Here is a 101855-nt window from a genome sequence, read left to right as displayed (position 1 = left end):
AAAGGAATATAATACAAATATCTAAAAAGAAGTCAGGGAAGGGGCTAGGAGAGAAATGCTGGAGAGATGGCTCAGTGGTTAAGGACACTTACTGCTCTTGCAGAGGACCTAGCTTAGTTTCACATCTGTGACTCCAGTTTCGGGGATCAATGACCTCTTTTGACCTCTTCAGGTAACAGGCAGACAAGTGGTACACACACAACATACATACAGGCAAACACTCATGCACATGATATAAAAATAAATCAATCATCACAAAATTAAGTCTGAGAGTAATGTGGCAGCAATATGAGCCTATTAGATTCCTGGGGGCGTCTGAAGGCTGGCTTCTAGTTACAGGAGAGAAGGTCAGGCAGACTGGGAAGGGTGTTACAGGGTGTGGACAAACAAAGGCATGGGAAGCCTGATCTGCAGGTGGGACAAGCCAAAGAGACAGAACTTCTCAGAACAAAACAAGCAACATATTACAACCTGAATGATATAAACCCCTATTCTCGTTGGGCGGTGGTGGCGCACGCCTTTAATCCCAGTACTCGGGAGACAGAAACAAGCAGATCTCTGTGAGTTCGAGGCCAGTCTGGTCTACAAGAGCTAGTTCCAGGACAGGTTCCAAAGCTGCAGAGAAACCCTGTCTCAGGGGGAAAGAAAAGTAACATCATAGATCCCCACAGAGCAAAGGTGCAACACTAGCTCATTTCAAGGACACAAAAATGCCCTCTCTTTTACTCACCCTGGAGGGCTTCTAACCCTATTTACTTTTTCTTCATAGCACCAGAAATTACACTTATTTATTTTGTGTGGGGAGCACAGACAAGCAGGTGCCTATGGGGATCAGTTTTTTTTCTTTTACCTTTTGGGTCCCAGGGATTAACCCAGGGTCATCACACTCATGGTAAGTTCCTGTACCTGCTGGCTACCTCACCACCCATCTTCCAGCACATTATTATCATCAGGAATTGTAAGTATTTGTTTGGATACTGGTATCCATCACCTGCCAACCACACCTGAGTGTACACTTTCACAGGGGAGAGAAGGGGGCGGTCCACAAGAACAGCTTTGAGCTTCCCAGAGCTGTGTGTTGAAGCACCTGCCAGAACCCAGGGCAGGCTTATCACGTCCTGAATGAATGAGAAGGACAAAGCAGGAGTCAGAGCACGCACATCAATCACAGTGCTGCTTCTAAACTGTGTTTAATCTCTGCAGTCAGCTACAGGGCTGTGAGACATGAGTATAAACTTTCATTAACACCAGAAAATACACTGCGCGTTTATACTGACTCAGCCTAACAGCTTATCCCCTTAACATTTTTGAATTTAATTAAAGCTAGTTTATCTTCAGTGTAAAAACTTGGAGGTATAAACAAACGCCAGGTATTATATACAGTAAGTTATTAATATACACTTCCAAACTTGCACAGTGCATTTTAAACAAATGGTCTTATTTTATCTTTTAATGTTAGCACAATCCACATCTCAGTCTTGGATAAAAATTAACAATATATAAACCCATGGAAAGTTCTATACACAAATACAAGTTATAGAAATCTGGTTTCAAATATAAATACATAAACTGTCATGACCACACAGGTTACAACAGCTTGCTTACTTTTACTATCAGGGTTTTTAAAAAAATAGAAAAATATTTCAATGCACATTCAACTGCTATAAGAAGGGTCATGACCTTGTGCCTTAAACCATACCTTGTGAGGCATGAAACATCACATGAGGCATTTTGGAAAGGAAATCACTAAGACTGTAGAGGCTACCATAGAAATATTCACGTTATAATATGGTAACAAAAATAGTTCTCTCTGCTGAGTATCTGGGAAGTAGTGGCAGAGAGGAAGCGGCGGTTACCGATAGTTTAGTAAGCTCGAAGATGCGAGCTAAGGGAGCTAAGGACTTGTACGTTTTAAGATACCCTATGACAGGCTGAGCACGGACCTGGCCTGAGAGACTCTTAAGGCAACCAAGACTGAGTGCATTTGGCCCTAGAAACATAAATCCTGACCTCCCCTCATCATGCCGTCTCCACACACCAACCTGGCTTGTGCAGTAGTGTAGAAGGGAGAAGAGGAAAAATGATCACTATGTACAGAAGATGAATCAGTGCAAATCAGAAAGAACTCTTTGTGAAGTTTCAAAACGCCTTATTGCCTGTGAGCAACGGAAAGATTTCCTCAACAGGATCGCTCCAGAACAGCAAATGTAGAAAGGCAAATTCTTGAGACATTCTCGGACGAGGTCCCTTGCCCCCTCCCACTCCCCACGCTCTGTGCCTTCTGTGGGATTGGACCTAGCTCCGTTGAGAATGACAGGACTGATCCTTACAAAGTATACGTTCAAACCCTAAAAAAATAGAAATCTTTAAAACAGCAGATCCAAGGTGGCCAGGCAGAGCTGAGTTTCTTCTATGGCTTTTTAAGTCACTGAGGCATCCCGTGATAAATGCGTCTGACACTTAAGATTGCTTTCCAGTGAAAGCCACATTCAAAAGTGATCTGCCTACCCCAGCATCTATGACAGTAATGGGGAAGGTGAGGGGAGCAGCTGAGGGGTTGCAGGGAGGCACAGTCCAGGTGCCATGAGCCTCCATACATAAGTAGAAGGCAAAATGCATGCTCAAAATGGAGAGGTTCCAAGGAATGGGCACTGCCCTTGGAAGACAGAGGGATCCCCCAGTTTAATCAATAGGTCATCAGCAAGACAGTGGGATTATTTGCACCATGGTGGCCAGTGCAGATGGCATGGAGCAGGAAGAAGGAAGATGGGAATGTCAGCAAAGGAAAGAGGGTAGGTGGCTGCCACCACCCTGCCTTGTTACAGTCCAGGAAGGAGGGACTGAATGTTAGAATGACACCAGTGAAAGTTTCCAGCTTTTCTACTGTGTGTGTGTGCACGGGCACACCCGCAGGTGCGCTGGAATATGCTGTGGTTTAAGTCAAAGCACGTATCTTAATACCTCTGCCACTCCATTTACAGACACCACATAAAGCTGACCTTGCTCTTGTTCCCAATGGCTACGTAATTATCTTGGCACAGAAAAGACAGAAGGAGGAAGCTCTCACTGCAATCTGGCCGTGAGGCGTTTTGTGTACATATTATACAAGCGTCAGGAAGCGACCCCAATCCTATGACAGGTCAAGGAGGAACTCCTTCCTATGAATACTAGAGAGAGGCACAGCTTTAATTGCATCATCTTTCAGACCTGGGAAAGAAAAGGAGAAGCAGTTCTCTTCCTGAACTTCCGCTTTCTCCTACACAGCACTGGGATAACACGACACCAGTCCAGGGAACAATTGTCCCACCCTCTGGCGTGCCTCTTTCACAGTCTTGAGGAGACAGGTCACACATCCCCTAGGTCCACAAACTCGTCTTCTCGTTTGGCCAGGTCATCTTCACCTCCCAGAGCTTTCCACCCACTGGTGGGTAAGACAGGTTTGGATGAGTGTCGCTGGAGCAGCGCAAACGGGAACAAGGAGGACAAGCGGGCAGAGTTCCTGAGCAGGCACGGTGCCTGTGTGTGGACAGCCTCCTGTCTGTGGGGCTTCGCGTCGATTTTCTCCTGCAAGCTCTGCACTTCCTCCATCATTTCCAAGAGTTTGCTCATAGTAGCCATTCTGCCACCACCCAGGATTTGGGCTTCTGGAATCCAACGTAAGTAGCGCTGGGCCCACACCTTGATTTCTGGCCCCTCGATGTGAGGCAGTAACAACCCATGGTAGTCTGTGGGCTTACTATGCCAGTTATCATAAAACTCTCGAGAGTTGTCCTGGAACTCATCGGAAGGGTTAATAAGCTTACTAATTCTCTTGCCTAGAAGGTTTTTGATTAGATGATCCGTTTCTTCCCTGAAAAATCCTCTTTTGGGAGATGACTTAGACTGGGTAAGTGGCAAAGAAAGTTGTCGTTGATGCTTTGAAAGAAAACACAAAAGAGAATATCTAGTTAACAACAATAAAGAGCAGCAGCATCCTGCTGTGGGCAGTGTCAAGGGGCATCAGAGCTGCCATCTCATGTGTGTCCATTAAATGGTATAGCACACAGAGAGAACTTCCTGTTCTTGGTGACACTGAGTGATCTATGCATGATGTACCATCAACAAATGAAAGAAACCAGGAACACGTGGGGCTGCATAGAAAGGCATACTGGGACAAACTAGTCCTTTTAGCAAGAGGGGCACCAATGGGCACAGAGTACTTTAGAGAAACACAGTTAGTGATTTCCATCAGTCTTGGGGACTTTTTGAGAGAGTCTCTCACTACATAGCACTGGACAGCCTGGAACCCACTGCATAAACCAGGCTAGCCTGACACTGGGGTCCTCCTGCTTCTCCCAATCACTGGCATTACAGGTGTGTGCCACCACTCTTAGCATATCATTTAAAGGTAAAGAAATGTTTCTTTTTTGAGAACTTAAGAGCTCTTTACTGCAGTAATATTCTGAACATCTTCAGGTATTAGTACTGACCACCTGAAGATCTTATCCCACAGAGAAAATAACCTTTCAGCTTATCAGGCACTCAGTGGGAACTCCAGCTGAAGTCGTATGGACAACAGGCAGTGGGAGCAGAGGCAATGGCTAAGAGGAATGGGTTAACTTGGCCAGATATTCTTGACAGGCTGCACACAACAGGAAACACGAGAGCTTTACGTTTCATCCCTGCTTGCTAGCTTTCTCAGTAGCAAAGCAAGGCATTATATTTTGGGGTACACCATGAGAGGTTTATGAAGACAAGTCAGAGGTTGTAGGTTTCATCGATGCCCAAAGGAAAAGGTACAAACATGAGGAAAAGCTGTTTTCTGCCAACTGCTCTGCTCTGAAGGTGTTCGTTCATGCATGGTAGGAACAGAGAGCCATAAGAAGTGGGTGACGCCTGTAATCCAATGCTCGGAAGGCTGAGACAAGGGACTACCAGGAGTTTAGGGCTAGCTTGGATTACATAATTTCACGTCAGCCTGAGCCAATAGTGTGAGACCTTACCACAAACAAAGGGAAACTAGAGTAAAATATTATCTTAAGGCTGGCACTCCAATTTTCAAACACATTTTTACTAGCGTGTATTCTTGTAAAAAAAATTACAAAGAAAGTATTTCTGGATTATGGAAATAAGTAGTAACTTATAATAAGTAAAATATACACACATGCAAAGTTACCCTCAACAGCACAACCCAGAGATGTCTAGAATCTCTCCATTCAGAGATAGCAAGGACACCAGACATCAGTGGACTCTCTTCTCCATAATGACCAAGTGGAGTTGGGCAGGAATGTGGGACAAAAAACCCACAAGGGAACCTAACTGTCACCAAGTGTTGCTTGGTGTTGGAAGTCTCTGCCCACACGCCCTCCCATGTGTCCTCTCAGCATGGTGTCCCAGCCGGCACCTGGTACTCACAGGAAGGCTTCCAAATTCCTTGTAGCTCACCTCCAATCCTGTTTTATTTACACAACCTGCAATCCTCCCACCCCTGGCTCACATCTGCTGCCACTGGCTCTAACAGGAGACAAGGAAGACATCAGACAAGGGTGCTTAGCTGTCTCAGTGGCTCCTTACCCCATAGGTACCCGGTAGTTTGGGACTCTAGTGCAGGCTGCCACCAGGGGGCACGGCACACCAAAGAAAAGCTCATCTCTGGCTGACTTGTGCAGCCATCTTGCTCTAGCTGCAGAAAAGGGAAGCATCTACTCTGGGCCTGAGGACAGCTAAGAGGGCAATATGGCAGGTGGTCTAAGCACTCCGCAGCTGTCACTGTCCCCAAGTGCTGGTCTTGGTTCACCGGATCTCAGCTTTCTTAGATTAAGAACCCTGTTCTGTGCCTGAACTGGCAAGGCTTCCAGGGACTGAGGATCAGGCAGGATAGGAAGGATAGTGGTGAGAAAGACAATGCATGGATGTGGGTTTGCCATCACTGAGGGCTCTGTCCGACATTCCAGGCCAGGTGACAGAGCTAGGTAATGTTGTTTAAACTGTGTATCAGTAAGTGAACTTCAGGGTAGAATGATTAGTAAAATCAAGAAGTATCTAATAGGAAAATAAAGACTTGCTGTTTGTGGTTTAGGGTACAGTCTAGAAAACTCTAGTCCACAGGTCAACGCTGGGGTGACACTTGTGTAAACACTGAACCCACTCTTACCATTTAGGACCACTGTTTTCTGTCACAACAGAGCAGGCAGAGCTGGGAGACAGTGCAGATCTCGATACAAAGCTTGCCACTCTCAGCTTATTGGTTCATTAAGGAAAGTCTTGGGGCTGGAGAGATGGCTCAGTTTAAGAGCACTGACTTCCAGTGGATCCAGGTTTGATTCCCAGCACCCACATGGAGGTTCATAACTGACTATAAACCCAGTTTCAGGGGATACAATGCACTTTTTTCTGGGCTCTGTGGGCACCAGGGACACATGTAGTTCAAAGACATATATCAGATAAAACACACAGACTCATAAAATAAAACAGTAAAGATTTTTTTAAAAAAGAAAGAAAAAGTCTTGCTATGAAATATATAAACTGGCATATGTGGAGGAAAGCCTTCATAATCAATGATCCCTTACTCTACTGGCGATACAGAGACAGGGTAAGAGGCATAATTCCATGAAGCATAACTGTGACAGCAGCAGCCTCAGTGACATGTCTCACCAGAGCAAAGGCAGATTTGCTGAAGGCACGGTTAATGAGCCCCAATAACCCGAGCACCACCAACCCCAACTGCACACCGTATAAGAGGGAACACACCAACAGAGAGATCCATGAAGTAGTCTTTGTCCTTGCATGCATAGGATGGAGGAGCCAATGTTAGCGGGGTGTTAAGACAAGCACATCTTACTTTGAAACGTGATCCTTTTCGCTGGCCCTTGTCCAATTTTGGCTTTTCCACATAGAGAGGGTTTCTGAGCAATGTCTGTGCTTTGGGTTCAAACTGTACTGACCAATCCCACACGGTGAGCAGAGTCAAAGGCTTGCTTTGTGGATTCACGCTTTTCCTACCCTGCCAAAACAAGCACAGGTCACCATGGCTCCCAGGAATGGCTGGAAAGCAAACACACATTCTCAGAAACAGGCTCCAGGAAGAGTGCTCGGCTGGGGCTGAGAATGAATGCACACAGGCTGCATTTCTCAAGGCAGAAGCTCTTGGCAGGGAGGGTAAGAAGGGCCATTATTTCAGTGGTCTAGTGATCTATGGCAGCTACAAGACTCAGCACTTTCACAACAACCGCGTGAGTTAACCCCTACTTTCCCAACTTGACACCTGAGGAAACCGAGGCTCAGAAAACAGAAGTGAACTGCCTGAGTGTATGAAGCTGGCAAGCACAGGGCTGAACTCAGGGCTGTGTCACTAAGACGCCAGGTTCCATTGTTTCTGCTTCCCCGTTGAGCTTGGCAATTTACCAACTAAAAGTCAATCGCAAGGCAGGAGAGGGCTAGATGAAGGCATGGAGATTAACAGAGACACTTTACACCTGGAGCACAGGCTGAGCAGGGATGAAAGGGCTTTCAGACGTAAAACCAAAGCCTGGCTATCTTGTTCCCCTGGAGTCCATTCTTTTCCCAGAATAACTCTAGGTATGAAGGCAATAAAGAGAGGGCATCTGGTCTACCTCCAAAAAGAATAACTTTTAATTTGTCTTCATTCCCAAACTCCAACATTTACTTCCATCTTAAATATTTACTATGACCTTGGGCTAGATGATTATTGCGTTTCAGCTTCCTCAGGGAGAACAATACATAACTACAGTGTGCTGCAAGGATTAAATACATCCCCAGGTAGGAATAGCTGGGAATCACTTGAAGCAATGTTTGGTGCATAACCAGTATTGAATACTGTTATGAATCAGAACCACTGTTATGAAAGTTTGTAAGATGCAGTTTCTTTGACCCAGGGGTCTCTAAAAGGGACTCTTACCATGTTAGTATCTTTTTGATGAGGCGAATTGAAGAAGAAGGTGCTGAAAATAGGTATATATAAGCTATCTGACAAAACAGTCAGGAAAGTCTCTGAGAACTCAAATGCTGGGGGGTGCTGGTGCACCAGCTGCCAGACACAATCCAAGAAAAGCAGGAACACGGGGACCTATGTGGAAACAAAACACATCATTTAGGAAGCCTAGGCCCAGCACGAGCCGTCCAGAGCTCACTGAACAGTCATCAGGAGCTTCTGAGCCCTGCCCCTCTGGGAAACAAACAATAGACAATCCTTTCCAAGTGATGAGCATGCTCAGGGGAGACCACCTCCCTGTGGGTTAGCAGTTCCTACTGTGTCAAAGTATCTAAAATCACAGAAGGATGTGAACTAACACATGAGTGCCTGCAACCAGCTTTGGCGATAGGGAACACTAAACACCAACCAAATGAATTCCATTCTTCTACACAGTGTTCAGCTGCAAAAACAGGACTTAGTGATGACCGCCATTTTACATTTTGTCAATAAAATGGGAGTATTCATCTCTGTCCCGTGACAACAGGCAAGGTTGGTTCTAGAGACTACTCAGGAGCAAGTCTTTGCTGGCAGTTTCTCTGTTGTCCGACCACTTCATGGAGCTTTCTTCTCTATCCACCAGTGGTCCTCTAACAGGGTAAGGCAACTATGTGATAGTGTCCACCTTCTACAAGAGTAGAGACATAGGCCTCACAGGGAACTGGTAGGAGGACATCAGTAATATTCTCCAGAACTTCATGTTGGTTCAGAGAGGCTTCACAGCACATATTATGGGCAACATCACTAAGAAAATGTAAAGTCTCACTGTACAGTAAGGGATTATGTGTGCTGAATGAACACTTTCTATTGGCTTCTTTCCTAACTAGATACGGAGTCTGTCAGTCTTTCTTTCTCAAGACATGAAAATCACATCTTTCCAAAGACCTCTCTGTCTATCAAAGTATGGAAACCACGTTAACCTTTCAACCTACTTCCTCCAAGTCCCTTTCAAGACTGAGAGACGGTGGTTTCTCTTAAGTTTGAAAAGATACAGAAGAGCACAGGTTTGGCCTGAAGGAACTAGCAGGCATAGTGACAGAGGCCTGAGGCTCTCCAGGAACCTGTCAAGCCCTGAGGAGCAGAATCCACAGGCTTTCTATTCACACAGCTGCTGGGCCAAGCTGTGCTGCATCACAGACATGCAGATTAGAGATCTAGAATAAGAAAAGTCACAGTTCACATTATTGGCATGTGTTCATTCTACAGATGATTTAATTAAATAAAGTTGGTTCCATTTTTCCTTCACAAGTTATCAGAGAGAACCAAGGAGTTTATATTGGTGTTGCCTAAAAAAGCACACCACAATCTAGAGATGAACTAAATGTTAACTAAGACTGGGGGTGTGGCTCTGTACTTGCCTAGTACTATTGATACCCTGGGGTCCATCTCCAGCATTGTACAAAACTGGTTGTGGTGCTATATGCCTATAATGTCAGTGCCTGGGAGGAGGAAGCAGAAGGATTAAACTTCAAGTTCATCCTTGGCTGTATAATGAGTTAAGATCAGTCTGGGATACACAAGCCCTGGTCTAAAATTAAATCAAAACAAAACATAAAACAACCCCCAGATCTGAGACATTGAGCCATTTATCTAAAGAGATGCAAGCTGGGTGTGGTAGTACATGCATGTAATCCCAGCTACTTGGGATGATGAGATGGAACGTTGAGTTCCAGGACAGCCAATACAATATTTGGCAATATAACCAAACGTCCTTGCCCAAACAACACAGCAATGATAACCAAACAGAAACAGAAGAGGCTGTGACTCAGGGCACACTTCTCTTGGCACTGCAAAGGCTCTAACAATGGATGGCATCAACACAAGGAAAATTTAGTGTTAAGTGTATTTCCTGTGGCAAATTCATACACCAAACATCACTAACTACAAAGTTTAATTTAGCCAAGATTTGAAGGATTTTTTCCTTCCTGAGTTATTTTGTAAATAAGTGTTACAAAGCCAGTATTTCTCCTAGTATGAAACATATATACAGCCTTACTCTACACAAATTAGAAGACTTTGAACACACTTATTGATATCCTTTCAATCCCGAGGAGGATTTCCATATTGTTTAAAGCATTCAAATAATCCAAGCTGAGCTGACCAGTTTGCTGATGTCTGCCAAGTATGCACTTGAGAAGCCTATATGGGAGGACAGTCACCATATGAGAGGGAGCCTTTCCCCCCAGGACTGCAACAGTCTGCAGTGAGGGCACTCACCTCCTCTTTGTCATTCTGGTGGAGATGGTTACAGCGATCCAAGAAAGAGTGGCAACCCATGACCCACTCCTTTTGGATGAGACTCTGGAACCCAGTCCTGGTTCGACAGTGGGGGTCCATCATCACTTGCACCAGAGAGGAGAGGAGGCAGCAGAGGTCAGACGCGTTCTCTTCTAGAAGGGCCCAGCAAGAGCACCAAGGAGAAGAACACGGTGTTACCAAGAGGCAGTGCTCTCATCTACACAGCTAAGAGCAGGGTTCCCCACACCAAGGTCTACTCTTACTTCTTATAGACAAGGGCCAACCAGGAAGAGATAAACTGCTTCCGGCTTGTTAGGACAGGTTTCCAGCACATGGTAGTGTGCTAAGCAGAGATCTGCTTACTGAACAAATGGAGCACTGAAAACTTCACTTTTAGCACACGGCACCCACAGGTACCATAAAAGAGTAGCTAGCAACATTGATGCACCACCGATGGTCCACCTGACTGCAGATGAAGCCTACTGCATTTCTTTCCTGGGGAGAAAGCCTGAGTCACTGCTCACTGCTCCAGACTCAGACCCTTTCTTCTACTTCCTGTCCTTCACAGGCTGCTTTGCATCAAATGACCGGTTCAGTCACAAGACTCTTTTCTGTTCTGTCTGAGGAGCACAGAGGCGCCTGCTTCTCCTTGCCAAGCCTACAGGAGGAATTCTCCTTGATACTCCTCCATGTGACCACCTGGAGTGCACTTCATAAAACCCACAAAGCCCAAGCCCTTTCACAGACTTACCTAACGCTACTGATTTAGAGCAAAGGCAAACACACAGCCACAGTCACATATTTTTAGAGTTTGAAGATACTAAAGCCAGGTCTACATTTCCCATGGCTTCCTTTTTATCCCCCACACCATTTAAAAAAGCACAATTCATATTGCTTTTTGTTGTTGTTGTTGTTGTTGTTTTTGAAAAAGGGTTTCTCTGTAGCTTTGGAGCCTGTCCTGGAACTAGCTCTTGTAGACCATGCTGGCCTCAAACTCAGAAATCTGCCTGCCTCAGCTACCCCACCCCAAGTGCTGTGGGATTAAAGGCGTGCGCCACCACTGCCCGGCTCAAAATGCTTTTTAAAAAATGTTCTCCAGCAAAGGTGGCCGTACCCTGAGGGTTAGAGAACTAGAGCTATACTCATGCAGCAAGCACTCTCTCTTCCTGTGCCCTAGAATTACAGTGCACTAATGCTCAGGCTTACACTCCTCCACAACAAACAGGGCCTATACAAGGATTGGTGGATGGATGGATGTGTGTGAGTGTGCGTGTGCATGTGGAGGCCAGCCTGGAGGACATCTTGTGTGTTGTTCTTTGGGTGCCATCTACTTTTCCCTGCTTGGAAAGACAGGGTCTCTCACTGGCCTGCAGCTCAGGAGTGGGCTCGCCTTCCTGTCCAGTGAGTGCCAGTGGTCCTGTCTCCTCTCCTGTGGGGCTGCTACCATGCCCCTTCTGTCTTTAATGAAGGTTCTGGAGACCTAACTCATCTCTGCACCTGCCCTCTAGTGCTGTCAGTCTCTGACAGCCCATCTGGAAGGCAATTTTCCTCTTCATCTAAAGGTGCTGGTGCTACACCCCAGGGGACAACAGCAAGGGCTGGAACATGAGACTGCAGAAGACAGCTCAAAATGCCAGAGGGGAGGGACATCTCACTTCTACCGGAACCAGATTTCACAGTGCATGGCTCCGTAGTTGGTGGAACTAGTTCTGGGCTCTCCTACCTCTCAGATCTCATCCCTCTTTACTAGTTATTCAGAATCCCAATAATATTCTTCTTGTGTCTTTATAAATAGTCTTAAGGTAATGCTTCCATTAGTTTGTAAGCATCTAGAAGGAAAAGCATAGAGCTCTGTTCACAGGAGGTGCTCAGTAAGACCACTCAGTGCTAAGCTGGTGAGCTAGCACCAGGTGGTCCAGAAGTCATGAGAAGGAACATTTTTCCAATTTGCTCTTAGGAGCTACAATAAGAGAACCATCACAGAAGTGATAAACACCAGGGGCAGAATCCAGGAGACGATCCACTCAATGTGGAGCATCAGGCTAGAAACCTCAGGTCCTCTACAAAGCAGGCCAGGATGGCGCATGGCTGTAGCTCCACATTCTTGTGAGGCTCACTTAAGCCCAAGAATTTGAAGCCAGCCTGGGCAACACAGTGAGGACGGCCCCTCCCACCCTGAAAACAAACTGAACTAAGATCTAAAGAACAGGCAACACTTCAGCTCCTATCTAAGCCCTCACAAAAGCTCTGCTGCAGGTGGCTGACGGGCCTTTTACAGACTGTGTGATGCCAGAGCACAGCAAATACCCCACTTAGGAGAGGAAAGCCACGGTTCAGCACTTCACTTCCCGTGGCAACTGCACAAAGCTGTCCACACACAGACAAGAACAGTACTCTATGCATCTACAGGTCTCCTTGTAAAGAGCATCCCAGAGACTGTTGGGTAAAGACACCAAACAATTCCTTCTTGGGCTGTGAGTGAGTCTGCCAAGGTCCAAGTGAAAGGATTTTGTTTGAAACTGTAACAGTGAAATCTGAGGCAAAGACTTAGGAGCTAAAAAAAGGAAGAGAGAGGAGAAGAAACAAATCCACTCCATAAGTTATAGCAACAAAACAAAAGCTGACTCTCAGCCCAGCACTCAGGAGGCAGATGCAGGTGGATCTCTGTGAGTTTGAGACCAGCCTGGTCTACAAAGCTCATTCCAGGACAGCCACAGTTGTTACTCAGAGAACCTTATCTCAAAAAACCAAGGGGGAAAAAAAAGTTGACACTCAGTCACCCATGTGCCTTCTTACCCAAGAGCAGAACATTCATGTTCTGTGCTTCCAGGCATTCTGTAATCTCTATTGCTTTCTTCAGGCAGCGTCTAAACATGGGAGAGAGATGAGAACAGGAGCCTTAGTTCTGGAGCTTGTCCTATAGACAAGTTTAGAGGCAGTGTGAACTGTTTTCAGTTTTCTTGTATTTCTTCATGCTAAAAGGCTAGAAAAGGAAATAATAACCACTTACTGATACTCACCTACCTATGAAAAATTATGGATATACAAGAGCACACACACAAGGAACAGAAGGATCCTTGATACCCACACCTACACATACTGCACCAACACTCACACTAGTCAAAACACAGAAGCAACCTAAGAGTTCACTGACAGAGTATAAATTTATGTGTGCATGAGAGCTCATTGACAAACTGAGTACAAATTTATGTGTGCATGTGTGTGCATGTTGGAATATCATCCAGTAGTACAAATGATGGCCACTGTGACTGCAGCAATATGAAAACTCCCAGCACTTGGGAGCTGAGACTAGCCTGGCTATGAAGAGACCCTATCTTAAAAAAAAAAAAAAAAGGTTGATGAATATAAGAGAGAGCACTCAAGGTTGGATGGGAACAGTTCTCTTTCCTCAGGTGCGGCACAGGGTAAGTAGTCTCTGGCCCACATCTGTTCTGTAGCTGTCTTTGCTGTGTCCTTTAGTTAATGGCAGCTGAGAGGAGTTGTGAGTTAGAAAATGCAATATAACTCTTCTGAGACTCAATTCTAAACCAAAATGATGCACTGACATTAAGAATAAGAAATAAGAAACATAAAGTTCAGGATAACATTCAGTGAGAAGCCAGTGTCCATCCCACTGGGAGGCCAGCACTGCCATCTTCATTAGTTTTGAACAGTCCCAGTTTTTCCTATAGTCTCGGACTGTCTTGCTTATAGACTGCACTTCTTTGTAAACAGGAAGAGTGCTGGACAATTCTTATCAAATGTACAAAGAAATGATAAACAGAAATCATAAAATGCAGTCCAACCCAGTGAGAGGAAGGGACAGGCAGATCTTAAGTTCCAGGACAGCCAGGGCAACACAGAGAAACCTGGGGGTGGGGACAAGGGTGCAACCCAACCCTGAACCAAACATATGATCTCAGAATGATTAACCGTGACAGACTAGGGATCTGTCAATTCCTCCACAATTCAGAATTAGAAAATTGTACAATTCATGTACAAAACAACGGGTTCAAATACCTGATTATATCAAGCCAGCTGCTGCTTTCTAAGAGAGAAAACCACTTTATATCTGTGTCCCAGAATTCTGTACTGTTATCTGTAAATAGAAAAAAGGGGGGGGGACTTCAGGATATTGTCCACAGCCACACCTGCCACAGCATGATGCCACAGCACAGCCACGATACCCCCAGGCTGTACAGCTCAGGGGTTCCAACTGCATGAAATAAAACACAACTGTAGAATCACAGTCCTGGGTCAAATAGTAAAACCATCTACTTCAAAACTACCTTACAATGTCTATCACATTATGGTTAGAGGTGTACAATGGTGTTTCTGTTCCCTAAGGGAAAACAGCTTTCTCTATCAGCTATCTTTATCATAGTACCAGCAGTCAGTATATGCAATGAAAAGTCAATGTCAGCTGAACAAACCCTAAAATAGTAAAGAATGTGCTAGGCTAAGGAGTCAAAGTTAGGAAAAGCTATCTCTAACATGACAAACCCAGAGGACAGGCTGGTTTAAGAATGGGAAGACTTCAACTGGACATGGTGGTCCTTTAATCTCAGCATTCAGGAGGTAGAGGCAGACAGATCTTTGAGTTTGAGGCCAGTCTGGTCTACAGAGCGAGTTCCAGGGCAGCCAGGGCTATAGAGAAACACTGTGTCTTGAAAAACCAAAACTGGAAGAAAAAAAAATCAAGAGGCTACCAAGAATGACTAAGTCAGTCAAGTTTTCAGTTGTTACTAAGAGGCTGGGAGGGAAGACAAATGTGGTGGTGAGGGGGGAATGGGGGAGGCTGGAGTGGCTGGAATGTTTTTACATTTATTAACAAAATTGTTTTGTACTATAAGAAACTGTACATGGCCAATGAGGGCTAAATCAAAGTATTCCCAGTTTGGGAGAAAAGTCAACCAGAGAAAACCAACAAATATTCTACATTATAAATGAAGGTCACTGGCTCCAGGTACTCCACAGTTCAAAACCTTAGAGAGGAGTTAAGATGTTCACCATGAAACCTGGCATGCAGGGGACAGAGAGAGGAGGGAGATGGTTATGTGACCATTGCAACAGAGGCCACGGTGAGAGCCTGGAGACCTGGGCAGGATGAGTATCACAGAGACAGTTGGTGCCCTGGGCTTCTCCCTATAGCCTCACACTGCTTGTCAATAACTCTGGACTAAGGGTCCCTGCCCACCACCATTAGCCTTCCCATTGGACAGAAAGATTTCGCGATTCTCACCTATTAGAAACAGCTGCTTAAATTTACAGTATGCATTCTGGATTTCCTGCAGGGACAGGAAGCTGCTTGATAAATCTTCGGTTTTAACAATTTCATAGGGTGGCCTGTGAATGGTCTTGTAAATTCTAGGTGTCAAAAAGTAACATGAGGTTAGAAGAGCAAACATCAATTTGAATAGCATGGTAGTCCTGAGCACGTGCCATAAGCCACAAGCTGCACCTCATTTAATCCTCCCTTAGCCAGCAGGTGCGGAAATGGAAGTCATGTCTAGGTCACAGCAACTTAATTACATAACCTACTCCTTTTGTTGTTTTAAGCTATCTACTTTGAATTTATCAAATTTATTTTTGAGGAGCTGGAGAGAAGACTCAGTAGTTAAGAGAACTGGCTGCTCCTCTGGAACAGCTGGGTTCAGCCCACAGAGGCTCACAATTATCTATAATTCCAGTCCCAGGGCCGACGTACATACAGGCAAAACACCCATCCACATAAAAGTAGAAAGTAGATAGGTAGGTAGGTGGGTAGGTAGGTAGGTAGGTAGGTAGGTAGGTAGATAGATAGATAGATAGATAGATAGATAGATAGATAGATAGATAGATAAACTATTTTGAGAAACTTCTACTCCATATAATAGCAGAACAGTATAGTAACGCACCCCATGACCTCTGACAGCTGCTAATGTCACAGCCATCATGCCCTCCCCCACCCTCTGCCCGATACTTCTGTGAATCTCTGCAGAGCAGCTGGCCTTCCTAATGATTATACTGCTTTCCTGTAAGGTGCCTACAGTGAGTGCTGTTCCTCAGATTCCTCCAACAGAAAGCTACCAGGAGGGAAGCAGAATGGACACGTAGTAAGAACTATACTTATTCCCTGCTTCTCATAGAACAGGAGTTAAGGACCCAGAACAAAGCGTAGAATGAGTACTGACCCATCCAAGAAGTTCTTCTGGATCTGCAGAGCACCATCGTCCTGCTCTTTGGGCAGTGCTGACATTTTCAAAAGGGCGCTTCCATTGTGGCAGGACCAACACCAGATCTACAGAGAGGAAAGGGAAAATGTCAGCTAGGCTGTTCAAAATCCAACAGGGAGCAGATGAGCTTAGCATTTACGTTCAGACAGAAAAGTTTATAGCTTTAAAACAAAGTGGCTGAACACAATCAACGACAAAGATTTAGTCTTAAAAAAGAAAAACAGAACAAAAACAAAAACAGGACTAGGCAGTCAGATTCGGGGTTGCTCACAGTCTCACATGTACCTTCACTTGGCTTGGAGCTGGTCACTTAGCTGGTGACAGCAGCCCTGTTACTGTTACTACCACTGGGGCATCAACTACCACGGCAGTGCAGCTTTATATGCCAGTCATTTTGCAGAAATTAAACTCACTAAATTCTCATGGTCACTTCCAGCAAAGGGGGTGACGGGGGGGGGGGATGACTGACTGTCCTGTGGTAGATATGTCAGCTCTATCCTGTATGATATCTTACTGCTGTCTGTGCATACACCACGGAATATGCTGGAACATATAACTGAGGCAGGTTAGGGAACATGGCTTCCTAAAATTCCCAACAAGTGTCGCTAGCTCTTCCTCTTCACTTCACTTTTTCCCCCTCAAGACAGGGTTTCTCTGAGTAGCTTTTGAAGCCTGTCCTTGGAACTTGCTCTGTAAACTAGGCTGGCCTCAAACTCACATAGATCCACCTGCCTCTGCATCCTAAGTGCTAGGATTAAAGACGTGTGCCACCACCGCCTGGAGGCTCTTCACTTCTCAGGAGACTGTTTTCTAAATCTCAGCTCCAAAGCCTGGTGAGAACATGCTATATCTTAATTTCCCATGTGGTAGGATGGAGGAGGAGCCTATTCCCACATGTGTAGATAATTCTTTTTTTTCTTCCCACAGACCACACCACAACCTCTTAAAGCTGAAGGGAGAAACCCTCATTTTCATTCGTCTCAAGTAAGTGTGCTTTTCCAAGTGTACTATGCACTGTCCTGAGACCCAAGACCCTTATGGGTGGCCTGCAATACCACAACCGTTTTCCACTGTGGGACATGCACTGGCAGCACAGTAGCTGTGGCTGGTGAACCTGCCAGTGGTTCAGCACCAGTCCAGGCATGCTACCCAACTACACAGTTTGCTAATTAGTTGCCATTAGTAAGAACAGTTTGATTCACTCAAGAATGTTCTGGAACAGAAGGTTAAAAATGACAGATTTTAGGGCCCAAGCGATGGCTTGGTAGGTAAAATACTTGTTGCGCAAGCCTGATGACCAGAGTTCAATCCCCAGATGATGAGCAAAGGTGGAAGGGGAAAATCAACTCCACAAAGCTGTTTCCTGCCTCCGCATATGTACTGCAGCATCCATGTACTTGGTCCCCACTGACAATATTTTTTTAAATGATCAATTTTATACTGTTGACTGTGATATATCATACAGTGTCTGTCCTATGAGATAAGAGTGCCTTTACAAAAACTGTGCATCTTTAGACTTTAGAGGACTCGCTCTTACAGTACTGGAGGGAGCTGGGCAAGCTACCATGGAGAAAAGCAGCCGCCAGCCCGTCTAACTGTGATGCCTACAGACCAGAAAAGGACCAGCCAGAAGACAGTGTCAATGATGCAACTATGGCACTTTTAACTTGGGGTAACCAACAGCTACCTCATTGGACTTGAATTCTAAATACTTATCCGTATGTCCAAAGGTAAGTGTAACTCTCAGCCCTCATCAAAAAAGCCTCTTTTTACAGCAGATGTTGACCATAACAGAGATCACAGCTGGTCAAATGCAGAAAACAAGTGAAAGAAAACTGGGGTGTCCAACTCTAACTGATACATTCACAAAGGTGGAAAGGTTTTAAGAACTAGAGGATCAGGACACCTGCTGGGAAACAGCTGTGCCCAGGAAACCTCAAAGGTATGAGTAAAACACCTGCATAATGAGAACACCAGCTGACATGCCAATGTGGGCAGGTAAGATCCACATCTAGGCCCCTGCCCTAGAGGAAGAGCCCTGTGCAATCAACTGAGAAAGCTGAGAAAGGGGGAATGGGTTTCCAAGGATGATCCCCTGATGAGTTAGCTAATTACAAGTGGTCAGCCATCAATGCATGTTACATACAAGGTACACTAAATAGACTCAGTAGGTTGTGTGTATACACGCATACATGAATACATACATGTGTGTATGTATACATATATATGCAGACACACGTAAAAGCAATAAAGAAAGGTCATAACTTTAGGAGTAGGGAGGGACATGGCAAGAGTTGAGAGGAAAGAGGGAAATGATGCAAATACAGTGCTCCTGGAAGAAACCTCAAAAAATTAGATTTCTAACAAAACTTAAAAATTGAATAAAGTGAGTTTATCAATTCACAGAAAGCAATTTACAAAATGTTGCCAATGACAAAAAAATAAGCTTTAAAACAAAAACTGAGCAATGTGGAGAACTAGTACCTGGCACTACTTCAACAGCTTCTCATCATCACTCTCCTTGTAAGAGAGCGGTATCAATGTGTCAGTTAGATGTGTAACCATGGACCAGCATTTTCCAAATGTGTAATAGAACAAAATGCATTCTCTAAATTTTTTCAAAGTATGAGAGAGACTGGGGGACTTTAATAACAGGCCCTTGGGACCTTTGTGAAACTGTCATTTGATATTTGCACTATCAAATAATATTCTCAGTCCAGCTACTAACTATGCCTTCCGTTAAAATACACAAGCCTGAAGCTGGAGCTTCACTGTTCCTTAACCAATCCTCAGCATACCACAAGAGACTGAATAAAAGAATCCAGCTGGCATCTATTTCCAAAATGCTAAATAGTGCTGTTCCATTTTACTGTTTTGGATGGCTATTTTCCATAAAAGGATGTTATTTATGCTAATACATGTTACTTAAATTTTTCATTAAGATTCAGTCTGAAAAATAAATTAACAGGGTCTCACTCTATAGCCTATGTTGTCCTCAAACTCACAGCAAGTCTCCTGCCTCAGCCTCCTGAATGTGGGGATTATAGGCATGAGATATTACAGTTAGTTTCAACTAGAGTTTCTTTCTTTTGGGTGCTGGGGGGTGGGGACTGGTTTCGTAAGACAGGGTTTCTCTGTGTAGTCCTAGCTATCCAGGAACTCGTTCTGTAGACCAGGCTGGCCTTGAACTCATAGAGATCCACCTGCCTCTGCCTCCTGAGTGCTAGGATTTTAAAGGTGTGCATCACCACCACCCAGCATCAACTGAAATTTCTAATACTACACAACCTACATAAACAAAAACTCTTTCGCAGGCTCACTTATTTCAGGAGTGTAAAGTATATGAACTGCAGGCGTCAACTGAAGGCTGAAAACTGGGATCTGATCCAGCTATCCCCCAAAGACACATTTTCTGAAACTCTCGACTTAGCTATGTCTAGCTGGAGATCAGGAAAGTCACAGGAAATCTGTACTTCTGGCTTCCCCTGAAAACGTTCAGTCACCTGGCACTATTTAGCCAACAGTGTTAGAGGCTGGTGCTGCAGAGCTGCCCTCCTAGGCCAGGCAGACAGACTCTGTCCCACCTCAGGGGCCACACTCTTTACCAATCCAGCTCCATGGGCTCTGGGTATGTGACGGAGCTTCACCACGTTGTCTCACATTTAAGATTCTTCTGGCAAGCCAGCCTGTGTACTGCACAGCACGTCCTCGTAATTTTCATTTCTTTCTAAAGTCCCATAGGTTAGGTAACTCCCAGTCAACAGCAAGAAACAGGGGTGTCATCTAGTTGTGTTTTATTTGATCAGTGATAAACTAAATAGCCTGTTCTATGAAAATTAAGGTGTGTTTCGTGTTGTCTCTAGCAGAAAATTCAACATGCCCATATCAAGATAACAGAGCTAGCTAGCCAAAATAAATTAAATTCCACTATATGTAGTGTCAGTTTGGTTCAAACAGGTTAGGTGTCAAAGCAGGTGGGTCTATAATCCTCATGAAGCTTTTCAATGTCTTCTAATATTGCAAGAGCATTTGTAATGACTCAGACTTGTCCTAGGGAGCCTCGTGTTCAGAAGGTGTTTCTGGATTGCTCATAGACCATGGACAGCCTCTGGAGCACCACTGCTAGGATGGCCAAGAGCTGCTGACGTCCCCTTTCCCAGGGACCCAAATGCACTTACTGGTATGCCATGGCCCTGAAAACGCCGCACATCCTCTTCAAGAAGGGGACTGGGGACAACAAAGTATGCGGGCAACCTAGAAGAAAGAGGTGGCATCAACTGTAACCAAGTCTTTTTCTGTCCCACCAGCCAGTTCCCAAATAATGACACAGAGACTTATTATTAATTATGAAAGTTCTGCCTATAGCTTAGGCTTATCTCAAATAGCTCTTATAACTTAAATTAACCCATTTATATTAATCTACATTCTATCATGTGGTACTACCTCTCTTCCTCCTTATACCTACCTCCTGTTTCCTCTCCCTGTCTCCTGGCTTCTCCTGCGTGCTTAGATTCCTCCTCCTCTTTCTCTTTCTCCCCAGAAATCCTGCCTATCCCTCCTGCCTAGCTACTGGCCATTAGCTTTTTATTACATCAGCCACAGCAACACATCTTCACATAAGAGATGTAAAGTTATAAGGCTGAGAAACATAAAAGCTTAAGTTGGTTATCTAAAAAGATGTTTTTTTGATCAAAAAGACACCTTTAGTATGGTTAGTATGGTAATAAAAGTTATGATAAAAAGTGGTTTGGGTATAAAACTTTGGACTCACTAAGATAGATTAGATAATAGAGCAGTTTTTCTGAATTTCCCAAATACAGACAGACTGAACACTGTGAATGTAATTCTTACCTGATAACTGTTCTTATTGTACATAGTTTTACTATGTTTGAGTTAAAACCTTCCGTTTTTATTTAGACAAAAAGGAGTATTTGTACACTGTATGAAGATGTATTTGCTGTGATTGGTATAATAAAAAGCTAGGCAGGAGGTATAGGTAGGATTTCTAGACAGAGAGAGAGGAGGAGATGACTCTAGATGCATAAGAGATACCAGGAGACACGGAAGAAGCAGGATGGACAGTATGTGACAAAACACAGATTAATAAAAATGGGTTAATTTAAGTTGTACAAGCTGGTTAAAAATAAGACTAAGGTAAGGCCAGGCTTTCATAATTAAGAGTCTCAGTGTCATTATTTGGGAGCTGGCTGATAGGAAAAATTCGTTACAATCAGTTTTCAGTTTGACACTTAATTCACAAAATATGAAAGCATCCATGAATACAAGGAAGTACCAAAGAGCTACAAAAGGACATATTTCCCTGTTAAGAACCAAAGATGAGGCCGGGCGGTGGTGGTGCATGCCTTTAATCCCAGAACCTAGAAGGCAAAGGCAGGCTGATCTCTGTGAGTTCAAGGCCAGCCTGGTCTACAGAGTGAGTGTTCCAAAGCTACAGAGAAACCCTATCTTAAAAACAAAACAAAACAAAAAAAACCAAAGATGAAATGCCACCCCTCTTTAACAATACGAGGGAGATGAGAGGTGTGGGTACAGCTCTGCAACAGAGCCCCTTCCTAGCATGCACAAGGTCCTTGGTTTGATCTTCAGCACCGAAAAAAGGCAGAGATTGGAAAATGTGCTATCTAAAAGTATATGAAGTCCAAAAAGTCACTGAACAGTAACAGCATAAACACCTGTGTTGCTTATAATTAAAAAATATGAAAATCAGTAACATGAGGATTGCAGTCCATTTTATCACATACACACTCTGAGATGGATATTGTGGCACGTGACTTTAATCCCAGCACTTGGGAGGCCAGATCTCAGTGAGTTTAAGGCCAGTCTGGTCTACATAGTGAGTTCCATGACAGAATTGCATAGAAATACTCTGTCTCAAACAAACAAACAAACAAAAAGTTCAGCCAACAACAAACATTTGAAGAGATCTCCTTTGTGGCGGACACTGCACTAATCCATCACATGGGCGATTCATTTAATTCAACACCACTAGCAGATACATAGTATGAGTATTACCATTTTACAGATAAAGAAGCTGAGAAACTGAGACACCACACTCACTGAGGCTGTTCCTGGGTTACAGAGACCTCGAGCTATTGTGATTATTCATTATCTCCAGGAGAAAATCTTTATAAGAACAAGCCTGCTGAACTGTAGGACATGGGTAAGCTAGATTTTCAGAGGGATCCAAAATACATGGGCACACTGGCTTCTAGCCAACAGACCCCTCCCAGAGCTGTAAATACCTCTCCCTCAGAGTCTGAAATACAGCCTCCCAAGACAGAAGGCACCTGTGCAGCTAAGTTATAATCAGACAGTATTTGCAGACACACTGCATGCCCGATCTCAATCTGAGAAGCATCAATTCATGAGAAAGATGAATTTCAGAAAAAAGAAATTTTTTTATGTGTATGTCTGTGTGCCATGTCCATGCAAGTGACCTCAAAAGCCAGAAGAAGTGGGCATTGGATTCTCTGGAGCTGGAGTTACCGACAGTTGTGAGCCACCACGTGGGTGTTAGGAGCTAAACTCCAGTCCTCTGCAAGAGCAGAGAGTAGTCCTATCCACGAGCCATCCCCCAGCCCCATGGACAGATGGATTGCTAAAGCAAAGAGATCAAAACACAAACGATTGATCCATTAATCAATCCACAGGAGTTGGAGCAATATACTAAATATCACCAGGGAGTACGGTCACCTTGACTTCTTCAAGTAAATATGACAGTTTCAGCATCCATACATAGAGTAACTTAAGAAACCCATCAGGAAATGGCAAAATGTTACTCTGAATCTTTATTAACAGTAAGATTAAGAAGATGAAAGACAGCTAGGTGGTGATGGCACATGTCTTTGGTCCCAGCACTCAGGAGAAAGAAGCAGAGGCAGTTGGATCTCAGGTGAGTTCCAGGTCAGTCTGGTCTCCACAGTGAATTCCAGGACAGCCAGGGCTACACAGAGAAGCACTGTCTCAAAACAAAACAACTTCTCTCCACCCCTAGGCCAAACCAAATCATGGAGAAAATTTAAATACTAATTAGATATCAAAGAAACAGTGTGAGGCTGGGCATGACATAGTCCTTTCATTGCAGCACTTGGGAGGCAAAGGGAGTCAGATCTCTGGGTCTGAGGTCCTTATTTATAGCAAGTCCCAAGGCAAGTGCTTCAAAAGGGAGACCCTGTCTCACAAAACAAACAAAAAAGTAGTGTGAATTTGAAAAGTATGATAATGGTTTCATGCTGTGTTTATTAAAAACATCCCCGGTTCTTTGTTCTTTGCAATAGATACTAAACATAAATGAAATGAGCTTTGAAATTCATTTCCAAGCAATCCCAAAGAGAGACAAGTAGGTGGGGGTGTAGAGAAAACGGGATTAGCTATGAATTAGTCATTGTTACACCTTGGTAATGGATAAAAGGAAGTTTGACACACACTGTTTCTCTATACTGCTTCAAAATTTGTATAGTCAACCTTATACAAGATTTGTATAATCAATCATTTTAAAAATCTGTGCGTTTGTGTGTGTGTGTGTGTGTGTGTGTTTACACGTGCATGGTGTGTGTTTGGATGCTAATGGTCAGAAGAAGAGGGGGTTGGATCCCCTGGGGCTGGAGTGTTAGCAGTTGTTAGCAGCCAGACACAGACACAGGACACTAAACTGGGGTCCTCTAGAAGTGCTCTTAACCCCTGAATCATCTATCTCTCCAGCCCCTGACAGACAAAGATCCTATGAGACTGTGATGTATAACCAGGTCTATGAACCAGGTCATGACTAAGGCCTCCAAGTCAGTAAAAGTTTTAAGACCTTGACTTCTAAAGTTCTGAAGTACTTTTATACTCTCTTATGTACCTACCTGAGTGGGTGGACAGTAAGCTAATCTTTCTTTAGGGATAATCACCGAAGGAAAAACATTTTCCCAGATCAATGGCTTTTAAACTCAAGAAGCCCATGAGAAGCACAGGGAAGGATTAAAAAAATACCAAAATCCAGGCCTGGACCCCATGATTACAGAGCAGAAGCTTAAAGCTCTTCGGGAAAGCAGTGGGGATTAACGCTGCTATTCTGAATGCCATGCTATCAGGGTATAAGGCAGCACCACCTGAGCTCAGATGTGGACTCAGCCCCGCCCCACCTGCTCAGTCAGCACCAGGGTCCCCAACAATCTCCTGAGTGACTGAGATCTCTAACTGTGGGAAGCACTGACTGGGCTGTAATATCCCCAGTAATATCCCCTGGTCACCACTCTGACATCAGCTGAGGAGTTCCCACACTAGAAGGGACCTCCTTCTAAGACTTGCAAGTCTTCCCTAATATCCTATAATGTTAGCTCTCAGGTCAATTTTAGCCTCTGTCCCAGCAGTGAGGGAGAGTAGCATAGCAGGCACAGGATGAGAGTGTTCTCACCTGCCCCACATAACTCAGGCAGCCTGTTGAGACTCTGAGTAATTTAGTCCTCCCTCTTCAAAAACAGTCACTTCAGGCAGTGGGATGAGTTCAGAGGAAAGAGCCTTTTTCGGGCAGCTTCAGTACAGCTGTCATCTGGGAAGGGTAAGCCTAGGGAAGAGCTATATCTTGCTGTGTCAGCATTAGCTCATGGGTTCCTCTGTGAGGCGCACACCCCACGGAGTTACACACCTTATATCTCCACAAGGAAGTGGAATGAAGTAAGGATTTTAGGAGCGAATTGAAAAAGAGAAACAATAGGCCTGTGGCACCGGAGCAGCCAGTTCTGACAATGAGGTTTCTTATTCTTACCCAGACTGATTGCGGGAGGGGTCATCTGAGCCACCCGGAGAAAAGTGCTATAAACCCACAGTAGTTTATGCGGCTGTCAGCAGTGTGCTAGGAAGCTATGTTCCCAAATGATAAGACTCGAGTTTCTAAAAACAGATCCACAGAGTCATCCTTTAAAAATGTAGGCCAGATCACTCCCTGCCTCTGTCAAACTCCCCCTCATTGTTCTCAGATTCAAAAGGATAAATTCTTCTGGAATCATCCAACCGTTCCTTCTCCTCAACCTCTACTCCCCTTTCCCTGGCTTGCTCCTCCCCAGTTCCTGCCCCCACTCCAGCTTCTCTGCCTCCCCTTCCCTCAGCTTTGACCAAAGGCCACTTTACTCCCGGGACCTTCCTGACCACCCTCTTCTGCACCACCTCCAGCTCTTCTGACCTTGTTTCTGGTGCTGGTTATTAAACCCAGGACCTCACCCATGACAGGCAAACGCCCTATCTCACCCAGTGTCTTTCTCAATAGCTTTCTACCTTGAATTATTTTCTATGTATAACTGTGTGTGGTGTGTGAGTGCAAGTGCACACGTGCCATGGTCCATGTGTGGTCAGGAGCTATGTTCAGGACTCAGTTCTCTACTCCCACAGGTTCTGAGAATCAAGCTCAGGATAATTTGGCAACTAGTTTTACCTGCTAAGCCATCTTTTTCAGACAGGGTCTGTCACTGCACCTGGAGCTCACCAGGCTAGAATGGCTGGCCAGCAAGCCTTAGGGACTGTCCTGTCTTCACCTCCCCAACACTGGGATTACAGGCACGTAAATTTCTTTACATGGGTCATAGGGATCAAACTGAGGTCCTTATCCTTGTGTGGGAAGCACTTTACCAACTAAGCCATCTACCCAACCCCACTTTTGATATCCTGACAGATTAGAGATTTCTGTTAAAAGCTGCTGCTAAGAGTGGAGGTGTAGTTCAGTGGCACTCGTCTTGCCAGGCATGCACAAGACTGAGGGGGCTGTCTCCAACATCACTGACAAACAATAAAAGTAGAAGTTGGGTTGAAAAAAAGGAATCTCTACATAGTTGATAGAAGTGACAAATGGTACAATATCTGAGGTAGTTAGTGTGGTAATCCTTAAACAGCTAAACACAGGGTTAATACATGTTTGGCACTGTATTAGATTATATACTGAAAAGAAGTAAAAAACATATCCTCATAAAACTTATACATAAATGCTTGTGACAAATGAATAGATAAATAAAATATAGTATATCCATGCCATGGAATATCATTTGGCATAAAAATAAAAGTCAGAGGTGTTGGTACATATCTGAACTGGATATTCAGGAGACTGAAGCAGGAAAATCTTGGGTTTGAGGCTAATACGGGCTAACTAGTGAGTTCTAGAGCCGCCTAGGCTCCACAGAAAGACCCTGTCTCAAAACAAACAAACAATGCCAAAAAACCCACATACAGTAGTTATAAATGACCACCTATCCTGTTTTATTTATAAAAATGTCCAGAAGCAGCAAATGTATGATTTGGCTGGGACTGGCACAGGAAGGACAACTGAGGAGAAATGTGGGATAACTGTCAATTTGGTGTTTCTTTGTTAGATTCTTTGTTAGATGATGAAAACGTTCTACCACTCACTGTGATGATAATTACAGAACAATGTTAACACATTCAAATAGTGGGGGGGAGGAGCTTACCTGTCACAGACCTTGTAGTCTTCATTCACACTCACTGTTTTGTACTTCACACTACCCTTGGTCCGCTCCAGCTCCCAACACCAGTCTTTAGGTGTGTCAAACATTACAGTGTGATTGCTGGGATCAGTGGCTAAGAAAACAAAATTAGCACATGGTGAACTCTTTCCATGACACTGGTATTTTGTTCATGTGGACATACATGCTCTGAACCCAATTTATTACACTGAGTCTATTTTTATCTAAAAATAAATTCACAGCTCAATTTTTCCATTTTTCTGTCATTAATCCAAAAATTACAACAGAAACTTATTGAAATTTTCATTACATTTATTTTGTGTAGGAGGAGGGAGCATGGCATGCCTGTCACAGTGCATATATGTTGTGTAGGAGGAGGGAGCATGGCGTGCCTGTCACAGTGCATATATGTTGTGTAGGAGGAGGGAGCATGGCGTGCCTGTCACAGTGCATATATGTTGTGTAGGAGGAGGGAGCATGGCATGCCTGTCACAGTGCATATATGTTGTGTAGGAGGAGGGAGCATGGCATGCCTGTCACAGTGCATATATGTTGTGTAGGAGGAGGGAGCATGGCATGCCTGTCACAGTGCATATATGTTGGTCTAACAACAAAAAGCAGGAGTCAGCTCTCCTTTCACCAGTAGTGCTGGGGATTAAACTCGGTTGTCAGGTCTGGAGGCAAGCGTGTTTACCTTCTGATCCTCACACTGATCCATGCTGTCTCTTGATACAGATAAGGATATAGATATAGATATAGATAGATAGATAGATAGATAGATAGATAGATAGATAGATAGATAGATAGATAGATAGATGGATGGATGAAAAGGAGTCTGTTTTTAAAGTTTGATTTTTATTATTTTATGTGTATCTCTTTCTGTGTGGGGGAGACTATGGAGTCCAGAAAATGGTGCTGATCTCCTGCAGCTGGAGTTACATGCAGTTGTGAGTCAGTCACCCAATAAAGGTGTTAAGAACTGAACTTGGGTCCTTGGGAAAAGCAGCATGTATTCTTAGCTGCTAAGCCATCCCTCCAACCACAAAAAGTTATTCTTGTTCCATTCCTTGCAAAAGTAATTTCTAGTTCTATTTTCAGTTCATGAGATAATTTATATAAAACAAAAATTCTGTGAAGCACTGAAAGATGGGCTTGGCACAAAAGCTAAGAATTGAAATATTTTTAGCCCTCCACATGTGTATAGCATGGCACACTGATGAGAATAGCATGTCTGATTCTGGAACATAAATCCTTCTTCAGCTTGTGATGTACTGCCTGCGAGAAGCCTGTCCAGGATGGCACTTGGTCACTGAAAGCCATAAACAGACCAGAGAGTCACAGCGGAGGAAGTGGCCAACAGCCAAGGCCTGTATCATGGTGACAGGAACTTTGGCTACTACATCAGCACTGCTAGGACAAAATGTCCACGAGTCCTGCCCAAGCCCAGCAGAAATGGCTCTGGCCTTCTCCAGGCCATCACATCACTCATCTCTGGAAGGGACAGGCACATCGAAAAACCCAAACTTCCTGGAAAACAACAAGTGCTGCTAAAACCAACCCACCTGCTTCTGTTAAATAAAATAAAATTACAGTAAAAGTAGTTTGAACAATGACAATAACCAATGTTTACATAAGTTGAATATTCCTAATCTAAAAATATAAAAGTAAATCTGAAATTTCTGGACTGCCAATGTGATTTCCCAAGTGGAAAATTCCACACCTGACCTCATGTCATAGTCAAAACACAGGCACATTAAAATTATTGTATAACCAGGCAGTGGTGGCTCATGCCTTTAATCCCAGCATTTGGGAGACAGACACAGGTGGATCTCTGAGTTTGAGGTCAGCCTGGTTTAAGAGCAGGTTCCAAGACAGTCAGGGCTACACAGAGAAACTCTGTCTGTAGGGGGATGGGGGAGAGTCTAAGTGAGATAGAAAGACTGCTCTGTGGTCAAGAGCACTGGTAATTCCTCTACAGTCTCAAGAGATCCAATGTCCCCTTCTTTTCACAACAGGTAACAAGCATACATGTGGTGCATGAATTCATGCAAGCAATCATATACATAAAAATAAATAGATAAAACAGATATATAAGACAGGAACAGTGCTTACGCTTATAATATCAACATTTTAGAAGGCTAAAGGATCTTGAGTTTGAGGGCAGCCTGAGCTACCTATTGGAACCCTGCCTCAAATAACACCATAGACAAACAGACAGATACCCTATCTATCTAGTCAGTCTAAAAATACTAGACTGAGGGAAAAAGCTCAGCTGATAATGTACTTGCCTTTCAAGCTTGAAGACGTAAGCTTGATCCAGGCAGGTGCTCATACTCCTAGTACTGAGGAGGTAGACGGAAGGGTCCCAACCATAAAGTGCTCACATTAACAAAACCCATACACAAAAACTAAGAGCCACCATGGTGGTGATGCTCTCCTTTAATCCCAGCAGAGGCAGAGGCAGGCCCCGGCTCTCTACATTCAAGGCCAGCCTGGTCTGCAGAGTAAGTTCCAGGATAGCCAGGGCTACACAGAGAAACCCTGTCTCAAAACACAAAATAAAACAAAGCACTGGATTTAGCTCCCAAGGTCCAAATGAGGAGCAGAAGGAGGGAGAACATGAGCAAGGAAGTCAGGACCGCGATGGGTGCGTCCACCCACTGAGATGGTGGGACTGATCTAATGGGAGCTCACCAAGGCCAACTGGACTCGGACTGATGGAGCATGTGATCAAACCGGACTCTCTGAATGTGGCTGATGGTGGAGGCTGACTGAGAAGCCAAGGACAGTGGCGTTGGGCTTTGATACTACTGCATGGATGGGCTTTGAGGGAGCCTTGTCTGTTTGGATGCCCACCTTCTTGGACCTAGGGGGAATGGGGAGGACCTTGGACTTCCCATAGGGTAGGGAACCCTGACTGCTCTTTGGCCTGGAGAAGGAGTGGGAGTGGGAGTGGAGGAAGGGGAGGGAGGTGGGAGGAGGGGAGGAGGTGGAAATTTTTAATAATAATAATAATAATAAAAGAAAAGAAAACAAAGCAAAAACTAACAGCCAATTAGTGTCTGTTAGTTACAACCTTTCCTATCCCATGCCCCAGTGAAAGAGGACCGGAGAAGGGTGAATTACAACAGAATAAAGGTTCTATCTACCTGGGTACAAAACAAAACAAAAATCAAAGGCAAACAAACAAAGGATCAAGAAACTGCCAAAGTAGGAAAGGTAACTGCTAAGCAGACTGGTCATGTGTTGGCCAGCCCAGAACCTATCCTAGCAAGAACCAGACCTCAGGATCACTTGGTGTACACCTTTAATCTCAGCAGTCAGGAGACAGAGATGATAGGGTGCATCTCTGGAGTTTGAGGCCAGCCTGTTCTACAGTGTGAGTTACATAGTGAAAGCCTGTCTTTAATGTTTTTTTTTCCAAAATCAGGATCTGTGGAAAAAGTATAACTCATAAAACTGAAGTGTCATTTTTCAAATATGAATCCAAAAGATGTTTATATATAATTAGTCAACACTGCCAAAGTTGTACACTAGCACCCAGGCCAGAATCAGAATTGTTGCGGGATATTTGATTGCACTCTGAAACATCAAGACTGTGTTAATAAAATTAATTGGATCAGGGAGCAGAGCAAGTGACTAGTTAGTAGGAATTAGCCATAGAGAGGATGGAGGAGCCAAGAATATGTACAGTTAGGAGTACGGAGGGACTTAAGAGATTCTCAATCTTTTTAGTTTGGGACAGGTGGAGAGATGCTCTCTTACTGGATCTCCAGTCAAAAAGGAAGGTCAGCTAGTTGCTTCTCAGTTTCTCTTCCCTAGCAGGATTTTACCCCCAACATCTGACTCCTGAATCTTTATTGGTAAATAGAATAGAGACTTAGTTAAAACCTACATTTGTGGGCTACAACCTAGCTGGTGCTAATGGGACCAGAAGTCTGAGCACCCTGATTTGAGCAATGTGGAGCTGTGGGGCCACAGGGCACAGTGGGTAGTTAAAACATCATAGACTCAGGTGCGGTCACTAAGCCAACAGAAAAACACTACAGAATAAAAGGAGAGGTAGAATTTCTAAAAATACAGATGATTACTTTTCAAGTATGAAACAAACAGATGTGTATATAAACTGTAGTAACCAACAAAAAAAGCCATGTTTATGCCTACCACACTGTCACATTATAGCTGCAATATAAAGATCTGTCTGTAACAAAGATGAACTATAGGGACAAATTTCCTGCCCAGCTCAGTAATATTAATGAGTTTAATATTAATATTAATTAAAATTAGTGAACTGATTTTCATGCATAGCCCACCATCACTGATGGGGACCTTTTCTTTTCTTCTTTGAAACTCTGTATACAGCCCTTTCTGGCCTCCAACCTGACCTAAATCAGGCTGGCACTGAACTCACAGAGATCCGCCAGCTTTTGCCTCCAACTATGGTGTACCACTATGCCCAGATAATAGGCAATTTTATTCTCAATTACCTCTCATGTGAAGACTTCATCCTATGTCATGAATTTAATGCTTAAAAGTCTTCACAGGGGAGGCATGAACACTGCTATTTTAAAATAAGGAAACGCAAACACATACCATAGATAGACAACACCAAGGAACATCTTCTCTACAACATATTATAGCCAAAATTCCGAAATACAAAGCAGAGATAGGGAGATGGTTTCGTTGGTAAAGTGGTTCGTATACAAGCATGAGGGCATGAGTTTGGATCCCTCAAACCTACTTAAAAGCTGGGCTGGGTCTAGTGGCCCCTGCTATTCATCAGCAGAGGCAGAGAGATTCTGTGAATTTGAGACCAACCTGGTCTTCATAACAAAATGACTACATATAGAGCCCTGCCTCAAAAAACAAAAACAAAGAAAAAAGTTAGGCACAGGAGCATACATCTGTAACTCCAACACCAAGGGAAAGGATAGCAAAGATAGGTGGATCCTTGAAGTTCATTAGCCAGCTGGTTCAGTCAATAAGCTCCAGGTTCAGTGAGAAACCCTGTCCCAAAACATAAAGTAGAGAAGAACTGTAGAAGATACCTATCTACACTGGACCAGGAAATGTATGTACAGACATGAGCATGTACACACACAATACCCACACACAAAATCCACTCAACAATAACCAATGAAAACAGAAAAAGTAAAAACAAAAGAACCCCAGCCAGATGGCGTAATTGCTCATACCTATAATCTCAACAGGAGCACTCATCAGTCTCAGGTTACCTTGGACTACATAGGGAGTTCCAGGCCAGGCCAGGTTGAACTGTAATGGGTCTGGGTCTCAAAAATTTATACAGACAGACACAGAATAAAACATTATTAAATGCTCTAAGGGGAAAAGGCCAATTCACCTACAAAGGTCAGCAATCAAATTAACAGCAGCAACCCTAAAATCTAGGAAAGCATGGAACAATAATATACTTCGCGTCCTGAAAGTAAATAATTACCAACCTAAATTGCTACAAACAGCAAAGCTATCTTTTAGCAATGACAGAGAAGTAAGGATATCTCAAGATAAGAACAAACTAAAGCAGTTCATGACCACACAGCTAGCACAAAGTCAAAATCATAACAGTACATAAAAGAATATCAAAACAGTAATACATGAACAAAAAGTATAGGAAGAAATTCTTCACAGCCAACATACTAAACTATCAAACCCCTAATACTTACAGAAAAAAAGACCTAAACAGTAATCTACAAAACGAGAAAAAAACACAAAAAGATGCAGACTGGCTGAATATATTTAAAAACCAGCTCCAGGAACTGAAGAGGTGGGTTAGCGATTAAGAGCAAGTACAGTTCTTTCAAAGGACCCACATTTGGTTCCATCACTCATGTTGGATTGCTCACAAACTCCAGCTCCAGAGATACCTGACACCCCTGTTCTCCTCAAGCAACACCCACAAAGAATCACATATTAAAAATAATTTAAAAAATAGATCCAATCACCTACTATCTCCAGGAGACAATTCACTGGCATGGACTAAAAATTATAAAGTATGGAAGTCCAAAACAAGCTGAGTAACCATTCTGTTATCTGAAAAACTATACTTGAAACCAAAATAAGAACAGATAAGGAACATAGTTATAAAGGGAACAATTTATAAAAAGACATAAAATTAGTAAACGTACATGTGCCAAATGTTAGGGCTCTCAATTTCATAAAACAATCACTAACATGCACTAAGGTCTGAATGGTCCTGATAACACAGAGTTACTTCAATACCCCCGGTCTCATCTTTAGGTCAGTCATCCAAACTAAAATAGAATGAAGAAACCACAGAGTTAAACTATACCATAGATCGGATGGATTTAACAGCTATCTACAAAATATTCTGCTTGGTAAAAACAGACCACACCTTATTTTCGGCAGCCTGTGAAGTGATTCTAAAATTAGCCATATATACTCTATGCTGCAAAGCAGGTCTTAGAAAATACAAAAAACAAAAAACAAAAAAAAAACTGAGATTGTTTCTAGTGCCTCATCAGATCACAGTGAGTAAAACTAGAAATCAACAGCAACAGAAACCACAAACACTAAGAGACTAGACAATACACTCAAGTGGCCAGTGGGCAATTGAAGAAATCAGAGAAAAATTAAAAAACACAGGCTGGGGAGATGGTTCCATCAGTAAAATGCCTTCCTTATAAGCAAAAGAACCTGAACATGATCCCCACAGCACATATTAGAAAAAAAGGATGATGAGGAAGAGAAGAGTAAAGCATATAAAAACTAAAAATATGTGTGCACTGGTAGGCCTGGCACATTCTCTCTTATCAAGCCAGACAACTGAAGTGCATTTCTTATGAACAAATGTCCTGTGCCCACAAAACATTTTTCTCTCTTTACTTTAAACTTTAAATGGCATCCTCAAGAATCTTAAATAATCTCAAGTATATTTATGTAGAAAAAAGAACCCAGAGACAAATAGGGTTATTTTAAATTGTCTCAATTTTGTTTTTTTCTCAATAGTTACACATTTCCAGTATAACATTGCTTTTACTGCTTTTCAGTTCATAACAATTCAAGTCCACTTGTGTGTGTACACTCACCAATGCATACACATATGGGCACCAGAGGCTGACTTCAGGTATCTTCCTCTACTGTTCTCTGACTCATTTTTGAGGCAGAGTTCCTCACTGAGCCTAGTCCTGGCTCTTTTGCGAAACTGGCCGACCAGAAAGCTCCCACAATCTATCTGTTTCTGCCACCAGCGCTGGGGTTCCAGCCATGTACCCCTGAACCTGTCTTTTACATGGATGCCAGGGATTCAAACTCAAGTCCTCAGGCCTGCACAGCAGACACTTTTACACACCAAGCCATCTCTCTTGATTTTACTTTCCATAAGTTCCACGAAACAATTCATTACAACATGAAAGCAAACAGACCTAGAAGGTCAGCTAAGCAAAGAACACAGGAAAAGAAAACTCGCCAGGTGATGGTGATCCATGTCTTTAACCCCAGTACTCGGGAGACAGAGGCAGGCAGATCTCTGAGTTTGAAGCCAGCCTGGCCTATAAGAGCTAGTTCTAGGACAGGCTCCAAAAGCTACAGCAAAACCCTGTCTCAAAAAACCAAAAAAATCAAAAAAAAAAAAGAAAAAAGAAAGAAAACTCCTAAATGAATCATGTGTTGAATGCTTGTACCCAAATGTATGTCATTTGGGTAGTGTCCTGGCTAGTTTTAGGTCAAGTTGACACACGCTACATTCATTTGAATGGAGAGAACCTCAATTGATAAAATGCTTCCATAAGATCAGGCTGGAAGGATTTTCTTAATTAGTGATTAATGATGGCAGGACCAGCCCACTGTGGGTGGTGCCATCCCTGGGCTGGTAGTCCTAGGTCTATAAGAGAGCAGGCTGAACAGGGCATGGGAAGCAAGCCAGTAAGTAAAGCACCTCCATGGCCTTTGCATCAGTTTGAGTTCCTTTCTTGACTTCCTTCAATGATGGACTATGATGTGGAAGTGTAAGACAAATAAACCCTTTCCTCCCCAGCTTGCTTTTGGTCGTGGTGTTTCATCACAACAATGGTAACCTAAGACGGGGAGGATGCAGACACTGGGAAGCAGGTCACTAGGGTGTACCTTTGAAAGTTATGTCTGGTTTCTGTTTCCTTCTTTTTCTAGTTCCTGTTTGTCACCATGAGATGAACAACCTCCCCTTCCACAGGCACATGGACCTAGCAACCATAAAATGAACCCTCTCAGACAGTGAATCCTTCTTCCCTTTTCTGACAGATATTTGGTCACAGTGATACAAACTCACTAAACAGGGTTTCCCCTCCTGATCACAGGGGAGAATAGAAAAAAACCTTCGGGGGTGGGGACACTGCTAGAAATCCCCAGCATTCAGTAAGACTCAGCTTGGGCTATAGGGAGAGACAGAACCAAAGATGAGTGGAAGAATCTTGACTACTCAGCAACAACAGCTCAAAAGAGACTTACCTGTGCTGTGCACAGCAGCTGCATAGGAAAACAGAAACAGTCTTTTCAGCAGTTTAGGAGTTTGAGTATGATGGATTATGCCACTGACAATCTAGAGAAGAAAGGACCAATGGATATTGTTATGCTTCTGATAGGTCAACGCTAAGAAAGGTAGGTGCCAACTTTGTTCTCTATCACACTAATGTGATCTGGGAAGCTATTCTGTATATGTATTGCTTTTATTGCAGGGCAGAACAGAGCTAGGTGGGAAAACCAACTGAATGCTGGGAGACAGAAGGCAGAGTCAGGGAGATACCATGGGAGACAGACACTGGATGGAACCTTGCCAGTAACTCACAGCCATCTGGCCATATACAGAATAATAGAAATGGGTTAAATTAGATGTAAGAGCTAGCCAATAAGAAGCTAGAGCTTATAGACCAAGCAGTGATTTAATAAATACAGTTTCTGTGTGGTTATTTCGAGTCTGGACAGCCGGGAACAAACAAGCAGCCTCCTACAACATTAATGGGCTCTGGGGATAGCATAACCCTTGCTGAACTTCAGTCTATGATTTAGCTCTTGAAATAATGCCAGAGCAACAGAATACTATTTTGTCACACTTTCTAAGAGCTTTGAATGTCTAGGGAAAATTTACAACACAATCTAATTTCCCAAAAACCAAGAGTTAAAAATCTCAACTGCCTTATAAGGTCAGCTCCAAATATCCAACATGTCCAAGACTCACAAGTAAAATAGACAATAAGGAAGACACTTAGCTGATTCACTTGTGGATGCTGCAGACAATAAAGGAAAAGGCTAGACATGTAGCCCAGTTAGGAATATGCTTGCCTAGCATGCACAAAGTCCTAGTAGCACATGCTTATAGTCCCAGCACTCAGGAGGAAGGAGGAGAATCAAAGCTTCAAGGTCATTCCCAGCAACAGAGAGCATTTAAGGCCAGCCTGGGCTACACAAGACCTTATCTCAAAAGGAAAAAAAAGAAATCTGTCGCTGTGCTCTCTATCTGTCTATGGTGTTAATTAACAGTATGTTTGGATAAATAATTAAAATAATTGTTCAAAAGCAAATGTTTTGTTTCTCGGGGAATTTTATCTAGCTATAGCATTTTTTGCCTGCTTACAATAGGTATCATGATCACATTCATTATTCTAACTGAACTACCATACTATTTAAAGAAAATTAGAGCATTACCTAAAGTGTGCATAATTCATTGCAGATAAGACAGTATAAACAAATTAGCATCTTGCTGGGCTTTCCCTGATGTGCGTACCATGAGAGGAGCAAGTCTGAGACCTTCCCTATCTCAGCAAGAAAAACCTTGGAAATTATAAGGAATCGTAGCAAACTGGTACAGCCATTTCCTGATTGCAATTTGTGTGTCTACCAGGAAATGATGCTTAGTCTTTACAGGTGCATCTGATGAACTGACTTTGCTCATGGAACATCTGCTGTTTCGTAGAGGCAAACACACAGATTCTCAGGAGTTGGCACTCCTGTGGTAGACAAACTCTAGGGGAAGATCAGCCTTAGCTGCCTTTTCCTCCCCAAGCAGACCCTGACCTCACTCATCACCTCCCACTCACCCCTTAGTAGTTCTAGGTAACCAGCACTATGAACTGAAGGACTCAAGGTTACACATGCCAAAAGTCAAACCAGTCATGCTTGTCCCAACTATCTCTCACACATTAATCCAAGAATGAGATTGCTGCTGACTTCAGCTTCAGAGTGAAAGGCTTCCTTCCACCTTCAGGCAATATAAGCAAAACCTAGTCAGTGGGGGGAATCCTGATGGGAAATAAACCTAAAAACAGATGTAACTAGTTACCCTTTTGACTTCCTCTTCCTTTGTGTACCTCAGACAAAAGTGTAGCACCCGCAGATCTTTGCAGTGGATAATAAGCTTCTCTGGGTATTTCTTCAGTTGGTCAAACAGAGGCTTCTTTTTCTCATCAAACACTAAGGATCAAAGACAAAATCATGAGTAGAAATGACTGTTATACAGCAACAAATTAACACTAAAGGAACAGGTAGACTGTCAGCTTCTAAGGATGGAAGTCACTCCCAAACGTATTCTTTTTTTTTTTTTTTTGCAGTGCAGTTCTGGCTGTTCTGGATCTAAGTTTATAGATCAGACTGGCCTCAAACTCTGAGATCCACTTGCCTCTACCTCCAAAGTGCTGGGATTAAAGGTGTGTGCCACCACATCGGAAATCGGGCTTCCAGCAGGATTCTTTATTCCTCTGGAGTAAGCCTAAGACTCAAATGAACAGACTAGACTCCACCAGTCTAAAAAAAAAAGCCCAGCTCTGATGGGCCTGAGAGACAGCTCAGCAGCTATGAGCACTTCCTGATCTTCCAGAGGACCAGGGTTCAGTTCCCAGGATCCATGTTAGGCAGTTCACAATGGCCTATAACTCCAAAGCAGGGAACTTTTGAACTCTGTTCATGCAAACATGCACACACACACACACACACACACACACACACACACACACACAATAAATCTTGAGACCAGGGAGATAGCTCAGTGGCTAAGAGCACTTACAGCTCTTGCAGAAGACAGGGTTGGTTTCCAGCACACTCATGGAGGGAGGCTAACAACCATCTGTAACTCCAGTTCCAGGAGATCCCACACCCTCTTTGGTCTCCTCAGGAACCAGGCATGTATGCGGTGCACATATATAGACAAACACTCATAAGATTTAAAAATAAGTAGACACTTAAAAGGGGAAAGCTGCAAAACTGCAAAAGTCGCACTCATAAAGGATGGAAGGAACAGTGCTGGGGATATACTTTCACACTAGCCAACTCCTACACTGATGGCTAGAGTCCCTCTTGACATTTCCATCCATGTTCCAGAGCCTGAACTCACTACTGGTGTTGAGAATACCATAGGTGGCTGAACAATTTCTGAAAATGTCCTAAACTCCAAAATGGAAAACAAAAAACAGAGTGAGGCTTGGAAGGACAATCTTATTAAGTTGACAAAAAAGATATCCTTAATGTTATACAAGTTTTTTTTTGCAATGTTAAACAAGTTTTTTTGTTCGTTTTTTTGTTTTGTTTTGAGACAAGACTTCTGTCCTGGAACTCACTCTATAAATTAGGGTAGCTTCCAACTCAAATCCACCTTCGTCTCTGCCTTCTGGGATTGAAGGTGTGCACCATCACACCCGGTTCAAGTTTTTCTTTTCTTCTTTTTTTTTTTAAGTTTTTTTTCTTTAAATTTTCATTGTGTATACTGACTGATCATGGTGCTATGTTTTCTAAGGACACTGTCATACAAGCATTTAATGTATGTCAAGCATATGCCCATTACCTACATACAGTGAACCTTAACTGATCAACACCTACCAGGGAACAGTTTTGTGTGTTAGGAAAAGCAGGCTTCAGGCTAGGTGTGGTGGCTTGCACCTGAAAACCCAGCACTTGGGAGCAAGAGCCGGAGGCAAGAAAATCAGAAGTCTGAGGCTAGTGGGCTACATTAAATCAAACAACCAAGCAAACAAAACACTGTCTTACCACACCCCCCAAAAACAAGGTGAGTCAGTAAGTAAAGGGCCTCCCCACTAAGCCTGATGACCTGAGTCTGATCCCCAGGACGCACGGGGAGAAGCTCCTGCATGCTGTCTTCTGATCTCCACATGCACACCCACACAAGTATATACACTAACACACAAATCTTAACAGAAAAAAGAATGAGATAGAGAGAAGAGGATGCAAGCCCAGCTTGGTTCATCTCAAACCAAGTAACCCATGCTGCACTTACCATTCCCAAAGCTGTTTTCCACAAGGTAACTTAAGAAGCACAGTTGAACAGACTGTAAGATATCGTTATTGCTGTATGTTCTGAGGCAAGCAACGCAACAAAGGAAGGAGACACTCACCTCCATAAATCTGATCCACACAGTGAAGGGGAACATCATTTTCTCCTACTATCTTATTCTTAAACTGAGTTTCCTAAAAAGAAAAAAAAAATCAAAAGGAAATAACTGTGACTCCTTTCAATGAACTCGGACATTCATAGCAAAGCAAATATTCTCCACTTTACAGAGAGAAATGAAGAAAGGCATCTCCCTCAGGTCCCCAAGTAAAGGGATGCTGCAGTACATGAGAGAAAATCCCGTGAGCACCAGCTGTTTCAACTCAGGGAGAACACGCCACTTCTGTGCCACTGAAAACCAAGTGTACAACTGACAGGTTAGCACTTCTGCACACAGTGCAGGCAGACGGAGACAAAGCTACCTGGGCAGTTTTGGGGAAGCAGCTGGAAAGTAAAGTATTTGGCAAAAGCTGTGTTTGCTCAGAAGTAGGAGTCAAGCCCTGCAGTAGACAGTGGTGCAGGAGGCCAGCCTGGGAAGTAGCAACAGTGCTGCTTTATACGAAGCACAGGGATCCAGGGCACTGCCACATGGGGAACAGGCAGGGTCCAGTGGGCTTCCCACTTGGGTGCAGCACTGTCCCTCCTCTACCGCTCCCCCCTAAGGAGACACAAGTCTCAAACAACACTGCAACTAGATTCAGATCAAACAGAAACAACCCAAGCTCAAAAGTCCCACTCCAGACCTAAGTGCCCAAATCTGTGAAAGAGCTTAGCAGAGGGAACATGAGAAACTGTACATGGGAGAGGCTGTTGCAACGAGTGACTCACACTGTGCTGAATTCAGAAGAAATCGGGGAAAGTTGATGAAGTCAACTTAGAGGGGCAAAAGCAAGCAAGTAGGAAGTACAGGTGGTGATTTCTAGGTCCTCCTAGTGGAGGGAGCCCCTGAAGGGCCAGAGCAGACCACTAGCGGGAGGGCCTGTCCTTCGCTTGGGCTGGGAGGAGAAAGCTGCAGGGACAGCACCGGAGTCACGGCTGCACCTTCCCTGCCACTCTGCAGACGCAGCTCATACGTACACCGCCGTTAACCAAGGCTGAGTCGTTATCCCCCAGGAAGGAAATCTTGAAGTCAGTGCAGACCAGTCTCCCATAGACACCGCGCTGACAGGAATCTTCCTGCACATACTTCAGGACTGTGCTGGCTTCACAAAGCAGTTGTTCACCTGATGGAAACCAAAGTGAGCTCTTCTCAGAGGCCTCAGGGAAGGCCCAGAGCTGCAAGCACCAGGACAAGCACCAGTACAGCACAGAACTCGGCAGCAACACACTCCAGAGCAGGCAGAGCCAAATGGCTCAGAGAGGGTCATGCTGGGATTTCTCCGACCACTCATGAGCTCAAGCTTCTTCTCTCTCCTTTGTTTGGAAACAGGATCTCACTATATTACACAGAGATTCATTGACTAGCCTGGGCTGGCCTAAACTCACAATTATCCTCCTGCCTCTGCCTCCCAAGTGCTGGGATTAGAGTTGTGCCCCTTTGCCCTGACTTTCAGCAACCTTCTGTAGTGCAGATCTTGGTGTTTTTATTACTTTGACCCAGCAGGTGCCCCACAACAGGGATCCTGGAAGTGGAGCAAAGGTAGGCAGGGTGGTCAGCAGGGTCTGGATTCGGAACTCAGCCCCATTTTCTGTGTAAGCCAGGGCTTCTGTGCAGCTTCCTCAGACGACAGAGGTGCTGGCTCATTTTGGAGGATGAGAGGGAAAAGGAGGTCATAAGATGGGGAGGGGGCATAGTCTCTCTTTCTTAGTTCAAAGCATTTCCTCTCAATGTGCCACCTCCCCTGCTCCATCTGCAAGGACCCAGCCCACATTAGAAGCTATAGTTCCTGAAGACAGATTCCACAGTCAGAAATCACCAGGGCTGGACCTAGGTGAGCACCTCTGCTCCCTAGAAGAGAAAAATCTGCTGGCACTTGGGTGAGGACAGGAAGAGAAGGACATAAAGGAAATTAAGAGTGTTGGTGGAGGCTGCTCGTTTGTTCCCGGCCACCCAGACCCAAAATAATCACTCAGAAACTATTTTAATTGCAATATTATTTGGCCAATAGCTTAAGTATATTGCTAGCTAGCTCTTATATCTTAAATTAACTCATTTCCATTATTTTATATTTTACCATAAGGCTTATGATTTACCGGTAAAGTTCCCAGGCATCTGACTCCTTCCATGGCGTCTACATGGTGTCTCTCTGACTTTGCCTACTCTCTCTATATATGTTTTCTAACCTGGCTATATTCTGTTAAGCCATTGGACAAAAGCAGCTTCTTTATTCACTAATCAATAAAAGAAACACATATACAGAAGGACTTCCCACCACCATAAGAGAGCCAACTTAGCAACAACAACAAAGGAATTTTTTTGTCATTTAATAGATAACCATCTTCCCCCCTCAGGGCTTCCCTCTGGTTTTCTTCACCCTTGAATTTACTTGTTGGCTAAAAATTCGTTTAATCTAGTTTTAAAGAATAATATCAGGCCAGTGGTGGCACACACCTTTAATCCCAGCAGAAGCAGGCAGATCCTTAAGGCCAGCCTGGTCTACAAACTAAGTTCTAGGACAACCAGGGCTATACAGAAACTCTGCCTTGGGAGGGGGACAAAAAGGTAATAAAAAGTTAGATATCCTTGTTACAGGAAAACACACATTATAAGAAAAACAAAAACCTTTTGGAACTGGATGCAATATGCACATCTGGGAGCCCAGTATTCAGGAGAGGGAGGCAGAAGGGTCACAAGTCCCAGGTCAGCCCAAGCTCTAGGAAACCTAGTTTCAAAATAAACAAAACATTTATAAAAAGAAAGGATTTTTATACAGCTGGCAACATTTTCCACGTAAGAAGGAGCTATACTACCAAGAGGTTTCTGTTCTTGAACTCAGAAGTGATTAAAACTTAACTGAGAGTTGGCCACTCTCCTGTCTCAAAAACAGTCAACCAACCCAGGCTCCTTCATAATGAATGACTTCAAAGCAGAGCCCCGGTAACTCTGCCAGCCCTAGTATCTCTGGTACCTGTGCTGAAATACACCAGCAGACAGTCAGGTGAGGCCCCCACCGCCAGTGCTGGGAGGCCCAGGCAGCTGTGAGAGCTGAGAGCAACTATGGTTAGAGGCAGCAAGAAGGACATGCAGACTATCAGATTCTTCCAGGGTCTAGGATTTTCTTTATTGGAGACCAGAAATACTAGACAAAACCAAGTGGGACACCCTCAAAAAGGCTTCACTGGCTTGTGAATGAAGTGAGAATTTCCCATCAGGTTGGGGGAAAGGAAAACAAGGAAATTCTTTCCAAATGTTGTAACCCCTGGGTCAGGTGTGTAGCTACTGAAGATCTTGACATCTTTGTTATGATACATCATCATCACTGTTATGTGCCAGAGCATGAAAAACAAAGGAGTTTATAATAGCAACACTAGAGATGACATCATCTATCTTTGGCCTTAAGCTATAGGTGAGATATGATGTTAACATGACTGTTACCTGGCAACAAGTGAAGAGTGACTTCCTTCTCTGTTACTTCCTTTTCATTTGTGTGAATTTCCTAAAAACAAATAAACAAATAAATACAAGAGCAAAAGGTCACAATTTTCTTTGCTTACAGGCTCAAATTAACAATAAATTAACATCCCAAATACATATTAAACTATCACCTAAGCTCAAGAAGTTTGACTTAATAAGCTATTGTTATTACATTTATTTATTTGTTGAGTGTGTATAGAGATGCACGCACAGGCATGTGTCACAGCGCGCGCGTGTGTGTGCGTGTGTGTGTGTGTGTGTGTGTGTGTGTGCTCGCACATGTAGATCAGAGAACAACTGGAGGGAGTAGGATTTCCCCTTCTACATGTAAGTCCCAGATCTTTAGGCTTGGTAGCAAGTACGTTTACCCACCAAACTATATCACTGACCTTTAACAAGCCACTTTTAAATACACGTTTAGGGGCTGGAGCTGTCACCTAACATGTATAAATTCCCAGCATATGAAACAAAAGCAAACAAACAAACAAAAAACAGGATGTGGAGCGATGACTCCTTTAGTAAAGTACTTGCTACACAAGCATGGGGACCTAAACTCAGTCGCCAACACTCACATAAAAGCTAGACACAGCAACATGCACCCTCAAAGCAGAGACAAGACAGCCCTGAGGCTTACTGGCTAGTTGTCTAACCAAACAGGTAAGCCCCAGGCTCAGTGAGAGACTGCCTCAAAAATCTCCAAAAAGAACATGGAAGACAACTAAAGAAGACACCCAATGCTAAATGTGACCTCCACAAGCACACATATGCACATGTACCTGCATATATTTATACATATACAAATAGGATGTAGCAGAAAATGTCTGAAAAAACAGCACTTAGGAGGGGGCAGGAGGATCAAGAAGTTCAGGGTCATTCTTGGCTATATAGCAAATATGAGGCCAGCCTGGGCTAATGAGACTCTGTCTTAAAAAACAAAAACAGAGCCATGTGGTGGCAGTGCACACCTTTAATCCCAGCACTTGCGAGGCTAGGACAGGCAAATCCCCAAGGCCAGCCTGGTCTACAGAACTAGTTCCAGGAGAGTCAGAGCTAGCTACACAGAGAAACCTTGTAAAACAAGGACAACAAGAACAGCAACAATAATAGGACAGAATGGTTCAGTGTAAAAGCACTTGCTACCCATTCTGATGGCCTGATCATGTGGCTGCTGTGGAATAATCCTCTTATACACTGTAAAGATTTGTCACTCGAAACAGCTTAAATAAAAATGCTGATTAGCCAGCAGCCAGGCAAGTATAGGTGGGACAACCAAACTAAGGATGATGGGAAGGAGAAGGGACAAGTGAGGAGTCACCAGCCAGATGTGAACATGCCATGCTAGTAATAAAAGTACCGCCACATGCGAGAGCGTAAATAAGGAATAAGAGTTAACTTAAAGTGTGAGAGTATTAAGCGTGAGCTATTGGCTGAGCATTTATAAGGAAGAGTAAGCCTCTGAGTCAATTATTTGGGAAGTGGCTGCCAGTTATGTGGGAACAGGCAGGCAGAAGAGAAATGCCCAATCACATGTAGCAAAAATGAACTAACCCCACCAAGTTGTACTCTTTCTTATTAATGCCATCACATGAAAAAAACACACAAATAAACAAACAAACAAACAAACTTATATTTTTATACAAAAACGAAAGACGAGGTATGGTGACCCTAACTGTATGCATAGCATTTGGAAAGTTGAGACAGGGAGCAGGAGTTTAAGGTTATCACTGACTACAGAGTGAGTTCCAGGTCAACCTGGGCTACAAAAAACCCTGTGTCAAAAAACAATAAAACATGTGTGTGTGTGTGTGCGTGTGTGTGCGTGTGTGTGTGTATAATATTTTTTTAAAAAAATAAAAGTGGACAGAAAATTTCAGTAAGTTTTAGTGATAGTCAACATATTAAACTAAGTTTTAAGATTTATATCTACTAGTTGTCCAAGCAGAAAGGCAGAGGTAAACATCCCTTATAGGAAGAAATAAGTTAAAATGACACCTAGGCAAAGAAACATAACTCAGATACAGAGTCAGGAAAAAATAGGAGACATGTCAGAGAATGAGATCTTCTCCCTCCAAAGAAAATCAAGGGTTGAAAGCAAGAGAGATCAAGTCTTCTTAGGAAAATAATAATCTATCTATAAAAGACAAACAGAGGAACACAGGACAGTATGTACTCTGTACAGATTCAACTACTCTATGTAGCACACTAGGTTAGGACTCAATGAAGACACCTGTAATATCCACTATCCATGACAAGTTACTTAAAACCAGAAGATGTTATCAAGAGTTGCAATCACTTCTAATGGAGAACCAAGGCCTAGCTCAATGTCAGTAACTATAACTCAGGTCCCTCTATTTTGTGCTCAGCATTTACTGGCTATTCAAGGATAATTAGAAAACTTTAATGAGTAATGTTTGCAAAGTGACGGCGCAAATACTTGCTAACATAACAAGAGTCTAAGTCTCCTAGTGAAGTCTATAAGCCATATAAGAAGAAAGTATTCCTACCAAAATACCTAACCTCAAACACACCTGGAATCCAAGGCTTGAGAGACAGAGGGATTTGTACATTTGGAACAGCATGAATTACACAATAAAGTTTAGGCCAGCCTGGGCTACAGAGTGAGACCCAGCCAAGGACAGATGACTAGAAGAGGGAAGGGAAGGAAGGAAGGAGGAAAGGAAAAATTCAGGCTGGTGGTGGAAGCCTGTGGTCCTGGTCACTCATTAGGACAGAGAAACACAATAAATGACACCATGGGGATAATGTAATCAGTCAGTTCCTGATTGGAAAATACTAAACGGCACAGCAGTTTGGTAAGCAAATAAACTGGGCTTATTTAATGTTATGTAGGTAAAAGGCTATGGGTAGAATAAGAGTCTGACTGTGATAACCCAGACTAAAACACAGCATCAGAATAAATGTGGGTGTGGCCGAGGCAGTGGGAGGGCAGTCAGCCGTCTAAAGAGACAGTGCTCAGTGCTGCTGCTTCCCTCAGAGAACCCTTTCAAGGCAGTCTATTTCAGAGGAGAATATGATTCCATCCAGGAGATGCCGCAACCTGGGGACAAGCTGCTCAAACTTAGGGTGTGTTAGGAGTCTGGGGAGCCTGTTAGGGGAGGCTGAGCAAGCTATTCATGTACATACATGTACAGATGAGTATTTGGTAATTTAGCAGTTTTCACTCAGAGTTTCCATTCTCCATCACAGAGGAAGAAATACATTAAGACACGATTACTTGTCAGGTCCCATCATCCTTCTCTGAAGAGAGCAAAGGGAATCTCTAAATTCTATCGGCTGATGAAAACTGTAGCGTTGGCCTTGACTAGTGCTTAGAATCCAGTCCAAACACAGGCCAGCTGGGCCAGGGCTACCCTGCTCTTACATCAGCGGAAGTATCCTGCCTTTATAAATATATACTGTGGAGCCCAGGTTGGCCTTGAACTCAGGATCTCTTGCTTCAGCCTTCTGAGTACAGGGATTACTGATGTACACCACTATGCCAGGTGTGAAATTCTTTCTTTAAATTCCAAAATCAATATCATTCAGAAAAGTATGTAGTATACTGTCTAATCCCAAACTCCCTAGATGAGGCAGGCTGAACAAATAAATAATAACAAACAAAAAATAAAGTAAATAAGTAAACAAATGAGTAAATAAATAAAATAACCCAGTCTCTTGGAAGGACACACTTCCCCGTTAACTGCAATGGGAACTCACGAGAAGCTTGATTTTTACAAACACAGGCTAATCACTTTATCTTTCCTATTAAGGTCTCTGCAGGGCTCAAAGATGGTGATCAAGATGGCAGCTTCACCTGCAGACTTGAAGACTAGGCCACAAGCACGGTGAAGTAGAGGAAGCTATTCTGCAGATAGTGAGACACATGAAAAGGTTGCAGGAGATGGGGGAGATACAGGTATGGTTCTCAGAAGCTGACAGTTCTTTGAGTCATACCTGTGTTGCTACAACCAATTCCCTTGCTAGCATGCATTTATCATAGTGAAATTCTGTTTATTGCCAAAGATGCTGACTCTGGTGAATCTCCTAACAATGAGAAATCAGAGGTGACTAGACTCATATCACCAACACATCAGTGTTACAGTGTTCTTCAGAGCCACGGGATGAGGGTCTGATGTCACAGCCACCACCTCAGGAGATTGGCAAAGAGACAAAAGAAGCACCTATAGCCTCAAATAGGTGAGGCTCAGGAGGGGTGAGGATAAATGGGCCCCAGCCAGTGAAGCCCTCACAGGCCCTGACATTATTCTGCTGGTACTGATGCTGCTTGAACAGCTTTCCTTGGTTCAAGCAGCATCACATTCCCATCACGACTGAGTGCAGACAGGTACATCCTCTCCTACCCCAACACACACCAGGCAGAAAACCACTTTAAAAACTTAAAACCCCATAGGTTTTTCAGTACTCAGTGACTGAGACAGGACGATCATCGGTTTGATGCCAGTCTGGGCAAACAAAAAGCAAGATTATAAAAATCTTAAAACTTAACAAAGACTGAAGAAATGGGCAGTGGTGGAACATGCCTTTAATCCCAGCTCTTGGGAGGCAGAGACATCCGGAGCTGAGAGTCTGAGGCCAGCCTGGTCTACAGAGTGAGTTCCAAGACAGCCAGGGCTGTTACACAGAGAAACCCTGTCTCGACAAACAAACAAACAAACAGAAGAGATTAGGTGTGGTAGTACATGCTTGCAATCCCAATGGTGGGGAGGTTAAGCCAACAAGATCCCCTCATGCATCAGACAGATTAGCTTCAGACCAGAAAGAGATGCTATCCAAAAACACAAGAGATGAAACGACACTGATTGACTTCTGGCCTCTACTGACAGAACACTGAATAAAAATTCTACATTGTTCTTAACCCAGTTGTTTCCAAACTAAATCCTGTATGTATTCATATATACATAGACACATGTATACATGTTTAATTTTCTTAAAGGAAAATATAGTATACTCTTAAGGTAGATGAAGTGTGTAATTACACAGGACAGTCATTTCTAGAAGACAGGTCATTTAAATGAATCCTTGATAAGCGCTGGAACCAGGCAACGAAGGAAAAACAGGCGCATGTAGTCCAGCATGGAAAACAGTACCAAATCCCTTTATAATACACTGTGAAGGATGCTCACATCAGGCCCTGCTACAGGACTGCGGGAGCAAGCAAGGCATCCAATTGCAGGGAGACCGACAAACGAGGAGAAAGAAAACAGACTGGCAAGCATTCTTCTGAGAAATGACAAATGAGAGCATCAGCAGATAGACAATGCAGAGAAGATACAAACAGTGGCAGGTGACACCCTGAGAGGTGAGAAACAGGCTGGGGCTGGACAGCTTAAAGGAATTTGTGTACCATCTTAAGGGATTTGGGCTTTATCCCATGGGCAACAAGAGACAAGGGAGGTAAAGGAGTAAACGGAGCATGTAGTACTCACCATCTACAATAAATGTCATTCAAGAGAAAGCACAGGGCTGAGCCAGGAGCACAACTGGACTGTAGCTGATAAGGACAAGTGTCCTGCTCTCAGAGAAGAATCCAAAGGGAAGAGATGAAGAGCTGAACTGCCTGTCTTGTGACACCAGTATTCAAAGAGCCTGTGCAAGTGTCAAGTCATGTCATGGAGGTCAGTCTCAGTATCCGCATCCAGAAGGGAGGTGCAGTGCTTTGGCTAGGTTATAGCTCAGTGGTAGGCCTCACTTAACATGAGAACTTGGGTTCAAGCCCCAGCAATTAAAACAAAGAAACAAAGAAGGGGAAGAGGAGAAAAGAAACTGAAAAGGAAGACCCCTAGAGGAAGACCCACTGTCTCCATTCAGAAGCAGGTCACAGCTAACATGGTGTTCAAAGAACGCTGTCAGCCATGGAGAACTCTTCCTGGAGTAAGGAAGAGGCTGGGCTTAGTACAACCTTTCATTTTAAAAGCACTCACTTCTTCCTTGGGATAATTTAAATACATTTTAATACTGGTACCAAGCTGCTAACTGAAAATCCATCTTGTTTCAACCTTGGGAAAACCCAAAAGCAACAAAGTCACCCAGGAGCCACATATTTTATGAAGCATTTGGCGATTTCAACACCAGAAGAGCAGAGCCGAAAAGCCAACAGATTCCTAACCTGCTCAACTTCCTACCGAAACTGCCACTATTCATCAACACTTCCTCTGCGTTGGAGCCAGGAAAGGAAAGGTCAGAGCACGGAAAGACAAGGTTGCTGCTGCTGAAGACAATCTCATCACCAAGTATAATGTGGGATTCTGTATGTTGTTAATACCATTGGTAAATAAAGAAACTGCCTTGGCCTGTTGATAGGGCAGAACTTAGTTAGGTGGGGAAAATTAAACAATGCTGGGAGAAAGGAGGCAGAGTAGGGAGAAGCCATGGAGCTGATGGAGACAGACTTGCTGACACTTTGCTGGTAGGCCATGACCTAGTGATGATGCACAGATTAATAGAAATGGGTTAAATTAAGATGTAAGAGTTAGCCAATAAGAAGCTAGAGCTAATGGGCCAAGCAGTGATTTAAATAATATGGTTTCTGTGTGATTATTTTGGAGCTGAGCAGCCAGGAATCAACAAGCAGCCTTCCCCTTACAACACAAGTATATGCAAGTCTTTGTGTCCAATGACGCTAAACTGACTACACCAACACCCTGTTCATCCCACATCTCAATCACACAGCTACCTCACCTACTTGGAATGCTGCCAAAAGTCATAAGCCCTGAGCAGCAATAATGAATGAGCAGTACTTTGCACTTAATGACAAAGTGCTCCCTAGTCAGCCTGACAGACTGACCTGCATGCTTTAACTAACAATAACAGCCAACAATAATTTTTTTCTTAGCATAGCCATAATCTCCATTCACCTCACAACCCACAACTTTCTCCATTTCACAGACGAGAAACTGTAGCTTAAAGAGGATCAGCAATCAAGCTTCAGAGGAAAATGGGGCATCAACCTGGGCTAGAAGAGACCCTAGCTCAAAGAAAATCTCACATGTGCATCTTCCTCCCAACCATGCCGTGTTCTGCAGAGGCATAAGCTTTTATCTCCATTAGCACACCCCTTGGACAAAGGACCACAGGCTGCGCAATGTGACCTTTACCAATACATGAATTATGAGTTACTACACCACAACCCAGTAGACATTATGGACTCAGAGTTGTTCAATCTTTGGATAACGGTCTCCAGTTCTCTTTCAAAGTGAGCACAAGGCCAGCCTCACTGGGAAAGGTGAATGAAGACTAGTGTTTCTTGAGTCACAAGCACATGGTTTGTTTAAAGGGCTGTGTATTTATTAGCTCACTTACTCCTCACAGCAACACTCTGAAACAATCGTCATACTCTAGAATATCTCCTTTGCAGATGGAGGCACCAACTGGTATATGAACAGTAGAATTCGTGCTCAGGTATCTATCCTCACCTATTCTGTGCTCTTGAAAAATGCCACAATGTGGGCTGGAGAGATGGCTCAGTGGTTAAGAGCATTGCCTGCTCTTCCAAAGGTCCTGAGTTCAATTCCCGGCAACCACATGGTGGCTCACAACCATCTGCAATGAGGTCTGGTGCCCTCTTCTGGCCTGCAGACATACACACAGACAGAATATTGTATACATAACAAATAAATACATGAATAAATAAATATTTAAAAAATAAAAATTAAAAAAAATGCCACAATGTCTCTTGAATCAAAAGGAGAAATAGCATGTAGCATGAACAATAAAATCAGAGATAGATATTAGGGTTCAAGATGAAGATCAGAAAAGCAAAGCAGTCAACCACTACAGAGACCTTTTATCTCCACCAAATCTTCAGACCAAAGGGCGAGATCCTATCTCCACAAAATCTCAGACTCCAAACTCCGGTGTGCTCCTGTCTCTTTCCCTTTATATTTCCCTCTCTGACCAGTCATATCACTCCTATCTCCACCTTCCTAGTGCTGGGATTAAAGGCATGAGCCACCACTATCTAGATCTGTTTCTGGTTTGTGTAGCCCAGGGTAGCCTTGAACTCACAGAGATCCATCTGCTTCTGTCTCCCAAATCCTGGGATTAAAGGTGTGTGCCACTACTTCATGGCTTCTAGTAGCTTAGCTTTGCATTCTGATCTTCATGCAGGCTTTATTCATTAAAATACAAATTAAGTATCACTGCAATGGAAGGAAAAAGAAGACAGGATGATCAAATCACTCTTAGTCCCACTTGAAGTCAGATCAAAGCAAGTGCCACAGAGAATGCCCACAGAAGCTGAATGTGCGGCACATGCCTGTAATCTCAGCACTTGGAAGGTAGACAGGTTCAGGAGTTCAAGGCCTCGGCTATCCACAGTTAGTTGAAGGCCAGCTGGGACTACATGAGACCACCCTGTCTTCAAAAAAAATGGGTGGTGGGCAAAGAGAAAGCCTCAAAGATACTGATGGAAAAGAATGACCTGCTGTATTAGTCAAATACTAAAGAAAATCAAGGGAGAATTTATTTACATTACCCACAGTTTGGTGTTAATCCATCACAGCAGGAAGGCAGAGCAGAGCAGAGCAGAGGAGATCACACAATGATGGACAAGAAACAGAGAGAACAGTAAATACTACAAGGAACCAGGGTAAGATCTAGCCCTCAAGAACACACCCCCAGCGACCTATTTGTTTCAACTAGTTCCAACTTCCTGTCTTCCACCACCTCCCAGAATGCCATCATATAAGTCTATCTAGGGGTCATCCACTGATTGGGTCAGAGCCCTAGGATTAACTGACTCTAGAAACTTTTCACTAACACACCCAAAGTGAGCTTTACTAAACTCCTCAGCATTTCTTAATCCACTTAAACTGAACCAAAATTAACCATCACACTTACTCGACACAAGTAATGAACCAAAATGACACTGGCCAGAAATATGGGGGAAAAAAAATCTTGAGCTTCATTCACACCAGCTGACAGAGTTATTCCTTAGGATTTACTCTGTCGGGTAAAGCATCAGTCTCTTGGTTGCCATCCCAACTCTGGAGAGTTCATGGGAATCATGGTTCACTGTGCTACAACCCTAACTAACACAGCTGTGTTAGTTTGGGCAAGATGATGCTTCCCTTCCAGAGCACACAGCCTAAACGTAATCCTAAGAGTACCCTTTACACCTTCTCCAAACACCCTCAACATCCAATCTAACAGCAATTATATCAATATCACCTACTGAAGACACCCACAATCCATGTTCCTCTCCTTTGTCTACCAGCACCATCCTAATAGAGGTGTTCTCATCTCTTACCCACAACACTGCAATAACTTTTCAATTAGGCTGCTTGCATCTGCTTTCTTTCTAATCCATTTTCCACCTTCAAGTAGGAATGATCTCTTCAAAACACAGCCTGCTGTGGCTTAGGTACTGGATAAGGGCAATATTGTCTTGAGACTATGAAGCCCTGTTTAACCTGGCCCATAGCTACTTGACCTCCTACCATTTTCTCATCACTATATTAGGTACTCAGTCTTCGCTCAGCCTCCTCTATCTCCCTCACACCCTCTCATCCGGAGTTGTCTCCACAGGCATTTCCTCTTGCTTTGAATGCCTTCCTATCCCTCTTTGGTACTAAGAATTTTTTTGTGTGTGTAGCTCAGTGCAAGATCATTTCCTCAGGGAAACCTTTTCTGTTGCCAAGTTCTTCCAGCCCACTGTATCTCCTCTCCTATAATTATCTATCTCCATGGAGTCAATAAGTCCTTTGGGGCAAGTCTTTGTCCTCAGAATCTAATCCAGCTCTGATACACAGTAAATACTCAAAGATTCAGCTAAACTAGTTAATAATTAAAAGTAGACTTCACACTTCTTACTTATATTTTATTTTTTAATTTCCAGTGAAAGTAGAATTAATTCCAGCACTTAGGAGGGAGAGGCAAGCATATCCCTGTGAGTTTGAGGCCAGCCTGGTCTACAGAGCAAGGTAGTGAACAGCCAGGGCTACACAAAGAAACCCTGTCTGGGGATGGGGGGGAGAGTAGTTTAAAAAAGAAACAACAGCTAGGTGTGATCGTTAGTATGGCTGGCATCATCAAATGCTCTAACCATGGCACTAATCCAGTCTGTCACTCATGACGGCCATCCAGAAGAATTTCTAGGGTGGCCTCCATGGAACATATGTGGCATCATTTCAGGATCTCACAACCAGTTTATCCAGTAGACAATGAACCAACACCTCTCTAGTAGCCTTGTTCTTTGGATGATGGAAGCTTTTAATCCATCTTGGTTTCTAAGATGGGCCCAGGATTCTTCTTATGCCTCTGCACCCTCTGTCACACTATCCACCAATTCTGACAGCCCATCAGCTGTGTAATCAGCAAATGGTGACCATCTTATTCCTATAGCTGTGAACATAAAATTCCTCACAGAAAATAAATAATTTCTCACTGACCTTGTTATTATGGTTGTTTAATAATCAAACAGAAATGGCTCTACTGGTTAAAATGACAGACTTTTCAAAAGCTAATCCATTTCAAAGAAAAAATTTCAACTCATATGAAAGTTACAAATGGCCCATGTTCTCTGCCCTGCACCTGTCACTTTTCCATTGAAATAGAGACAAAGTTTGCTATTGTGGTATAAAAGAAAAAGCAAAACACTGTTGTCACTGGGGTCACAGTATGTCTGGGCTCTTAAAGCTCTCAGTGGCATGAACTCAATTAGAATGGGGGCAAGACACAAACGAAGAGCAGTTCTGCCACAGTGGCAGGATCCGAGCTGGGCTTTCTTCATTTCCAATTTCAATGCCCATCTCAGTGCTTTGGGGTATTCTTTCTGTTTTAATTTAAAAACAGGATAAGGGCTTGAAAAATAAGTCTGCTAGTTTCCGAAGCTTTTCTTCCTCAGATCAAAAGGAGTGAGCTGCATCTGTTCCGGGTCCCACTGCGAGAATCAACAGTTCCTAAGGGCCTGCAGCTGCCAGTACCCCATCATTCAAGATGCCCACCGATGCTCAATCAGAAGCATGCCCTTTCTAGCAACATCTATGCCAGACAAGACCTTCAGACCTGTCACCCAAAGGAGACATAACCGCCCATAGTTGTCAATTTGATCTCTCCTTGGATCTGTTTCTGAGGAGTGACCCCCAAAATCACAGAGCTCCAGTAAGAATGAGTCAGTACTTCATGCTGCATGTCTGATAACAGAGTTCCAAAATGAATATCTCTAATATGTAGCAACTCATTTCAACAAAAACTGAGTGTCCTAAATACCAACTGCTGGGGATAAAAACAAATAAACTGGAGCTGTGGAAATTGCTCAGTGATGAAAGCACTTGCCATGCAAGGATGAGAATTGGCATTTGGATCCCCAGAACCCACCTAAAGTACTAGGGGGGTGTGGAGGACCACCTTTCATTCTAGCCTTGGAAGATGGGAATGGGATCTCTTGAGCAAGCTGGCTAGCAAGGCTGGCTGAACTGGTGAGCCCTTCTGTCTTGATGAATAAGATGGAAGAAAAATTGGGGATAATTCTCATCAACCTCGGTCCGACACATACACCCACATGCATACTCACACACATGTGCCTACTAACATGCAAATATGCATAAAACCATGTCCTAGCTAGGATTACTATTGCTATGATGAAACACAATGACCAAAAATAACTTGGGGAAGAAGGAATTTATTTGGCTTACACTTCCACATCACTGCTCATCACTGAAGGAAGTCAGGGAAGGAACCTGATGCAGAGGCCATGGAGGAGTGCCGCTTACTGGAACTCCATGTATTCTCCATGGCTTGCTTTCTTATAGACCCAGAGCCTCCAGCCCAGGGGTGGCACCACTCACAGTGGGCTGGGCCCTCCCACATCAATCACTAATTAAGAAAATGCCTTACAGGCTCGTCTACAACCAGGTCTTATGGAGGCATTGTCTCAAGTGAGGTTCCCATCTCTCAAATGGCTCTAGCTTGTCTAAAGCTGATATAAAACTAGTCAGCACAACACACTAAAAAAAAACAAAAATAATTTTTAAAAAGGAGAAAAAGATGAATCAACGTTTATTGTGAAATTCAGACAAAAAAATCATTGGCTCCTTGGATATTTGAGGCAATAGTTACTAAAAGCCACAAAAAAATCTATCTGCACATTTTATTTAATTTTCATGATTCTTAATTACCCTGACTGTTCTCATTGTTCAGATTAAAAAAAAAAAAGACTGAGCCAGGAAAAATATAGTGAACCTTTAGCCTCAGGTAAACAACTAAAGTTGTGTGTGCTCTTACCTTCAATCCAACCTGCCTCTGTCTGCGGACATCTTCTCCAGGATGCTGCCTCTGCCCCTCAACACTCATACTCTTAACTCAACAGCCATCCCTCCTGATCCCTCTAGTCCAAGCACAGAAGACACAGGGTCGACACAGTGCACAGTCTCTACCTCTTTAGAGAACACCATGTCCAACACCACAGCAGCACAACCTGAGTGCTAGAGTAGGGAAGGTACCAGGTACAAGGGAACACAGCAAAACACCTAACCACATTCAGAAAGGGCCCAGCATCTCAGAGCCCAGAAAGACCTCCGCATCAGACCGTGTAGTTGATGACCTTGTACTTTGATTCTCCTGCCTCTGCCTCCAGAGATCACAGATGTGTACTCTAACACACTTGGTTTCAGAAAGGGATTAAAGAAGACAGCAACCCTCAGAAAAATGTCATTATCCTGAGACATGAGCAATGGGTAGAGAGGTTAGTTGTATGTAGAATGGCCAACACTCTTATTCATATCCCTTTGACCAGAAGGCCTTCATGCCTCTCCACGAGCCCTGCACTCCCTAGACGAGCACTCCCATTAACTGGTCTCCTGGATGATGATTCACCCAGCTCTTCATACAAGATCTGTTGTCAGAGCTCCATATCTAGATATCAACAGCCCCATGGACACTCACACTGCAGTATCCCTCAGTCCTTCCAACTCACATTTCAAAGCCAACTTATCACCACACCCATCCCTTACACTTATGAAGCTGCCTCCTGTGGGAGCTGGATAACTGGACAAACCACTCCAGGAACCAGGAGGTCATTTTCTAACTGCTGCCTGTTCCTCAGGTCCCAAGCTCTGTTTTCATAGACTATCCAGCTCAGCCCTCCCCTATTGCTCTCTTATTTAGGCCACCATCCTCTGTCACCTGGCATGCTTCTATGACTACCAAGTCTTACTGCCTCTGTGTGACCCCCGCCCCATGCATGTACTAAGACCACCCCATACATACAGGTCTCCAGCCCTGTCTATCCAATCCACTATCCACACATCCTCTCCTTTGTAGAGATATCCCTGATCCAGCCTTCCTCTCAAGACTGACAAGGGGCCCTCTTCTGGATGCCCAAGACACTCTACACTTCTGTTACAGTGCTTCCCATACTTAACTGCAGTTATCTCTTACCTAGTCTGTCTTGCTAAGAAATGATGGCAACTCAGGGCTTAGACTGTACCTTCATAGGTTTTTACCTTCAGTTCCTACCTTGACAGAGAACAAATTGGCATGAAAGCCTACCGAAAGAGCATATACATCAAAATGTACAGAAACATGTACTTCTCCGGTAAGTCTTCAGTGCTAGGAAGGTTACTTAAAGAATAAAATAACAGTTCCACTAGAAATTCCTAAGTGCTAGAGTTAGGCTCTAGATTGTCCACCAAAGAAAGTTCCTTGTTAAAGGTCTGACTGATGGTCTGGCGCTATTGGGAGGTGATGGAACCCTGAAGCGACATGGTGCAGTGGAAGTCTAGGGCTTCTCTCAATGCAGATGATGGGGCCCTGGTCCCTTCTGCCATGAGGTCAGTTTTGTGCCATCACACACTCCTACCACGATGTGCTACCCATCTCAGAAAAAAACAAGGTTAACGAATCAGGGACTAGACCCTCCAAACACATAAGCCAAATAGACCTCAGCTCCTTACTGTCCAGATAATTAAAAATTACCGCAGGAATCTAGTACAATGGCAGAAAGCTAACACACTGTGCAGGTGGCTAGTGCCAGATATTGTCAAGCTGCTCTCTGACCTGACCTCTTGGAACATAGTCTAGTTTCTCTATTCTAGAGAACAGGGGCACATTCAAGTTCAAATTTTAAACACAAGTTTTCCCACTGATGATACAGACCAGAGCCTAGATGAATCCACAATCGCCAATTCTAGGGAGCTAGGTTCTTCCTGGAGGTGCTTGTAGAAGGACTGGCTCCCTCAGAGCCAGTCTTACTGGGCGACTCATTCCTGAACCTCCCAATTCAAAGAGCAGGACAGGGTAATGGCTTTGCTACTGATCACAGCTCTCCTCTACTAGCTATATACACTGCTTCTGGCCATTGCAGGCACCAAGTACTTTGTTTGATAAGAAGCCAACAGAAGAGCATCTAAAAACAGATAGGTAGACAGACAGACATGCAATAAGAGACAACTGACAATTTGTCTGGTTCAAGGTAACAACACCACACAGATAACTACATACCTGGTCTTTAAGGACTCTCCTGTTCAGTTTCAGCCAGAGATATCTTCATCTAAGAGGCTAGCTGGAGACTAGCATTCCAGACTAAGCATCTATTGCCTATAAACATTTGAATGCAATTTTTGATGTTTACAATGTCCACTCATAGATGCCTTGTTTATGTCATTTACTTTTACATATGTGTCCAACTTTTTGACATTGACATTGTCATCTACAAATGTGCTGAACAGCATTTACAATTATCCTGGAACACAGCGAGTGTGCTCCAAGTTAGACACACCAGTGAGTGTAAGGAATTTTCACTCCCACTTTACAGAGAAGGTCAATAAAACTTTAAAAGGGTAAGTAATGACCTCCAAGGTTCCCACAGCTAAAGTGATGAAGTTAGGGTTCATCTCACACACACACACACACACACACACACACATTCCAGGCATCTAACAAGTCACTAGCTTAACAACTAACAAGCTCCTCTAAACGATGCTTCCCCACAGGTGTCTTCTGAAGTACTATCCTAGAGCTGGTGGCCTCATCCACCACGATCTTTCTGAAGTCACCAGAATTCAACAAGACCAGTGAGAAAGTGGCTCAAGTGCTCGATCTCAAGGGGCTTCTGACTCTGCTGGAAAACAGACACACAGCAATTAATATGTAAAACAGAAGAGCAGTCAACCGCACCAACAAGATCCAGAGCTGTCTGCATTCTCCACCACAGGTGAAAAGAAGGGGAGATGCTGCCTAGAATAAAGACTGCAGACCACAGTGTTCCGGAAGGGGCTAAGCACTGCCCCTCCAAGAGCTTTACAAACTGCACCTCACCTTCTTCTCTTCTCTCTCTGAGTTTCTCATTTGGTTGCATTTGAAACTGCAGTAAGAAAGTCCCTCAAATTCTAAAGTTAAAAAAAGTCTGCCTTCCCAATACATGACCTTCCCCATCCCTGGGGCACATCTGAATCTCTTGATTTTGTTGTTGCTGTTTTTTTATTTTGTATATCTGAGTCTCAAAAGAATCCCTGATGGCACATTCCTTTAAACCCACAATCAGGAGGCAGAAACAGGCAGATCTCTGAGTTCAATGCCAACTTTGTCTACAGAGGAGTTCTAGGGCAGCCAGGACTACACAGAGAAACCCTGCCATAAAAACAAAACAAAACACCCTCTAAATCAGGAAATTTAATTCTCTCAAACCAGGAAACGAGACCTTGGGTCTCAGAGAACAGAAACAGCCACAGCGCAGATCCCCAAAGCCAAGACAGCCTTTCTTATCAAAACCACAAGTGGGTAGGGTTCTGAGAGAGCCTTACTTAGTCTTAGATGTAGGTGAGTGTAAAGGCTGGACAAACAGGGCTCTAAGGTGGGAAGTGGAAGCTGCACTAGACAGGGCCCCTCCTGCTGGGTCGTGCAGATTTCAAGGCAGTACAGACAGGAAGCAGAAGAAGCTCTAGACAGGGAGGGTGCTAATACAAATGAAGACACTGTCACTGAGGTGCCACAAAGGGTACTCTGTGGTGGCTGTGACTGCCTATTACAGGCTAGTGAGGGAAAGAAGAGTGTACTGGCAGAAACCTGAGAGGCTGACTTCAGAGAAGGAAACCAAGCTAAACTGGATCAGTGCAAGACTTCTCATGCTGCTCCAATCCCAGGTCTTCCCCAAAGCCTTGGACACGATACTGATGCAGAAGGACATCAAAGAAACTCTGAACTCCTGTGAAAAGGCACAGGTACAGGCAGGGAAGCCTGGGTGGCCACAGTGGATGGTATACTCCCAGTAGAGACAAGGTACCCGTCAGGTCCTGATCTGGGTCTATATGGTTTCTTTCTTCTCCTCTTCAAAACAAGTCTTCAAGAAAGACAGCTATACAAATTTTATAGTAAGAAGTCTCAAAGAAGGAACAGTCCTAGGTCTAAGATCACTATCAAGTGGCTGAATCCGAACAGGAAACCTACAGAATCATGGGCTTATCCACAGTATGAGGACACCTCCTTCCCATCCACTTCCTCTTCAGTTCAGAAAAGGCAAATATGTACACAAGTACACAAGCAGTCACACGCACTCTCACACACACAACTGCAGTTTCTGGGGTAGTGAGGAATAACTATAATTAACAATATAGGCCTGGGGATATAGCCCAGTGTTAGCACACTTGTGTAACATGAGTGAGACCCAGGTTCAATATCAGCACCAAAAACATAAAAACTAAACAAAAACAATTAACAGCATCTATCAAATATTGTGTTACCAGCTTTCAATGAATCACTTCATGTAAGACTAACAGCACTCTTTTGAACTACACAGTATTATTATTATTATTCCCACTCATAGTTCAGAAAATTGAGGCTCGTGGATGCTAATATGTGGAAAGTAACGAAGGCCCTGTCTGGATGTGCACAAGTGCTGGAAGAAAGGTGACAGGTGGCAGTACTGGGCTGACACTGCTTTATAGCCTAAGCTAAGGGATGTGATTAACAGCAGCTGCAGAGACATATGGCACTGCCTTCTGCGGCTCACTCCCCATCATCTTCCCCGGAACTGCTCCACACTGCTTAAAGAACCGGGAGAAGTTAAAAGCCTTGGAGCGAGGGGCAAATAGAGTTTGCCTGTTGGCTTGTTAAGAGTCAAGCTGACCTGGTGGTAAGGAATCCTTCCCAAATTGGAAACGCTCCTGCAGATTTACCCCCTTTTCACTGCCATGCAGAGATGTGTGTGCTTGTGGAAGATGTGGACAGATGCCCAACCACACATTCCCAATACACCTGTAAGCTTTCAAGCTGTCCCTTATCTGCCTGTCTTATTAGCCCCCCTCCTTCCCACATCAAATCCCACTGTATACCTGACCTTTCCAAGTCCCAGCAGCCTTCACAGAAGTCCAGTGCTTTGCAAAGACCTTCCTCTACACTGGGCATGCCTTCCTCTTAGGCAGCCAGCTCTGTGCTTTAGAGCCATCTGGAGACCTGCTGTCCCTCCAACACAATGGGAAGCTCCTGCATAGAGTTTCTTTGGATTCCTAATTTTAGCCAGTGTTAAGCAATGGTAGGTACATAAAGATGCTGAACAAATAAAGAATCTTCCAGTTCTAGTTATTAATAATAAGGGCATCTATAAGCTTATAAGCTGTCAGGCATCTTCCACAAGGCCAGTATGGAGCAGAATATTTTACATGTACTTCTCACCCTACTGAAGTGTCTGACCTACTGGGCACAACACCCAGGGAACACTGGAGTTTCTCTTGCCACTCTGGGCCTTGCTACTTACTCAGCAGGTAGAAAACAATGATCATTAAGAACAAAACGGGAGCTGGGAGGTGGTGGTGCATGCCTTCAATCCCAGCACTCAGGAGGCAGAAGCAGGTGAATCTCTGTGAGTTCAAGGTGATACTTAGACCCTGACATTTTGGCTCTCTTCCCCAAAAGCAAGCAATAGAGGAGGTAAATGGTACCTGTGAAAGGCTACCTACCAACCCTGATAATACAAGATGGACACAAGAAATGGACTACTGAAATAGTAAGCCAAAACAACATAGTCCTGGAAATGCCTTTGAAATAAACAGAAGGCATATGATTTTGCTTAAGCTAATTGTGATTTCATTTAATCCACTCATACCTTAAATGAGTCCCTGGACACATGTGATAAATGAGCAAAATTCAGCCTTTGACAGAAAAGCCTGATAGAAATAAGCAAAGAGGAAAAGTCTAGGGCACACAATGAGACAGTAAAATGCCAAAGGACAACGTTAATAAAGAAAAAAGCTGACGCCTATGTTCTCACTAGGTCGAATTTTAAATATAAGCAAATCATTCTCAACGTATAAAGGAACAAAAAAAGGAAAAGAAACTTTCAGAGATAGTGAAAACTACTGTTACTGCAGTGAACTTTCCTCTCACGGCAACCATGGCAACCACCACAACAAAACACTCCACTTATTAACACCTTAACCAGAAAGAGCTCTTTCCTCTAAGATGACTAAGCAAGCACTGTATGGAACACCCTAGTGGCATCATCATCATCATAATAATCACCTATACTTATTGAAGGCTATGTGCCAAGAATTCCACCAAGACCTTCCTAAGGGCAGTCAGAGTTAATGGTCATGAGTGGTCACACACCTATGATATAAGAAGGGTGTTACTACCATTCCAATTCTCCAGTTGGAAAACAAGAGAGGTTTAAAGGAGCTGGTCTCCCCTGCTAACATGCAGAGCCATTGGCAAGCTTTTGCTTTCTGTAGTTATGTCCCACAAGGTGTGCAGGGGTGGAGGTGGGCTCCAGTGTCCTTCCACCTCATTTCTTTCTGTCTTCTTCCCAAAGAAACAGATTAATCTAGTTCAAAGTCAGATACAGCCTTCCAGCACCTAGAAGGTTAATGCAGGAGGATCATGAAAGGTTTGAGGGCAGTCTGGGATACCTAGTTTGTTCCAGGTCAAGTCTTGGTCAAAATATGACATGCACAAACAACTAAAAATAAAATATATCAGGGCTGGGAAAAATAGCTCAGTGGTTAAGAGAACATACTGCTCTTCCTAGGGACCTAAGTTCAACTCCCAGAACCCACCTCAGGTGGCTCACAACTGCCTGTAACCCCAGCTCTAAGGGGATCTAACACCTCTGACCTCTGTGAACACTTGCATTCATGTGCAAATACCCACACATACAGATAATTAAAATAAATCTTTAAAAATAAAATACATGGTGGTGTGCAACTTTGATCTCGGCATTTGGGAAGCAGAGACAGACAGATCTCTGTGAATTCAAGGCCATCCTGGTCTATATAATAACACTCTATCTCAAAATAAAATCTTTTTTTTTTCTTTTTGAGACAGGGTTTCACTATGTAGCTGTGGCTGGTCTAGAACTATGTATACAGACCAGATTAGCCTCCAAGTCACAGAGATCTGCCTGCCTGCCTCTGCCTCTGAGCCCAGCTCACTAAAATAAATCTTAAAACAACAACAAAGTAAGCACTCCATCTGCTGTGAACACCTACCTCTGTTATTTCCTAAACGGCACAGAAGTCCCCAGGTGCCACCATGAGCATAAGCCTAGCAAAGTGAAGAATGCAGCTTCAAAGGCTGCAAACCTATTGATGAGACACAAGGACAATTCCCCGCTGTTAAGACAGCTTGTACACACCCTACGAATATGGGGCAGTTCATCTACAAATCTGACAACCACATGCAGCCTGGAAAGTTTTACACATCCACATTGCAACCACACGGCACATACATGCAAACACATATGCACAGATAAGGCCTGAACAGACTCCAAACAGATTCTTTCTGAAACCCACGTGTCACATGGGATGATTCCATACAGAACAGTCCAAAAGCATCCAACATCCTGCTGAGGACATGCAAAAAAGATGACAGCTTTAACCTAGTAACCATTTAGGATTTAGGATACTTAGGATGCCGCTTTCTGCACCCTAAGGTTCTTCCTGCATCCTAAGGTTCTGACTTTGTCCTTCTGGTGCTGGGATCAAGTCCTGGTCCTTGCACATCTACCACTGACTGAGTCTCACTGCCACCCTGGGAGTAATGCTGGAGATGGCAGGAGGGTGTAAAGGAGGAGGCAGCGTGTGGCAGCTGTCTGGTCAGAATGCAGGAAGTGCTACTTGGCAGAGCCTTCAGATGCACCATCTGCAGATTGTATGGTGTTGGATCTAACCCAGGGAGATGCCACAGGAAACACATGTAGGAGAAAAAAAAAAGCGGAAGCTTGGACAGATCATCAAACTAAAGCCACAGCTAAGAAAGTGATTGTTTTAGGAAGAACTTTTTTTTCTTTTTTTTTTTTTTTTTTTCCGAGACAGGGTTTCTCTGTAGCTTTGGAGCCTGTCCTGGAACTAGCTAGCTCTTGTAGACCAGGCTGGCCTCGAACTCACAGAGATCTGCCTGCCTCTGCCTCCTGAGTGCTGGAATTAAAGGTGTACACCACCACTGCCCAGCAGGAAAAACTTTTGATGTCTTTCTTTGGCCTATTAAATCATTATCAGCGACCGCCATCTTTGAGGTAATTTGGCGGGGGCAATGAGGATACAACTCAGAGATAGAGTGCTTGCCTAACACATGCAGGCCTTGTTCAATCCCCAGCCCAACTAATTAATTATAATAAATAATAAATAAATACTTGCTAAGGGAAGGGGACCAGGCTGTACATTTTAATACTGCATTAACAGAAGAAAAGCAGTGTGTCTCATACACACAGATGGCAAGCACTGGATGCATTAAAAAAACAGTGGGGAAAGTGTCTAAGTTTTAAAAAAAAATTTTCAAAATGGAGAAAAGGCTATGGAGTTATAGATTAAAAAAAAAAAAAACAGAGCCATGGAGATAGCTGAGTGAGTAAATGCTCTTGCCTTCAAGCCTGACAACATGAGTTCAATTTGGGGTCTACACTGTGGAAGGAGAAAAGAACCAACTCCTCAGAGTTGTCCTCTATAAACACGCTGGGCTTGCACATGGGCTCGTGTGTGTGTGTGTGTGTGCATGCATGCACACGTACTAAATTTTAAATGTAAAAACAACAAAGAAGTAATGCATCTAAGTCAGACAGTGACAGTGTCTGTTTGTAACCCTAGCACTTGGGAGGCAAAGTCAGGTGGATCTCTGAGTTTGAGACCACCCTGAACTACAGAGCAAGTTTCAGGACAGCCAGGCTAGAGAGAAACCCTGTCCCCTCCACCCCCGCCCCCCACAAAAAAAGAACAAAGAAATCAAAGAAACAAAAACCCAACAAAACAAAAAACATGCAAAAAAAAATACATCTAAACTTTGCCTTTAAAAAGCATTTTTACTGCCAGGACTGAGGCAGAATCTCTGTTTGAGGATAGGCTAATTTCTTCTTCATACTATTTATCCATCAAAGTCATCAAAGTAAATGATCATCAAGTTGGCCGTGATGGTGTACATATGTAATCCTAGTACTCAGGAGGTAAGGCAGCAAGCTTGATTTCCAGACTAATTTGGTCTACATGGAGTTCAAGGCTAGTTGGGGCTACATAGGTAGACACTGTATCAAAATATACACAAAACAAAATGTTTTAAATTTTTTGGTGTCTATTCTGTAGACCACGATAGCTTGACTGGATGCCTGGAATGCTGGGTACACAGAGCAGAGACTGAGTAAGCATCTGCTGAGCTGGAAAACAGGGCCTCTCGAGACAAAGACAGCCATGAGTCCCTTACGTACCTTCAGTAAGTCTCAGAGCAGCACCTAACAACAACAAAGGGGAACTGTCATGGAAAGGCACCAGTGAGAAAGCACTTCAGTGTGCCACAGCCATGGAAACAAGCCTGTTATGCTAACGAAAATCTCCTGACTCCACAAATAAATGAAGAAGGAAACACAGAATCAGACCATTCCATTTAAATAGTGTACGGGAGGATCAAATTGCACAAATACAGGATTACAGGTTCAGTCCTCATCAAAGAAATGGTCCTACACAAGGACTAGGAAATAATGCATTTGTTTCCCTGGGAGATAAAGAGAAATGTATAGCTCTTACAATTAAAAAAAATTCCTTTTCCATCTCCATCTCTCTTCTTGACTTTTCTCCCTGTCTTAGTGTTTCTGTTGCTGTGATAAAACACTTTGACCAAAAACAACTAGAGGAAGAAAGGCTTTACTTGGCTCACCCACCCTTCCAGGTCACACTCCATCACTAAGGGAACTCTATGGAGAAGCGCTGTTTCTTGGCCTGCTTTCTTATACCACTCAAGACCATACAAAACCTTTCCGGAGTTCCTACAGGCAGGGGCATGACTAAGCCATCACTGCTGGATCTTTAGGAGACAGTTCTTTGTTCAGCCACCCTGCTGTGCCCATGTGCAAGGGTATTTAACTTTGCAGAGCCTCAGTTTACACATCTGTAATATGGGGGACAAGTTATATTTTTCTCCTCAATCTAAAAACATCCACAAGATAAGTTACTGGTACTATGACTAGTGTATCCAAATCAAACAAAGACGACACACCACGAGGAAGTACATTTTAACCATATTTAGAACGCCATGTAAAAACAGGTGGATGTGGCAGCACCTTGAGAGCTGACATTCTCCAGGTTGATTTTAAAGAACACACAAGCACCAGCAAAGCTTTCTATTTAGCACTGAATCACGACAGAAGGCACTTCTGTCAAAACGCATCTTCCTCCTAGTACTGCCGGTTGTCCTCTCCTAAAAGCTTGTGGGCCCAGTCACTGGCCATATCTAATCATTAAAAATGGCCAAAAGGGCTGGGGAAATTACTCAGCAGTTAAGAATACTTGTTGCTCTTGGAGAAGACCCGGATTCGGTTCCCAGCACCCAACCGTGACTTATAACTATCTGTAACTCCAGTTCCAGGTGCTCAGATGACTTCTTTTGACCTATTTGGGCACCAGGGTAAACATGTGGTATATATTCAGGGAAAACACTCAGACACATAAAATAAAATAAATAAATTCTTTTAAAAATGTCAAGGTAGCTTAGGAAAGCACTGATAATTTGAAGACTCAAAACTGTCATTCGGTCTCAGTTTTCTAAGTACAGAATCACCTGATCTGAACATCAGTCACTTCAGGTATTTACGCTACGGGCCTCTCCTATCGCTTTCTCCACTCAAGAACAAAGGCCCTAACTGAAGCTTAACAACTGACATGGAGCAGTGTTTACAGAATCCAGTTTTGGTGAAAATGGCAGCTGAGACTATGACTGTTAGTATTAATCCCACTGGTAAGCTCCACCCACAACCATACATTGTACACGTATATCTAATAGGATGCATTGTAAGTTAGCAAGTTTGTAATTTTCTATTTAGAGAGTGTGTGTACGTGTGGGGTGCTCACATGCCACAGTGTGAAAGTCACAACTTGTAGAAAATGGTTCTCTCCTGCCATTTGAGTCCCGTAGATTGAACTCAGGTTCTTTGGGTTCTCGGATGTGGCAGCAGGTTCCCTTACCCACTGCACCATCTCCCTAGCACAAGTTCATTACGTGGGTGGTTAACACCAAATCCAGCCTTTTTTTTTTTTTTGTAAGATTTTTAATTTTGTGTCTATGAATGTGTATGTGTTTGCCACAAATGTGTGTCTGAGGAGGCCAGAAGAGGGACCCTGGACTTACAGGGGGTTGCAAGGTACTGTTGTTCGTGCCGAGAACCAAACTCAGGTCTTCTGCAAGACCTACCAAGCAGCGCAAGTTTCTAACTGTTACTTAATCTTTGGTATGACCTCATCTGCCTTTTCTACAGTGAACACTTTTGGCTCCTGATGTCATAATTCAAACAGGTGTTCCATTTTCACACTGAACGTGGTTTTGTACTCAAAGTGTCACCAGATGTGTCCCTGGAACACAGCTCAACATGTCTGCTACACACTGCCAGGAACAGTGCAACCTGTGTTTGAGGCCAGGCTAGGATAGGGGTACAGTGATGTTTCTAGGCACCGGCTATCTATCTAGCAGCAAGGTGGCCCCAGATTCCTGCCTCCTGTACACCTCCACCAGCTTCCCACTTACTAGTAACCCTCTGAACAGATCATGCCATGACCAAAGGTCCCAAGTTCAGGAAAGTTCAGGATTTCACCTACCACATTTGGGAGAATCGATGACAAAACAACTTGGGTTACTTAGGCAGAGGTCCAAAAGCTGGAGTCAGCTACTACCCTACACTTCAGGCTATCAAATGCTGGAGTCAGCTACTACCCTACACTTCAGGCTATCAAATGCTGGAGTCAGCTACTACCCTACACTTCAGGCTATCAAATGCAGTTCCTCTGGATCACAAGGGGAAAAAAAGAGATCATATTTAACAACTTCATCTTCAACTACTTAGTGAATGCGTTTGAATAGGAGGTACTGACCCTTGATAAGTTCTATTTTGGCTCTCTGAAGCTGCCTTTGCAAGTTCTAAGACGTGACCCACAGGCTTATCACCGGGAGCAGGCATCATTACACTACAAGGTGTAAAGGCTCTGGCAACTCAGTCAACCACCAAGAAGAAAGCATCTTAACTGACAAAATTACCAATAAGGAAAGGCTAGTATGAAGAAGGGGTGAAGGGCTAGGGATGTGGCTCAGTGGTAGAGCATTTGTTTGTCATGGTGGAGACCCTAGAGCTTCTCTCCAGTACTGCACAAAGTGGAAAAGTAATACCAGATGGGATGGGGCCTCTTCAGGGTGGTGTGGTCCAGGGTGATATAGCTGAAGACCAAAATAAATAAAAGGTACACATAGCCCTCAGAACACACAAGACAGACAGACAGGAAAGCAGAAGGAGGGTAGAAAGAGTGGATGCCAGTCTTCAAAGAAGGGTCCTGAGGCTCCCACTGGGTGAACCAAGAGGACTCTGAGCCACATCAGCAGCACTCTCAGGGCTGCTCATCCATTTCTAGAAGCATGGTGGCTAGCAAAGCTATCTACTTCAAAATAAACTGCGTTCTCACCTCCTCCCACCATTATCCTTTAATAAACCATGCACAGCTGAGAACTCCATCCAGTACAAACTACAACCAAGATGCCCAGCATCCTCGCGGCAGTTTTCGATGCAGAAACACAAAAGTGCCTTCTAAAAGGACTCAAAAACTGTGACCACAGAGAGCTGAACCACTCGCTGCCTTTCCGACCACCGCTCAGAGGAAATATCAAGCAGGGGCCTGTGGGCAAAGAGTGCACTTTCAGATGAAGGAGCTGAGCGCACTTGAACTCTGACCACACTTCAGAAAAGGTCCCACTTGTAGCTGACTCCGGCAAACTAGGAAAGCTTACAAAGTTACCTTTCAACTAGGGTGCTATCACAGAAAGATAATGAGAAACTGACCACGTTACCTCTAGGGGAATACAGGGAGAGACTGGTGAACATGGAAGCTGACCCCGCCTCTCTATCAAGTTCCGACAGAGGAAGTGGTTTTTATTTGAAAATTAAGACTAAAAATAGCACCCATTTTACTACTCTCCACTAGATGTCTGGATTTTAAGACACACATGCAAAGGCCGCAAGGCCCCAGGTCTCTGACTTTACATCCCTGGCCCACCTGTTTCCTCACTGAACAGTGGTAAAAAGTGAGAAGACATTGAGAGGCAGTGAATTTGGCAAAGCAAATTCCTACCTGGATACTACTGATCAAATTGCAGAAGTTGGGCCCGGTAGTAACGTCTTTAGTCCTAGTACTCCGGAGACAGAGGCAGGCGGATCTCTGTGAGTTGGAGGCCAGCCTGGTCTACAGAACGAGTTCCAGGACAACCAGGCTACATAACAGAGAGACCCTGTCTCCAATCAACAAACAAACAAGTAAAATCACAGAAACAGAATACAATCTGCACAAATCCAAAATGAGAAGGCGTTTAATAAAAGATAAAGAAGTCCCAGAAGTCTTCAACATGGCTAGGTTGTAGCTCTCCCTGCGCCTTCTCATCCAGGAACACTGTCAACAGGCAGCCTGCCCTGTCCAGGACCCCTTACCTAGACCACTCTTCCCAGGTTTCTAACATCTTCCCAGTCTTGATTGAAATACCACCTTGCAAGAATGAAACGATGCCTTTCCCTCATTATCTTCTAAAAATCGTACAATTAACTTATGTATACGTTTACTGTTTCGCTTTTTACGTAAGCTCCCTGGGAACGCGATCTTTGTTCTGATCACTGATACTTATCACAAGCGTTCAGGATCGTGCCCGGCACATAGTAGGAACTCAGAAAATTCATTTCCCCAGTGAATGTGCTTCTTGACTAACTGCACAGATTGGAAGGGGTGAGATGAAAAGGGGGCGGGAGGAGGATTCTCTGGGGAGAGACGGAAAGAGGCCAGGGCCGACCCACATTCCCTTCAGCAGCGCCGACGGGGGAAGCAGTGCACCATGTCCCGTCAGCGGCATCAAATGGCACTAAAGGCAGCAGGATTCGCTACAGACGAGCTCTCAAAATTCACGGAGAAAGCCCAAGGCATGGCATACCCACCAGGCTGCGGGCTGCTGGAGGAACCCCACAGGAGTCCCGACCACGCAGCCTTTCTGCTCCCTTCCCCTCCGGATACCTGGGGCGCCCCGGCCGCAGGACCTCCGGACTCCGGCTCCCGCCCATAGGCGCGAGTGACGAGCGTCAGGGCCCTGCCCCAGCACCTGCACAGCCAGCCTCAGGGGTCCGGGCCGTGGCTCGCCCGGAGGCCCCAAGGCGTCCAGCCGCTTCGCCCCGCCCGGCACCAGGGCAGGAAGCGCCCCTGCCCCGGTCGCTCCACCCGCCGCCGCGCTCGCCCGGCGCTCTCTCACCTCAGGACGCACGTACGATACGAAGGAAGGCTTGGGCGCCTTGGTGCCGCCGCCACCGCCGACTCCCCCTTTTCCCAGCATTCCCCCGCCTGGCGAAGCAGCGACGCGCGGCAGCAGAGGCGGCAGCTCGGGCTCGGGCTCCGGCAGCGGCGGCGGCCACCAGCACCAGCGGCCGGGGCTCCGCCCATCCCTAGGGCCGCGGCGGCCGCGGTACCGCCCGCATCCGGCTCGCCGATTACACCGTTCGCCCCGCCCAGGTCGCGCGCCCCGCCCACCGACCGTGAGGCACGCCCACTGCCGCTCTCGTTTCTCAGGCTGGGAGGTCCCGCCCACAGCCCCAGAGCGGGCCACGCCCACTCTCTTGTTGGCCCGAGCGTCTGAGCGCCTTTCTTGGCTTCTTGCTCGGTTGGTCTGTCTCAGGCAGAGCCCGCCCCCGGCGTCCTCTGATTGGCGCGGGGCGCTACCTGAAGAGATATTTGCTCTAGCCAATCCTGAGAGCGTTCTCTCCGGACTGCCCCACGATTGGATAGCGGAAATGTCGCCGTTGGTCCAATGGTCCCGCGGTCACTAAGTTGTTAAGGGCAGTCGTTCAAAGCCCTGTCTTTATTAATTTGCCAGCAGCTTTGAAATTGAGCGTCCGAAAACTTGCTGAACAGAATCCCTCCGTAGTGACTTCAAATCCACATGGACGACGTTCAGACTTTAGATAGAACAAACAGGAACTAAATGGTAGACTGGAGAGACCATAAAATGTTTTGCCAAATTCAAACTTTTGTCCCTTGCTTTGTTTCTAACCGGTAAGCTATCAAAAGCCATTAGGAGTTATATAGTCTCCCAAGTTATCGACAAATTTCTCATTTTACGCCAAGATTGTAAATAAAACGCACACATACACACCGTTTAAATTCCACCTTTTGGGCACTTGATACTGCGTGAGACAGAAGACTGCAGTTCCTTAGACTTCCATCTACTGGGACGAGCCAATAAACATTAGCAGTTAAATTTTCAAGTGTTCGGCACCTTGCTGTGCATTGTTCTAAACAATAGGTTTGGGATTTTTTTTTTCCTTTTCCTTTTTTAATCCCAGCTGAGTACTACTTCTTCCCAGAGCTCTCCGAAATAAAATATAGGTGACGAAGTGGGGATGGCCGTGCACACCTGTCATCGCAACACCTGGGAAGCCAGACAAGAAGATTATGAATTTGGACTCGGACTACTTAGGAAGTGTCATATCAACCTGGGCTATAAATAAGACCATCTCAAAAACTAGCAAAAGATTAACTGATTTCTTCCAGGTTGGTTCCCAGGAAGAAGAAGTCAAGGGACCCCTCGGTTCAGCTGTGAGAATTTGCCAGACAGATTCTGTTGCTTTTGTTTTCAGCATCTGGCCCAATTCATGAGCAGAAATACTGGCTTTTGATAGAAATTTACCTAGCAAATGTCCCTCCCTTCAGGCCATCGTTCATTAAAACATTACTTTAATACCCTTATCTTTATTTTTTTTTATTTTTCAAGACAGGGTTTCTCTGTAGCTTTGGGGCCTGTCCTGGAACTAGCTCTTGTAGACCAGGCTGGCCTCGAACTCAGAGATCCCACCTGCCTCTGCCTCCCGAGTGCTGGGATTAAAGGCGTGTGCCACCACCGCCCGGCTACCCTTATCTTTAATATCAGCTGATGGCAAGCCCAGTTGTAATATAATATGATTCTGAAAACTTGACACTGGCTCTGATCTACACACTTCCCAGGAATTAAAGCCAGCAAATCTGAGTTTTTAAATACCTAAAAGCCAGCTGGTTTGCCATTCTCTGGATGTGTCCCTTCCCTTCCCCTCTTCACTTCATATGTTAGAACATAACCTCATGTGATATTGTTAAGAAATGGGGCTTGGAGTGCAGCTTCACACGCAAGATAACCAGATCCTCCACAGATTTGTTGTTCTTGTCAGCCTCTGCCTTTTGCCGGAGGGTTTCAATAATGGAGTGAGGAGGGTTTATCTCCAGCTGCTTCTTTGAAACTTCACTCCTGGGGCTGAAGAGATGGCTCAGTGGTTAAGAGCACTCACTGCTCTTCTAGAGAACCCCGGGTTCAATTCCCAGCACCCACATGGCAGCTCACAACTGTCTGTAATTCCAAGATCTGACACTCACAGACATACATGCAGGAAAACCACCAATGCACATAAAATAAAATAAAAAGAAAGAAACTGCACTCCTGTTTTCCAGCTTCAGCCTAGAGGATCACCATACACATGCTAACAGGATCTACAGGATGATCAAGCTTGGTCGAGGTATTGATGAGGATGGTCCTGCTGTGGATGACGCCAGTGCTGCTGTAACTGAAGAAATGCCACCCCTGGGAGGAGTTGATGACACATCACGCATGGAAGAAGTAGACTAAGCTTCACCAGAACTCTATGTTTGATGCTTACTTTCACGTCTTCTGATAGTATATTTCCCAGGATTTTTGTCTATTTTTGTTAACATTTAAAACATCCGTGTGGCATGAAAATGAAGAAGAGAAAGTTTCTTTCTTCCTGTGTGATTCTGTGATACTATCGGTTTGGTTCAATAGGTTGGAAGAACATTTATTGTAAGATGTAATGTAACCTATTAACTTCGTGGTCTGAAGTGTTTAGCTGTCAAGCTGGATTCCTTATTAGACCAAATAATTTGTCACTTGGAATTTTCTGAGATATAGCTTTATACTTAAAAGGAAAAAAAAGATGGCTTCATTTTCATCTTAAAAATTTTCATCCCCTATAGTTAGCTCTGCAGGTGCTAGTCTTAAAAGTAAGCACACAAGCTAAAACAACGGAGGAATTCTCCATGTGATTTGTTTTTCAAAGTATCGAGAACAAAATTCTAAGCTTCCCTAGGTCTTGTTACTCAGTAAGGTCTGTGAAATATAGCTCTCAATCAGATTCTGCTTTAAAAGGTAAATGCAGATGAGAAAAAAAGAAATGGGGCTTGGAGGAGGTGATTAAGTCTTGAGGGAATGTCCTTATAAGAGAGATCAGAGGGGTGTGGCTAGCCTTCTCCCAAGAGAGGACTCAGCAAGAACAGGATCACCCCTCCCAATTTGGAAACTATTGACGCCTTGTTCTGCACTTCCTAGCCTCCAGAACAGTGAGAAGCAATTTCCTAACTATAAATTATCAACTGTAAGGTATTCTGTTACAGCACCAGGCATAGACTCATACTTGCTTCTAGAGTCAGTTTTCACTCACTGATAAACATTGGTATTTTTAAGTATTTATTTGTGCGTGTGTGTGTGTGTGTGTGTGTGTGCGCGCGCATGCGTGCGTGCATGTGTGTGTGTGTGTGTGTGTGTGTGTGTGTGTGTATAATCATGTGTGGGTGCCCATGCGGGGATGTCTCATATTCCCTGGGGCTGGAGTTATAGGCAGTTATAAGATACCCAGTGTTGGGCTGGAGAGAAGGCTCAGTGGTTAAGAGCATTGCCTGCTCTTCCAAAGGTCCTGAGTTCAATTCCCAACAACCACATGGTGGCTCACAACCATCTGTAATGAAGTCTGGTGCCCTCTTCTGGTCTGCAGACATACACACAGAATATTGTATACATAATAAATAAATAAATATTTTTTTAAAAAAAAAGATACCCAGTGTTGGTACTAAGAACCAAATTCAGGTCAAGAGCAAATGCTCCTAATTCCTGAGCCACCTATCCAGCCAGGCTGAATTATCTTGATTGTCAACTCAGTGGTTCTGGAATGAACAAAAGACACACCTATGGGCAGGTCTCTGAGGGCATTTCCAGGAAAGCTTGACTAGGGGGGAAGAAGACATTCCAAAGGAGTAGGTTGGCCTCCCAGCAGGTGACCCAGACACAAACGCGCAGAAAATATCCCTTGCCTATCTTGATTCCCAATGGAGACTGTGCCAACCCTCATTGCTGCAACTGTTGTTACCCTGCATGGATATCAGGCTCCAGCCTGGACCTGTGGCTCCCCAAGAATCTTCCAGGCCTTCAGCACCACATTGGGACTGCTAAGGCATCCAGCTCCTTGGACTGAGCAGCCACGAGATTCTTTGTGTCTCCAGCATGCAGACAGCCATTACTGGACTACAGGGCCCATAACGGCTGTAAGCTTTTCTAGTAAATTCTCTTTGCAATATAATAGATCCCCTTTACAGTCCTACTGGTTCTGTACATCTAGCCTTACCTAGCACATATACTTTCTTTAATTAGGGACAGTAAGAAAGGGAATGAAGAGGAAACAAACTAAAAGCAGCTTATCTTGCCATTATGGCTTTCCAGCTACCAGCATAGATTTGATCTTTAGGGTGTGAGTCAAATCTCCTGAGAAGAGTCATTTCCACTGACTGAAAAACCTGTCCTACCAAGGATATTCTAATCTCTATCTGTTGGTAAACAGCTGGGCCTGGAAGATAGCTCAGCAGTTAAGAGCACTTGTTGCTCTTTCAGAGGACCCAGAACTTACATGGTGTCTCACAACCATCTATAACTCCAGTTCTAGGGGATCCAATTGCATTTTTTTTTTGCCCTTAGAGGGCATGTACGCACATGTGGTGTCCATGAACACACACGGAGGCAAAACATTCATATAAATAAAAATAAATATTTTTTTAAAAGAACACGCAGATGGTAGCCTGGCGATTTTGAAATGTTTTTATTTCCATATAAGAATTAAAGGCTGGAGAGATGGCTCAGCGGTTAAGAGCACTGCCTGCTCTTCCAAAGGTCCTGAGTTCAATTCCCAGCAACCATATGGCTCCTCAAAACCATCTGTAATGAGATCTGGTGCCCTCTTCTGGCGTACATGCAGACAGAATACTGAGAATATTGTACACAAAATAAATAAATCCTAAAAAAATAATTAAAGGGTTGGACTGGAGAAATGGCACAGCAGTTAAGAGCACTGGCTACTCTTCCAGAGGTCCTGAGTTCAATTCGCAGCAACCACATGAATTATCGGCGAATCAATCTCACACCAGTTATGTTTTAAGGGGTTATTTATTTTGGGGGGTAAAACTTACATACACCATAAACCGTCAGAAAGGGAGCCTAGTTGCTGGAGCAGGAGCCGGGAGCAGGAGCCTGGAGCAGGAGCCGGGAGCAAGCACCGGAACCAAGAGCCGGAACCAAGAGAGCCTGATCCGGATCTGCTTCTCTTTTTAAAAGAGAAATATACCACGCCCCAGTGGACTGGTATTTCAGCAGCTATTGGCTGACGGAGCGGAAGTCGCTCCCCGCTGCACTGTGGGCTCGTATTTCAGCGACTATTGGTTGAGGCAGCGGAAGTTACTCCCACAACACCTCCCCCTTTTGTTTAAGTAAGAGAGTTCTAAGCCTACTACGAAATTATATACAGTAAGTACAAACCTACATAATTATATACAATAAATACAAATATCCTATTCTAACTAGCTTAAGTCTTGTATAAGAAATAACTTGGCCACCTCATGAAAGGTAAGTAACTACGTTTATATAATCTTCAATCCCATCAAAGATCTGAGAAGGGAAATAATGTTACCTGAGTAATTAGGAAGTGCAATCAAACTTCCAGAACATGTAACAAATCACATAGACAACTGGCTACCTGGGCAAACACCCAAAATCACGTTTGCAGCGTTGAAGCAACCAACTTTGGCTAAGGCCTAACGTAACTGACATACCATTTTCAAAGGCAAGGAACTTTTCAAAACTATCTTATCCTGTCTTGGCAGGATATGACAGTCCTGTTTTATCCATTTACGGATACTCTGTAACTCTGTCAATAGTTGAGGTATGGGCATTTCTTTACCCAAAGGCCAGTTCTGCCAAGAAGAAAGGCTCCAGGTGGAGTGTCTTTGGTGCTCAACATTCTCTCGGGAATAGATCAGTGTTGCCAGGAGCGATTGTGTCTCCCTACCACAGAACTCTGAGTTAGATTAAAGGCCATTTTCTACAGATCTTTGAAGAGGTTGAAGACTATCTATCTATACTGAATATAATGTCTATGTATCTAAAGAACCTGATTAGTCTAATTATAAATGACAAACTTAGATGACTATTGATCTATATTATTCTCAATATCTATCTAACTTAAAGACTGAAATAGTAAACAACTGTGCAATAAATGGGGACAATATGACCTCCAAATATAAGCAATGTGCAAGTATACATTGCAATATGGTAAATATATATATCAATACATAAACAATATATAAGTATCTTAATCAGAGGTAGAAGTGTACAATGCAATATGGTAAAATATACATATATCAATACAATATATATATGTCAATGCATAAAAATGTTTTAAACAGAGGTAGAAGCATGCATGCATAAAATAGTCAACATAATTTAAGTTTGTATCAATATATAAGAATCAATACCAATATATTTGTCTAAAAACAATAACTCACAAGTACAAAGCTATTATCCCATAATCCAATTATCCCTCTTTTTTTTTTTTTAGGACACAACAGTCTATAATGCACAATTAGGCAAACAGTGCCGAACAGCTCCCCAGGATCATTTTTTCCTCTGGCATCCTTTACTGATGGCACAATCCATCCAGCTGAGCACATCACATGCTCTCCCTCATAGGTAAGGTGTGGGCACACTGGCAAGTTCTAGAACTTCTGGGAAAGTTTTTTTATTTTTTTTATTTTTAACTCTTTAAAAAGTATATTTATTTATTGCGTGCAGTTGTGGATGTGTGTGCAGAGGCCTAAGGATTTCTGTGGTGCTGGAACTTCAAAGGGAGCTTGCGCTGTGAGCTCGTATTTCAGCGACTATTGGTTGAGGCAGCGGAAGTTACTCCCACAACACACATGGTGGCTCACAACCATCTGTAGTAGGATCTGATGTTTCTCCTGGCATAAAGGCATGCAGGCAGATAGAACACTCATATACATAAAATAAGTAAATAAATCTTTTAAATAAATATTTTTTAAGAGTTAAAGAGTTAGACCCTTCTCCTCATGTTGTCCTAATTTCTCAGTGAATCATTCTAAACAGGAACAAATCTTAGCTTGCCTAGCAATGGACACTTGACAATGCTCCTCCCAGATAGGACAATACTTGACAATGGCGCACAGCTCTGTGAAGCTTAGCTGCTGATATTCCTTCCTCTTTGGGGTGACTTCATGCTGTCTGTTTGTGTGTCTCACTCATCTTGACATAGCATGTTTCACACACAGTAGGAATTCAATAACACTTGCACTTGAGTAGGTGAAGTCACTTTGTGTGAACGACAGACCTCAGTAAGCAACATATACAAAATTTTCAAGAACTAAAGTACATTGTGTGTATTTGTGTGTGTATGTGTTTATGTGTGCCTGTATGTATGTGTGTATGTGTTTATGTGTGTGTGTGTGTGTGTGTGTTTGTGTGTGTGTGTGTGGTTTCTCTACAAACATGTGTGTAGGAGCCAGGAGTCCTTCTTGAGTATCCCTTGTTGGGCACCACCCACCTTTTTTTAAAGACAACATCTATCATGGACCTGGAGCTTGCCAAGCAGGCTGGGCTAGCTGGCCAGCAAGTCGTAGGGTTCTACCTGTCTCCACTCTTCAGCTCTGGGATCACAAGAGCCTGGCTTTGTTTGCTATTGTTGTTGTTGTTTGTTTTTGCTTTTTTAAACATATGTTCTTAACAATAATTTCTCCAGCTGAACTAACTTCCTAGCCTTATGCCTGTATCATTTAGTGGCCACTGTACATGTTTCAACTTTACCAAGTAGTCTGGAGTCTTTAGACTTCTTTCTTTATCCTGGAGGTTGAAGCAGGAAGATCATGAATTTGAAGTAAGCTGCTACATAGTTAGACAGACAGACAGACAGACAGACAGACAGACACACACACAAAGGAGAAAGAGAGAGATTGAAATTCCTTAGCCTTTTGCTACAACCAAGTCTTTCTACTCCCCTCTGGATATGTTGGGGAATAGGCATAGCCTAAGAAGCATTTGACAGTTGGGCAGTGGTGGCAAATGCCTTCAATTCCAGCACTCAGGAGGCAGAGGCAGGAGGATCTCTGAATTCAAGACCAGCCTGCTCTACAAGAACTAGTTCCAGTACAGGCTCCAAAGCCACAGAGAAACCCTGTCTCAAAACACAAAACAAAACAAAACAAAATTGTCATGAAAAACCAAAAAAAGAAAAAATACTAAAGAAGAAGGAGAAGGAGAAGAAGGAGGAGGAGGAGGAGGAGGAAGAGGAGGAGGAGGAAGAGGAGGAGGAGGAAGAGAAGGAGGAGGAGGAAGAGAAGGAGGAGGAGGAAGAGAAGGAAGAGGAGGAAGAGAAGGAGGAGGAGGAGGAGGAGGAACTGCAGCAGCAGTAGCATTGGGCTTCTTCTTCATCTTGAGGTATTGTAATGAACACAGTGAAAAAAAAATGCCCTTTAGTCAAATAAAAGTAGCCTAGCCAGGGGCACCATTACACCCAATGCTGCACCTGATTACCAGAACTCAGTGGCATTGCTCACTCAAGATAACCAGACACAAGAAACAGAAAAAATAAAAATAAATAAAAAAAATAAAAAAAAAGATAACCAGACACAGTCCTAGAACCCATGGCATCCACTGGACAGTATATAAGCAGAGACCAAGAGCAACGCTATGCTTAGCATATCTGGAGAGACACCACCTTGATCAGCCCTGTGGCTGGGGAGTCTCCCCCAGAATTCTCACCCTAGAATCAGAGACTCCTGGTAGAGACTGAACCTGACCTTCAGCTAAGATCTTCAGCCTCGGGAAGATCTGCTTAGGACAGCAGTTAGGAATTTAGAGTAGGAGACCCAGTGTAATGACCCTCAGCATAATAAAATATTACTTATTATGCTAACTACGTGCATTTACCTTCTTGTTCATGACAGGCATCAATACATGACAACTGATGGAAATTTTTATTTTATTTTTTAAAGTTTTCTGTCCTGTTCTCTTTGGTTCAAGCAATCCTTAGCCACCAACTTCTGCAGAAGCTTAGACTACAACACAGGACCATCACACTCAGCTTATTTACCTAGCTTTACACTCACAAAACATACAACCTAAGCCAGCACATGATTAGAAACCTAATGAGTCTCCTTATTGTATACTGGCTTCTTCAAGCCAATGGCTTGTTTGCTTTACTCATTAAATAAAGGTTGCACAGTGGTCCATTGTGTCTCACTTCAGTCTGTCTGGTCCAGAAGGTTCTTAAGAACAGTATGTTCTCGGTCTCCTTCACAAGACCAACACTAGCCACTGAGTGCTACACTGCTAAGTAAATCCACAGCAAGGATCCCAGTGGGGGTTCTCATTGGTCATGGATGTAAGGATAAATTGAAGAGGCAGGGGGTTGGCAATTCTACAGTCCCTATTAACATTTGTCTTGAGTGTAAGCATTACAGCTCAGCTCGGATGGAATGGTATCCTGGCAGTTGGGAGTCAAGGAATACCACAAAGTCACACGACACTGTAGGGTAAAGAGAGCCAGTGAAAGAACACTCTAGCCCCAAGAGCCAAGGAAAACACACTCTACCCCTAACCAACTCAGGACTTGAAATCTAACCAATCCCTGAACATGAAAACCAACCAGTCCCTGAGCATGAAACCCAACCAATCTCTGAGCTGTTACTAAACTCAGGAATTGAGATTCTACCAATCTCCACACTGGAAATCTTCACCCTGGAAAGTCCTGCCAGTAAGAAACCCTATATAAGCCCTGTACTGTTCAGTCTGGGGCTACCTTTTTCCACCCTGGCAGCCACTCTCCTGGATTCCTCCCTCCCAGTAAACCTCTTGAGTGAGGTTTATTGTAATGATTTTCTTTTGCAGAGTGGAGCGGAGCTTCAGTAACTTTCACTGGGGAAGAGCAGAGCTGTAACATTTTGTCTTGCTGGATCAGAGCGGGGACACTCTGGGGAAGTTGGGCAGAGCTATAACACATCTTCTGAGCAGATCTGTAACAACCTAGCTAAGGAGACCGGCCCCTGCTGGAGCAAAGTTGTTACACTTGCATTAGGGAACCCTTTCCCAGAGCAAAAACAGTAACACTTTGCTGGGGAAACTGTTCCCATCGGAACAGAACTGTAACACTTCTGTTAGGATATCTTTCCCTTCAAAGCTGTAACACTTACAGGTATTACCTGGCTTCCAACTACCAGGATACCTTTTCCCTTCAGAGCTGCAACATTACATACAGGGCACGACTAACCTCACCCAAGAAATGTATTGGGAGGGGAAAAAAAAAAACAAAAAACAAAAAAAAACAGGAAGATGGCCGCTTCTGCTGGGGCAAGAAACAGCAGAGAACTGATCAGAAGGCAGGGCTTATGTAGAGTTTCTTGGGGGTGAGGGAAGAGGAACTTTTCAGAGTGAAGCTTTCCAGGGCAGAAATTGGTAGGATTTCAAGTCCAGACATTTGTTTTTTAATTCTGTAGAGTGGGAACAGGGTCTGCAGCTGTTAAGTCAGTTAGAGTGTTCTGAGGGTGGAACCTGGTAGTTGAAGGTCTTCAGGGGGAGGTGCCTGGCCACTCATGTGGCTCCAGGGACTTACGTTGAGGAGCTGGGGAAATGGCTCTTGTAGAGGACCAGTGTTTGCTTCCCAATGCCTTTGTTGGGTGACTTACAATAGCCTACAACTCCAGCTCCAGGGAATCCAGCAGCCTCTTCTGGCTGTGAGCACCTGCACACACATACGCATATAAACACACAAAAGTACACAAATACACACACAAATAAAACATAAAACAAACCTTTTAAAATTTTTCTCAATAATTTCAATTCTAAAATTTGTCTTAAATGATAATAATAAATGTATCCCACAGATAAACATTCAAAATGACATATAAACACACTTACTCATTACAATTTTTTTGTCTGAAGTTTTTTTTAAATATTTATTTATTTATTATGTATACAATATTCTGTCTGTGTGTATGCCTGCAGACCAGAAGAGGGCACCAGACCCCATTACAGATGGTTGTGAGCCACCATGCGGTTGCTGGGATTTGAACTCAGGACCTTTGGAAGAGCAGGCAATGCTCTTAACCCCTGAGCCATCTCTCCAGCCCTTGAAGTTTTCTTATGTTGTGTTCTGGTACGATACAGGGTCTCAAATAACCCAAGCTGACCTCATAGTCCGAGGGCTGGCCTTCTGTCTCCATTTCCCAAGTGCTGGGATTACCACCACACCCAGCTACTAACTGCATTTGTACGTGTGCGCGTGAGCACGCACACACATGTGTGTAACATTAGGTTAGAAATATCACAAATGGGGGTGGTAGTGGCACATGCCTTTAATCCCAGTGACACAGGCAGATATCTGAGTTCGAGGCCAACCAGGGTTTCAGGGTTACACAGAGAAATTCTGTCTCTAAAAACCAAAAAAGAAGGAAAGAAAAGAGAAGAAAGAAAGAAAGAAAGAAAGAAAGAAAGAAAGAAAGAAAGAAAAGTGCCATAAATGTTCACTAATAGGAGTGAGGCAAGTATATTACAGGGTAACCATTTAATTGGATACTATACAGCCATAAAAAAGAACGCAGAAACATTTCAGGTAGCAGCTGTGCAGTCTGGTGGCTAAAGGAGTCAGACAATCCAGCTTCAAATTCTGCCCACCTGTGCAATCCTGTCTCTAACACAGTGTCTCACTGTGCAATCCAGGCTGATTATGAACTTACTATGTAGTTCAATCTGGCCTTGAACTTGGCCTTCCATGGCAGCTATACCTATCTCTTTGTAAATGAATGGAACCCTTTTTGGATAGACTGAAAGAGCGTCGTGGCACTGGTTGTTCACAGGAAGGGAAACCAGGTATTTAGAGAGGTATTTTTAAGAGTTTTCTGTGCATACCTCTTTCTAATTTTAACTTCTGATTCACAGGGATTATCATCTAGCCTTAACGATAAGTAAATTAAGAAGCTATTGCACTATTCCAACATACCTTTTTAAAGGGGTAACAGATAGTCTCACTGGGTATACAAACTACACTTACAGCAAGCCCCACGCCTAGCAATAGACAGCCAACAGAATACAAATTCAGTGGTATTTTTGGAGGGTTTTTTTTAGTCCCATAATGCTTTGTCTGGGTTTTTCTGCCATAGGTTTTTTGCTTATCTATTATTGTTTCCAATTTTGTGGGTTTTGTGGGATTTTCTTGTGCACAAATGTGTGTCTCTGTATCTATATGTGTTTTCTGCAATTTTTTTGCTTTGTTTTGTTTTGTTTTTTGACTCTTTCTTTTCTGTTCTTTTATCTGTTTTGTCCTATTCTAGTTTGTTTGCTTTTATTTTATCTTCTTTTTCCCTTTTTTTTCTTTTACTTTTTCTTCTTTTTAGATGCCTGTTTGTTTCCTAGTGGGAGAGCGCAAAAAGGAGTGTGAATTTGGGTGGGTGGGAGGTGGGGAAGATCTGGGAGGAGTGGCTGGAGGGGGAAACAACCAAAATACATTGTTTTAAAAATCTGTTTTCAATAAAAGATAAAAAGATGACAGTCCCATAATATTAGCCATTTTATAGTGAGTAATTAAAATAATTTGGGTTTAAATGAAAAGCAGGCGCCTTAGTGTAGACACTCATACTTGGTACACCTTAACATTGGAGATTAAGGTATGGAAACAGGAGTTGAAGGTCTCTTGGCTGCATAGTGAGTTCCAGCCAGTCTGGACTACCTGAGACAGTGTCCCCTCAGAACCAACCAACTAGCCAAACAAATAGCAGCAAAGAGACGTCTCAAACCCTCGCCGCTTTCTGTCTCTGCTTGTCTTGTCATAGCTCCTCCCCAAATATCTTATGCGACAAATCCGTTCTTAGCGTCAACTCGGCTTGTGACAGCTTCCTTAGGGATGCTGCAGAGCTAGACTCCTGTATTCCGAAGCTCCTCCTAGCTGTGCAGCCAGCGCCTGATCCTATCCACTTGCAGACGTCTCAATATTTAGACTAAGTCCTTTCGTCCTGAGTTTTTGCTCAGGTGGGCTAGGAGTTCCTCAAGGTTGACGATGCTCCTGTTTTCTTTCTCCTCCCCCTTCTCCTTCACCTCCCCGCCTCGCCATTTCTTCAACAGGGTCTTACTGTGTAGCCTTGCACGGCCTGGAATGTACCATGTAGACCAGTTAGCCTCAAACTTGCAGACCATCTCCCCGCTTCAGATTCCTCCGTGCTGCCCTTTCGGGCTTCCTGATCCCTTGCTTCCAACACTGTACTCAGGGTTTTGAATATTCCTTAGGATGTCTTCAGAACAAACGACATGTGGACACTTAGGGATAAGGAAACTGCGCCCTCTACAGGACTGTTTAAAAAGTGGTCTGCTAAATCTGGTAGACTGGACCAGGTTGTTGGCTCCTATTCCCACCCTTGCTCTGACCGCAATAACTTCTCTGAACACATTTGCTGTGTCACAACCTCATGGAACTTGGGAATACAGACTCAGCCTAGGTCAGCTTCAGAGCACCCCAGGAGTTACAGAACAGAACAGTCTCCACCCCAACTTTCTAAAAACGATGCTACAAAGGCTGGATGTAGCTAGCTCAGTGGGCACAAAGTCCTGAGTGTGATTCCCACACACAAGACCTTGTCTCACAACCAGAGACTCAGAGGCTGAGAACACTTTCCCCGTGATCGTGAGAACTGGCATTCTTGTCTTGGTACCTACATAAGGGGACAGGTGATGGAGACAGGAGGGTTACTGGGACTTGCTGGCTTTCAATTCAACTGAGAAAACCCAACCTGAGGTCTTCTCCACCAAAAAGGAACAGGCAGAGACTGACAGAAAAGGACACCCAGCTGGGTGTGGTGGTTCACACCTGTAATTCCAGCATTTGGAAGGCAGAGGCAGGATCTCTGTGAGTTCGAGGCCAGCCTGGTGTACAAAGCGTGTTCCAGGACAGCCAGGGCTATACAGACCAATCTTCTCTGAAACAAAACAAAACAAAACAAAACAAAACATCAAGGGCTGGAGAGATGGCTCAGCGGTTAAGAGCACTGATTGCTCTTCCAGAGGTTCTGAGTTCAATTCCCAGCAACCACATGGTGGTTCACAACCATCCGTAATAAGATCTGGTGCCCTTTGCTGGCCTGTAGGCAGAACACTGTATACTAAATAAATAAAATAAAGTTAAAAAAAAAGAAAAAATCAAAAAGGAAGATGAAGGAAAGAGGAAGGAGGGAGGGAGGGAAGAAGGAAGGAAAAATGAAAGGAAGGAAGAAAGAAAAAAATACCTAAAGTCTTTTGGCATACGGACACATAAATAAATTAATAATTTTTTTTGCCAGAGCTACACAAAGAAACCTTGTCTCAAAACAAACAAACAAACAAAACAAAACAAAACAACAACAAAAAAAAAAACCACCCCTAAAGTTGTTTAAAAGGCAAACTAACCTGATAAAAAGAAAACAGTCCTCCCAGAATCACACTGAAAGGCAAGGCCATTTAAGACAATGCTATGTGTATATATATATCTGGACAAAGGTGACTTAAATGTGAGTTCATTTTATCTCCTGTACTTTCTTCACTCCTTCCGCCTTGACTGAATAGAAGCCTAGGGTTACCCAAGGCCCTGCCTGGTATGGGAGTGTGGGGAGACCTAGGGGCTTGTTTGTCCCTCAGAAGAGAAGGTGCTCTGCTCACTGGGTGCTCACTGGATGCTCACTGGGGTCCACGCCACTCTCTTCTGTTCCAGTGAGCCCTCAGGATTGGTGAGTCCCCACTAAACTATACCATTATGTTATCATAACCACAAGCTCAGGATTTTAAATTCCCTTTGGTTTTGGGTTTGTTTTTGTTTTTGATCTGTCTAAAACTTATCTTTCTGCAAACTCAAAGAATTCTTGTAAGTTCCAGGGAGTCAACTTGGATCCACTTCGAACAGCACCGGGTCCAAATGGTGCTGGATGTCCAGGCACAGAGCCTGGACAGTAGTGAGGCAACCAGCTACTCCAGAACACGGCCAGCACCCCAGTTTTCTCAGGCTCCCCCAAGATTCTGATGCCCCCAGGTGGGCAAGAAGCAGTCTCGAGAACTTGGTGCCTCATCCCGCCTCACCTGCTACCTCTTTCTAACTCCTCCTCTTTCTAATAAACAAAAGGGGAGGAATGTTAGCATTCAGGCCTTATGCTCGCTTGTCGGTTCTCGGACGAATACCTAGCCAGACTCAGGGTCTTACGGCCACACAGGTGTTGTCAGTATTCAAGCAAATACTTAGTCAGCCCAGGGGCCGACCGCCATACATCACTAAGTAATCTTCATGCATTCACTGCGTGGCCGTGTAAGCCTCTGTATGCATGCGCTAAAGCCCATTAAAAGCAAGCTCTGCCCATTCGCCTACTCTCTCTTCCCCCCCACTTCCCTTTCGGAGCCAGGCTCCCACGACCTCCTCTTTGCATTCCCTATCAATATACTTCCACTTGGGTTTGTCGCACGTTGGGGTTCATACTCACTGCTGCTAAACTACAACAAAGATCCTTCATCTATTCCAGAGATGATCTACAGGAAGAAGGAGGGGGCTTATTGATGGCTCAAATGATGAAGATTAACACAATTTAATGCTTTGATATGTCATCCAATCACATGAATGCTGTATAGGGCAAGATAGAAATAGATGCCAGTGATACCAAAGTGGTACTAGGGGCCATGGAAAAGTGAGGGGCGAGCCACCCAGCTGCCTCCTCTCTGATTTGGCAGAAGTTGGACCTAGGGAACCTTTTCTCTCTCTCCCAAGTTCGAGACAGGGTTTCTCTGTGCAACAGTCCTGGCTGTCTTGGAACTAGCTTTGTAGAACAGGCTGACTTCAAATTCACCAAGATCCTCCTGCCGCCGCATCCCACGTGCTGGGATTAAAGGCGCGCACCCCTACTGCTCAGCCTTTCTCCGAAATTTTGTCTGAAACCAGAGGCTTGAAAATCGGGAAGAACGGTGGGAAACCCACCGGGGTTTGGGGTTTAAGGATCTTAGAAGGAAGCCTTGGCAGCTGTAGGGTCAGGAGAACTTTCTCAGATAAAACGTCACCCGTCTCTCTGACTCCTGGCGATTTGATCTTTGCTCCAAAGGCAGTCATGCCTGCTTAGAGCTTGGTTCACCGTCCCACTCGGAAAACTTCTTGATAGGCTTATTGTTCAGGCAGCTGTAAAAAACACAGACGTTTGGGACACCCTCATACCCCCATTTCATGTAAGAAACAGTCATCTCTCCCAAGGTTTAAGATACAATGTTTGGCGATTGGAGGTAAGTCTGTTTTTATCAGGCAGGGGACACTGGAGACACTGAGCTGCGGCGCCGCATCCCCGGGTGTTTAACACAGTAGCTTTTCCACTGGCGGCCTGTCAATGATCAGACATTTCCTGGCTCCTTACCTTCCTCCAGAACACTGGAGTCTATTCATCATTCATCCACCTGGCCTCAGGAACATGTTCTCGGAGCAGCCAAGGAAAACAGGCAATGCTGGACTCTACAAATATCCGAACAGGAACAGCACGGCCCAGCTGAGCTGGAGACTCAGCGGTTGGGAGAGGGGGCAATTTTTCAACTCCCTGTGAGGTATCAGCTGCGGTGGAAATATCCAGGGAAAACAGTTTGAAACCACACGCTTGTAGAAAAGAAGGCTCTGTGCTCTGCTTTCTCCTGCTCTCCTATCAATAAGGAAGCACCGTTCACCTTTCCCCACTTCAAAGAAAAAACACCCCCAAAACAACAACACCTCACAAAGACCAGCTGAGGGAAAGAGCTAACGTGTAGGTAGATGCGGACCGGACTTGGCTCTGGAGCTTACACTAGGGTTAGAACGCTCGGTGTTCTGAGAGGCACAGACGGAAGGAGTAGCTGCAGACATGTCCACAAACCGACGACTATTATACAAGGGAGCCTGGGAGAGCAGTAACCATGCTCAGAGCTGTAGATTTTCTCAAGGGACTGCTCTTGGATGGCATCTTGAATCTCTCAGCCTTGGGGAGAGCTTGTGAATTCTAAGACTCCCTGGAGCTGCAACATTTTAAAGACCTGTAATGTCTCTTGAGAGCATCCAGCTGCTACCAAGATCAGCCCACTGCTACTGAGCATTCAAGCCACTTTTATTTAAATCTGCAGTATGGCAACCTGTTTTAAGTTTTTGTTTGTTTGTTTTTTGTTTGTTTGTTTGTTTTAAATCCCATTTTAAAGTTATTCATACCAAGTTGTAGGTAGACTTCATTGCCTGCTCAGCTCATTCTTGGAGAGGGCAAAGTGAGAACCCAGTTGGGGAACCTACTAATTCTAGAAAAACTTCATCTAGCTTCCTCTACGTGTTTTCAGATTTGAGTCTGAAGCAGGTAATTAGGAACTAAGTTTATGTACCTCAGATGTACTTAATCGTTTGTGATTCTTTAGCCTTTCAGACATCTGCAAAATATGGCATTTAAAATATTTACGTTTTCCTCAGTGAACCGTGATCATTCCTAACAGCGACCTTTGAGGTCTCCAAAAATATGATGGGGCCCTGCAATGGCGAATCCACCTGGACTGCAGTAACACCATTAAGCTGACAAACACCACCCAAGTATCAGTTTCAGACTATAAACTTCTCAGGACAACTCCAAAGCTGCTAGCGGTGATGCCCAACCTCACATTCTACTCTATTGAGGACTTCAGTTAAGTCCTGCACAGAGACTGGACAAGAAATGATACAACTAACTCTCCTAGAACTTGGCCATTATCCCAGTTTTCTCAGGGTTCCCTAAAGATGTTGTCACTCCCAGACAACAGAAAGTAATTTTAAGAACACAATACCCATATCCCCCAGAGGTGGGATAGGAGGCTTTTGGTCATTTGGTGAACTACAGGTGTTTGCCATTATTTTGGGGGGGGGGGGTAGTTTCAAGTTGTTATTGGTCATGGTTGGGGAGGAAACTAAACAAAAGAGATAAAAAGGCATTTCTTTGTCTCTTTGTCTCATTTTTTCCTCCTTTCTTTCTTTTTCTGTCTTTCTTTCTCCCTTTCTTTTTCTTTCCTCTATCCCTTTCTCCTATCTAATGAAAAAAGGGATATAAGAATGATAAAGTAAAAGGATAGATTATTGAGTCTATTTTTAAACTAAAAAGTAACTATTAATCTCAAATATTTTAAATTGGTATGGACTTTTGTATATTGATACAAATTCAAGGCTATTTTTGTATATATACCCTGTATATATGTTTCTATTCTCATTTAAGGTACTGTACCTATGCAACTCATTTTAAAATGTAAAGTTCTAGTCCTTGAAAGCTATTAATACAAACTGTTTAGGATAATAAAAATGGAGGCTAGTAGTTAGTCATCTATAACAATCAAACTTATAGTAATGTTAGGTATGTTTTCAAGGTTAAACAGATATATTTTAGATAGATGGTCTCCAAACACTTCAGAGCACTACAGAATATGGCATTTAAGATGTTTTAATAATATAAGGCTTTTTATGACAATGAGATACTTCTCCTGGCAGCACTAATCTCCTTCAAAGAAGATGATGGGTGTTGAAGAACTTCTATATGGAGTTGCTTTCAATATGGCAAAGCTAGACACTGGGCAAGAAACTGCCCTTGCTTTAACTTCTGACAGTATGCTGTCCAAATTGGACAATCAGGACACAAAGAAAGTGGACTGCTGAACTTGGCTAAGACAAGGTAGGCAAGTCCTTTAAAATTCCTGCTTCACAGAAAAGTCTGTCAGATATTCTCGGCCTGTAGGTTAAAGGGGGATGCTTCAACGTTGCAACCTAAGGTGATGGTCTAGACAGCCTGCTGTCTCCATCATTTCTATAGTTTTGGAAGTTGCTTGCTCTGGACTTATTGTTTTCTCAGGTAATATATCCTTCTCAGGTCTCTGATGAGGTTGGAAACTAGATATTTGTAGTTTTACAGTTTTCATTGTTACCAAAAACTTATAAAAGAGATGTAAAGCTTATAAGGCTGAGAGACATAAAAACTTAAATTATCTAAGAAAATGTTTTAAGGTCTAAAAAGATATTTTTAGGTTGGTAATACAAGTTATAATAGAAAGTGGTTTAGGTATAAAACTTTGGACTTCATCAAAATAGGAGAGATAATGGAGTACTTTCTCCAAATTTGCCAAATACAAATGGACTGAACATTGTGAATATTTTTTTTCTTAAAGGATTGTTTGTTTCTTTATTGATTGATTGAGCGATTGATTTGTTTAACTGTGTTCTGCCTGCCTGCTTGCTTGCACACCAGGAGAGGGCGCCAGATCTCCTTATAGATGGTTGTAAGCCACCATGTAGTTGCTAGTAACTGAACTGAGGATCTATGGAAGAGCAACTAGCGCTGTCAACCTCTAAGCCATCCTTCCAGTCCGTAAATATAATTCTTACATGATAATAGTTCTTATTGTGTATAGTTTTACTGTTTTAGAGTTAAAACCTTTCCTTTTTATTTAGACAAAGTGGGAGAAATGGTGCAGAGTATTTGATCATGGTGTGTGGGCATTTGTGTTAATTAAATAAAATCGACATTGGGTCAGGAGGCAGAGCCGGAAAGTGATCATAGAGGAGTCAGACGGATGCTCAGGAAGTAGTAGTGAGGGACTTTGAGTGTGCCGATCTTTTTTGGTTTGGGGGATTGGCAGGACACTCTGAGATTCCAGCAAAGATGGAAGGTCAGCTAATTGCTTCTCAACCTCTCTGAACTAGGTTTTCACCCTAGCCGCTGACTCCCGAGTCTTATTGATAAATCTAACAATTGAGATTTAGTTAAAAACTGCATTTGGTGGCGGCAGAAGGAGGTGGATCTGACTGGATGTAAAGGAAAAATTCCTCTGGGCTGCGGCCTGAGAAGTGGGCAGTAATGGCAGGGCTGCAATTACTGACTGAAACAGCAGTAGACTCAGGTTCAGTAACCGTGCCAGCAGAAAATAACATGAGGCCTTATGGGTATCTACTTAAAGGCTGACTGCAGCATTCAGATATTGCTTGGTAGTGTTTGACTATTATATGTGTCAGTGACTAAATCCCTTGTAAAACTCCGTAAAGTACCCCTCATTTGTCCCCTGTACTATGCCGTCTGTGCCATGCAGAAAGAGAGAGAACAAAGCCCTTGGTTAGGAACAGATACAAAGTATTCACAGAGAGATACAGGCAGGCAGATTTGGACTCAGACAACTGAAGAAAAGGATAATGGAGGACACAGGGAGAGAATAGAGAAAAGCTTTGATCTTTGTCCTTCACGCAACACCCACACATTATGTGTCTGAGATTATTGCTGATGTGCATAAACTGACACAACTGACGCTAATTCTTTGACAGGCTTGTAAAATTCACTAGTGAATCTGTCTCAGCTCGAACTTCTTTTAATTGGGAGCATAAAAATAATTTTTAAAAAGTTATGCTTTTTGGCAAGTGTCATTGCACCCCACATAGACCCTCCTAGAGCTGGAGTCACAGGTAGTTGGGAGCTGCCTGACATGGGTGCTGGGAACTAAATTGGGGTCCTCTGAGAGAGTAGTATGCACTGTTAACCGCTGAGCCATCTCTCCAGCCCCATAGTTGGGAAATTTTGATAAATTTATGTCTTTTTTCTTGTTATAGTTGTTTGAATTGTTTATTACCTCTTGGTTTAGTTTTGCTAAGACCTGATGTTTGAATGCCACTAGCGCCCATAAGTTCATAGGGAATAGCACTATTGGGAGGTGTGGCCTTGTTGGAGGAAGTGCATCTGGGGTGATACTTTGTGATCTAACAAATAAAGGTTACCTGAAGATCAGAGTGCAGAGCTAAGCCATAGAGGCCAGAAAGTGGTGGCACACCTTTAATCCCGGACCTCTGTGAGTTCAAGGCCACTCTGAGCTACAGGGGATTGATCCAGTCTAAAAAGAGAAACAGAGCCAGGCAGTGATGACTTACATCTTTAATCCCAGTACTTGGGAGTCACAGGCCCTTAATCCTAGCACTAGGAAGGTAGAGACAAATATGGCTGACTATAAGGCAGGAGGAGACAGGAGCTTAGGATTCTAGTTTGAGGATTCCTGTAGATAGGATCTTGCCCACTTTGGTCTAAGGATTCGGTAGAGGTAAAAAGTCTCTCTAGTGCCTGGCTCCTTTTCTTCTCTGATCTTTCAGCATTTACCCCAATATTTGACTCCAGGGTTTTATCATTGAGACCAATTAGAATTTGCATACATGCATCACTCTGGAGGCAGGCTTTGAGGGCTCATATATGCTCAAGTCACACCCAGTGTCTCAGACCATTTCTTGTTGCCCATGAGTCAAAACTGTAGGAACTCTCAGCTCCTTTTGGACACCATCTCGGCCTTCATACTGTCTTGCTTCCTGCCATGATGATAATGGCCAAAACCTCTGAATTGTAAGCAAGCCTCCACAATTAGATATTTTTCTTTATAAGAGTAACCATGGTCATGGTGTCTCTTCACAGCTATAGAAACCCTAACTAAGCTGGGTGGTGGCGGCACACACCTTTAATCCCAGCACTTGGGAGGCAGAAGCAGGCAGATCTTTGTGAGTTCGAGGCCAGTCTTGTCTACAGAGCTGGTGCCAGAATAGGCTTCAAAGCTACACAGAGAAACAGAAAAATGCAACTTCAAAAAACCAAAAACAAATAACAAAAAAATCCTAAGACATCCTTTTTATCTCTAATTTTATTTTTAAATTTTAACCTTTTCTTTCTTTTGGGCAGTGTGGCTAAATTCTGTCATTCTTATTTAACCTTTCTAAGAACCAACTCTGCATCATTGCTTCTTTTTCATTTCTAATTCATTCATTTTTGCCTTGATTTTTATCCCCAATTCTTATTCTTTCATCTTTTTTACTCATTTTATAACATTTTTTTATTGTTTTAGTAATAAGATTCATATACTCATTAACTTTCAAATGATTACCCAGTCATACACTCCCAAGTAAAAGCTTGATAGTGATATTATTTGCACAGATACCTAAATCAGCTTTAATGAATCTGTGAATGATTCTCCAGTCTAACTTCCTTTTTTGTTGGTTGTTTTTCAGTCAGGGTCTCACTGATGTAGCTCTGGCTAAATTAACTATGCAGACAAGGCTGACTTTTAACTCCCAGAGTTCTACCTGCCTCTGCCCCCTGAGTGCTCTGGGAATAAAGGCGTGAGCCACCATACATCCAGCTTTTGTTATTTTATCAGCGTGAGTATATGCATGTGTGCCATGGTAGAAGTCAGAAGACAACTTTCAGGAGTCAGTTCTCCCTCCACTGTGGGTTCTGGGATCCAAAAGGTCTCAGGCTTTTGTATGGCAAGTGCTTTTATCTGCTGGGCCATTTTGCTGTTCCAGAGATCTATTTTCATGAGGTATATGAGTCTAAGCTTGCTTAGACAGTCTGTTGTTCTTCTCTTCTTTTGTAAACTGTGTTGAACACAGGGACTTACCCATGCCAGACATGTCCTCTGGTGTTCCTCTTTATTTCCAGATTATTTTTTTAAATTTTATTTCTTTTCGATTTTTATTTTGAGATAATGCAACAGTTACTGTTCTTGGTACTGTGACAAATACCTGATTTTAAATAAATTTTTAAATTTAAATTTAAAATTTTTAAATTTTTAAATTTTTATTTAAATTTTAAATAAATTTAAAAAAAATTTAAGGGTTTGTTCCGGCTCACAGTCAAGCATGGTGGGGAAGTCCTGGTAGCAGGCAGGGACATAAAGCAGAGATCCTATTGCAGAGACGAATGTCGGTATTCTCATTTTCTCTTTATGCAGTATGAACCCTATTCACCGGAAATGCTACTACCCACATTTATAGTGGGTCTACCCATCAAAATCAACCCAGTCTAGAAATTCCCTCACAAATAACAAATATGCCCAGAAGTTTGTCTTCAAGGTGGTTCTAGATCCTGTCAAGTTAGCAGTAACCATCACAGATAAGGTTTTGTTTAGAACTGTCACGTGATCTTCCTGTCTCGGCTCTTGAATAGCTAGCATTACAGGTCTAGATCACTAGGTCCAGCTCTGAATTGTCTATTATTTATTTTATTATTTTGAGACATGTGGTCTCACTATGTAGCCCAGGCTGGCCTTGAACTCAGAGAGAGTTCAAGAATTTAAGAGATTTATCTGCTTCTGTCTTCCAACTGCTGGAACTAAAGGCACATGTGGGAACTGCAGCCCTGAGTTATTTATCCCTGCCCCCATTTGAGGTGCTTATCTGCAAAGAAAACATAATAAATTCTCTCTGCTCCTGGAGTTGGGAAAGGAATTTTGAGTGCATGGTGACCATTCCTTGATCCCTGCTGAGGTCAGGTTACAGTCCCTTCGCAGCCCCCTCCTCATTTGGTGCCATGGTATAAAAGCTAGCCCCAGCAGGACAATGAAGAAGCTGCTGTTCCATCTCAACCTCGAGCTCTGTGGATTCATTCAACCTGGACACCCTCCGCTGAGACTCTTGGTTCCAGACCGTGCAGGCGCAGTAACTAGAGGTCTCCACCGAGATAGCTGAGAGATAGCCGAGAGACAGCTGAGCTCGGAAAGATGAGGATAGTGGACCGGGTCATCTTGTAGCCGGCCAGGATGCATTGGGGATTAAGAAATAATTAAGAAATAAGAGATACTTAAGAGATAATTAAGAGATAAGAGATAATTAAGAAATGGGGAATACCCCGGGTAAATCAGAGCTAAAGTTTCAGTTATAGAGGTTATTGAAAGAGCAGGGAACAGCTGTAAAAACTAAGATTTTAGAAGATTTTCTTAAAACTATAGAAACGTGGAGTCCCTGGTTTGTCACCAGTGGAGCCCTCAATATTTCTGAATGGGAACAGGTTCGTGGGGATCTTCAAAAAACCTTGAGAAAGGAGGGGCCTGAAGTCCTGCCAATAGCCACGTTCTCCCTTTGGAGACTGATCAGGGATGCTTTGCTTACAGAGAAAGCCCGGGTTAAGCAGGCTTTGGAAGCAACAAAAGAGGTGTTATCTGAGATTCAAGATAGCGAGACTAAGGCTTCACTTTGTTCTGATGTGGCCTTCGACACGGAGGCAGAACTGCTCCCTCAGCCTACTAAGGGGAAGCCCGGTAAGGTAGAGGAGAGAAAGATTAAAAAAAAAAAACCTCCAGACTGGGAGGAGGGAAATGAGTCACAGGACAGAGTTTCCTCTCAGAACTTAGGGGCTCGTCCCAAGCAAAATTCTTCGGCGCAGACACGCCTTTACCCCTCTTTGTCTGATTTTGAAGAGAGCTTGGGGGAATCAACAGATTCGGAAGAGGAAACTTTGGAAGGGGAAATTGCAGCATTGCAGAGGGAATTACGCAGGGCCTGTTTAAAAGAAAAGACAAAGGGGACCTCTGGAAAGAAGGACAAGCCTCCTCCCTACCGTCTTTCTGATGCAATCAGGACCTCTCCGGCCTCCCTTTCGGTAGGGCTCGGAGGAGGCTCCCTGTGGAGGCATTAAGTGCTACCCAGTGATTGCCCCTGTTCTGGAAATTCCAGATCCCAACAATCCAGGGCAGGTTTTTCGCCGTCATGAACCTCTGGCTTTTAAGGATTTAAAACAATTAAAGGAAGCTGCCAGCCTTTACGGCACCCAAGCCCCATTTACGTTATCTCTTATGGAGTCTTTTCAGGCTCTTAATCTCACCCTGAGTGATTGGCAGCAGCTCTGCCACACTGCACTTAGTGTGTGTGGGGGACTTTCTTATTTGGAGAGGGGAGTTCCAGGATAGATGTACTCAGACTGCTGCTCAGAATGCGCTGCATGGGCAACTCCAAAGAAACGCTGACATGCTAGCAGGGACAGGTGCTTTTGGGACCATTCAGCAACAAATTCAGTATGATCTGGCAGTATACGCCCAGGTGGCAACTGCAGCCATCGGAGCCTGGAGGGCCCACCCTCTAACTGACGGAGGGGATCACCTGTCCAAAATCCTTCAGGGACCCTCCGAACCATTTTCAGATTTTGTAGATCGACTCATACAAGTAGTAGAGCAGCTTTTTGGACCAGCAGGAAATTCTATGCCAATGGTGAAACAAATGGCCTATGAGAATGCCAACAGGTTCTGTAAGAAAGCCCTCCGTCCCCATTGGAAGAAGAGTCTTAATGACTATATCCGAATATGTCGAGACATCAATGGGAATTTTATTCAGGGGCAGGTCTTGGCCGCTGCATTAGGACCCCAAAAAGGAGAGAATAATAATGGTACCACCAAGGGACCAAGGGCTTGCTTTGGTTGTGGACAAATTGGACATTTTCGCAAGGAGTGCCCCCAAAATTTAAATAGCAATCCTCACCGCCCGGGACTGTGCCCCCGCTGCAAGCGAGGACACCATTGGGCCAATGACTGTCGCTCTAACACAGATGTGGAAGGACAGCCTCTTCCTCCTCCTATCAATCAGGGAAACTGGAAGAGGGCCCGGCCCCAGGGCCCCCAAGCCAGTGCGTACGGGGCTATGACCTCCCTTCCAGGGAGTGGCAGGATCCATTTTGTCCCCCAGAACAACCCCTTCACATCTCAGACCTCATCCGAGGAACCCCAGGGAGTGCAGGACTGGACCTCAGTCCCGCCAGTCGGACAGTTTTGACACCTGAAATGGGAATACAGGCCCTATCTATGGGGGTGAGGGGACCCCCACCTCCAGGTACTATGGGCCTACTGTTGGGACGCACTAATGTGCTTCTTAGGGGCATCCGTATACATCCCGGACTGGTGAATTCTGACTCAGAAGGGGAAATTAGGATTATGGCCTCTGTGGAGAGGAGAGTGGCAGTAGTGCCAGCTGGGGACCGAATTGCCCAATTAATCCTCATACCAGTGGTCCCGTGTGACACTCCGGTGTTAAAAGAGAAATGGGAAAGACAATGCTTAGGGGAAACTGGGGCATCCGTGTTTTGGGTAGCCACCTTGAATAAATGCCCTCAACTTACCTTAAAGGTAGAGGATTGACCCTTTATGGGAATTTTGGATACGGGGGCAGACGTCTCTGTTCTGGCTGAAAAGCATTGGCCTAAAGCATGGCCTAAGCAGGCGGGGACCACTACCCTTCAGGGGATTGGCCAGGCAATACCCCAAAAAAGTGCAAAAATTCTAAAATGGCAGGATCCAGAGGGAGAGACAGTCTATTTCCAACCATATGTCCTCCCAGGACTCCCAGTTAATTTGTGGGGTTGGGACATTTTGGAAGACATGGGGGTCATTCTCACCACACAGAGCTCCTCCTTAGCCCAGAAAGCCACCAGAATAATGCAAAGGATGGGAAGGACTCAGGGCAAAGACCTAGAAAAGTCAGAACAAGGCTTAACGTGCACAGTAGTGGACCTCCCAACTAATACCTGTGCCCCCAAGGATAGAAGAGGCTTGGGGTGTTTTTGATGAGGGTCACTGTTGCACCGCCAACACCCATACCAATTAAATGGCTTGATAACACTCCAGTGTGGGTAGAACAGTGGCCTTTGTCTAGAAAGAAGCTTCAGGCGGCCCATGAGTTAGTTGAAGAACAATTGCAGGCTGGACATCTTATCTCCTCTACCTCTCCGTGGAATACTCCCATTTTTGTTATAAAAAAGTCCTCTGGCAAGTGGCAACTATTACAGGACCTGCGTGCCGTTAATGCCACCATGCAACCTATGGGACCCCTTCAACAGGGCTTACCCTCCCCAGTGGCAATACCCCAAAGATGGCATTTGGTCGTTATAGACCTTAAGGATTGTTTTTTCTCTATACCCTTGCATATTCAGGATAGCCCTCACTTTGCTTTTAGCCTTCCCTCCATTAATTTTCAAGAGCCTGCCCTGCACTATCAGTGGGTCGTCCTCCCCCAGGGTCTGGCTGCCAGTCCTTCAATTTGTCAGATGTATGTTGCTGCTTGTTTGGACCCACTTAGGCGTAAGTTCTCCTCCTTCCATATTGTCCACTATACGGATGATATCCTTCTGGCAGCACCAACAAAAGAGGAAAGTTTACTAATGTTTGCAGAATTGCAGACTCTTCTGGAGGGACATGAGTTCATTTTGGCCCCAGAAAAGGTGCAGATGCAGCCCCCCTATTCTTATCTGGGATTTCAAATCCAATCCGTCGGGCTTCAGCCTCAGAGGCTGCAGTTGGATTGCTCCCATTTGCGGACCCTCCATGAATGGCAGAAATTATTAGATGTTCAGTGGATCCGTTCTTCCCTTCCCATTCGTATGGGAGTTCTTAAGCCCCTTTATGACATGCTGCCTGGGGAGCCTTCCCCTGCCTCCCCCAGGATCATGACTCCAGCAGCAAAAGAAGCCCTTGATGCCTTGCTTAATGCCCTTGAGCGAGCACATCTCTGCCGCCTCGATTATGCCCGCCCTTTTTATTTCATGATTTTTTCTTCACAATTTTCACCTACTGGCGCTTTTTGGCAAGGGGGACCTATTTATTGGTTACATTTACCTGCTTCCCCTAAGAAGGTAGTGACCCCATATTATGAAATGGTGCTACAGCTCCTATGGAAGGCATATGATTTTAGTTTACAGGTTTTTGGCAGGATCCCAAATAAATTTCTAATCCCTTATCAAAAAGAGGAAATAACAAGGCTACAGAGAGTCCAAGATGGATGGACCTTGTCCATCGCAACCACTGGAGCCATTTTTGATAAACATTATCCTGATTCCCGTTTAATTTCATTTTTTTAAGAATCATTCTGTTATCTTTCCAAGAATTATTAAAACTTCCCCCCTCAAGGGAGTGCGCTCAGTGTTTACTGATGGTTCTTCCAAGGGCTATGCAGTGGTGGTCTCTGGTTCAATTAAAGAAAAGCAGCCCCTAGGTCCAATTTCTGCCCAAGCTGCAGAACTCACGGCCTGCCTTATGTCCTTTTCTCTTTTCAAGGATCAACCCTTCAATTTGTATATTGATAGTATATATGTGGCAAGGATTGTTGGGCCATTGGAAACCTCGCCATATATATTACCTACCTCTCAGGTTTCCCACCTTTTGGTTCAGCTGCAAAGTCTTATATGCCAAAGAGTGTTTCCTGCCTTTGTTGGCCACATTCGGGCCCATACTGATCTGCCAGGGCCCTTGGCAGAGGGAAATAAGCTTGCAGATTCCCTCACCAGCCCAATGGCATTGTTCCTTTCTGAGGAACAACGAGCCCATCATCTTCATGAAAAGTATCATTTAAATGTCTCTTCTCTAAAGTTTCACTCTGGCTGTACTCTAGCCACAGCTACTCAAATCACATCCCAATGTCCAGCTTGTGCTCCACTTCATAATGCCCCCAATGAAGGTGTTAATCCTCGAGGCCTCCGTCCTAACCACCTTTGGCAGATGGATGTTACCCATTTGTCTCAAGCTGGCAGACTTAAATTTTTACATGTCTCTGTAGACACTTATTCCAAGGTAATTTATGCCTCCCTACATTCAGGAGAAAAGATTAAGGATGTTATTGCTCATTGTCTACAGGCTTTTGCCTATATAAAGCATCCCAGATTTTCTCAAAACGGACAATGGACCGGCTTATACCAGCCAACAGTTTGCAAAATTTTATCAAGAACATCAAATTACACATACCTTTGGAATTCCACATAATCCCACAGGACAGGCCATAGTGGAGCGCACACATGCTACCCTTAACAATTTTTTTTTTTGTAAAATAAAGAAGGGGGAGTATATCACCTCCCCAAATACCCAGTTATCTACAATTTTATACATTTTAAATTTTTTGACAGTAGATAAACAAGGTCTATCAACAATGGAAAGACATTGGCCGAAACCTTCCCAATCTCTGGGTTGGGTTAAATGGAAGGATAGTATCACGGGACAATGGCAATCACCCACACCCATGTTGGCTAGGGTGAGGGGAACCATTTGTGTTTTCCCACCAGGAACCAAAAAACCCATCTGGGTGCCAGAGCAGAATGTTCGGCCAGTGGAGCCAGGCCCTACTGGTCCTGATAATATGGATTCAAGTGAAGAACATCGAGGAAGGCCTGAGATGGGCACTGGTGAGGAATCCACCCATACTGATGCCAGTAAGTAAAATAAGCTGTTTTTCCATCCTTTTATTCCACCAATTATACATTGGGGGTTCCTGCAGCAAATGTAGCTTTAGAAAGATCTTCATTGGGTAATTTAATGTTTGATATATCCCATGCCCTCTGCTTCCAGAAGATTAGCACTATTTCAGAGATGCCTAGTATCTCTCTTTCTGGACCATGTGTGGTCCTTAGCAATTATTCTCTGGGAGACTTTTCTTCTAACTCTTCTGGGCATCCCTGTTTTGGATTGAGAGATATCTTTTACCCAATAAATTTTAAAAGAAATGTTTCTGGACTTCCAACCCCTCAGAGACCAGCTCCCTTATGTTGGAAGACGCCACAATCCTTCAGATTGTACTTACCATTACCTTGGGGAAATTGTGCTCCTAAGGAACCATGGAAATTGGAGGGAGATAAATATTTATGGTGGTTTGGTCACCGACCTACCTTTAAAAACTCCTTGAGAGGGGCCTTTGATTATTCCTATAGAAATCCAAATATGGCAGGAGTTTCACCTACGTTCGCAGGCATGTTTCTCTGTGGCCCACGTGCATGTACAGATATTAGGCCTTTAGCCCTTCAAAGGGGCTTGGCTTTCAATGCTACAGCCAGAGGGAACACATCAGACATCTTTGAAACATCTCTCCAGATTAATTACGCAGCGGGAATGAATTTCTCTATTGTCAGCCTAGCTTGTTCTGCCTCCCTTTATGTTTGTCTCCTTTAATGGGTCGGTCGGGGAGGATGGTGTCCTTAATTGTTCTTCCAGCTCCTGCTTTTTGAGCAACTGCTGGTCCCCGATGGATGAGACCATGCTGATGGTGAGAATTCCTGCTCTGGTTACCCTGATGGTAGAAGACCCACATGATGGATGAGAGCTTATCTTGTATCGAGAGAGAAGAGACTTTGGAATCACCACCGCAGTCATCGCAGCTATCGCCATATCAGTCACAGCCACCACTATTGCAGGAATCACCGTGTCCCAGAATGCAGCTACTGCAGAGACTGTTAACACTCTTGCTGCCCGTGTTATCCAGGCCTTAGAGACTCAAAATACCATGGACTCACATATTCAATTGGGGATGTTAAATTTAAATCAGCAAACAGCCTTATTATTTAAATCAGCAAACAGCCTTATTGCACGAACAGATTAATGTGTTGTGGATGGTGCAACAAGCTTCTTCTCATTTTTATCATTCTGCCTGTGTGACCCTTATGGAAGTGAAAAATATGTCCTTTGAGGTGCAACGCCTTAATGCTTACCTTAGGGGGCCTTGGAATGATTCCTTTGTAAACTTTACCCACTCTTTGGTAAATCAGATTATTGCAATTAATGAAACTCGTGTTAAACCTGTATCTGCTGAGGGATGGTGGAATGCCATGGCCCAGATTGGGGGTTGGGCACAGCGATGGGGAGGTGCCTTGTCCCTGGGGATCTTGGAACTAGTAGGGGTGGCAGTAGGCCTGCTCCTCTTAAAACGATTCCTAAACACCTTCACCATGACTGAGCTTGTCCACCATCAGGTGTTACTCAGTCTGGCCCATGACTATCCCGGAAGTCATGAGGTATGGCTGCAGATAATGAAAAAATGAGGGTCTCCAAGGACGGGCAACCTATGAGGAGACCCCCCACCTAAGACAGAGCATGGGGGGGGGCAATGACGGGTAAGGGAAGGTACTTCCCTCGCAGGACCTAAGACAGGACCCCTCATTATAAAATAAAGTAGGGGGAATTGTGGGAACTGCAGCCCCGAGTTACTTATCCCTGCCCCCATTTGAGGTGCTTATCTGCAAAGAAAACATAATAAATTCTCTCTGCTCCTGGAGTTGGCAAAGGAATTTTGAGTGCATGGTGACCGTTCCTTGATCCCTGCTGAGATCAGGTTACAGTCCCTTCGCAGCCCCCTCTTCATTTGGTGCCATGGTATAAAAGCTAGCCCCAGCAGGACAATGAAGAAGCTGCTGCTCCATCTCAACCTCGAGCTCTGTGGATTCATTCAACCTGGACACCCTCCGCCGAGACTTGTGGTTCCAGACCGTGCAGGTGCGGTAGGCACACACTATCAGGTTTGGCCTGAATTGCTTTTTCTTTCTTTCTTTCTTTTTTTTTTTTAATGTTTTTGGTATCAGGGTAATACTGGCCTTCATTAATTTTCCCCTCTTCAATCTGTTCCAATCCTTTCCACCTACCCTACCCTCATCTTTTCCAGTTCTCTGCCTAGAAACCTGTTTTTCAAGACAGTTTTTGTGTAACAGCCCTGGCTGTCCTAGAAAACCAGGCTAGTCTTGGATTTACAGAGATCTACCTGCCTCTGCCTCCAGAATGCTGGCATTAAAGGCGCGGCTACCATGCCCAACTACAATGCTTACTGTTTCATGAAATCTCAAAGGAGATGAAAGGGCTTAGTATTAGATATGATGAAGAGGAAAGAGTTAACAACTCTTCAAGTTCTCTTCCTGTGAGATGAAGTAAGCACCTCCCTTGCTCATCATCACTATTGAATGCAGCCATAAAACCTGCCTGAAACACAGGTGATGGCGCATGCCTTTAATCCCAGCACTAGGGAGGCTGGTGGATCCCTGAGTCCAGCCTGCTCTACAGGTGAGTTTCAGGACAGCCAGGGCTACACAGAGAAACCCTGTCTGGAAAAAAGAAATGAATCAAAAATCCTGGGTGAAATGCATAGGAGCAAAACAAGAACTCCAAAATGTAATTAGTGGCCAGTTAATTAGAGAACCATAATTAAAGGCTACCGTTCTCAACCTGCAGTCTTCCACTGCCTTAGCCTTAGACATTCCCTCTAACAAGATGTGCTTCCTCAGCTACCGTGCTGACCCCCTACCTAACACTGAGTTAAGCTGCTTCTGACAGTTTTAAGGTTGGGTAATCACAGAACTAAGTCCACTTTATGTGTTCTCTTGGCACTGGGATGAAGGGTCCCAGGGTTTTAAACTGAAATCCCAGCTGAAAATATTCATTTGATCAGTTGTCATTGACAGTGACCACACATGGAAGACCAAGACAACTCAGCTACCACCCAGGCCCAGATCCAGGGCTTTGAGATGGCCCACCCCAACATCTACCCCATCTATGAACTGCTGGAGGGTGAAGGGACTAATCCTGTGAAACCACAGCCATAGGATCTCCATGACTTGGCACAACAGCAGGATATTCAGAGAGGTCTCAGAGAGGCCCAGTACTGATGGTGTGCCAGGGGCCAGAGGCCTTGAACCAGACCAATGACTACTGCAACAAACAATTGCAAGTGAAGTTGTTTGGGCAAAAGGGAACACTGTAAAGCATACCCCAGCTTTGGATGCCACTACAATGAACACATGACTAGTGGAAGATGAGCAGAGTGGCTCCTGTAGGAAGGAACTGGGGATACAACAGCTGTGATTTGTATGGGAGAAGGTAGCAATTGATAGAGGAGCAGGCCATTGACTAGAGGCGGTAGAGATTATTTTAAAGATTTATTGGGCTGGAGAGATGGCTCAGTGGTTAAGAGCACTATCTGCTCTTC

General features: G+C 43.9%; 2 protein-coding genes and 1 long non-coding RNA gene across 5 annotated transcripts; 2 read left to right on the top strand and 1 right to left on the bottom strand.

Moving 5' to 3' along the window:
* Window positions 1–1174: 1174 nt before the first annotated feature.
* Window positions 1175–69638, bottom strand: Mtmr12 (myotubularin related protein 12). 3 transcript variants are annotated; one of them, XM_085676618.2, is made up of 16 exons: window positions 69452–69638; window positions 42719–42779; window positions 40261–40406; window positions 39248–39320; window positions 37186–37316; window positions 35358–35448; window positions 26880–27009; window positions 20601–20676; window positions 16381–16487; window positions 15450–15574; window positions 14228–14306; window positions 13004–13074; window positions 10187–10359; window positions 7898–8065; window positions 6821–6982; window positions 1175–3915 (listed from the first exon to the last, which is right to left on the bottom strand). In XM_085676618.2, exons 1-16 carry the CDS (start codon window positions 69530–69532, stop codon window positions 3346–3348), a joined length of 2244 nt encoding a protein of 747 aa, XP_085532744.2. In that variant the 5' UTR covers window positions 69533–69638; the 3' UTR covers window positions 1175–3345. The 3 variants fall into 3 exon arrangements, with proteins under 3 accessions (XP_085532744.2, XP_085532745.2, XP_048285631.2); XM_085676619.2 differs by lacking the exon at window positions 69452–69638 and adding an exon at window positions 69220–69241; XM_048429674.3 differs by lacking the exons at window positions 39248–39320; window positions 40261–40406; window positions 42719–42779; window positions 69452–69638 and having other exon boundaries at window positions 37214–37234.
* Window positions 17350–20607, top strand: LOC146891557 (uncharacterized). The gene is made up of 3 exons (XR_014997001.1): window positions 17350–17406; window positions 17938–18152; window positions 20477–20607. It is a non-coding gene; the product is annotated as an uncharacterized LOC146891557 (long non-coding RNA).
* A 24471-nt stretch (window positions 69639–94109) lies between the features above and the next one.
* On the top strand, window positions 94110–94907 carry LOC148119700 (endogenous retrovirus group K member 6 Gag polyprotein-like). Its single transcript, XM_087897033.1, has one exon. The coding sequence runs from the start codon at window positions 94110–94112 to the stop codon at window positions 94905–94907; it is 798 nt and encodes a 265-aa protein (XP_087753159.1).
* Window positions 94908–101855: the final 6948 nt, after the last annotated feature.

The sequence above is a fragment of the Myodes glareolus genome, chromosome 15 (genome assembly GCF_982192425.1).
Source record: "Myodes glareolus chromosome 15, mMyoGla1.1, whole genome shotgun sequence".
Classification (NCBI taxonomy): Eukaryota; Metazoa; Chordata; class Mammalia; order Rodentia; family Cricetidae; genus Myodes; species Myodes glareolus.
Note: the sequence above shows the minus strand (reverse complement) of the source record. Positions and strands in the feature narration are given on the sequence as shown.

Coding starts and splice junctions, on each gene's coding strand:
- Mtmr12 (XM_085676618.2), bottom strand. CDS start 69,532: ATGCTGGGAAAAGGGGGAGTCGGCGGTGGCGGCGGCACCAAGGCGCCC. Junction 40,407..42,718: donor CACTCTTCACTTGTTGCCAG/GTAACAGTCATG, acceptor GGTTTCCATCAG/GTGAACAACTGCTTTGTGAA. Junction 20,677..26,879: donor GACTACAAGGTCTGTGACAG/GTAAGCTCCTCC, acceptor TCTTTCTTCTAG/GTTGCCCGCATACTTTGTTG.
- LOC148119700 (XM_087897033.1), top strand. CDS start 94,110: ATGCTAGCAGGGACAGGTGCTTTTGGGACCATTCAGCAACAAATTCAG.